Source organism: Phascolarctos cinereus, unplaced genomic scaffold (genome assembly GCF_003287225.1).
Source record: "Phascolarctos cinereus isolate Bilbo 61053 unplaced genomic scaffold, phaCin_HiC Scaffold_4;HRSCAF=312, whole genome shotgun sequence".
In the NCBI taxonomy this organism is placed as follows: domain Eukaryota; kingdom Metazoa; phylum Chordata; class Mammalia; order Diprotodontia; family Phascolarctidae; genus Phascolarctos; species Phascolarctos cinereus.
Window position 1 is genome coordinate 469,378,981 of NW_027555847.1, and position 116,200 is coordinate 469,495,180.

The 116,200-nt window shown below is 38.0% G+C and overlaps 2 protein-coding genes across 4 annotated transcripts; both read left to right on the top strand.

Moving 5' to 3' along the window:
- Positions 1-18,079: 18,079 nt before the first annotated feature.
- TTPA (alpha tocopherol transfer protein) lies at positions 18,080-81,962 on the top strand. 3 transcript variants are annotated; one of them, XM_021002189.2, is made up of 5 exons: positions 18,080-19,070; positions 39,582-39,735; positions 50,145-50,338; positions 51,744-51,854; positions 73,213-78,670. In XM_021002189.2, exons 1-5 carry the CDS (start codon positions 18,864-18,866, stop codon positions 73,258-73,260), a joined length of 714 nt encoding a protein of 237 aa, XP_020857848.1. In that variant the 5' UTR covers positions 18,080-18,863; the 3' UTR covers positions 73,261-78,670. The 3 variants fall into 3 exon arrangements, with proteins under 3 accessions (XP_020857848.1, XP_020857849.1, XP_020857847.1); XM_021002190.2 differs by lacking the exon at positions 73,213-78,670 and adding an exon at positions 81,843-81,962 and having other exon boundaries at positions 18,081-19,070; XM_021002188.2 differs by lacking the exon at positions 73,213-78,670 and adding an exon at positions 54,107-60,081 and having other exon boundaries at positions 18,082-19,070.
- Positions 81,963-91,507: 9,545 nt separating this feature from the next.
- Positions 91,508-113,698, top strand: GGH (gamma-glutamyl hydrolase). The gene is made up of 9 exons (XM_021002187.2): positions 91,508-91,718; positions 94,391-94,505; positions 101,287-101,337; positions 104,790-104,874; positions 106,291-106,429; positions 107,703-107,809; positions 107,904-107,994; positions 111,338-111,475; positions 113,518-113,698. The coding sequence occupies exons 1-9, from the start codon at positions 91,619-91,621 to the stop codon at positions 113,637-113,639; spliced, it is 948 nt and encodes a 315-aa protein (XP_020857846.1). The 5' UTR covers positions 91,508-91,618; the 3' UTR covers positions 113,640-113,698.
- Positions 113,699-116,200: the final 2,502 nt, after the last annotated feature.

Here is a 116,200-nt window from a genome sequence, read left to right on the forward strand (position 1 = left end):
TTGTTACCTAGACCCTTTACCCAACCCCCTTCTCTGGCCACCCAAAGCTATTTTAGTATTTAAGATCCACCTTGGCCCTTATTCAGAGGCTGAGAATCTCTCATGCCCGCTCGTACTTACGGGTGTCACCTGGCCTATATGTTTTACCACTAATAAACTTTTCCTCTGGCTGAAGAAGATTTGAGCTGAATTTCAGGCAGGGCCCGGTACCGCGGTCTTGGGGTCCCAGCACCCCAAAACCCCTAGACCTCTTCATATGGTTCCCTGACCGGGAAACAACTGCCAATCTCAAATGCTTCTTCAGCCACAACTGGTAAGCCTCCCCCTCCCCAATTCCGCCTGATGTTCTCAGGCTTTTCGGTCATGTGTCTCTTCTTGAGCACTTGGACCTGGATTTCCAAGCAGCTAGCCAGGCTTGTCTTGGAAGTTTTTCGGGCCTGACCTCGTGGGTTCCTTTAGGTCAGACAGCTACGAGGCTGTCTCGAACTCTGCCTGATGCTCCCAGGCTTTTCAGTCCAGTGCCTCTGCTTGAGCACTTGGACCTGGGTATATATACCTTCCTTAGCATCAAACTTCTCAGTTCTCTCTGCGCTAGGGAATTGGGAAATTGTTGGATGTATACTTTTTTTCTTTCTTTTGCTTTTTTTTCTTTTCCTTAAGCCCACAGTAAGTCCATCCTTTTCGTTTCCCAAGAATTTGCCTTTGGGCTGTCTTTTACTAAATTGGAAAAATCTTAGCTTCTGTAAAGAACTTAAAAAGAAAAAGCTGGTGCATTTTTGTAACATCGTTTGGCCTCAGTATCACCTGGAAAATTGTGAGGCATGGCCCCTTTTTGGGACATTACGGGTAAAGACCCTCTCAGAGTTAGAAAAATATTGTCACAGAGAAAGAAAATGGGTGGAGATTTCTTACTTAATGGTCTTTGTTGAGCTTTCTAGAGATCCCATTCTCAGAAAGGATTGTAAGGTGTTCTTAGCTAGAGCCACCCCACTAGTGGTGAGTGGGGACCAAATAGACCTTTTCGACTATCCTCTTATGGCTCTTAGGGTTACGGCATCCCCCTCTTCCCAGCCTCACTCGGCACCACCTCCCCAACACCTATCTCCACCCCATTCTCCTCTGGCCTTTTTGGCTGTTCCTCATTCTCCCCAGACCCTCCCTTCTGCTCCTCTGGTCCCTCCATTTCCTCCCCAGGCCCCTGCTCTAGAGGCTACTTCTACTCAAGCCTTGAGCAAGGGCCTTGCCCCAGCCTCTGCTTCCAGAGAGACCCCAGCTCAAGCTCCGGATGAGATTCTCAACTCAGTGCCTCCTCCCCAGACCTCTCCTTCGGATGGGACCCCTCCTCAGGCTCCAGACAAGGGTATGGCCATGGCATCTTCTCCCCTGATCCCTCCCCCTCCTCTGGTGACAGGTAATCTTCCCTCTTGCCAGCCAGATTCCTTGGCCTTGCCACTTCAGCTGGCACTTTCCAGTCCCTCACTCACAAGAAGTGAGACTTCCTACCTCCCTCCCCCACAAGCCCCTGCTCCCGCAGGGCCTTCAGGGCTTTTTCCTTTAAGGGAAGTACCTGCCTCTCCTAATGGGACACTTATGGAGCATGTTCCATTCTCCATTTCAGACCTCACCCAGATTAAGGAAAGGCTGGGTCGATACTCTGAAGATCCAACTAAATTTACTGAGGGCTTCAGAGATGTGTCCCTACAATTCAAACTTTCTTGGGGTGATTTGCATGTCCTCTTCTCCACCTGTTGTACCCCTGAGGAGAGGAAGAGAATCTGGGAACAAGCCCAAAATTTTGGGGATACTTTTACTAGCAATGACCCCACAAGATACCCCCCAGGAACAGCTGCTGTTCCTGCTAGTGATCCCGGGTGGGATTATCAGAAGAGGGAGGATAGGGGAAAGAGAGACTACATGATAATTTGCCTGTTAGAAGGCCTGAAAACAGCATTTCAAAAGCAGGTAAACTTTCAAAAGATTAAGGGAATTACTCAGGAAGAAAAGGAAAACCCTGCCCTTTTCCAAGATAGGCTAGTAGAAGGCATTAAAAAGTATACGAATTTAGATCCTGACTCTACAGAAGGGGCAGCAATCCTTAGCATGTATTTCATTAACCAATCTGCCCCAGATATTAGGAGGAAACTACAGAAATTGGCAATGGGACCCCAAACGCCTCAGGCTCAGTTATTGGAGATTGCCTTTGGAGTCTTTAACAACAGGGACCTAGTTGCAGCAGAGGAGAAAGAACGCAGGCAGAGGGCTAGAGACAAAGAACATGCTCAATTCCTGGCTGCTGCCATGGTCAGGGAAAGACCCAAGGGTGTTCCTGGCAACTTGGGCAGTGGGAAAACCTGCTTTCGATGCCACCATGAGGGTCACTGGTCCAAGGAGTTTACCTCCAGTGCACCCTCTCGGAGGAAGCCCAGCGATTTGGGCAGGGGAGGCCACTGGGAGGCTCACTGGTCCAAGGAGTGCCCCTCCAGGGCGCCCCCTTGGAGGAAGCCCCCAAGACGGACACCTCCAGGACCTTGCCCAAGATGTGACCAGGAGGGACATTGGAGGAAGGATTGTCCCCGAGGTAGGAGAAGTGATAGAGCAGCCCCCCAGTACCCTGTCCTCCAGTCTTCTCAAGACTGGGGAGGACAAGGGAGCCTGGGTGCAGGCAACACTCCCACTTTGTCCATCTCTCTCACCAAGCCCTGGGCAGAAATCGAGGCTAAAGGTAAGGTTACCCACTTTATCATAGCTAAGTTCTTTGCTTTAACCAATTACTCTGGCCCTATTCGCTCCTTGGCCCATCTGATCATGGGCATTCCAGAGGTAACTGAGGGATGTCTCCAGACATACCCCTCCCCCTGCCTATTTGAGAATCTGTTGTTTAAACACTCCTCTCCTGTGTTCTCCTCTTGCCCTGCCCCCTCGTTGGGAAGGAACCTGATGGTGAAGTTGGGGAACCAATTTTCTCTAGTTAAGCCTCCCATCTCCCTTTTCCCTCTGTGTGCCAGACCTCCCCATGTTCCCCTGGAAGTGTGGGAGACAATTTGGGATACTTTTGCCACCCCAGCTGTTGTTCACCTCCAAGACCCTAAAGTATTTTCCCTTCACAGTATTTGTAGCCCCACCCAAGAGGCTTCTTTGTCCACTGCCTCAGGAGTGCTTAATTTCTTGGGAACTCAAGGCTATAGTGTCTCTTTGAACAAAGTCCAGATAGCATGCCAGTCTGTAAAGTTTCTGGGCCACCAACTCCAGGTCCCAGCCACTAAGAAACAATTTCAAACTATTCTAGGCATGGATAGATTTTGTAGAATATGGATCTCTGATAATAGTTTGATTGTTAAGTCCCTTTATGACTTTCCTCTGGACCCTGACTCATTCCCTCAAGAGTGGGGCCCAGACCAGGCTTTTGTGATTTTAAAATCTAAATTGAAATTGACCTCCACACCCCTAACTCAGTCCTTAGGAGCCACTGGAAAGCCTGCAAGCTTCCTGGCGGTGGCTGCTACAGTCATTCTAATTGAGAAAGCCTCTAAATTTGCATTTGGCCACCAAGAGTGGAGAAACATTTCCCTAGTTAAACTGGGAAGCTCGTTAGAACACTCACACCCACAGGGTAACTCTCATCTCCACAAAGCCCCCCTTCCCAATATGACTTTCTCAGAAGTTTATGCCACTCCACTTATGCTTGTCACTTCTCTACTGGCTACTCTTTGTGTATTTATACCTTGCTTCTCCACAGGGGAATATTCCCTTACTTGGGAGACAGGCTCCAAGGCCACTAGACAAGTTAACACCCCTGTGGAGGAAGGGCTTGTTAGAGTTTCTGCTAATATTTTGACCTGCACTACCTGTGCAGACACCACTAGTGACAAGAATTTTGGGGAAGAGGTGAAACTAAGTGCCAACAGATGGCAAGACCCCAGAACTACTGTTTTGGTCATTCAATGTTTGACACCCTACAAAGACTTCGGGGTGTGCACCCTCGGATTTTTAGCACCGCCCTTCTCCATTTTCAATGCCAAACAGCCCACAGTCTCTAACTTAAAGGTAAAACATGGATTTTGGGGAAATGTCCTCTGGTCTCTTAAAAAGGGAGCACACTATCTTATGTCCTGGTATAACTTACAGCATGAACATATTCTCTTTAACTTTTCAGAGACTATTCACCAGTTGGCAAATGTGACAGCTTATGGTCCCCCGGAATTCCAGCAATCTCTGGATTCCTTAGCAAAAGTAATTCTAGACAACAGAATAGCCCTAAACTACTTGCTTGCCTGCAGTGGGGGTGTATGTGCTTTAGCAAACACATTTTGTTGCACATATAACAACTCTGGACAGATAGAATTCTGCACTGCTCATATTTTGGAAAAGGCTAGTTGAATGCAAGACATTCACAATAACTTTAGTGCTCCAAAATCTTCTTAATGGGAGTCCTGGCTTCTTCCTATTCCCATTCCACTCCTGATCATACTTTTCTTGTGTTTGTTTGGTCCATGTTTACTAAATATTCTTGCCAGATTCCTTTCTTCTAGGGTCAGAGCCATCAACTTCCAGATGACTGTATACCAACCCAAGGTCTCTAGTCCACTGAACCTGGCCTCAGCTAGGTTTTGAAGTTTGACCCCTCGAATGGGACCCAGAGAGGCAGGGACAGCTCTAGGCCCCTTGCCAGCAGGAAGCAGTTTCAGAAGCAGAGACCTTTGCCCCTTTCACCAAAAGAATTTGGTTCTGATTTGTTTGAGGGGGGAATGATGGGGGCGGAGCCCAAGTCAAGATCTTTGCCCTTTGCCCCAAAGGGAACCTGACTCACAGGCCCCAGACCCTCATCTCCCTTTGAAAGCCTTAGCCTTACCTTTTAATCTTATTCAGATGTGCCCTAAAAGAATCTGGCTCCCTTTTGTCTATAGGTCCCAGAAAGGCCTTCCTTTATCTCCTTTTGAAAGTCCTAGCCCCACCTTGATTTTGTGCAGATGCCTTTCAAACTTCTGCCTTTCTGTTCCCTCCATTATCTATTCCCATTGTCTGTTCAGTCTCTCTGACCTCCCCAATTAGGATTCTTACCTAGACCCTTTTCCCAACCCCCTTCTCTGGCCACCCAAAGCTACTTTAGTATTTAAGATCCACCTTGGCCCTTATTCAGATGCTGAGAATCTCAGGCCCACAAGGCTGAGAACCTCTCATGCCCACTTGTCTTTACGGGTGTCACCCGGCCTATATGTTTTACCACCAATAAACTTTTCCTCTGGCTGAAGAAGATTTGAGTTGAATTCTTTCAGGCAGGGCCCGGTGCCGCAAAACCCCTAGATCTCTTCAACACTGTCCCACAAACACTCTTGTTCCCTTCAGTGGGCTGAAAACTACAGCTGTCCTCTCTGCCCTGGAGCTGAAACCTGGAACTCTGCTCTCCTACAAGTGCCCACAGCCAGCAGGGTTCCCTCTGCTACTGCACTCACCAGACATGTGCTAGCTTCTTCTCCCCGACAGCCACAGCCCAGAATGTGTCCGGTCAGCAGAGCTGTGTTTGGCATCCTTTTGACAGTGGAAGGTCCTTCAACTTCTACTCAGCCTTTTGGCCCCCACACTGTGTGTGAGGTTAAAGTTCCTAAGGCTTGTCTGCCTCTCAGCCCAGCTGCCCTCAGGGCTTGTTGTTTGTTCATTCTTAAGAGTAGGCCTGGAGGCATTTGAACTCCATTCAGTCCAGATCTCTGCCTTTGGAGGTCAGGTCTTTCCTGGGGTCTTCTCAAGTTGTCTTTTGGAGGACAACTGCTTTACCCAGATTCTTATTTATTTCTGCTGCTCTGCAGTCACTCTGAGGCAATGTTCTGACCTTTTTTATGGAGCAAATTTGGAGAGCCAAAAGTTTTCTTAACTACTCTGTCATCTTCCTCTTGGCAGTCAATAATGCAACTTTTAAAACCTCTTTGAAGGCCATTTTTATTTGTAATCAAATCAAAAATTTTAAATAAAGGCTGAGTTGATAGTTATTTATCTTTTGGAATGTAATAGAATCTTACTTTTCCTTTTCCTTTGGGTCTAATTCATACAATCTTAGATTTTGAAAAGATCTTAAAATTTTTCTGTTATAACCCCCCCATCTCAACAAAAATTCAGTTTTACAAATATTTAATAAGCAACCACTATACAAGACACTAGGTGAGGTGCACAGATAAGATAAAAAAAAAAAGCAATATGATCCCTGCCTTTGGAAAGCTTATTTTCTAGTGAAGGTGATGTGCTATGTACATAAATATGTGTACTGCAAGATAAAATGTCTTAAGGGCAAAGGAGAGATCCAGAAAAAGAGCTGTAGGAAAATGTGAAAGATAACATTTGTTAGCTGTAGTGATTAGGAAGGGCTTTATGGAGGAAGTGCCACTTTTTCTGAGTCTTGAAGGAAAAGAAAGATTTTAATGGGTACATCCCAGGAATGAGGAATAGCTTATAAAATTCAAGAAGATGGGAAACAGCAGAATGATAGTAAGACATGTGTAGTTGCCCAGTTTGACTAGAATGTAGAATATATGAGTTTTGAGTTTGTTTTCTCCACAAAGGAAAACATTGTTTACACCATTAAGTGATAGAACAAGTCATGCCAGACTAACTATTTTTACAAGATTTCTAAATTAGTAGATGAGGGGAATGCTGTGAATATAGTTTTTCTAGGTTTGGCAAAGATCTTGATAAAATATCTCAGTACTTTTGTGGAGAAGAGAGAAATGGATTAAACTATTGTTTAATATAATCTGATGGGTTCAGAACTGGCTTCCATCCCAAAAGAGCACCTTAGAGATCTGTCTTTACTTTACACTGCTGAACATTTTTACAAATTACTGGGAATAAAGGCATAGATGGGATGCTCATCACATTTTGCAGATAACACAAAGCTGGGAACACGCTGTTCATGACCCTGTAAACCATAGCACACCAGGCCCTTCTGTCCTTCATTATCTTTTGAAGTCTGTCCAAGTTCATGTTTGCTGCTTCCAAGACATTATCTAACTCATCCTCTGCCATCCTCTTCTCCTTTTGCCTTCAATCTTTCCCAGCCTCGAAGTCTTTACCAGTGAGTCCAGCCTTCTTATTATGTGGCCAAAGTATTTAAGCTTTATAATGATTAGTCAGAGTTAATTTCTTTAAGTGTTGATTGATTTGAACTCCTTGCTGTCCAAGGAACTCTCAAAAGTCTTCTTCAGCAACACAGTTCCAAAGAGCTGATTCTGCAGTGCTCAACTTTCCTTTTAGTTCAATTCTCACAGAATACATTACTACTAAAAAAAACATAGCTTTGACTATGTGGATCATTGTTGGCAAGGTGATGTCTCTGCTTTTTAGTTTGCTGTCCAGATTTGCCATAATTCTTCTTCCAAGGAGCAAGCATCTTTTAATTTCATGGCTGTAGTCACTGAATGCTGTGATCTTTGAGTCCAAGAATATAACTGTTTCCATTTCTTCTCCCTCTATATACCAGGAAGTAATGAGATCAGATGCCATGATCTTTGTTTGTTTGTTTGTTTGTTAGTTAATGTTAAGCTTCAAGCCTGCTTTTCCACTCTCTTCTTTCATCATCATCCAAAGGCTTCTTAATTCTTCACTTTCTGACATCAGAGTAGTATCATCTGCATATCTGAGATTGTTGATATTTCTCCTGGCAACCTTAATTCTGGCTTTTTTGATTAGTCCAGCCTGGCATTTCACATGATGTTGTGTTGTCTGCATATAAGTTAAATAAATAAGCTGACAATATACAGCCTTGTCATCTTCCTTTCCCAATCTTGAACCAATCAGTTATTCCATGTTTGAGTCTAATAGAAGAATTTTATAGTTTAGGAAATTAAGGCCTGTGACTATTTGTTTTCATGATGCCTGAAGGCTATGCATCTAAAGACCTGCCACCAGTAGAATTTTGATTTTTAATTTAGGCAGTTTCTGTTGCCTAAAATTGACATTTTCCAGTATGAAATTACTGATTACTAGTTACTTTTCTATCAGAAACCCCCTATCTATATTCAGACAACTTAGTGAAATGAGTAGGATTATAAGATCACACCAAGTTACTTGTATGTTGATTTTGAGAAAGCATTTGTTACTTAAGAAAGAGCCAAATACTGCCTTGCAATCTCTCCCCAGATCTGGTCTCATGAGTGCATTAAATTAGACAGGACTTTATGATAGATACACCTTATGACAGTGTTTGTTCAGTGAATGAGTCATTGAGTATTGACATCAAACAAGGAGTTAAATTGAGAGATATATGTTCTTCTAAGATATTCCCCAATGTTATAAAAGATACCCTACATGAAATCTAAACAAAAATAGGAGTTTTTTTTCATGGCACAGGTCTTTAAATACTCTTACTTAACAGATGACATTCTAATTGCAGCAAGGCTGATCACAAAGCCCCCTTAATGAAATCGATAACAATAAAAAAGAGATTGGTCAAAACATCCATATTGGGAAAAACAAAGTAAGTGAAAAGTGCACGTTGCCTAGATTTTGACACGAAGGTCAAACCAATTAATTTGTATATCTTCTCAGGAGCTGGAGATAGTCACCCAGAACAGAGATGAAGAAGAGATTGTTCTTGATCACATTTAGGAAACTGAGCAGTTCTTTCAGTGACCCCGCACTGTTTTCCTCCATAAAAGCCTGATTTTTTTTTTAAATTGATAATCTCCCAGTCATGCCATATGGCTGTAAATAATTGAATATGTCAGTAATTTAATAGTTCAACCTTGGAAGAATTAAAATTACAAATAACCCAAAGAGTAATCCAATGATGGTTTCAGTCATATAGACATGTTACTAGTGACAATTTGTTCATTAAAAGTGATATAAAAGACATTAAGATTTGTATAAATGGAATTTTCACTCAAGTCCTATTCAGATGTTTCATCATGATGTAAAAGTGACCTCAGTTTCTTGAAGGATATGCCAGCAGACTACAAATTCTGGCAGGTCTTAACAAGGTAGAAAGGCTTCAAATACATATTTGATAACAGAATGTTATGTTTGGTTTTTGTGCACCTACTAAAAGAAGCTCAGCACTAGGGGATCAGTTTTGGTTTTCTTTTGTTTTGCCATGGCAATTCTCAAAGACTATCTCCTGAGACATAAATCTACTTCATTAGAGGATGTGCTCTCACAAATGAAGTCACCACTCCTGAAGTATGTAAGTAATGTGATTCTAAAAGGAGATGAGATAAGAAGGACATGCAATAGATTTCACATTTATGGGAAAAGCATGGACAAGAAATGAGCAGGATGGGTTAGGTGCAGAGTAATAACTCTAGTGAAATGACAGTTACATCAAAGTATCCAGACTAATGTAAGATGTTAATTTGGGCAAGAGCAAGTAACCTGTCTGGTTCTTGGCTCAGAAAATCCAAGAATATTAACCAAGGCTTGCTTACAATTCTGCTCACTTGAGGCTCAGCAGTCAAATCACCTGATTCATTGATATTCACATTATTTAAAAACAGATTTCAGGTCTTAAAAGTTTAAGTCATAAGAAGGTCTCCAGGAATAAATTATTTAATTAGATTTGGGTGTATTCAGAAATTTCTATATTGTCTCATTTATAAGGAACTTTATAAGATATTATCCTGCTTATTATATTTTGTAAACTTAGTAACTCATTAGTTTTACACAAATATGACTTGACTAACAATTATTTATAGTATCTTTCTGCCTTTTCAGTTTTCTTTCACATAGGAGATATTTTTTGAAGAAATATAATCCATTTCATTCTTGGTCTATTGAAAGCACTGAAAATGAGGGAGGGTTGGGAGAGGAAAGGGGATTTGAAATAATGATTAAATCTAAACCAGAAAATAAAAAGAACTCAACAGATAGTATATTTAATAAGACTATCTTCTAAAAATGATACCAAGTCACTTTCTTAAAATGTTATTTATTCAATAAATCTTTACCATGTATCCATTTCTGGTGTTGCCTTAGTGAACAGTCTGATGTCCATTAGATAAGTTTAATTGCTAGTAGATCATGAAATGGACTGTTGAGCACTGGCCTTGCATATAAGATACTATAATACAGTATTTTTTAGGTTTAATTTATTCATTTCATTTATTCATATGAATAAATTGACTTTGATGGTAACATATGTACATATTATATGTATAGTATGTGAATACATAGATATATATTTAATTTACCATAATTTTCCTGGCAGAAAAACTAGAGTAGCACTTCAGATAATCAACTTGTTACACAAGGCTTTTATTTATCATAGTCAGACACTGGTCATGAACAAAACCTGATGTTCTCTTGGCTTGCATTAAATTTCAACGATGTCTTATAATTTGTAATGATTAGATAGCCCTAATTCTTTCCAGTAGCCTTCAAAAATGCTCAGTTCTCCCTATACTTACTTGAAACACCTTGACTTCATCCTGTCTATCGTGCTATCACCAGTATCTCATATCTTTCACAACCAAACTTCCAGAAAGCATGTTTTATACTTTTTTCTTCATTGCTTTACCTTTCACTTGCTTCTCAACCCTTTGCAATCTGACTTCTGCCTGGTTCATGACTTGACTTACTCTTTCCTGCATTTCCAATGATCTTTTAACTGCTAAATCCAACGGCCCCTTTGATCTCTCTGCAGTTTTTGATACTGTTGACCAAACACCTTTCCCAGATAGTATTCCTCTCTTGACCTCTGTGGCACTAATTTGTCTTGGTTCTCCTCTTATTCGTCTGATCATTGCTTCCCAATCTTCTTTGTTGAATCATTTCAATCTTCCACCTATTAGGTCTTGTTGACTCTCTATGCACAGAACCACTATCCTGATCCAAATCCTTATCATCTCTTATTTAACCTATTTCAGTAGCATCTTAATTGCTTTCCTGTTTGCAGCCTTTCCCCTCTTCAATCCATTCTATGAAGCTGTCAAATTAATATTCTTAAAATAGAGACCAATTCCCAGTTTTTCTACTTATAACCTGTGATTTTGGGTGAGTCACTAACTTTTTGGCCCTGTTTCCTCATCTTTAAAATAGGACAGTAGACTAGATGACCCCTAAGGTCATCTCTGGCTCTAATTCTGTGATCCATAATGACAAATATTAGTCCTAGAGAATGGATGAAATGTTTCTTATAGTCCTTTTGGTAAACAGATTGGAGGACTTACAGGTATGGAGTGTTTCATACTTTGTCAGACAAGGTTCTATGTTGGCTGGTTTTGCCTAACTATTTTTCTGTTATAAGAAAGGGCTCAGTGGGAGTAGGTGGGGAAGGGAGGGTATATCCAGAAATAACTTTGACAGTAAAAACAGAGGAAATAAATAAAAATTACTTTAAAATGTAACTCTGTGATCCTGTGAATAATTGTCAAACCATGTCCCTTTCAGTAGGTAGCCTTTGACTGGGCCATTTTTTAGGGTGTGGATGATAAGTTGCTAAAGACATAATACAGCATGCTTCATTCTTATTTGCGCTTAGCAGGGAGTGTATTTGCTAAATATAAACATTTATTCTCATTTTGTACAGTATTGGAAAGCATAAAATCATCTGTGCAGTTTCCAATTCTGTTTGCATATGGATTGCTCACTTTTTTGTATTATGTGATACCTTTGTTCCAGCTAGTCATAGTAAAGTATTGATTCTATTAATCCATACTTCTAGGCCATCTTCTCTTAGATGTGCTTAGGAATGCCAACAATTTAATATTAACACAGCAAAAGAAATGTAAGCTATGTACATTAACATAGCAATAACAAGGTGGTTCAAAAATATCTCAGTTCCAAATAGGTTTTTGCATAATCGGTCACTATGCTATATTAACATAGTTGATCAAATGAATTGTATTCCTCATAAGTATAAAAGTATTAGAGAAGGCATCATATTTTTTACTCCTATTTGTATTAGTAAAATAAGGCTTTGTAGTCAATAAAAAGAAGACACTGAAACTATATTGTAGAAAATAGCAATTATTTGCTGTGAAGAATGAAAAGCTATTTAAGAAGAATGTGTCAGAAGATGAGATTTGAATATCAGTATGAGGGTTTCAGACACAGGTATGACAAGGTCTTGGGACACAGTTGCAATACACTGCACTGGGGCCTAGAATAGGCATGACTTATGAAAAGAGCGTTAAAGTGAAAATGGAGGGGAATGGAGAAAACTGCCTATATACATACATACACACATATATACACATACATATATGCATACATACGTGTGGTAAACCATGTACTACATAACAGTAGGTATTTATTTTTTCTGTGTAGGGCAGGTAGGTGGTGCAGTGGATAGAGAGCCAGGCCTAGAGTCAGGAGAACTCATCTTTGTGAGTTCACATGTGGCCTCAGACAGTAGCTATGTGATTCTGGGCAAGTCGCTTAACCCTGTTTGCCAAAGTTTCTTCATTTGTAAAATGATCTGGAGAAGGAAATGGCAAACCACTCCAGTATCTTTGCCATGAAAACCCCAAATGGTGTCACGAAGAGTCAGATACACTTGAACAATAACAGATTTTTTTTCTATGTATAGGCATATGTCGTTTCACTAGAATGAAATTTCCAGGGGGACAAGTACTGTTTTGTTTTGGGCTTTGTGGCCCTAGCACTTAGTACAGTGCCTGGCGTATAATAGGTACTTAGTAAATGGTTATTGTTATTGGTTTTGTGGAACAGTGGCAAGTATGACCCAGGAAGAAGAATAGAAAGGCCAGTCATTCACAGGAGAAAATGTCTAAGAACTATGGTAGTAATAGTGAGCAGAAGCACAGAATCATAGATTAGTAAGGGGACTCAGAAGCAGACCACACATTCCTTCCACACCAGAGATTATTAACCTATGGTCTGTGAACTCTTAGAAAAATGGCTCAATAACTATATTTCAGTATAATTGGTCTCCTTTTTAACCCTATGTGTATTACTTTATACATTTTTTAAAAATTATACGAAAAAGGGGTCCAACTTTACTGGACTGCCGAAGGGTCCATGACAAAAAAGTTTAAGTAGTTGTGGGGCCCCCCCACACACACACAACTCCCTGAACTTTGTCGTCTCCAAATCTCTTAAAAGCCTTTGTTGAGGAAGAGACTGGTGCAGCTGAGTTAGCCCATTCTCTGTGGGATTGAACTCATTGTTAAGTAGTTATGTATTTTTTAAATTTTAATTTAGTGTGGTTTTTTTTAATCAAGCCTAAATCTACCTTTCTGTCATTGCTTCTAGTTCTACCTTTTGGTAGAAGTTTAATCCTTGTCATCTTGGAAGCCTTTCCATTCTGTCAGGGGAGACAGTATGTACACAGTCCCCCTCTCACATGCACAAGTGTGTATATGTGTATGTATGTATGCATGCATGTATATGTGTGACATACCTATACATGCACAAGTGTGTGTGTGTGTGTGTGTGTGTGTGTGTGTGTGTGTAAATTGTAAGATAGGAACTGAACCTGTGATCTCATTGGTATAGGGAACTCCTGGGTAAGGAAACTGCCTATACCAAAGCAAGATTCTCTGCAACTTCTCTTGGAGAACTTCCTAGAACACAGAGAATTTAGGTGAGGACCACACACAGCCAATGTATGTCAGAGGTGGGACTTAAAGTCTCCCTGGCTTAGAGGCCTATTCTCTATCTATAATGATAGAGAATAAATAGGAATAGAGATAAATAGGAAATAAGAGAATAAATAGAATAAGTAGGAACAAATGCAAAATAGATATAAGGTAGTTAAAAATAAGGCAGCAAGGGAAGTCATTAGCATTTGAGGGAGTTAGCCAAGGAGTCAGAGGGTAATACTAAGACTGTGTTAAAGGAAGTTAGAGATTCAGTGAGACAGAGAGATGGGGCATGCATAGGGACTGTGTGGCCAGTGCGAAGTAGGAAGAGAAGAGATGGAGTATCAAATGTGAGGAAGGGTGAAAAGTCCATTTTGGCCAGACTGTAGAATTTAAGAAGAAAAATAAATATAATGAATTTGGAAAGATAGATGAGGGTCAAGTTTTGAAGGGCTTAAAAAGCTAAACAAAGGAGTTTATTTTTTACCTTAGAAAGTGATTGTAATTAGTTGAGTAGACAAATAACATGGTCAGAATTGTGTTTAAGGGAAGTCACTTTGACAGCCATGTGGAATGCTGTTTGGAATGGGGAGAGACTTGAGCCAGGGAGACACCAATTATGAGGCAATCCAGGAGAGATTCTGAGCTAAGATGGTGGCTGGGTGAGTAGAAAGAAGGTTCAGACATGAGATGATGTGAAGGCAGTATCAACAGGACTTGGCCACTATGGACATTGAGGAAGAGTGAAGAAGTGACGATAATGCCAAGATTACAATCCTGGGAGCCTAGAAGAGAGATGGTGCCCTTGACAAAATTAGAGCAGTTTAGTAAAGGGGAGGGTTTGTGGGGGGAAAATTATGAGTTCTGTTTTGGATATATTAAGTCTGAGATGTCTCTGAGACATTCAGTTTTAAATGTCTAAGCATTTGATGAACACGGAGGAGAGGCTTTGGCTGTATATGTAGATCTGTAGGTCATCTGCATATAGGTGACCATTAAACTTATGGTAGCTGATGAGATTAGCAAATGTAAGGTTAGAGAGAGGAGCCCAGGACCTAGACTTAGGATGTCTCACAGTTAGAAGGCATAATATGGATGAGAAGCCAGTGAAAGAGCCTGAGAAAAGGGGACAAGGCAAGTGACTGGAGAACTAAGAGACAGCAGTATCATGACAATCCAGAGAGTAGAGAATACATAGATAGAACAGAGTTCTTAACCTTTTTATGAAGTCTAAAGAAGCCTACAGAACTCTTCTCAGAATAATATTTTTAAATTAACGAAAGAAAATGCATAGGATTACAAAGGAAAACAAGTGTATGGAAATATAGTCAGCAGTATTTAAAAAAAAAAAAAACAAATTCATGGACCCCTGATCCTAGGAGAAGATGGTCAGCAATATAAAGTGTAACAGAGATATTGAGAAGAATGAGGTCTAAGAAAAGACCTTCAGATTTGGCAATTAAGAGATCATTGATAACTTTGGAGAGAACAGTTTCAGTTGAGTTTTGAGGTCAGAAGACAGATTGCAAAAGGTTGAGTGACAAATGAAGTGGAGGCAATGAGTGGTAGACAGCTTTTTCTAGGAGTGTGGCTGAGAGAGAATAAACTATGTTATATGGATGATACTTAAGGAGAAGACAGGGTCTAGTTAAGGTTTTTTAAGGATGAAGACAATGTGTAGTAGGCAGTAGGAAATGAACTAGTAGAACTGATTTGTCTCCCAGCCTTTCTGTCAAAAGTAGAGATGGTCTAGTTGGCAGGAATAAACAGGAGATGGAAGTCTCCAGCATGAAAGTTTTCTTATAGACTGCAGCGATCAGGTAGTAGAAGGAAATTATTTACAACAGAGATAATTGGTAACAGGAGAGACTAGCCTGAAAATCTACCATCATTAATACCCTGACAAGAAATAATAAAATAATAAAAAAAATCAGAATGATTTCCTCAAGAAAAGGTTGTACCAGACTAACCAACCATATGTCTCTTATTGATGGAGTTAATAAACTTATGTTGAAATATCATAGCCTGCTGATAAAGTGCTGGGCTTGGAGTCTGGAAAATGTAGGTTCAAATATGTCCTTGACACTTATTAGCTATATTGTCCAGGGCAAGTCATTTAACTTCTATGTACTTTAGCCAACTTCCTAGGCTTGATCTGTCAAGTTATAAATGGTTTATTATCTTCATTGGTGAAGGAGTTAGCACACTGACAGTTTCCTGTTTTAAAGATAGCACAGATTCTTGTCGTCTTTACGTCTTAAACTGGTAGCTCAAGGTAATTCAATAAATAAAGCCCACCTAAATATTAAGTGGATAGTTGACAGAGCTTGTGAGGAGGAAAAAAAGGAGAAATGTGAGCTAGACAATGGTATAATTGGGTGGATTTGGAATTAGTTGGCTTGATCTAAAGAACAGCAACTGATGGTTTAATTTCACTTTGGAAGGAAGTACCCCAGAGAATGGATAAAAGCATAGATTTCAGATTTATCCTCATCAAATTTGCAGGCAACACAAATCTAGGAGAAATAGTTAACATGTTGAATAACAATCATGATTCAAAAAGCTCTTGACAGAGATGAACATATAATTTAATACAATTAAATTTAATAGAGTTAAATGTGAAGTTTTTTATTAGTTGAACCAAATGAGAATGTTTAGTCTGGCAAAGAAAAAACTTAGGAACGCCATAGCTTTCTTCAAATATTTGGAAGAGAGATTAGGTTTTTTGTTGTTGGGTTTTTTTGTTTGTTTTTGGTTTTGGTGTTTTTTGTGGTCCTGAACAGCAGAACTAGGAACAATAGAGGCAGAATATGCAAAGTGGTAGAATTTCATTTTATAGAAGCATAAGGAAAAAGTTCCTTACTGTTTAGAGGAGTCTAAAATAGTATGAGTGGATTGTTACCTTGATAAGTGTGTTCCCATTACTGGAAGTCTTCGAGTCTAGGCTGGGTGACCCCTTGTGGGGGGATGTTCTAAAGAGCTTTCTTGGCAGCCACAGATAGAATAGGTGATCTTCTAACTCAGATTTTAAGATTCTATGTAATAGTCTGCATCAAATCAACCTACACTTTAAAACAAAATTTATGCTGAAATGGATCTCTCATCAGTGTGGAATTTCTCTTTAATGATGCAGACTATAAGCCATCCATGACTTCTCATCTTGAGCAACTCTTGCCCATGTACTCCCATTAATTCGCCACAAGAAGTGCACACCATATGTTGGAGGGAACTTCAGAGAGTGTTATAATATTCTATGACTTGTGATCTTATAACAACACTGGTAAAATATTGATACTGTAAAGATGGGCTTTTGTTTCTCTAGAAAGTTTGAGAGCATTGAAGGAGCATTTTGTTGTCATACCATTTTTTTAAAGTGATTTCCAATCTACTTTCCTCCTGTTCAATCCTGAGCTCATCTTGTTCATTTTATGCTGGCTATCCAAGATACATATGCTATGGATGAGCTCTAGGTTGTCCCTGTAATTGCATCATAATATGGATAATAGACATCCTTATACATAAATAAAATGTTAATGCTTTTTCTTTTTTTTTTCTTTTGGGTGAGGCAGTTGTAGTTAAGTGACTTGCCCAGAGTCACACAGCTAGTAAGTGTCAAATATCTGTGGCTGGATTTGAACTCAGGTCCTCCTGACTCCAAGGCTGGAGCTCTAACCACTGGACCACCTAGCTGCCCCCTTAATGGTTTTTCTTATGGAGATACTTAGGGGATTGTACTGGTCTATTTGGTAATTAGCTTTTGAATTTGGGTAATGAGCTATAGATGAAGACTCAAATTTACAGCAAAAGAAACTTCTTTTACTAAGCTGCCAAAGAGAGAAATGGCATACGAGTAGTTATCTGGTTAAGCTGAATTTTAAAAACCTTAGATATGGTAGACTGATGATCACTGTTCCATGTTAATCTAATAACCAAAGTTAAATTACTGTTGAAGGTTAAGATACAAAGTAGCTCTAAAAGCAAATCATGGGTCTGTCTTTTGGCTATTTACTTTTTCTTCCTTTCGTGATCTCATTTCCTAATTCCGCCATTTTTATTATGGGTTCTGAGGTCAGTTATCACCCCCTGCTTCCACCCCCATTCCCTACCAAGTTCCATCTCCTTTAAGGTTACTTCCTATCCACTATGTATTTATCTGGTGGCACCATGGATAAAGTTCTGGGCCTGGAGGCAAGAAGACTCATCTTCCTGAGTTCAAATTTGGGCTCAGACACTAACTGTTTGACCCTGGGCAAGTCACTTAGCCCTGTTTGCCTCAGTTTCTTCATCTATAAAATGAACTGGAGAAGGAAATGCTCCAGTATCTTTCTTTGCTAAGAAAACTTCAAATGGGGTCACGAGGGTAAAAACAAAGCTAGCAAATTTGAGAAAAATACATAAACAGGCATTGCATAAGAGACCCTGGAATTTAAACTTTGTCTTGGCACATATTTTTCAGTAAATAAGCTTACAAAACCCAAACTAAATTGATTGACATTTAAAAACAGATCCTTAAAATAATCTCAAGGAAGCAGCCTACATTTTTGTTTTTATTTTCAAAAGGCAAAAAGATGAAGGGAGTCAGAATTCCATTTTAGGGTAATCTGAGGACAGTAGTGTCTAGCCTGGCTTTGCCCCCTTATTGACTATGTATGACCTTGGGCAAGTCTCTTTGTTCTCTGTGTGTCTCAGTTCCCTAATCTGTATAAGGAAAAGGTTGGACAGATTATATCCAGTGTTTCTTCCAATTCTTAATCCTATAATTCCATAGATTTACTATTGATATTTTAAAATTACTTATTTTCCCCTACGGGAGCCAAAACCAGTAAGGCTATTAAAACTTTTTTAACCATTTTCTTTTGGATTAGTGAAGGAACACCTCCATCAATGCACTTATACTTGGAATCCTTGCAATTTCTTTAGCAAAAAACAAGGCATTGAAGAGAAAGGTCCCATTGAAGTCATTCCCCTGTGAATGCAAGTGTGTGGAAACCAACTCACTAAGCTGCCAACGATTTCCAGTGGGAAGCTGGGCAAAGACCCTTGAGCTGGGGCACTCCCTGTGTGGCACCGGGAGTGTAAAGAGAATCCAAGCGCTGTCCAAGAGACCCAGTTATGCAAGGGCACCGCAGGCCCCGTCAGAGCCTCTGAGGGTGGGTTGTCCCGATTGGCAGCGGCTGCTGAAGGAGGAGCAGGTGATGGGTTGGCCGCAGAGGCAGCGGCACCCGACGCCCTTTTCGTCCCTAAATTTGCAGCCACAGCTCCCAGTGGCTGGGCAGTCTCTGCTCTACGTCCCGCAGCTCTGAGCCTGGAGCAGGAGCAGCCGCCGCAGGCGCCAGCAGCATGGCTCTGGAGCGGTCCGAGCAGGGACTCAGTGGGAAGCTCCTTAACGACCTACCGGACACCTCTCCGCTGCTGCAGCCCGGTATCAGCGAGCTGCGTCGGCGAGCAGAAGTGGACCGCGGCCAGAACTGGCCCATGCCCCTCACCAACGCTTTCCTGCTGCGGTTTCTGCGCGCCAGGGATTTTGACCTGGACCTGGCCTGGAAGGTAAGACTCGAGACTGCCGGGCGGGGGCTAGAGGAATGGCCCTGTTCCTGGGAACAGAGGCTCCCTCCCAGATGCTCCCTGCCCTGCAGGCGGGGTCTGCATCCTTTGAATGCCTCAGCCTGGGGACAAAGCAGAATCTGGAGTGGAACAAGAGATAAATCTTGGGAGAAGGGAAAATTCTCGGAGGGCATTTGTGGGAAATGGGTGCTTTTCACGTATACAGGAAAAATCTGATCACTTTATCTCTCTTGCTGTCCCAGGTGGGATTTTTGAATGGCTCTTAACCTTTTTTTGTATGTCAAGGACCCTTTGGTATTCTGGTGAAACCAATGAACCAGTTCTCAGAATAATGTTTTTAATTAATTGAAGGAAATGCTAAATTTCAGTTAGAGATTATTTAACATAAAGACTTATTTTTTCCTTGCTCAAATACCCTCCCCCCCAATTCATCAACGAATCACTCCATGAACCCCAGGTTAAGAACCGCTTCTTAAGAGACATGACTCTTACATTTCCAGGTGGTTCCAGAATAATGCTGACGTGGGAATTTAATTTAATTTAGTTTAATCTTTTTTTTTTTCCCCAACAGCAATGATATTGGCTCTTGAAACCCGGTAATTTACCTACGCTCAGGATTCTTACAAAGAGGCATGTCTGTGAGGAAGTTTGGGGGAAAATTTTCCCACGTGCCAGAAGAGCAACTGAATACTTGAATTTTATCTTGGGTGGTTATAGCAAAACATTGAATTCCAAATCAAAAAGTTGGTAGGAGTCAGTGATATTAAAATTAAGGGAGAGCAGAATTCCAAAAATGCTGATTACTTTGTACCATACTCATTTTTTGTGAATGGCTAACAATATGAAAAGTGGAGTCAAGAGCTGGAAGGTTGCAAGCATTATAAATGGGTAGTGTAAGAAGGAATATTGCATCACTGGAAATAATGGACCTGAGTTTTCTTACTGGGGATTCTTAATGGGAATGAGTGATTTCCTATTTTTTCATTAGTATATTCTCAACAAATATTTTCAGAAGTTTATATTTAGTTATGATGAAGGAAAAAATAGTTGTGCAAATGTGTTTGTAAGAGGGTAGAATAATATTTGCATAGAACATAGACATACTTTTATTTCCATGTAGTATCATATATCCTCTGCTAATACTTGTGTTAAATTTTGATTTTTTTTCTTATGGCTTAACAACTTGATTTTTTTTTCTTTTTTGTTTCTTCTTATTTCATTTTCACTCTGCCAGTTAATTTTTGGGCCAGATCCATTAGTGACCATCACAGAAATATGTAGTGCTGAAGGAAGGTTGACTATGGAAGAGAGGAGTCAACTCACATGTAGCAGCAAAATTCCCCAGAGCTGTAGGAACCAGATTAAAATATAATTGGGAAATGTTGAACAAAATAAATAAAAAATGTAGTACAACATAGGTAATGCTAGTTTGTGGTTTTCTAAGCCAACATGTGGCCCCCTGGGATCCATTTTTATTTTGAGTTTCAAACCACTGGTAGGGCGGCTGGATTACAGAATTTTAAAATATGGTTTGTAATGAGTCACATTCCTTCTGTGTCTTCCAAGGCATGGTAGCAAGGGGATGGTAAAAGGAATATAAAGAAAAGTAGAAGGGAGTATTTTCAGATTAACTGAAAGAAATGTCCTATTAGGAAGTGATTAATTTCAAAGCTTCAAAGGGAGAAAGTCTTTGGGATGGCATAAAAAGCACTAGATTGAGAGTTGAAAGACCTGGATTCTGGTTCTGGCTGCACTCTTAGCTTTGTAACCTCAAGCAAGTCCCTTGATCTCTCTAAGCCTAAGTTTTCTTATCTAGAAAATTGAGGACAGTTAAGATGATGTTGAAGATCTCTTCAAGGTCCCAGATCTTATAACTCTAAATTTGTTATGCATAATTGGGCATCCTATCTCCTAGGGCTGATAGTAGCTAAGGAATTATCTAGGTCAGTTCCTTACTGATCAGCCTCCCATTTCCTACACTCTTTGGTTTGTCTCTCACTGGTACCCTAGAGACAAACATAGCTTAAGTTATGGCTCATGCCTAGGACTTCCTTACAAAAGGGAAAGGAAGAAAAGGTAGTCAGTGTAAAATATAAGGCAGGTATGTGGCAGGTAATTTATTTACACACAATGTTAAACATAAATGAGTCATAGCACGCCTTAACAAAATGATTTCAAACTGGTTTAGTAACTGCATAATTAGTTAGATTTCTTCTGGGAGGCTGATTATTGAACCATCAGAATAAACAGAGCAATCTAAAACCTACTTAATAAGTACTTTACATTTCACCTCAGCTTGATACTCTTTCCAAATCATTCCCAGTACACAGTCTGCTTGTAAAATAATTAGGCTTAGACCAATCTTTGTGTCCATGGTGACCCTCTTCAAGAGCACTGCAATAGTTATTATCCTTGTCCTCCTAGGCCAGGGGTTCTTAACCTTTTTGTGTGTGTCTTGGACTCCTTTGACAATCTGGTGAAACTGACAGACCCTTTCTCAGAATAATGTTTTTTTAAGTAAATAAAAATACATAGGACTACAAAGAAAGCCAATTTATTGAAATACAATTATTAATTTTTTAAAAAGTTCATGGGCTATTGATAGTTGTTAGAACTCTCTCTCTTCTCAACATATTTTGTATTTCCTTTTTTTGTGTAATAATATACCCTACCTAATATCAACCCTCAGGGATGAATATAAACTTTTTGAGACCAGGGACTACTTAATCTTTGCATTTGTAGCATCTCTCTCCTAGTGCCTAGCCTAGCATGTAGTGTAGGCATTTAATAAATGATGTTTTAATTGAATTAAGTGGATGCTGGTGCCACTGAAGGAAATAGAGAAGTCAGAAGAAAGAGATTTTTGGGAAATACTAATAAATTTGAAATTTGAAGATGTTGAATTTGTGATACCTGTCAGACATCCAGGTTGAGTTGTCCTGAAAGTAGTTATAAATTGTGAGTCTGCAGATCTAGAAAGGGTCACACATTTACATGTGTATGTGTGTATATGTATGATGTATGGTATATGTATGTATGTGTGTGTATGTATGTATGTATGTATGTATTATATGTGTGTTTGTATGCATATGTAATGGGTGATCCAGAGAACACCCAATTTGCTGATTGAAGCTAGGCCAAAGGACTTAGATTGTCTTAGAAGAGAATTTGAAGAGAAAAGAGGGCACAGGGCTGGTAAACTTGGCAAACGGGTAGTGTACAGTGTAGTGAAAAGAACAAGGGCTAACATAGGAGACAGAGAAAAGGGTAATTTAAGAAGGAAAGAGAACCAGCATAATATAGTGGCTCTAAAGCCATGGGAGAAAAAGAGTATGCATGAGGAAATAGTTGTCAAGGGAATGGAATAAGCATTTATATAGCACCTACTTTGGCAAGATCCTTAGCACTTTTTTCAAATGTCTCTTATTATCCTCACATCAACCTTGTAAGGTAGGTATTGTTATCATCCCCACTGTGCAGTTTAGGAAATTGAGGCAGACAGAGGTTGTGACTTTCCCAGGGTCATACACAGCTAATAAATGTCTGAGTAGAGATCTGAACTCAGATCTTTTTTGACTCCAGAGCCGGCACTCTTTCTACTACTGCACCACCAGCCCCTGCCAATTTTGTCAACAATATTAAGTGTTGTAGAGAGGCCAGAGAGAATGAGGGAGAGGGGAGTGGTGATAAGTGTGTTGTATTTGGTGAGTAGCTGCTCACTAATGACTTTTGAGAAGGCAAATTTAGTAAAATAGTAGGGGCTAAAGCCAGGTTGAGTAAGGGTAAGTAGAATATAGATCGTGGGGAAATTGAAGGACGTAATATAGGCAACTTTATGAAGAAATTTGTTCGTGAAGAGGAAGAGAGAATAGTAGTTAGATGAGATAGAAGAGACAATAAAAGGCTTAAAAATACTTAGGATTGGGGATAAGAGAGAGAAAGGAGCCAATGGAGAGAAATTGATTAAAGATGTGTGAAAGAGAGAGGATTGCTTTTGGAACCACATCAAAGAAGATGGGATCAAAATATGGACAGATCATCTGATCTTAGACTTTGAACAGGGAGGGGCCTCAAAGGTCTTAAACAAATGCCTTATTTTAGAAATGAGGAAAACTGGAGCATAGAGAAGATAAATAACTTATTCAAGGTCACATAGGTAGTAAGTGGCAATAGTACTGAGATTTAAATTTGTGAGACCCTGCCATGCCCTTTCAGCATACATTTAAAGATGTATTACCATTGTATTGATCAACATTTCCAGGTGTTCATAAAGAAAAATGATAGGAAAGGAAATGGTAAGTGAAGGAGGACTTTCCTTGCATGCCTCTTTAGCAACAAATAAAGATTGTGTAAAGGTTTCATGCACTTTCAGGATGGGGAATAGATTTAAAGGATATCTAATTAAAGCCTTCCCTTTTAGCCGTCTTCATTTTACAAAGGAAGAAAAGCAAGGTTCAGAGTGGTTAAATGAGTTGCCCAAGGTTATATTTGGTAGCAAATATGGACTTGGGAGTTTTAATCCAGGTCTTCTGACTCCAAATAACTAGCATTTATTGCACTGTTTAGAAGCAGCATTGTGGTACAGTGGATAGAGTCCTGGGCCTGGAGTCGGGAAGACTCATCTTTGTGAGTTCAAATCTTGCCTCAGATACTTGCTGGCTGTGTGACCCTGGGCAAATCGCTTAACCCTGTTTGCCTCAGTTTCCTCATCTTTAAAATGAGCTAGAGAGAGAAATGGCAAACCATTCCAATATTCTTGCCAAGAAAACCCCAAATGGAGTCACAAAAGTCTGATGCAACTAAAATGACAACAACAAAGAAACTCTCATTTTTCTGCATGATTTATTTAATTAATTCAAAAATATGGCTAAAAAAAATGTGACATGAGAATATATTTGCTATTGTACTATGTCTTCCAGGAAACAGTTGGTTAATTTTGAGCAAGTACTGTGTTGCAAATCAACTGGAAACGAATCAAGGCCTTTGAATGGTTCTCTTTGCTTTTTCTGTGAAGGAGAGGAAAAGGGAAAGGGTGAAAGTTTGACAACAGTTTTCTTTTTCTTTTCTTTCCTTGTTTCCCTATACCTCTTACTAAGTAATTAGAACATGTTGATTGCTTGAATATTTTTTTTAAGTATTGCAATTGAATTAAAATATCAAGGAATCACAACCCTCTTAATCATGAATACTATTGGATTGATAAAGTGTTACTATAATTAAGTGTTTTCACTACAGTTTGAAACAAATTTTATAGTCCTCAGGATACATGGGAAGCATCTGCTGACCATTATTTACATAGCCCCTCCCAAGCTTGATAATTAAGTAATTTCCCTGCCCTGCTTTTTTCTAGCATTTTCACCTATAGTGTCTTCAATATTTTCCCACAGAACTAAATTTCCAATCCTGTTTTCCATACAACCTTTCCAAATAGTTCATATTTTGCTTACCTAAACTGCCCTCTTTCGTATATTCCTCCTTAACTAGAAATCTTCCCTTTAAATAAATTAGACTTTCTGTTATATTTGAGTGATTTCACAGAGCAGTATGGTAATATCTTCATGTACAAAGGATAAATAACTAGAACAAAATGACATTTTCAGTGATTGTTTACTTATTTTTCATCATAGCAAAGGGGCTTCACAATAAAGGATATTTATGCAATGCCAATATTTTTCTCCCTTTGTGCCTGTTCACTGAATTATTTGAAAGTTGCTCAGTAGTTGTTAATAATTTATTTGCTTGAACTAAAACTTTATATCTAGCAATTATTGGAGAAGAAAACATATTCCAGACTAGGCTTTTCCATTTGTAGAAGCAAAGTATCAGCAATGGCTTGTTCTGTGTACTCAGTAGTTTGAAAAAAAGCAGCATGGGCTGGTGGAGATACCCCATGACTTTGTTTCTAATTCTGTACTATATCTTACACTGTTGGTCACTATTTTAGCTAGTCTCCACTTTTCACTTTGAAAAATAAGGTTACCTTGTAGCAAAGCTGACTGAAATTTCCCATAGAAACAAATGTTATAATTGGAGATCACATCCTTGATAAAGGATTCTATTTCAAGTAAATCATAGAGCCATTTGAGAAGATTAAGGCCATTTGACATGAGCTCCTTTACCTTCCCTCCTCTATTCTTTTTTTTTTTTAAATAATTTAATTATTTTTAGTTTTCAACATTCACTTCCATAAGATTTTGGGTTTTAAACTTTCTCCCCCCCCAACAGTGAACAATCTGATATAGGCTCTGCATATACATTCATATTAAGCCTATTTTCCCATTAGTCATGATGCAAAAAACAATTAGAACTAATGGGAGGAACCATGAGAATGAAGCAATAAAACAAAACAACAAGGAAAAGGAGAGCAAATAGTATGCTTCCATCTGCATTCAGACTCCATATTTCTTTATCTGGGTGTGGATAGTAATTTCCGTCATGAAATTTTTGGAGTTGTCTTAAATTCTTGCATTGCTGTGAAGAGCCAAATTAATCAAAGTCAGTCATCCCATAATGTGGCTGTTACTGTGTATAATGTTCTCCTGGTTCTGTTCATTTCGCTCTGTATCAGTTCATGTAAGTCTTCCCAAGTTTTTTTTGAAACCTGCCTGCTCATCATTTCTTATAGCACAATAGTATTCCATTACATTCATATGCCACAGTTCCCTCCTCTGTTCTTTTCAACTTGATGCCTCCCTTTCTTGAAACCATAAGGAAAACAGATGATGTCGATCCAGCTTGGCTATACCTTGTTGTTGTTTATCCTTCATTTTTGAAGAGGACCAATGATGTCTTGATTTGGGTGGAGTTGTGAGGCAGAGTTGCACAAAGTCATCAGCCTTACTCTCTCTTCCAGAGTCATCAAAGTCCAGTGGCGATACAAAATCAAGACAGCTGGCTATGGCCCAGGATGCAGTGGATGATGTTGGCATCTTCAATGCCTGACTAAGCTCTAAGCACTCCATAGTACCTGCTTCAACTGCCTTCATGGCCCTTGGAACAAATTATTCTCATCTGCCCATTCTGCTGAGAGAAGTCTTCACATGCTTGGGGTAGACATCCCTCTAGCTCACTAATGAGTTTGAGGCCCATCTGTTTGCCCAGAAAGTTTATCAGGGTGTGGCCACTGAGCATGCAACAGTTTCTTAGAGCCGCAGATGAGAGTTGAGTGCCAAGTAGACACCGAAGATGGATAAACAGCCCTGAAAAAGACTTGACAAACCCTGGAACCAGAGATGCCAGTCCTCCCTGAACACCCCATACATCCTTATATCTCCAAACAAGGGTTGATAACCTATTTTATTTCTGTACTGTAAGAAGGACACCTAGGTGGCACAGTAGATAGTGCTTGGGGGCTGGAATCAAGAAGACTCATCTTCTTGTGTGGCCCTGGGCAAATTACTTAACCCCTGTTTTCTCGTCTATAAAATGAGCAAGAGAAGAAAATGGCAAACCACTCCAGTGTCTTTGCCAAGAAAGTCCCAAATAGGGTCACAAAGAGTTGGACACAGCACCATAAGAAACATATGTGTTTATGTATTTAAATATATGTATGTACGTATGTGTGTGTGTGTGTGTGTGTATATATATATCATATTTGTGCTAAGGGAAGATTTCTGTATACACGTATGATATGGTGGTCTAGCAGAAGCTGACAGACATATAATGCCGTGAAAGATTTCTAGATTCCCCTTCATTGCTCAGAGTTTCACAACATCGTTATAGTATGTATTAGCTTATTTAACTTGCATGATTTGGGAATGAGGTTAATTCTCATTAAATGTAATACTATGATTGAAAAACTCTTTCTTAGCCCGAGGGTAGCATCTGTTTTATTTTTGTCTTTTTTTTTTTTATTTTTAGCAATTGGGGTTAAGTGACTTGCCCAGGGTCACACAGCTAGTAAATGTCAAGTGTGTGGTCTGAGGCCAAATTTGAACTCAGTTCCTCCTGACTTCAGGGCAGGTGCTCTATCCGCTGTGCCACCTAGCTGCCCCTATTTTTGTATTCTTTATCTCAAATATTGTGCCTGGCACATAGTAGATAGTTAATAAATTCTTGTTAATTGATTAGTATTCATTTCATTTTCCTCTGATAATAGCTGGAGTTATTTTGATGCATCATGCTATAGGATCATAAATTTAGAACTAGAAGTGATTTTACAGGTCATTGAATTTATCTAATCTGTTATATCCTCCTGCCCCAAAGCAGGCCTTGTAGCCATTTCTCCAGGCCTTCTTACCACCTGTCTTGCTGCTTCCACCCTGAGCTAATACCAGGAACCAAATTTCTAGAAATCTATAGCCTCACTCCCTGGAAGTTAATCTGCTTGTTTCTGGCTCTTCCACTAGGGGCTGAGTCATCTTGATTGAATGAATGCAAATTTATCTAGCTGGCCTCAAGCTAAATCTTATTTCACATCCTGCCCAACTATCCACAAAGACCATCTTCCCTAAAACCATGTACATACTCTTATCCTTTATACTTCAAATCATTCCTATCATTGCTTCTGGAAAAATTGTGCTAGTTGACTTCGCTTTGGCTCTATTTCCCATCCATTTGACTGCCTAGATTTAAACTTTTTTTTTTCCTTAGCCATCATTCTCAGTCAAATATTAAGTAAGCACTTAATCTGTGCTAGGCATTGTGAAAAGCATTAAGGATACAAAAAGGGGGGGGGGACACAGTCTCTTTTTTCAAAAAGCTATGTCTAATGGGAGAGACAGCATGCTGACAACTATGTATGAACAAGCTATATACAGGATAAACTGGAAATAATAAAAAGAAGGAAGACATAGAATTGAGGGGGGATTGGGAAAGGCTCCCTGTAAAAGGTGGGATTGTAGATGGGGCTGGAAGGAAATGAGGGAAATTGAGAGGTGGATATGAGGAGGGAGTTAGGAAGGGGCCAGTTTATGAATGCCTTTGAGTGATAAGTAGAGGATTTTATATTTGATCCTAGAGGTCATAAGGAGCCACTGGAGTCTATTACATAGGAAGGTAACACAGTCAGACCTGTACTTCAGCTGAGTGGAGGTCAGGGATGCATTTGACCCTGGGGAAGTTAATCCACATATCTTTGGCACTTCCACTTTGGGGCTGAGTCTGGGTGCACCAAGCAGCGGGCTGTTGAAGTAGGCCAGATGTAACAGAATGAGAGCCTGAATAAACGTAGTAGCAATGTCAAAGGAGAGAAGGGGGCATATAGAAGAGATGTTAAGAAGATGAAATTGACAGGCTTTGGCAACAGGTTAGATATGGGGGTGAGAGAGTGAGTAGTAAAATTTGACACCTAGGTTGTGAGCCTTGGTGCACGAGAGAGTGGTGGTACTGTCAACAGTTATAGGAAGAGAGTTTTTGCTTTTGTTTGTTTTTTTAAAGGTAGAACTCAAAGATGGGAGAGGGGAATGGGAGCAAATGCTGAGATTTGGGGAAGAGTAATGACAGTGGAGGTCAAGCAGACTTGCTCACAGATGTGCCTTTTGTCTGGGGAGGGCTATAATAGCCTAGCAATGCTACCTCCATTTTGAGAAACCCAACAGACTGTTTCAGTACTAAACATAAAGGAAGGGAAGAGAAGAGACATAGGTTGGTATGTGCCTGCAATCTCAGATGAGAAAGATGATCATTGAAGGTGAGAAGGAGGTAAGGCTGCTGACAAAATCACTTCCAGCTGCCTCACAGGGACACAGGTAGTGTTTGGGAGACACTAAATCGGCCTGTGGTCATGGCATTCGTCAGCCCACTGTAAGTAGTGGCTTCCTTCATGAATGAAGTCCCTTCTGTTCAGCTCCTGGCTAAAAAGGATCCAAGAAGTGTAGTTCTGGATTGTTGCCCTTCCTTCCTGCTTGGATGATTAGAGGAGGACTAGATGAGGGTCGTGGGCTGAGATTTTAGTGGATGCTTTTATTTGACCATAATTAAGTCTCTTTTGCTACTTTGAGTAAATAGTTTATAAAAGTAATGACCTTGGTGAGATGATTCAATCAGAAACAGGAAGAATTGCAAAATAGATTTAGAACTGGAAGAATCCTTAAAGGTAATATAGTTCTATTCCATTATTTGACAGATGGAGAAACTGAAGCTTTGAGAAGTGAAATAACTTATCCAAAGTCTCACAGGCTGTGAGTGGTAGAGCCAGGATTTAGTTCTGTGAGTCTAGGTACAGTACTCATTACACTGATGAAAGAACAGTTAATAGCAAGTGGGGATGGGTGGATGGAATAAGCTTTTATTAAATACCTACAGTGGCTAGAGCTCTGGGTCTGGAAGCTGGAAGACCTGAGTTGAAATCCAGCCTCAGACACTTAACCAGCTGTGTGACCCTGGGCAAGTCGCTTAACACTGCTTGCCTCAGTTTCCTCATCTCTAAAATGGTCTGGAGAAGAAAGTGCAAACCACTCTAGTATCTTTGCCAAGAAAACCCCAAATGGTGTCATGAAGAGTCAGACATGACTGAAAAATGACTTAACAATAACAAGCCAGTTTAGTAATGTTGCCAAATAGTGTAGTCTGATAGTACTTTTTCTTTCTTTCTATTTTTTGATGAGGCATTTGGGGTTAAGTGACTTGCCCAGAGTCACACAGCTAGTGAGTGTTATGTGTGTCAGATCCTCCTGAATTTAGAGCCGGTGCTTAATCCACTGTGCCACCCAACTGCCCCAATGATGATGAAGCTATAATGACTTTGTGATCACTTTGTGATCACTGCTTCTTTTTCTAGATGTCCACGAAACATATGTTTAATCATATTTTCTAGAATTTTGCCAGGAATCAGTCAGGTGCACTGATCTGTATAGTTTTTTAGCTCTGTTCTCTCCTTTTTTGAAAATAAACCCTATTCTATTTTACATGTTTATCAGTGTCATGGATAAATGTATAGATATCATGCTTATCAAATTTATAGATTACACAAAGCTATAACAGATAACTAACACACTGAACATTCAGAAATATATTGACAAGCCAGAACATCAAAACTGAATCTAATTAGATAAAATTTATTGAGGTAAAAATTAAGATGGAGTAGGCATGTTGAGACAGAATTTCATCTGTAAAGTATCTGAGAATTTCAGTAGACTTTAAGATCAATATGAGTCAGCAGTATGGCATGGTACCCAAGAAAGAAATCTTAGATCATGTTAAGAGAAGCATAGCATCTGGAAATAAAGAAATATTATTATCACTATTCTCAGTCCTGGTCTTGAAAACTGTACTTGGGGTATCTAGGTGCCAATTTTTTGTTTTTTATTTCTTCTGGTTTTTTTTCAAAAAGAATTATTATTGATGCTTTTTATGTTTATATATATTTATATATGTGTACATATGTATGTTTAGTCATTTCTGTATATTTCCTATTCTGTTCCTCCCACCCTTAAACCCTCTTTGCCATCAAGCCCTCTCATAACAAAGAAAAATAGTTAAGCCAAGACAACTGATTACAGTGACCATATTTGCCAATGTATGCAACATTTTGTTCCCTTAACCCTTTGCATTTCTACAAAGAAGAGAAACTGACTTCAGTTTTTTACATCTTTGCTAATTATTTCTGGGGATGAGGTGAAACTTTAATGTTATTTTAATTTGCATTTTTCTTATTAATTATTTAGAATTTAATTCCATATAATATTTTTGAGTGGAAAGAAGAACAAAACAAAATAAAAGTGATTTGGAATAATTGGACCAGACCTCCTCACTCTGCCTGTAATTATTTATAGGACCTTGGGCAAATCATTTTAAAAACCTCTTTGCGCTATAGGTGATTGTCTTTAGCTTTTCTCTAGAGCCTCAACTCATTTCAAGCTTTGCATCAGTAGAGTATAATGCTACATATGTATTATCTTGTTTGCTCTCCTTGGCTCCATCTTCTACATGTCTTTCAAATATTTGAGCTGACTGATTGATTTTCCTATCCACTAATCCAAATAGTCTTTTAAAGGCAATTTTCCTTTTCTTCCTCATATAAATTGTTTCTCTTTATGTTTTCAGAATTTCATTGTTGGGAAGAGTTGTTTTTGTTGTTCGTTTGTTTTAGTTGTGTCTGACTCTTTGTGACTCTATTTTGGGTTTTCTTGGCAAAGATACTGAATTGATTTGCCATTTTTTTCTCCAGCTCATTTTACAAATGAAGAAACTGAGACAAACGGGGTTAATTGACTTGCCCGGGTCACACAACTAGTAAGTGTCTGAGACCAGATTTGAACTCAGAAAGATGAGGCTTCCTGACTCCAAGCCTGGCACTATAGATTTGACGTCAGAGAACCTGGCTTCAAATTCTTGCTCTAACATTCAGCTACCTATGTAATCTTGGGCTAGCCACTCAGTCTCATACAGCCTTAGTTTCTTCATCTGTAAAATGAGAGGATTGGATTAGATAACCTCAAGGATCCCTTCCAACTCTCAGTCTGTCATACTATAGGAGTTTCTTATTTCATCCTTGACTTCTGACTTTGTCTCAGATCTCCAACAGCCTTTCAGACATCTCAAACCAAATGTCCAGAAGACATCTTAAATTAAAAGTATCCATGATAGAACTTGTTGTCTTTCCCCCTAAATCCTCCTTCCTTCCAAACTTCCCTGTTGGTTTTGAGGGCGCTACCATCCTGCCAGTCCCCTAGGTTCACAATTTAGATATCATCTTTGACTCTTCACTACCTCTCACCAACACTGCCTCCCCCAATATCTAATCTGTTGCCAAGGGATGTTGATTTTACCTTTGCAACATCTCTCAAATATGCTACCTTCTCTCCTCTGTCACTGTCACCATCCTGGTTCAGGACCTCATCACCTTGCACACAGACCATTAAAAAAGCCCACTGATGGGTCTGCCTGCCTCAAGTTTCTCCCCTTTCCAATCCATCCTCCATTTAGCCACCGAAGTGATTTTCCTAAAGCACAGGTCTGATCATGTTACCACCCTCCTCCGTCCCCTAATAAACTATGTGCATCTCTGTTTCCTCCAGGATCAAATATAGAATCCTCTTTTTTGGCATCCAGAGGCCTTCACAACCTAGCTCCTCCTACCTTTCCAGTCTTCTTATACCTACTTCCCAACACATACTCTTCCATTCAGTGACACTGGCCTCCAGGCTGTTCCACAAACAAGACACCCTGCTCTGGGCATTTTTTCTGGCTCTCCCCCATGGCTGGCATGTTCTCCCTCCTTATCTCTGCCTTTTGGCTTCCTTGACTTCTTCCAAGTTCTGACTAAAATCTCACCTTCTACAGGAAACTTTTCCCAACCTTTCTTAATTCTGGTGTTTTTCTTCTGTTAATTATTTCTTATATCTTATTTATACATATTTGTTTGTTGTCTTCCTCAAGGACAGGAGCTACCTTTTTTTCTTTTCTTTGTATTTCTAATGCTTCGCATAGTGTCTGGTGCATAGTAAGCACTTAATAAATGCTTATTGATTGATTTTTTTTACAGAATTTGTTTTCAAGTAGCTTATGTTTTATTTTTGAAATACAATTTTATTTTTCCTCAATTACATGTAAAAACAACGTTTAACATTCATTTTTTAAAAAAGTTTTTGAGTTCCAAATTCTGTCCCTCCCTCCCTTCCTTCCCCAGTCCTTGAGATGGTAAGCAATCTGATATAGGTTATACGTATGCAATCATATAAAACATTTCCATATTAGTCATTTTGTGCAAGATAATTCAAGAAAGGGAGGAAGGAAGGAAAGAAACAAACAGAGAAGGATGGTATGCATCAGTCACATTCAGGCAATATCAGTTCTTTCCTGGAGACAGCATTTTTCTTCATGAGTCTTTTGGGATTGTCTTAGATCATTGTATTGCTGAGACTAGCTAAGTCATTCAATTGCTGTACAGTGTTCTGATTCTGTTCACTTCACTTTGTATGACTGATGGGCTTTTAAAAAAATTTTATCAATGTTGGTTTCTTTTTCAAAGTTCATTGTTACTGCCTTCCCCCAACTCTGTAACAAATAAATACAGCTGAGCAAAATAAATCAGCTCATTGGCCATGTCTGAAAATGTATTCTTTATTCCATGCCTGTTGTCTACACTAACCCTTTTCTTAACTGACTTTCCCTTTAGAATTTTAGTCAGTAGGATCCTGTCTATACTTCTGAGCACTCTGAAATCTGCTTTTCAAAAACCTAGATTGTATGTCAGACTATTCTCAGCTTTCCTCTATCACAAAGTCTAAAATAGAATGGTCACTTCCCTCCAAGATTCCCATTATTTTTGCTAGTTTCTCCTTGTTGGTAAGAATCAAGTTGAGAATAGAGTTTTCTATTGTGAGTTCCTACTGTTAGAAATAGGCTTGACACCAAAAATATAGTATCAAGAAAATTTATTATAAAGAAAGTCCAGAGGATTTAGACGTTTCTGGCCAGAAGCGGGCTCCACCCCTCTTTAGGAGGGGTGGGCTCTGAGTGCAAGGGAAAGTGTGCTTTTATGCAGTTGAATTCGGTGCGAAACCTCCCAGACCGGGATTGGTCCAACCCTTCCCAGGTTACACCTTTCCTTACATGTTTCCCCTTGATATGCTCAAGTATGTTCTCCCTCCCTTGGTCATATGTCCCATGACTCATTAATGAGGCTCTAATTTTATGCGGGGTCTGTCAGATAATAGTAATGAAGTTCATTAAGCAGGAGCACTAACGTTTTTCAGGTGTCCTCATGTTGACCGTAACTGCTCTGAGCTGGCTCGACCCCTGTCTTGATTTTGGGGTCTTCTTGGAACAATCCACTTACTTCCTATTGGTCAAGCCCAGCCCACCTACAGTGTACCACCTCCTGGGACCTTTGTTCTTTAAATCTCTGTATTATTCTACCTATGGAAACTTAAGCCCTTCTAACTCTAACACTACCCATTTTAAAAGATACATTCAGCTCCTTTTACCCCCTTTGATAATATTTTGCCAATTTTACTTCTTTCTTTAATAAGTCTATTCATTTTTATTTTGCCTTGAGAGTATTCTAGTTTTATTTCAGGTACTTTTGTTGATAGTGTTTGAGAGCTCTGAAAGATATTCAGGTTAAATAAAACATAGTCCCTGCCCTACTAGAACTCCACTGGGGTGTCGTTGGGAGTGTAGTGGGATGGTATGTTCTACACAAATAACTATGATACTAATGGTACTTGTTAAGGACGTAAGTGATATGGAAGGAAAAGAGAGGGAAAGAATCATTAGACTCAGGATCAAAGAAGTTTTTAATAGAAAAGATGACAATTGAACTGATTCTTAATGGATGGGTAAGATATCAGTCAGTCAACAAGCATTTATTAAATACTTACTGTTACGAGATGACATAAGGACATGATAGAAAAGTCCAGAGGATTGCAGCCTGGTAGGAAATGAAGAGATGACAGGCCTGAGCACCCTCCTTCAGTGGGAGGTTCTTGAAAGAGTCTTCTCCTTTCCAATCAGAGAGGGACAACAGGGGCAGAGCATACTAACAAGGTCTGAGTTCCAGGGCTGATATGATGTTCCAGAGTGTGATGAACCATGGGTTTCATCTAATTTTAACATGGGTTCATGTCAAAGAAAAACTACTAATAATGTTCATTCTGTTTTAGGCACACATCTGCCAGAAACAAAGCAGAATCTAGAGGAGTACCGCCTGGTAGAAAATAAATTTTCAAAGGCAAAGATTTGCAGTTTTGCAATTTGCATTCCAATTTTATGGATCGTTGTGAACATAGGAAGTATGTGTATGCAGTAGTGCATTTTAGCTATAGTGTGCAGTTTGTGCAAGGGAATAAAGTGAGATAAAGCTGGAAAGATAATGTAGTGTCAGATTTAGGGAAAACCTTGAATGCTAAATTGAGGAGTATGACTTCTAATTCAAGAAAGAAATATCTCAAGTAATGGAATCAAATCTTCCCACGAGGAATATTTATTTGGCAACTATGGAGTAGTACTGAGGTCAGAAAATAATTTATGGGGCTATTGCAACAGCATAAACCTGTGGTAATGAGGTTACTAGAGTAGAAACAATAGGAATAGAAAAGAGGAGGTAGAGGTAAAAGATGCCATATAGGTGAAATGGAACAAATCCATAACTTATTAACTGTTAGAAGAGGAAAGCAGAGGGGAGAGTCAAAGATAGCCCCAAGGTTATGAACCTGGAACAAAATGAAAGGTACTACAGACAGAAATAGGGAAATCAGAAAGGCGTAGCAGGCTTTGAGGGAAATATAAAAATTATCCTCATAATTTAACTGCTCTTTCTCTGTTGTATCCTCTGCCCCTACTAGCCCCTAAACAAGTGTTTCTTTCTTTATTTAACTTTCTTACTGTTTGTTTCTTAATTCATTAGTTTATTTGTTTATTTCTGTTGTCTCTCATGTTACAAGTTAGCTTGTTCAGTTGTCTTTGTTCTCCAAAGGTAACAGAAATATGTGAGTTGGATGGGAGGGGAGATGCTCAGATAAATAGCTATCCTTATTAGGTTAGCACAAAAGTTAGAAATCATATGAATAGACAGTGACTACAACAATGTAAATGGAAAGAACAACTACCACAAAACAATAAAAATTAAATGCCTTAAAATGACAAAGAATGAGCTAGGCCCCAAAGAAGAAATGAGAAGACATTTTTCCCCACCCCTTTGCAGAAGTGGGAAATCCGTAGATGGGGAACATTGCATATCATCAGATTTATTTTTTTATGTTTTTCTGACTTTTTTTCTTTTCTTTTTTCTTTAAAAAAATCTTTATTATATGGGACACAAAGACAAAAATGAAATCTTTCTTGCCCTTGAGGAGCTACTTTCTGTGAAGGAAAGAAAATGTATACATATAACAATATACAAGCTATGTACATATAAAATTAATACAAAGTCATTTGTGGGGTATTAGCAGCTAGAAAGATCAAGAAAAACCTCATGGTGGAGGTGATATTTGAACTGAGCTTTGAAGAATACTGGGGTTTCTGAGAGTCAGAGGTGAGGAGTTTGTACATTCCAAATATGGACTACAGCCTGTGCAAAGAAGATATCACCCGTGAACCTTGGGTTACATCTAATATTAACACAGGTTCATGTCGAAGAAAAACTATTAATAATGTACTTTGTGCTTTAGGTACAAATCTACCAGAAACCATCTTATTTAATTTAATATTTTTCCATATCTAAGAATTTTCTTAGAGAGGAATAACCAATTGTGTTCCTTCTCCCTTCTCCTCCCCGCCTGCCCCTGCCCCCACCGTGCTGTTTTATATGTCCTTCTAAACCCCAAGACAAAATGGAAGTAATGTCTCTAAGAATCTTGAACAAGGAAAAGGTACAATTTGGGGTTATGATTTCAGAACTGTAGTCACCACTCATTTCCTTCCCAAACTGTTCCTCTCTGGGATTTCAAGGGTTTCCTCCCAGCAATTGATATTGATCATTATCAACACGGTAAACTTTTCTGAATGCAAAAGGGTGAGTCATAGCATCTTGGCTTCTGAGAGGGGGAAAGAGTAGACATCCTTTAGACAGGACAATAGTCTAGTCACTTCAGTAGGTGGAGGCTGTGATCTTAACCAAACTGGAGTTAAGTTTGGTTATCACCCTTAATCTATTAAAATCAAAATTAGGTAATCTTCTTTAGGGTGGAATGGTGAGGGAGGGAGGAAAAAAAAGTACACAGCAGAAAACAAAAGAAAATTTAGAAGCACAGAAAAGCAGGTAGTTTTGAAAATGATTCATAGTACTTATATAGTTGGGTTTTTTTTAAAAAGCAAACAGAAATGGTTTTATATTGAATCCTCTTTATGTTGTGCTGTGTACATGGAAATGTTCTTTTTTATCTTTTTGTATTTAAGTTCACAATTAATTAAAAAAAGAACAAAACACTAAAAAATAAAATTTAAAGTTCATAGATTTGTCTCTTCACATAAGGTACTCTCAAACTGTGGATTGACTGAGTTATTTGTTTTCTGTTTTTGTTTTCATGCTTTCTGCTGCTTCTTTCAAAGCCTGCATTTAGAGAAAAGTTACTTGGATTAATAAGTGCAATAACGTCATTTGTAGCCCTGTTTAAAATTATAGTTGCATTTTTAAAGCCTTAAAGTCTTAGCTTTTGTTCTACCTACTTTCCTAAAGGGCAAAGTCTGGGAAGGGCTTTAGGATGGAAAAAATATTACATCTTAATATTTTCAACTGGACTAAAAAGAAGGTTTTTAATATGCTTCCACAGGGTAAACACCTTGTAGGAAGTGAGCTATGTTAGCCATTACTTTGCTGTATTGAATCAAATCTTTTTTCATAGTAAACAAACAGTAAACATAATTGAGATCTTATATTCTCTACATCTTTCAGTCCATTGAATAATGCTAAAGATACGACTTTACGTGGAATATGGTTTAAATTTACTAATTCCCCTCGTTGTTCATGTAGATTATTCTGATAAACGTTTATATAGATATTGTGACAGAATTGTTCAGGAATCTGTTGACTAGGTACTGCTGCCTATGAGCAATCAATGTTAGTCAGTCAGTAAACATTTATTAAATGTCTGTTATCTGCCAGTCACTGTGCTAAATGCTGGGGATACAAAAAGAGACAATACGATCCTACCCTCAAGGAGCTCACAATCTAATGAAAAATAAGAGAAAACTGCAGGCTATTACACGCAGAGTGCACTGAACGCTTACCTATCAGTCAGTGAGCTCCAAGCATCAGTTTTAAGCTACATTTTGTATTACATAAACAGGATGGGTACAATGGAATTTCACAGCAGGGAACAGATAGTTGAAGGGGAAGATCAATATCATGTAAAACAGGAAAGAAGTTGGTTAACACTGGAGCTGTAGGTGATATCTCAAGCTTGATTTTGCAGGCTTTAGCATGTTACGTGACATGAAGAAAATTAAGCTAGAAATTCTCTTATCAGAGAAAAGGTAGACATCTGGACCAGTCGTCATTCTTGTTGTCTTGGTTGCCTTTTGGGGGAAATAATAAGGTCATTCTTACTTGATTTAGTCTAGCTGTTTTTTCCACCTTTGTTTTCTCTGATTCCATTTCTACTTCTTCAAGAAGCAAACCTGGAACCGTGATGTTAAAGTCCGCTTACTTGGCTCCATTGACCTTAACAGTGGAAGAGTTCATGGTAAAAATTCTTATACTGTAGATCTTTTCCATCTTTCTTCTTCATTGTACAATTTACAGCATCACAAGCCTCAGGATGGCTTTCTTTGCTTGGTTAGGCCTCTTGTTTAGATGTCTGAACTTTTTTTTTCCTGCTGCCAAACATTATAGTGCCATGTGTACTCATGTGTATTATTCCCTATCACATTTTGAGGGAGAAATAAAAGATTTTTTTTTCTCCACATAATTACACTTTTGGTAGGCTTTCATTATCAGCAGCAGTTTTGAATCCCTTGAGGTTTATTAAGACTAGCTATTGCAAGCTCAGGTAAGACTTTTAGCCCTTTACAAAGAAAGTTATGTTGCTGTTTACCCATTTGGATTAGCTAGAGATTATTTACTATCCTGTTGAATTTGTTGGGGGTGGGGGTAATGAGGAAGGAAGGTTAGATACTTGCTGCAGAAATATTTTTCTGAATTCTGATTTGCAAGTCACCATGGAAGGAGACTGTACTTAAGGTTTTTTTGCAGGATTTAATTTGACTAGGTTGGGGAAGAGAAGGAAAAAGGCATATTAGAGTTGGGTTTTCTTGGTTTGGGTCTGGGTGGTTTGGTTTGGTTTTGTATTTCTGAGACCAGAATTAAGAAAGTTGTACATATGTTTGGGGGAGATAGCAAAGACAGAGAATGGGGCTGTCTTTAGTGTTCTTGTTACTACCTGGAAGGATCATTATTTTTTTTTTCTTTAAGAATGAAAATAAAATCTAAAGCTCTTTTTTGGCCCTCAGACAAGTTTGGACCAGTTACTAAGGGATCAAACAAATCAAATATCTAACCCATAGCAATTTAAGGTATAGGACCTTTGTTCCTCAGCAACAAAGTCTTACTCTATACACACTTTAATTTATTCAACAAAGTATGTTATTAGTAAGATAAATTTTTAATAGATGTGTTTATCACAGTATCCTTTTGACAATCCTTATGAACCTTTTGAAGGCCTTTTAAATTTTATTTTGTTTTTTGTTTCTTATAGTCTGCCAAGGAGGAAATAGTCTTGGAACAATATCTTATTACTATTTCAAAAGGTCTGTGATTTAATGGGTGTGTATATGCCCTCTCCCATTGCCTTTCCCAGTCCCTTCATGACTTAGCAGATTGACTCTTTTCACTTTCAGGTGACATTTCTATTCAAGCAGTAGTAATCAGAGCTCTGTTTCAGGGCTTGTACGCAACACTTCCAACTCGGCAGAACCTGTTGAAGCTTGCCCTCTGCTGGCATAATTTTCAAAAAAAAAGGACATAAAAGATAACTTGATTCAAAGTCCTATTTGCTAACTGTTGCAGAACAGAAACAGATACCTTATCATTGCATAATTTTTACCTTTTTCTAAATTTCCTAAGTATTTCCTATTTACTAAAGGTCATCTGAAGATGCACTTTCTTTTCAGTTAATGAAAAACTATCACAAATGGAGAGAGGAATGTCCAGAAATAACTGCAGATCTCCGCCCTAGAACTATCCTTGGCCTTTTGAATTCTGGTTACCACGGGGTCCTGAGATCCAGGGACCCAACTGGAAGCAGGGTTCTTATTTATAGAATTGGTAAGTAATAAAATAGTACTTTTTTTTTTGCCTTGTTGTTCATCTACACTTTTTGCCAAGAGCATAAAAGATCTATTAGCCTTTAGTCTTAAGATGAAAACAGGGGTCCAGAAATTCAGAGTGATTCTGGAAATTAGGAATACAACACCTAGATATATGAAAACTGCTTTCATTATTATGCCAGTAGGTCAAGGACTTGTAATTTCAACTTTCAATATAACCCACCATCAATAGTGTCAACCTTAACAAATATAAGTAATAAGAGAAAAGAAGAAAAAAGTGAAAGAAGAAGGAGGATATTTAAAAGGTCTAAAGGGAGAAGAGGAAGGAATAGGTAGGAGCAGACATCTGGAAGTTTGCAAGTAGTCAGTAATGAGTCAGACAACAATAATAGAATACTTAGAACGTGATTTCCAGAGGCACAGCACAAAGTAGAGGACAGCTTTGGGAAGTGCATAGTTCATTGGTATAGGATGCAACCCATGTGAGTTAAACACACAGCAATTGTGAGTGGCACTTTTGTAGTCCTCACAATATACACCTTGGCTAAATCCCTCAAATTGTTTGAACTTCATTTTCCTCATGTGTGGTGGTGGGGATAGTACTGCATTTGGAGTCAGAGAGCCCAGGCTCAAATCCTTGCAGTACCATTTACCACATCCTTGACCTTAGGCAACATATTTTACTTTTCTGGGCCTCAGTTTCCTCATCTGAAAAATGAAGTGTTAGAATAGATGGCTTCCACAGTTCCTACCAGTTCTAAACCTATGATCTCATACTCTTTTTATATTTACTTCTCCTTTTTCTTTTTCTCTATTTCATTTTTTTCTTACTGCTTGTCTTTGCCATCTCTTTTTTTGTCTCTGTTTCTTTCTCTCCCTCCTCTTCCTTTCCCCCCCCCATCCTCTCCATCCTTCTTTCTCCCCTTCTCCCCCTTTCTCCCTCTGCCCTACTGACAGTTCAAAGATCAAAATAAATTTATGTGAAAAACCCTTTTTGGTCTGGTGTAGGTTGGTACCCTACAGCTGCCTTTCTTAATACTTGTGCATAGCTGAAACCAAACTGGAAAGACATAGAACTTACCTTCACTTTGCTTAAGACTCTCACTGAGGACCTAACTCAGAGAATCTTAAAACTGGAAGAGAGTTTACTAATCACCTTTATAGTCCACATTTTACTCTAGTGCATAAAAGACCTCCTACGACAGCCCTGAAAAGTAATCATCCAGCTTCTACTTCAACACCACCAGTGACAAGGAACTTACTATTTTGTCAAATAACACATTCTATTTTCAATGCTAATTACTAAGAAATTCTTTCTTATATTGAACTAAAATGTTGATTGTTGCAACTTCTACTCATTGCTCCTAGTTTTCCCTATGGAATCACTCAGAAACAACCCATTTCCCTTTTTTTTTCCCTCTGGTAAAAGCACAAAAAATTTGTAAAGTATTTGTAAAAACAAGAAAAATATTTGTAAAAAAAAAACACTGTATAAGAGGCAACTAGGTGGCACAATGGATAGAGCACCAGCCCTGAAGTCAGGAGGACCTGAGTTCCAATCTAATCTCAGAACAAACACTTGATGTTTACTAGCTGTGTGACCCTGGGCAAGTCACTTAACCCCAATTGCCTAAAAAACAAACAAACAAAAAAAAACATTGTAAGGCACAGTGGTTGGCACACTGTAGATGCCATATGAATGCTAGATAAAATAATAAGAATTATTATTATAGATATGATTATATTTTTATCATCATTTTAAGATATGGCTTTCTTGATAGATATAAGCAAGATTCATCCACCATCATTAATCTTCTCTTCCTCCACCTTACTGGAGGGAGCTATCATGTGCCTCTGAGTATTTTCTTCTTCTCTGGGTTAAATGCCCTTAATTTGTTTAACCCGTTCTCAGATGACAAGGCTTCAGCTTCACCATATGACAAGGCTTCAGCTTGCCTCACCATCATGGCTACCATCTTCTAAATCATTGTAGCTTATTGATTCATTTCTTGTTGGTATCTACAACTGAGCACAGTATTCCAGGTGTCTGATACTCATGGAGTACAGTCAGACTGTTAATGCAGCCTAAGATTCCATCAGCTTTTTAGGTTAACTCACATGAGCTGACAATTCAGTACCATCCCCACTTGCAATGATGTCCAACCACTTCACCTCCCCTTCTGTTCCTGTACCACATCCACTTTCTTTCAAGAGGTGACTCAAGGAACTTTCTTGGATCAAGGAGCGCCTTCATGCCTTCCAAATAATCAATAACAGTGAAGAGTTTCTTTGGAAAAAAGTGAAAGTGGGGCTTTGTTGTGAAAAATAAGTAAAGTTATTAAAAGAGGCAGAGAATTCTAACCCACCACAGAATGGAAGAGGAATAAGGGAAGAAGAAATTTGAAGAAGAAAAAAAAACATACAATTTGAGTCTCTTCTTGAAGAGGAAGAAACTGGTAAGATAAACACACATATTATGAGGTGAGATATTCTCCAGTAAGGTGGAAGAAGAGAAGATTAATGATGGTGGATGAATCTTGCTTATATCTATCAAGAAAGCCATTATCTTAAAATGATAATAAAAATATAATCATATCTATAATAATAATTCTTATTATTTTAGCTAGCATTCATATGGCATCTACAGTGTGCCAACCGCTGTGCCTTACAATTTTTTGTTTGTTTGTTTTTTAGGCAGTTGGGGTTAAGTGACTTGCCCAGGGTCACACAGCTAGTAAATATCAAGTGTTTGTTCTGAGATTAGATTGGAACTCAGGTCCTCCTGACTTCAGGGCTGGTGCTGTATCCATTGTGCCACCTAGCTGCCCCTTTTACAGTGTTTTTTTTTTTTTACAAATATTTTTCCTGTTTTTACAAATACTTTACAGATTTTTAAAAAGAGATATTATTGCATTTGATTCTTATAACAACGGGGCGGCTATTTTCATCCCCATTTGACTGTTAAGAAAACAAGTTAAAACTGTTAAGAACCCTGTTGTCTTCCTAGGTTATGTATCCAGGATGTGACAGAGACCTTTCCAGGATTGGTAAAAAACAGTCTACTACTAACCACTTCTGAATATTCATATGGATATAATTGAGCCTATCAGAAGGAATCTAGAATGACTTCCTAAAGATCATGAATTCTTAAGCAAGAAGCTGAAGAGGATAAGGACATAATGTTTTCCTCACTATTACCTATTAAAGACAAATGATGTAGAAAGGAAAAGCAAATTTTTGGAAGTGAACAGCTGGCTAAGAAGATGGTATCTTGGGAATGGATTTGGCTTTCAGGACAAAGGCTTAAAATTTGGAATAACAGACTCCTCTCTAAGGATGGAGTACACTTGACAAAGGCTAGTAAGAATGTATTTGCCTGGTATCTTGTAAATCTAATCAAAACGGCTTTAAGCTAAGAGGGATGAGGGGAGGGATTAAACTGCCTCTGAATCTCTACCAAGCTAGATACCAAGAGTAGATACCAAAGAGTAGATACAAGGAAGGAAGAAAAGATTTTGAAGCACCTAGAAGTTCACAGGAGGGGAAAAAAAAGTCCAAGAAATAGTGACTATTAAAATTTATGGCCTTAAATGTCTGAACACAAATGAACAAAATATAGGTAGCAAACAAGGTGACCTTGAGGTCTGAACAAAAGCAATTTTATTTGACTTCATAAATATCAATGAGACTTGGTGGGATGAGACCTATGACCACAATCTGGCTCTGGATGGATATACATCTTATTTAAATTAAACAATATTAGTTTTAAAAAGGGGGGGGGTTGAGATAGCACTGTATATGAATAAGAAATATTCATGTGAGGAAATTCAGAAATCAGGAATCATAAAGATGGTGAAGAGCCATGGAAATATTTCAGTTTTATCTTAAGAGTATATTATAGAGCATCTGGAAAGACAGACGAAGTAGGCTAGGTATTTATGAAACTGACCACAAATAAACTTCTTGTTGAAGTATGACACAATAGTGATGGGGGATTTAATTTACCCAGCATATATATGTTAGAGCTCTGTTTCTCTCTACCAAAAGCAGAGCAGCTTCTTGACTTGCCTTAATGATCATTTCATCTTTCTCAAGATGTTATTCAGTCATATCTAACTCTGTGTAATCCTGTGGACTTTTGTTGATGGGGTTTTCTTGGCAAAGATGTACTTTGCCATTTCCTTCCCTTGCATGTCCCCATTTTACAGATGAGGAACTGAGGCAAATAGGGATTAAGTGATTTGCTCAGGGTCACACAACTAGTAAGTTTCTGAGGTCAGATTTGAACTCAAATCTTTATGACTCCAAACCTGGTTTTCTATCCACTGTACCACCTAGCTTCCCTTTCACAAGATGTAAGAATCACAAAGGGAAATTCTGTTCTGGATCTATTGTGGAGCAAAAAGGAATAAGTTGCTGGAGTGAAAGTGATAAGGGGCAGAACAAGAATGGGAAGAAAAGGGATTGCTACATCTAAGAATTTATGATAAAGCAGAGGAGAACTGGGCATAATCTAACATGTACCTGATATTTTGGGAGGATAGATTTTGAAGGATTCAAAGAAAGGATAAGTAGAATGTAATGGACAAAAATTCTAAATTCTAGAGGGTTAGCAGTTAGGAGAAATTCTAATGGAATTTCAAAGACAGAAAGAGAAACACTTCTGTTATCTAAAGAGCTTTGGGTGTATATATAGCAATTATATTAACTTACTTAGATTTTCAAAAGATAAGTATAGAAGATGGGAGCAGGGGTAAGATGAATACATAAGTGAAGCGTAGCATTGCAAGAATAATGTCAGGAGTGCTAACATTTACAATGAGCTGAGGCACGGAAGATAAAACTAAGGACAATAAAAGAGATTTTTTTAAAAAATTAAGCAGTGTAAGTGCCTATCTGGCTGCAACTGCATATCAAAAGCCCAGGTATGCAGTTAGTCTGATGGAAGCAATAGATTTTGCCCCTTGGGCTTAGTTTGTGTCCCTTAATCCCAGAAGTGTCTGGTGGTTATTGAGAAAAATAACCATTACCTGTTTAGATTTTTTTTTCTTCTCCAGCTCACATGACCTGTTTTATAGTTTTGTTTGTTTGGTGGTGGTGGTGGTGGTTGTTGTTGTTGTTGTTGTTGTCGTCGTCCAGTCATTTTAGTTATATTCTTTTCTTTGTAACCCCATTTGGAGTTTTCTTGGCACTGGAGTGGTTTGCCATTTTCTTCTCCAGCTCATTTGACAAATGAGGAAACTGAGACAAACAGGGTAAAATGACTTGCCCAGGGCCACACAGCTAGGAAGTGTCTGAGGCCAAATTTGAACTCAGGAAGATGAATCTTCCTGACTTCAAGCCTGGCACTCTATCCATTGCACCAACCAGCTGCCTTTGTTTTATAGTTCAGCTTTTAGAAATTGAAAATTGGAAGGTATGTGTTTTCCATAAACCAGGGTGATAGCTGACGAAGGGCCTCAAAGCCTTCACAAAGAAATGAAATCCAAAGCAAAGCATAACATTAGCCACCTTGGATAACCCTGCTCTCAGTTCTAAAGAACTTGGAGCTTGGGACTGACAATGTTTTACTGGGTAGATGAGAAGTTTCAGTAACCAAAGTTCTGAGGGAACAAGATTAAAGAAGCTTTTGTTAGTTTCCAGGCAAGTATTTCTGCCCTATCTAAAAGACAGAGGGGAAAAAAACCTATATACTTTAAGCTAAGACATCATGTCAGGACATGTTCTTCCCTAAAATGGAGAGAGCCAAGGTTTTCATTGGAGCCAGAAGATGAGAGAAATGGAAAAGTGAGGGTGGAGAGAGATGAAATTATTGGACTAACAGCCAGCACAGCAGCATCCAACTGGGCAAGTCCTTCCCAATGTCTAGAAGCATGATGAAATCACTAGAAAGTATCAGTAGCCTAGCATTTGAGGCACGGGTTGCTCCTCCACGTGTGCACCTTGCCAATGCATGTTGCTGTGGGTACACTCTTCCCACAGAAATTGTTTTTTTTCCTAGGAGAGTGAGCCCCAGGTTTATTAAAGGGATGATTTGTTGCTACTTTTCTTACCAGGATATTTATTAAATATCTTTTCCTTGAACTAAGTGTATCTTATGGCTGTTATAGGTGAACACATCAATGTGGGCTCCTAAATAATTTTTGTGGGATGCAGATGCACGGAGTACCTTGAAACTAAGATGGCCATTGCCTAGTGGACCCACCCCATGAGTCTGGAGGAGGGAGATTCCCCAAAGGTGTTAAAGATATATGGGAGAAAAGAAATTTCAAAGATGAGATGTGACCATTGACAACTGGGAAAAGGCAAAACTGCCCATTTCTTATATTGCTTCTGTTTTCTCTGCCAAGGAGAAGGACCTTTGGACTAGAAAGGACAGAAAAAAGCAGTTTGGGGGCTAATAGGGAGTTGGTGCCCAAAATGAATAAGGAGATCATAAGAGAGCGCCTACTTGACCTTGATGAGTTCAGATCACCTGGCCCAGATGAACTACATCTTCAGGTACTGAAAGAAATGGTGGCTGTGATTGCTGAGCTATCCTCAGTGATATTTTAAAGATAATGGAAAATGGAGAGTCACTTGAAGGACTGGAAAAGTTCAAATATTGTCTCAATGGCTCTTTTCTTTTTAAGGCAAAATAATGGAAACTGAAAATTATAAGCCAGGGTGTTTGACTTTGATTCTTGGAAAAATTCTAGAATGTGTTTATTTAGAAATGGTTAATTAGTATCTAGAAAGTTAAATAGTAACAATAAAGAGGTGGCATGGCCTCATCAAGAACAGATCATACCAAGTTCACCTTATTTCCTTTTTTGATAGAACTGACATTAAGGGAATACCACATATAGATTTTAACAAACTATTTTATGAAGTCTCCTCATGCTCTTCTTATGGAAAGATTTAGGGATGTGAATTAAATGATAATACAGTCAGTAGATTTATTATTCAGCCGTGTTTGGCTCTTCGTGACCCCATGGATTGGCACACTAATACTGTACATGGAGTTAATACTGTACATGGAGTTTTCTTGGCAAAGATACTAGAGTAGTTTGCCATTTTCTTCTCCAGTGGATTAAGACAAACAGGTTTAGTGACTTGCTCAGGGTCACACAGTTAGTAAGTACCTGAGGCCAGATTTGAACTTGTCTTCCTGACTCCATGCCCATCTCATTATCCACTGAGTCATCTAGCTGCCTCACAGTCAGCAAATTACCTGATCTCAAAGAATACTCATCAGTGCTTTTATGTTGACTTGGCAAGAGCTCTCCAATGGAATGTCTGAGAGAACTATGCTTTTAAACATTTTTTTCAGTGTCCTAAATAAAGGCATAGATATTATGTTTATTAATTTATGAAGGTGACAGTGATCCGAAAGGGGTAGCTAACTTGGGATGGCAAAATTAAGGTCTGAAAAGATTTTAGCAAGCTGGAATTTTGGACTGAATCTGAGGCAGCATGAAATAATGGAAAAGGTACTGACTGGAATCAGATCCTCAGTTCAATCATTACTGTGACTGAACCATACATAAACAAATCACTTAACCTCCCTGGATCTCATTTTCTCATAAAATGAGGAAGTTTCACTAGATGGATTCTCAGAACCCTTCCAGACCTCAAATATATGTTATTCTACTCTAAAATGAAAATTAATTGGCATAAATGTAAATTTTTATGCTTGGGTTTGACAAACTAGCTTTAGATTTTTTATATGGAGAAGATGTGTCTAGGCACAATTTACCTGGAGATCTTAGGAAACTGTGTACTCTATAGGAGTTAACAGGGTGATATGCATAATCTTGGGATCCATTGAGAAGTATGTTGTTGTTGTTGTTGTTGTTTAGTTGTTTAGTTGACCCTTTGTGACCTCATTTGGGGTTTTCTTGGCAGAGATACTGGAGCAGTTTACCATTTCCTTCTCCAGCTCATTTTCCAGAGGAGGAAACTGAGGCAAACAGGGTTAAGTGACTTGCCCAGGGTCACACAGCTAGTAAGTGTCTGAGGCAAGATTTGAATTCTGGAAGGTGAGTCTTCCCTACTTCAGACCAGCACTCTATTTCCTGCAGAAGTATAACTTCTAGGAATAAGGATCAAATGGTTCCATTATACTCTGCCCCTGTCAGAAGCACATCTACAGTTTAGGGTTTAATTCTGGATATCAAATTTTAGGAAGGGCATTGACAAGCTAGAGAAAATTCAGAGAAGGGCAACCAGAATATTGAAGGGTTCTAAGTCCGTGTCATCTGAAGATTGGTCAGAGATGCTGGAGGTATTAGCCTGGGGAAGAAAAGTCTTGGGGGTGGGAGAGGGGGGCGCATGATAGCTGTTTATGAGTATTTGAAAGGCTATCATGTAGAAGTATTACATTTGTTTTGTTTGGCACTACAGGGCAGAAATAGGATCAATGAGTGGAAGTTGTAAAGAGACAAACTAAAGTGTGATTATAAAAAAGAAAAATTCCTAAAATTAGAGCTATCCAGAAGTGGCAGGTGCTGCCTCAGGAAAGAATGAGTTCCCCCTCATTGAAGGTCTTCAAGCACAGGTGGGTATGTTATAGTGGGATTTTTTTTTTTAGCATGACTTGGATTATGAGGCATGAGTTTCTCCTCCACACATGCACCCTGACCGTGTATGTTACCATGTGTACACTCTTCCCATAGATGCTGCTTTTATTCATGGGAGAGTAAGCATATTTGGCTTCTGAGGACCCTTCCAAATCTAAAATTCTGCAGATAGAATATTTACTAGAAAGTTATCTTTCATCATAGTGTAGAAGTAAACTTGTGTTCTTGAAGGATCTGTCCATGGAAAACAGTTGGACAGGTCCTACCCATTTGAAAATGTTTCAGGGACAGACGTGGTGATAGACTTTGGTTGCATTATGATGCTTTTTTAGCCATAAAGTGATTAAATGTTTGGCCACTCCAACCCTTGAAGACCATCTACCATATTTTATAGGGTTTTCTCACAAAATTACTGATACTTGAAATGTTGAAGCAGATTTATCAGAAGACTGAGTAAAAAATGTTCTTTGTCTTATGCCATCAGGGACAGAGAAAACAATTGGGGAACAGTATCTTTCACAAAAAAAGTATACTTGATTGTAGGAAGAACCAGAAGAAAAATCAATCAAAACACTAATTAAGTGTTTACTATGAGCCAAGCATTGTGCTAAGTGCTGGGAGTACAAAGAAAGAGGAAAATAGCCAGTGCCTTCAGGGAGCTCTCACATTCTGCTGGGAGAGGAATATGTATGTACATATGTATTTACATATGAGATACATACAGAGTAGATGAGAAATAATCCCCTAGGTGAAGGCATGACTAGGAACTATGTTTCAAAACATTTTAATAGGCCAAATGTGAAGGGATAATTTTTTAAAATGATGTGCCAAATTCTCCTACAGACTATTTATTGAACCTATACCTGGAGTCCATAGGGTTTAAGTCTTTTGGTCTTACCTTATGTTGTACTTATCTTCACTACTAGTGATGTGTGTGTGTGTGTGTGTGTGTGTGTGTGTGTGTGTGTGTGTGTGTGTACCAGGAGCATTGAAATGACTTTGCATTCTTTTCCTGAGGTCACCAGGGAATCTGGTAGGCAGTGAAGTTCAAATCATAGATCCCGTCTAAAACATCACCCAGACACAATATTCTAACTTCCGTTAGCCTAGTCCTCTTCACATTTGTCATTGTTGCAGCAAATATGTATGTGGCCATCTGAAGCATAGTGTTAGTATTAGAAGGTAGATTGGATTTTCAATTAATTATTAAAATTCTTAATTGCCAACAGCTTAGCTTTGTTTTTTTTAAATGCAAGGGCCTGAGCCCCCACAAGCCTGAGCTAACATTTATGAAATGTCCTCAGGATTGACATAAAGTTAGTATTTATTAAATGCCTACTATGTACCAGGCACTGTGCTAAGTCCTGGGGATACAAAGAAAGACAAAAGTCTCTACTCTCCAGGAGCTCACAGTCTAATGGGGAAAGACAGCGTAATATAGCTGTGTACAAACAAGATATGTACAGGATAAATTGGAGAGAGTCATAAGAGAGAAGGCACTAGCAATAAGGAGGATCAGGAAATGCTTATCTTAGAAGATGGGATTTTAGTTAGGACTTGGAGGAAGCCAGGAAGCAGAAAATGAGGGGAGAACACTCTAGGCATGAGGAATAGCTGGGCCAAATGCCTGGAGTTCCGAGATGGGGTATTTTGTTTGAGGAGTGAAAAGGAGTCCAGCATCACTAATATAAGATACAGTGCATAGGCTTATCGTCATTGGACTTATTTTAATTTATCCTTTATACCTGTGTCTTTTCTTGATAGTTGTCTTTGCAAAACTTGTTTAATCCTTTTGACATGTGATTTAAGATCTCCATTGTTCTATAATGTAATGTTTTATTTTCAGCATATTGGGACCCAAAGGTTTTCACAGCTTATGATGTATTTCGTGTTAGTCTTATCACATCAGAGCTCATTGTTAAGGAGGTAGATACACAACGGAACGGAATCAAAGCTATCTTTGATCTGGAAGGATGGCATTTTTCTCATGCCTTTCAAATCACTCCATCTGTTTCCAAGAAGATTGCTGCTGTGCTAACAGTAAGTTTAATCCAAAAATTTTAATTCTGAGTATCAGATTTAATATTTGCAAGTGGTGCTTATATTTGGTGACGTTTGTGACTGATACTAGGCTGAATTTAGTAGAAGGCAAGTATAAAAACGGCCTCTTTCTAAGAAAAACAAATGGATACTATAGTTACTATTATTTCCATTTTACAGATATGAAAACTGAGACTTAAAGAAGTTTAGGTCACTCTAGTCACAATGCTGTGTTGGATCAAACTTAAATAAGGAATGGCCTTTTTTTCCAACCTGCTTACTCCTTCCACTGATCACTTCATATATCATGAATTGGGAAGCTTTGACCATTGGTGCAGTGCGATGAATCAAATCACTTGGTCTTGACCTTAACTGAAGCTGACGTGCTTACATGTAGCACAGAAGCCCAGACTATGAGCTTTTGCCCTACTGGATCTTTAAAATATTTTTCCATTCACGTTATTAAGCCTTATAAATTTTGTACCATATAAATGAGTTCCAAGAAAATAATAGGCTTCTCTGTCTGTAAAATCAAAAGAAACCAACATATGCAAAGATACACATAACTCAAATGTTGTAACTTTTAGAAAAACTGTTTAGTATTGGCTATGGATAGAACCATTTCATTTTTGGAACCTAGAACATTGGTTTTTACACTAAGTTTCCTACATTAAGTAGGAACTTAATGTTTGTTAAATTAGTAGGTCAGAAGCTGATTTGACAGAAATATATAGTGAAGTATGTGCGTGTGTACATCAGATTTGAAAATCTGGTGTTAATAGCTTATTTTGTTATTGTTGTTAAGTCACTCAGTCGTGTTCAACTCTACGTGACCCCATGGACTTTTGTCCATGGGGTTTTCTTGGCAAAGATACTGGAGTGATTTACCATTTCCTTCTCCAGTGGATTAAAACGAACAAAGGTTAAGTGATTTGCTCAAGGTCACACAGCTAGTAAATGTCTGAGGCCAGATTTGAACTCAGGGCTTCCTGACTCCAGGCCTCAGGCTCTATCCATTGTACCACCTAACTGCCCTTTTTATAGCCTATGCCAGTGTCCAAAATGAATAATGAAAAACTTTGTTCAAACTAATTTTAAGATGTGTATATAATTGGGGGAGGTGGGGAGAGGGTTTTCGATTATTTATCCATGTGGATTTTGTAATTTTTTCCCCTCAGGTAGATCTGTATGATCTAAATTCCTTGTCTATTGACTTGTTTACTTTTATCTGTAAATCAGACAAACTTTTATAATGCATGAATGTTTTTTAAAAAGTTGTAATTCTGATTTGGCTTTGGGTATAATGAATATACTAAAGAAATACTTCACTTGTACCTTGTTTATAATGAAATTATGTTAATATTTATTTATGGTTTTTTGCTGACACATTAATTTTTTTTTAAAGGACTCTTTTCCCTTAAAAGTTCGTGGTATCCATTTGATAAATGAGCCTATAATCTTCCATACTGTCTTTTCTCTGATTAAGCCTTTTCTGACTGAAAAAATTAAGCAACGGGTGAGTAGTATTTTTAAATCATTGTTCTGTGGTGATATGCAAGTTATGGCTTTTCATAACCTCTATTTGGATCTTAGGTACCTAGGTTATACAGTGTTGGAAGTCAGGAAGACCTGAGTTTGAATCCTGTCTTAGACTACCTGTGTGACTAAAGTCATTTAACTTCTCTCAGGTTCCATGTCCTCATCCTTAAAATGAGGATAATAATAGCACCTGCCTCACAGGTTTGTTGTAAGAATAAAATGAGATAATATATAGAAAGTACTTTGTAAACATTGAAGTTCTATATAAAGGCTAGCTATTATTTTTATCATTAATATACTGAAATCAGCTAATGTTGATTTTTCATAAAAATTAGAAGGCAATAGTGAATTATATCTATCTCAGTTACAGAAAAGGAAAAAAATCTTAGCAGTTCAACAAATAGAAGTCACAGATGATAGAATAAAATAGATTGCTTATAGAAAATTAAAAGAAAAAATTGAGAAAAATCTTTGTCATAAGCTTTAAAAAAAAAAGTGATCTGGTTTAAAAATGCCTAGGAAGTGATACAGAGGCCTGATTCCAGGAAAGATAAGGTGAAAGTTCACCTTAGCAGAGCCCGTGGTCCAAGAGGCAGAGTTAAAGGTGTTAAGGAGGACAAGGAAGAAAGCTAAAGTATAGTCAAAATGATCAGTGATGGGAAAACCTAGATTCCTGCATGATTTGGTAGTTCAACATCCAAAAAATTCTTAATGGCGACTGCTTTTTAAAGACCTCTAAAGAAGGAGTTTTTACAATCTTCCTTTGCAATCATAGGATCATTGATTTTTAGAGCTAAAAGCTAGAGCTCATCTTGTACCACCCCCTCTTTTTACTGATGAGGAAAATAAGGCCCAGGATAATTAAGTAATTTGCTACTAGTCAGTGGCCAAGTAAAAGCAAAACTGGATTCTAACCCAAGTCCTCTGACTTAGGATCTATTCTTTCCATTGCGCCAGAGGGATGTACAGTAAAATAACTTAATAATATAATGTCCTGTGTTCAGATGTTAAGTTGGAATCAAGCTATCACAATACTGCAAGATAATGTCTGTAGGGTGCTCAGTGTTTAAGAATATTCAATGTAAATTATCCTAAAGTTCTTCTTTCTGAAGATGACCTTTTTTTTATGTTTTATGGAACTGGGAAATAGCTATTTACCATGATATTTAATTTTCTGTATACCTGAAGATCATTATGTAGTCTGATCGATCTAAGAAGTGAGCAGAATGAAAGGCCAGAGACCAGGAAATAAAAAAGTTGGTTAATCAAGGAAAACATCCCAGTAGATATAAATGCTATGAGAGACTTGGGAAGGAAAAAAAAAATTCAACCAGTTTTCTCCCTCTAAGCCATTCAACAGTACCCCCTTTAGTTTTCTTATTTAGGCTTTCCTGAGCCAACATCAACCAATCGATTTTATTTTTAATATTTGAGAACACATCAAGAATACGGAGCACCAGTCAATATGTTTGAGATTTGAGGAGAAGATTATTCTTACAACAGAATGAACATGGCACTGGATTTCCAATTCTTTTATAGTAGTATTTTTGACACTCAACATGATGAATTTTGAAGATTTATAAAACTGAGGGATTTCAGATTTTTAACTAGTGATAATTTTCTTTTCTTTTCTAATTGACCCTAAGGAATAAAGGTACAAAAACATTATTCTTAACACAATATACTTAAGATGTGTGTATAATATTTGCAAGAACTTTCGTGATTATAAGTATTTATTGAGGATCCTTCAATAGAGTAGTTAACTTTGCTGAGAATCAGTTGTGTATCAGAAAGTGAAATTCAGAAAATGTTGAATTTTAGTATCTTTTTTCTCTTCCAGAAGGGAAAAGATTCCTTTTCAACCTACCTATCCTCCTTTCCCCATAACTATAATCATGAAAATGGTTGTAAGGATTCCAAGGAGTCAGTATAAATAATGACTGCTCATGTGTTTCAAACTTAACTTCAGTAGGGATTGATGTCAGAGTCAAATTAGGTTCAAAATGGAGAGTGTGGTAGCCCTCTGTACTGTACTGACATAAAAAACTGGGAAAAATATGTTCTTTAATATCATATGACATCCAAACTCAATCTCATGTCCTTCGAGTTGTTAGAACATCCTTGTTCTATGTTGTAGACTTTCAGTTGGAAACAGGTTTTCATGTATTTTTTGTATGTTGAAAGAAAAAAGGGGCAAAAGACACCTTCTAAAACTACTGTTTCTTTCAGATTCATATGCATGGAAGCAATTATAAACAAAGCTTATGCCGGCATTTTCCAGGCATTCTACCCTTAGAGTATGGTGGTGAGACATGTTCCATGGAGGACCTTTGCCAAGAGTGGAGAGATTTTATAATGAACTCTGAAGATTATCTTCATAGCATTTCTCAAGATATCCAGTAACATTTTATCATAAGATAAACCATCAGATAGGCTTTATTAATTCAAATCCTGGGGAAATATTTCTCCATGGTAACTACATGGAATAATAACTTCTACCAAATACAGTCTTCAAAAATGTGAACTTTGGAATATGAAAGTTACTTTAGTGAGGACAAATATGAATATTGTCCATTTTTAAATTTTTTAAATTGAATTTTCCACTAATTTTTAGAAAATTACATAGGTGTTAGACCTCAAAAAGTATTAAGGGAGATTTGCATCTTAATCTTGAATAAGTTATGTCAGAGTTAGATATGGCAAGGCTTACCTCCATTGCAGGTAAATTGCATGTCTTTGGAATATATTCCAAAGAATATTCCTGTAGTTACTGAAACATGAAGTTAGTTCAATTCGGTGGCATGTATAGAGTAGGTCATCAAAAGAAAAAGTAACACAAACTCATCTATGACAGATGCAGTCCAAATAGTTTGGTTATGGAAACAACTGAGTTTGGAATCTGACTTGTCATGTATGAAGTTACTTCCTCAAGCCACAAAGACAGGGAAAGAAAAAAAAGAGCCATTCATCTCAGGGAAATAGTATTTCAGCTGCTTTGCACAATGAAACACTTTAGCTGAAGCATGACAAAATATCATGTACTCTTGTGCATCATATATCAGCCTATGTGAAACTACTCACATCACTATTGACAAAGGAAAAAAATTGTGGAAAATACTTCATATATAGCAAATAGTTTTCCAATCCTGATGGGGGTGTGTGTGTGTGTGTGTGTGTGTGTGTGTGTGTGTGCATGCGTGTGTGTGTGTGTGTGTGTGTGTGTGTGTGTGTGTCCCTAGCTACATAATAATCAGGCTTTTAATTTTGACTTCTGGATGAGCTAATTTTTTTTAGTTAACACAATAGGCACAAGAATTTGGAAACAGTATCCATTTGTCTTATATAACCTAGTTTTAAAAGAAGCACAATATTAATTGAATAATAAGAAACCTAAAATTAAAGAATAGAGGAAATGTTCACGTTATTTTAACATAATTGGGGAGCTGTTTGGCATTGTGGGGGGGAAAGAAACCATTGCATTTGAAATCAAAAGGATCTAAGGTCAAATCTGAACTCTTACTAGCTATGTGACTCTGGGCAGTTTCCTTATTTGTAAAATTAGCAGTTTAGACCACATTTCTAAAACCTTTTTTTAGCTTTACTGTAAATTCCTATGATCTTAGAAATGTCATAGAATTTTCAGTGATGGTTTTTTTTTAATGGCAGCAGTTGTGCAGCTAGATTAGGAAGCCTTAGAAATGTTAATTAGGCTTCTGAAAAATAATGCCAGGTAATTAATTAAAATGTGTTATTTCCACTATTCCTAGTGTGCAATAGCACATCAAAAGAAGAGAACAACTCAGCCCTCTTATTTAACATAGATTTCAATTTTAATATAAGGTTCTACATTTGCTATTTTGCCACTTTATATTGCACCTTTAATTTGTAAGAAGAAAAGGGTTTTGAAGCTAGCCTTTTCATATGATAATAGTACTTGTGATGTAATGTCATCTTTGTTGAATAGTACCCCAATATAAGAAAAATCATCTAATTAAGCAATACTGATATAATTGATATCATGTAATTAATTATTTCTATGATGTATATACGTTGTTCTTACCTTTTTCAAGTGTGCAGATCTCTTTTTAACATTAAAAAAAGTATCATGGTGTTCATTGATTGAGAAAGCTGCCATGAATTCAGTCTATGGGATATCATCAAACAATATGGGAAACTCCCCATATGAGAACTCTCTCTACCAGTATGTTTCACAATTTGTGTTCAATAATCACAACAGTATCTACATACATTTTTCAGAATTATGTGCAAAGATTGATTTAATCTATGTGAGACATGTTGAATTTTAGATTCACATATGAATTCTCAGACCCTATGCAAAATCAGTGGTTCACTGCCTCATAGATTGGGAACAACTGTTTTGCTGTTGTTCATTCATTCAGTCATGTCCAACTCTTTGTAACTCCATGGACCATAGCACAACAGGCCCTTCTAACCTCCACTATCTCCTGAAGTTGGTCCAAGCTCATATTTATGCTTCCATCACTCTATCCATCTCATTCTCTGCTGTAGCCTTCTCCTTTTGCCTTCAATCTTTCCCAACATCAGAATCTATTCCAGTGAGTCTGGCCATCTCACCATGTAGCCAAAGTATTTAAGTTTCAGCTTCAGTATTTTTAATGAGTAGTCTGAATTAATTTCTTTAAGTATTGACCAATTTGATCTCCTTGCTGTCCAAGGGACTCTCAAAAGTTTTCTCCAGCGTCACAATTGAAAAGCTTCAATTCTGCAACCCTCAGCTTTCATTATGGTCCAACTCTCACAGTTCTACATTGCTATTGGAAAAACTGTAGTGTTGACTATACAGACCTTTGTAAGCAAGGTGATGTCTCTACTTTTTTAGTATACTGACTAGTTTTGCCATAGCTGTTCTTTCAAGGAGCAAGCATGTTTTAATTTCATAGCTGTAATCACTATTTGCAATGGTCTTTGAATCCAAGAATATAAAATTTGACACTATTTCCATTTCTTCTCTATTTGCCAAAAAGTGATGGGACAAGTTGCCAGGACCTTAGTTGTTTTTTCTTTTTTTTTTATGTTAAGCTTCACACCAGCTTTGACACTCACCTCTTTCACTCTCGTCAAGAGGCGTCTTAGTTCTTCTTTACTTTCTGTCATAAGAGTAGTATCATCTGCATTTCTGAGATTGTTGGTATTTCTCCTAGCAACCTTAATTCTGGCTTTTGTTCATCCAGTGTAACATTTTGCATGATGTACTCTGCTTATAAGTTAAATAAATAAGGTGACAATATACAGCCTTGCTGTTCCCAATCTTAAGCCAGTTAATTATTCCATGCTCAGTTCTGACTGTTGCTTCTTGACCCACATACAGGTTCCTCTGGACACAAGTAAGATGATCTGGTACTCTAATCCCTTTGAGGACTTGCCACATTTTGTTGTGATCCACACAGTCTTTAGTGTAGTCAATGAAGCAGAAGTAGATATTTTTCTGGAATTCCCTTGCTTTCTCCATCATTCAGTGAATGTTGGCAATTTGGTCTCTAATTCTTCTGCCTCTCTGAAAACCAGCCTGTTCTTCTGGTAATTCTTGGTTAACAATTTGCTGAAGCCTAGCTTGCAGAATCTTAAGCATAATATTGCTGGCATGTGAAATGAGAGCAGTTGTTCAGTAATCTGGATATTCTTCGGCATTGCCCTTCTTTAGGATTTGAGACACAAACTGATCTTTTCCAGACTTTGAGTTTTCCAAATTTTCTGGCATATTGAGTGCAGCACTTTAACAGCATCATCTTTTAGGATTTTAAATAGTTCAGCTGGAAATCTATCACCTCCACTAGCCTTATTGTTAGCAATGCTTCCTAAGGCCCACTTGACTTCATTGTCCAGGAATGGCTGTAGATCAGTAACCACGTCATCATGTTTATCAGTGATGTTAAGATCTTTCTTATATAGTTCTTTTGTTTATTATTGCTACCTTTTCATAGTTTCTTCTCCTTCTGTTAAGTCCCTACCATTTTTGTCTTTTATCACGCCCATTTTTGTATGAAATGTTCCTTGCTATCTCTAAGTTTGTGGAAAAGATCTCTTGTTTTTCCCATTCTGTTGTTTCCTTCAATTCTCTGCATTGCTCCTTTAAGAAAACCTTCCTATCTCTCCTTGCTATTCTCTGAAATTCTGCATTCCGTTGGGCATATCTTTCCCATTTTTCTTTCCCTTTTGTTTTCCTTCTTTGCTTAGCTGTTTATAAAACTTCATCAGACAGTTATTTTACTTTTCTTTTTCTTTGGGATGTTTTTTGTTGCCACCTCTTTCAGTATGTGAACCTCTGTCCGTAATTCTTCAGGTACTTTATCTACCAGATCTAATCCCTTTAGTCTATTCATCACCTCTACTTCATATTTATTTTTTTATCTACTTTATATTTGTAAGTGATGTTATTTAGATCATACCTATACAGTCTGATGATTTTCCCTATTTTCTTCTATTTAAGTCTAAATTTTACAATAAGAAGTTTGTGTTCTGAGCCACAGTCAGCACCAAGTCTTGTTTTAACTGACTGCATGTACCCTTCTCCACCTTTTGTTGTAAAGTATAGTCAGTCTGATTCATTATGGACCATCTGATGGTGTCCATATGCAGAGTTACCTTTTTGATTGTTGAAAAAGAGTATTTGCTATCACCAGCGAGTTGTCTTGACAAAAGTCTATTAGTCTCTGCCCTGCTTCATTTTCTGCTCCAAGACTAAACTTACCTGTTCTTTCAATTATTTTTGACTTGCTACTTTAGAATTCCATTCTCCTAGGATGAATATGACATTTATATTATTATTATTATTATTATTATTATTATTATTATTATTATTATTATTATTATTTCTAGAAGATGTTATAGGTCTTCAGAGAACTGAGCGGCTTTGGTCTATTTGGCATCAGTTGGAACATAGGCTTGTATTGTTGTGATGTTGAACGGTTTGCCTTGGATTTGAACATTAGAACATGATTCTATCATTTGTGAGGTTATACCCCATGACTGCTTTTCTTACTCTTTTATTGACAATGAGGGCTACTCCATTTCTTCTAAGGGATTCTTGCCCACATTGGTATATGAAATCATCCCCTGAATTAAATCCACCCATTCCCATCCATTTAGGTTCACTGACACCCAAGATGTTAATGTTTAATCTTTCCACCTCCTGTTTGACCATATCCAACATACCTTGGTTCATAGACCTTACATTTCAAGTTCCTACGCAATGTTAACCTTTGTAGCATTGGACTTTCCTTTTGTCACCAGACACAACCACAGCTGAGCTTCCTTTTGGCTTTGTCCCAGCTGCTTTCTTCTTTCCAGACTACTTGTAGTTGTCTTTGCTCTTCCTCAGGAACTTGTTGAACATTTTTGACCTGAGGGGCCCATCTTCTGATGTCATATCTTTTATCCTTTTAATACTGTTCATGAGGTTTTCTTGGCAAAAGTACCAGAGTAGTTTGCTATTTCCTTCTCTAGTCAATCACCTTTTGTCTAAACTCTCCACTATAACATGTCTGTCTTAGGTAACCTTAGAATAGCCTGTAGTTTCATTGAGCTAAATAAGCCCCTCCACCAGGCGGTGATCCAGGAAGGCCTGTTGTTTGGTAGGAATATAATTAATCCCTTTTTCAAAAATGCATTTAACCTTGGTTTTGCATTAGGAAGTTGCCCTCTGATTGTTCCATTTCTTCTGCTTACGTTCCTAGGAAGGAAATTACATCACAAAATTTTCTTTCTTGCATACAAGGAACATATAAGGTGTTTTCTTACAGTCATTTGATGGGATGTTTAGAATTAATGAACAATATTTGTTTTTGTATGACTGAAACTTTTAAATTCAGTTCTTTGGCAGTATGCTTAAATAAAGATTCTTCTGTGGGTATTTTTTTTTCAGATTAAAGTACATCTGTGTGAAGGGCTTTCTTTATGATGGGAAATTGGTTCTAAAATTATTTTTCTAAAATATGAGAGTACATGAAGAACACCATAAAGACCACTTTGAAATGAACAGAGACTTTTTAAGATTGGTAGACAGGCTGCAATAACACTGTCTGTTATTTTTCTGTGATTGTGCCAGGAGTGCCTTTAAAAGATAACCATGTTAAGTATTGAATCTGTTACTGAACTTTACAAAAGTTAATTTTTTATTTGTTTTAATGATATTGTTCATGAGGAAATAAATATATTTCATATAAGCTATGGTATACTGAATTTTTTAAAATATGTGTACAAGACATCATTTTCAAAAAATATTTTTTTCTGCCAACAAAATTAAGAAGCAAGACTAAGCAAAATTATTCACAGAAAAATTTTTAGTCCAAGATAATCAGTTTCCTCCTGCTGCTTAGCAAAGTTCCAACCACTTTCCCCCATTGTCAGTTTGTGTGTATTTAGGGATTACAAGGTATTTTTCATATAAGGCCAAACGGAATTTTTTTTTGGAGAGGGTGTCCAGACCTATGATTCTGTTAATAAAGGGAACTAACAATGAAGAAATTCTCTTTACCACCATATTCTTCAAATAATGCATTCCAGAGTCTGTTCTCTACTCTCAAATCTCTCTTCATCTTTTTCTGTCACCATTAATGCCTTGCCAAACCCAAACCTGGATTTCTTTCACCATCTTCCTACTCACATGCTATTAAATTGTGTTGACTGGGTCTACTGCAGATTTATGTTATTTGATCTCAACTGGGCCCTCTTGGCAGTGAGATAATCCTTTTACTTTTCCTAATTGATTTTCTGTTGCCCTCCCCACAATCAGTGACAATTTTAAACTTTTCTTTCCTTAAGATTCTTAGGTCACCCTTTCCTTCACCTTCTCAGCAGGATACCTCACCTCGTTGTTGATGGACAAAATAGAGGTCATTGTGAATTCCCTCCTCACCTTGACTCTCAAATGAGCTTATATATGTAAGCTGTTATGTGTATATGCATACACATATAACATATTGACACATATGCATATGTAAAGTTATTTATAAAAATTAAAGTGCTATATAAAAGCAGGAGATTATTATTATTTGTAAATCCCTTGATGATATCTCCCATTTTCTCTTCTTTTACTCCAGTCCCTGTTGAAGAGGTAGCCAATGAATTTTCATGATATTGCTCTCTGTCATGGTTCTCCTACCTGTATAACTACTCCTTCTTAGTCTCCTTGGCTATATCATTCATTATCCATATCTCACCCCTCAATTGTTGGCACGCCCCAAGCCCACCACTATTTCTACATGCTCCCCAACACACACACACACACACACACACACACACAAACAATCCAGATGGCCTCATTAATTCCTATGTGAGCTAATTTAATCAATCTGTATATAGGTTTCTCCCAGATCTACATATCCAGCCCTTGTCTAGCTCCTAAGTTTGACATTTTGAACTAGTTGTCTCATAAGAATTTCAAAGTTGACACATACAAAACAGAACTTATTCTCTTTCCTCCTGAAACAAACCCCTCTTCCCAATCTTCTAAGTAAATCCTCGTGCTGAATTGTTTTCAATTATTTGAACAACTCTGTTATCAATAAATAAAGTTTCCCACTGCTTTTTATTCCCTTTATAAAAGCAAATGATAATTGTACAGGTGTGCTACCAGGAAGTGACTTTAACAAATCCCTGAAGTTGTTTCAATGTGCCAGAAAATTGGTTGGTCGTTGTCCTATGTTCTCAAAGAGAACCAAAATGACATCACTATGTTAGAGTCAAGTCACAGCATATCTAACAGACCAATATGAGCTCAGAAGATTCTACCACAGGCCAGGCACAAATAGTCAATGTGAATATTTGGGATGAATTCTCTAAATTTGCACATCTCGCATTTCTTTTGAGCTACTTTAATTCTGCTTTACTCATAGAGAACAGCACCTTCTCTGATGAGGGCACATAATGCTGGGGGGTGTTAATGTCTCCCATGTCATGCAGTCATTTCCATAGTTCTTAAGAGAAACCTTGAAAGTGTCATTTTATTGCTTTTTTGGCTACAATGTGAGTGCTTGCCCTGTGTGAGTTCTCCATGAAATATTCTTTTAGGCAAGTTTGTGTTTGGTATTCGAATAATGTGATGAGACCATCTGAGTTGCCCTCTCTGCCGCAGAGTTTGAATGCTTGGCAGTTTAGTTCAAGAAAGAACCTGTGTCTGGTATCTTATCCTGCCAGGTGATCTTCAGAATCTTCCTAAGACAATTCAAATGGAAGCGATTCCATTTCCTGACATGTCACTAGTATGTTGTCCAGGTTTCATAGGCATACCACAATGAGGTCAGCACAATGATGGAGACCTGCAGTTTGGTAGTCAGTAGAATACTTCTTCTTTCCCACATTTCCCTTCAGAACACCCCAAACACTGAGCTAACCTTGTCAATACATGCATCAACCTCATTATTAATGTGTACATTCCTGGAAAGTATCCTGCTATGGTAAGTGAACTTATCCACAGCATTCAAACTTCTCCATTTCCTGTAATTGATGCTTCCACATATGGATGCTGGCTAACAGAGCACCTGTGTTTTCTTGGTGTTGTTAGGCCAAAATTGGCAGTGTGCCAGAAAACTAAAGAAACATCAAAACACTTGTATTTTCTGTCCTTTTAGCCTTGACCAGGCCTTGTTTGGCGTTTTATACATGGTCTTTTACTATACTAAAATCTTAGTTTTTGAGGGTTTTTTTTTGTTTTTAATATTATATTCCTTTTAATAGAGAACAGAAAGGTTAAATACAAAGGCCAACATGCTAGACAAGCTATACTTCAATCAAAAGTGCTCCTCAGTTTCCTTAAATAGACTGCCATCCTAGTTCATTTGACTTAAAGGACTACCCTCTGAGGGATTTTGACAATCTCATGTTCAAGACAATTTCTGGGAATAGTGTGGGACTTTAGCTAAGTAGGTGGTGTAGTAGAAAGAATGCTAGACCTGGAGTCAAGAAGGCTTGAGTTCAAATATTGTCTCAGATATTTAATAGCTATATGACCCTGAGCAAGTCACTTAAACTCTCTTAGTCTCAGTTTGTTCATCTGTAAGAGAGTTAATATACCTCCCACATAGGTTGGTTGTGAGGATTAGATGAGATATATAAAGCACTTTGCAAAAGTTAGTGATAATTATTTAAGTCAAAATTTCTCCCTAAGAGATATAGCCAGATATCAAAGATGAGTGAGTTGCTAGCACAATGTACCTTCCACATATCCCAAATTATCCAATCCCTGAATGAAAACATGAAAATTTAAAACCATGATATTCTCCCTGACTCTCTGTCTCTGTATCTCTCCCATATATGCATGTGTTTGCATGTATATAGCTACATGCTCACACATGTATGTGTATATATATATATAAAATGTATATATCTAATGCATATATATATAATGTGTGTATATATATACTGTGTGTATATATGTAATGTGTGCATTATATATATACATATATATTATGTATACATACACACATATTTTTTTTTCTTGATATCATCCAAGGCTTCAACCTAGTCTCAGGAATAAGGCCGAAGTAGTGCACACAATATAACTTCTCTACAAATCTAAGTTGAGTTAAAACAGACACTCTGTCTGAAGCTGTTTGGGCTGATGCAGACAGAGGGACTCTACATAAGTTTCTAGATTTTTAAAGGCACCATGGTGTAATGGAAACTGACTAGAATATGCAGACCTAAGATAAGAGTAGGTCCTTTGCTTAGTTGAGTGACTCCAGGCAGGTCGCTTCTGTTAGCTTCTGTAATCTGTAAAAAGGTTAGAGGTGGGGAAATTATGAGGAAATCAGATTTAAACCAAAATAAATGTCTTTGGCCAGCTTCTGAAATAGACTCTGAAAGGAGGGCTGGATTCATATTCCAGCACTCTCCTCACCTCCACCTCAAAGAATCATATATTTCTTTCAAAATTCAGATCGTTTCCTTCTGCACAAGGTCTTCCTGATTCCCTTAGCTTAGTACCTTTCCCATACCTCCCTCCCACATAATTGGCATTTACTTAATATATAGCATATGTACTTATATGTCTCTATAATGTCTCCCTTGAGAGAATGCAAGCTCCATGAGGACTTAACCCTGGGTTATGAACATAGCTGTCCTTTCAAAGCCTATTTTAGAAGCAGGACAAAGATAATGATATTTATTTTGGTTTAAGTCTGATTTCCTCACAATTATCTCACCCCCAACCAGTTATTAATATTCATTTTATAAATGAGGAAACAATGAACCTTTTTTTGTTTGTATCCTCAACACTCAGCACGTATTTGGCACATAGGTTGGAAGAGATGTAGTGATAAAACCAATTAAAATAGTAGCTTCAGGAAAAGTAGCATTATAAATCAACAAAAATCAGAATTTAAAGTTTGGGAAAATTATGTAAAAAGGAATTCAATTCAAAGTGTCTACGAAATGGATAAAATAGCTGGGATTTAACAATACAAATATGAATATATAAGTACAACATACTTTTTACAGAAATAAAGACATAATTAGAGAGAGATTCATTTTTCATTGTTGTACTGTGTCAATACAATAAAAGTGGTGAAACTAACATAGTTTACAAATTTAATGTTACATTAATAAAACTTCCAAGAGATTATATTAACAGAGAAAATAATAGCAGAATTAATGTGAAGTGGAAAAGGGTCTAGATTTTCAAGAAAAATAATTAGGAAGGAAGTGGAAGCAGGAATGAAATGAGGATAAATATAATACATAATATTACAATTAGAGTATTATAATCTTCAAATATAGGTGTAAGAAAATAGGAAAATATAGCATTAGAGCGATTAGATAAATAAGACCCAGAAAAAATGGAGCCCAGTAGTCCTGTGTTTGACAAAGCCAACACCACAAATAACTTCAGGAAGTATTCCCTTTTCAACAACAATTTCTGGAAAAACTGGAATGTACTTTGGTAAAATTTAGATTTAGTCATCAATGTCACATAACAGTAAATTCCAAATGGATATACAGAACAGAATAAAGTGTCTTTCAGAAGAGATGAATATAAAAATGAAATAATTTAAATTACAAAATTTAAAATAAGAAAAAACACTTTAGCATGAACAAAATGTAGCTAGAAAAATCTTACTATATAGTACATACATACATGCATGTATATATACATATGTATAGTCTGATTTACAAGATATATAGATAATACAAATATTTAAAAGCAAGAACTATTCCCCAGTAGATAAAGTGATCAAAGAATATGAATAAACAGTTTTTAGAATAATTATAACTACTGGCAACCATTTGTTTTATTTTTTTGATGAGGCAGTTGGGGTTAAGTAACTTGCCCAGGGTCACACAGCCAACAAGTGTCAAATGTCTGAGGTCAGATTTGAACTTAGGTCCTCCTGACCCCCAGGCCAGAGCTCTATCTACTGTGCCACCTAGCTGCTTCTATTGACAACCATTGTTTCATTCTACATTCTGAGTTCACCTCTATCAGGAGATGGATGGCGTGTTTTTATCTTTGGTCCTCTGAAATCCTGATTGGTGATCATTACTCTGACAACAATGTGACATAAGAGAGAGATAAACTAAATAGCTGAGGATCTATCTCAGTCTCTCCCTTCAAAACAGCATAGGTGATAAAAAATGTAAATAGCCAATATCGGAGAGTCTATAAGAAGACAGGCATTAACATACTTCTGGTGGAGCTACTAATGTTTTCAACCATTCTTTTTTTTCCCCAACCATTATTGAAAACAATTGGAATTATGTAAGAAATGTCACTAAACTGTTCGCATCCTTTGATATAGTCATCCCGCCATTGGACATTAGGCTAATAAGGCCAAAGATAGAAAGAAAAGCACATGTATGTCAAAATATTTATAGCATCACTATTTGTGGTAGAAAAAAATTGGAACCAAGTGGGTGTCTATTGATTGAGGAATGGCTGGACAATGTGGAATGAGAATGTAATATGAGGGATTCAAAAGAACTTTTATGAATTGGTACAGAGTGAAGTTACTAGAATCAGGAGAACAATATACACAATTACAATAATGTAAGGACACTCAAGGAAAACAATAATAAAGGGTAGAAAAATTCTGATTTACTTCCCAGTCTCAGAGAATAAATGGTAAAATAGAACTCCCTCTTCTCAGACAGATGGGGAAGAATGGTTAAGGAATGTTATACGTGACATATTACAATCAGTAAATGACTGATGTAAAAAAAGGTAATCAATATAATTGAAAAATAATTGAATAACAGTAACTTGAGAAGGAGGATAACAAAAACAATTGGGGGATCCCAAAAAGCCTTGTGTAAGATGCAGCTGAGCTGAGCCTTGATAGATGCTGGGAATTCTAAGAGGCAGAAGCCAGAAAAGGGCATTTGTGGAATAGCAGGATAGTGTGTACAAAGGTTAGGAGATGTAATGCAAAGCACAAAGAAGAGCAAGTAGTTCTGTTTGATTGGAATATAGAGCCTATTAAATAATAAGAAGAAAATGAACATGTAGAATAAATCTTCAAAGGTAAGCTGGAAACCAGGGTATGAAGGGTTTTAAATGCCACAAGGAGGATTGAATATTTTCTCTGGAAGAAACAAGGAATTGCTGAACCTTCAAGAACAGGATCAAATTGTGCTTTAGAAAGATGAATTTGGCAGTTGTGTGGAGGATGGATTTGCTCAGGGACAGACAGGAAGGAAGTCAGTCCAGTTAGGAAGTTGTTGCAATAGCGTGTTACTGTGCATTCTGCATTCCCTTTCTTTATTAAAGTTGGGTGTTAAAAGTTATTTAGTTGAATAGGCCTTCAGCTTCATTTAGATTTCTACCTGTTGGTTTTCCATTCTTCTACAATGGCTAGTCCAGTATCACCTAGCTAGGTCCAAGGGTTAGTAATCCTCACCAGTCCTTTATCTGCCCTCACTGTTTGTCCTGGGTTCATTGTTCTCGAATTGCCAGTCTCTTCAATAGGGAAACTAGGTAGCCACTGTTTCAATTCCAAGATGAAGAATAAACAATAACAACACAGCACAGTTAAATGGCTGGAGGGCGTGATCAGGTGGACCTTGTGCCTGTGCCATCAGCCTATCTTCTGTCTGTTCCCATCAGCCACACACCCCCACCCTTCATACAGACAAAGATACACCTCCTCTGAAATTTAATATAACTTCCTTAAGTCCTGCAGCCACCTCAGGTGGCACACCCCATAAGTGGAACTGATGTCAGCTAACTCAGGGGTGTTGATAGGGTTGTGACATGGATTTATACACTCCCATGTATAAGCACTGCAGATGCTTTTTTATTTTTATTTTTTAGAAATTTATTTATTTTCAGTTTTCAATACTTACTTCCACAAGATTTTGAGTTCCAAATTTTCACCCCATCTCACCGCTCCCTCCACCCCAAGATGGCATGCATTCTGAATATCCCTTCCCCTAGTCTGCCCTCTCTTCTATCTGTTCCCCCCTTCTCTTATCCCCTTCCCTTTCTGTTTTCCTGTAGGGCAGGACAGACTTCTGTACCCCATTCCTGTATTTCTTATTTCCCAGTAGCAATGTGAAAACATTTTTTTAAACATATGTTTTTAAAACTTTAGGTTTCAAATCTTCTCCCTTCCTCCCTCCCCACCCACCCTCATTGAAAAAGCAAGCAACTCAATATAGGTTATACATGTGCAGTTATGCAAAACACTTCCATAGTAGATATGTTGTGAAAAACTAACTCTATTTCCCTTAATCCTATCCTGCCCTCCCATTCTATTCTTTCTTTTGACCCTGTCTCTCTTCAGAAGTATTTGCTTCTGATTGCCTGCTTTCCCAATCTGCCTCCTCTCTATCATCCCCCTGTTCTCTTGTCCCCTTCTCCCCCTATTTTCCCATAGGGTAAGACAGATTTCCTTATCCAATTGAATGTATATGTTATTCCCTCCTTAAGCCAAATCCTATGAGAATAAGATTCCTCATTCCCTCTCACCTTCCCCCATTTCCCCTCACTGTAAGAGCATTTTCTTTCTGTTTTTTTTTGTGAGATAATTTACCCCATTCTACCCTCCCTTTCTTCTTCCAATATAATCCTCTCTCATCCCTTAATTTTATTCTCTGGATATGACCCCTTAATCTTCAACTCACCCTGTGCCCTCTATCTATCTATCTATCTATCTACCTATACATAACATATAATTTTTTTCCTCCAACTACCCTAATACTGACAAAGGTCTCATGAGTTATAAATATCATCTTTCCATGCAGGAATGTAAACATTCAACCTTAATAAGTCTCTTATGATTTCTCTTTCCTGTTTACCTCTTCATGTTCCACTTGAGTCTTGTATTTGAAAGTCAAATTTTCTATTCAGCTCTGGTCTTTTCATCAAGAATGCTTGAAAGTCCTCTATTTCACTGAATGACCATTTTTTCCCCTGAAGGATTATACTCAGTTTTGCTGGGTAGGTGATTCTTGGTTGTAATCCTATCTCCCTTGCCCTCTGGAATATTATATTCCATGCCCAGCAGTCCTTTAATGGAGAAGCTGCTAAATCCTGATTGTGTTTCCACAGTATTAAATTGTTTCTTTCTGGCAGCTTGTAATATTTTCTCCTTGACCTGGAACTCTGGAATTTGGCTACAATATTCCTAGGAGTTTTCCTTTGGGGATCTCTTTCAGGAGGAGATCTGTGGATTCTTTCAATTTCTATTTTGCCCTCTGGTTCTAAATATCAGGGCAGTTTTCCTTGATAATTTCTTGAAAGATGATGTCTAGGCTCTTTTTTGATCATGGCTTTCAGATAGTCCAATAATTTTTAAATTCTCTCTCCTGGATCTATTTTCCAGGTCAGTTGTTTTTCCAATGAGATATTTCACATTGTTTTCTAATTTTTCATTCTTTTGGATTTGTTTTGCAGTGTCTTGATTTCTCATAAAGTCACTATCTTCCAATTGCTCTATTCTAATTTTTAAGGAAGTATTTTCTTTAGTAAGCTTTTGGACTTGTTTTTCCATTTGGCCACTTTTTCTTTTTAGGGCATTCTTCTCCTCATTGGCTTTTTGGACCTCTTTTGCCATTTGGGTTAGGCTATTTTTTAAGGTGTTATTTTCTTCAGTATTTTTGGGTCTCCTTTAGCAAGCTGTTGACTTGTTTTTCATGATTTTCTTGCATCACTCTCATTTCTCTTCCCAGTTTTTCCTCTACTTCCCTTACTTGCTTCTCAAAATCCTTTTTGAGCTCTTCCAAGGCCTGGGACTGATTCATATTTTTCTTGGAGGCTTTGGATGTAGGAGCTTTGACTTTGTTGTCTTCTTCTGGTTGCATATTTTGATCTTCTTTGTCACCAAAGTAAGATAATATAGGCTGACTCTTTTTGCACTGCTTGCTCATGATCCTGGCCAATTACTTGAGTTTTAAACTCTTTGTTAAGGTAAGAGTCTGCTTCCGATGTGGAGAATGTACTGTCCCAAACTTTGGGGGTTTATATAGCTGTTTTCAGAGATACTTGTAGGGACCTGTAAATTTTCAGTTCTTGCAAGGTGGTATGAATTAAGGGTGAGATGTTTACTCCTTTCCTGGCCTGTGCTCTGGTCTATTAGTGACCACAAGCACTCCTTTCTGTCCTGGAACTATGAGGAAGGTTTTCTGTCCACAGCCACTACAAGCTCCACCACACCAGCGCTCCTCCTCACCCCAGGACCTCCGTCTTCAACTGTGACCCAGATACAAGCACCAGCAAAGCAAGAAATTCCTGCCTCAGCACCAGCAGAGAGATCCCTGCAATCGCCCTCTTATCAGCCACTGGATTCCCCCTCAGTCTGTGGGCCAGAAACTTGGGAAGCAGCTGCCCACCCCAGGGCCTCATTCTTGGGGAATGGAGCTGAGACCCTGCCTTCTTCTTTCAGCACCACAGAAACAGATTTTTCCCACTGACCTTCTAAGTTGTCTTTGGCATTCGTGGATTGAGGTGTCTGGAAACCACCACAGCTGCCTGTGATCCAGTCCTCTGAGGCCTGCTCCAGGTTTGCTGCAACCTGGCGCCCATGCCGTGCTGCGCTCCACTCCCAGCCTGGCAAGATATACCTTTCTGATCAATCATCCAGGTTGTCTTGGGCTGGAAATTTGTTTCACTCTGTCTTTTTGTGGGTTAAGCTGCCTTTGAATTTGTTTAGAGCCATTTTTATAGGTATTTGGAGGGGTTTGGGGGAGAGCTCAAGCAAGTTGCTGCTTTTTCTCTGCCATCTTGGCTCCACCTCTGCAGATGCTTTTATAAAACTCAGAGTAGGAATTTCTTTCCTTCCTATTGCACCATTCTTTGTCCATTCATCGCCTTGAAAAATTTTTTCATTTTAATCATCCAGAATCTGCGTCCCCACCCTTCCACCCCAAGACCCTCCCCCTAAAAAAGCAAAATCCATTATAAACATGCAGTCAATCAAAAACAAATTTCTACTTTGGCTGTGTCAAAAAAAAATTGTTTCATTCTACATTCTGAGTTCACCTCTATCAGAAGATGGATGGCCTGTTTTTATCTTTGGTCCTCTGAAATCCTGATTGGTGATCATTACTCTGACAACAATGTAACACAATAGTATTCCATCACATTTAAATACCGTAAGTTGTTCATCTATTCCCCAATTTATGGGCACCCTCTCAGATTCTCATTCTTTGCTACCTGCAAAAGAACTATAAATATTTATGCATATCTTTAGAATTTATTTTGCTTAAGACTAATCTCCCTTTTAATCTGCCCTTCCTCTAATCCTCCCTGCCCCAGTTCCTTCCTATTTCCCTGTTGAGTAAAGTGTATTTCTGTACCCAATTTTGTGTGTTTGTGTGTGTATTCCCTCTTTTGTTCTGTTTAGATAAGAGTGCAACTCAAGTGTCATCCTCTCCCCTCAACCCTTCCTCCTTTCATCATTTGATATAATGTTCCCTAACCTACATTTCCCTTCCCTCATCCCCACTCCAGTGTATTCCTCTTTCCTTTTCTTTCCATTCTTTCCCCAAGATCATCAAGACACAATAGAATCACTACCAGGCCTTATCTAACTGGGCACCCTGTGTGAACCCTGTGATGATATATTTGAATGTAAACAATTTATCCTTTTTTAGGCTTTTATCATTGTTTACTCAATAATGCTCTTCACTCCTGACTTTGAACTTCAGAGTTTCAGTGTAGCTCTGATCTTTTCATCAAGAATATTTGGGGGGCAGCTAGGTGGTGCAGTGGATAGAGCACTGGCCCTGGAGTCAGGAGGACCTGAGTCCAAATCTGGCCTCAGACCAAACACTTGATACTTACTAGCTGTGTAACCGTGGACAAGTCACTTAACCCCGACTGCCAAAAAAATAATAATAATAAAAAAGAATATTTGAAAGTCCTCTTCCTCAGAAAAAGGTCCCTTTTTATCCCTATAGCATTTATCCTCAGTTTTGCTGGATAAGTTAAACATTAATACATATTCTTTGTCTTCTAGAAGGAACAGAAGACATCAATGGAAACTTTTTTTTAAAGATATTGAATATTTACAATTCATTAATTGTTTATTGTATGCTAGACACTGTGCTAGGAACTGGGGATGCAGTGGAAAAATGAAACAGTCCCTGACCTTAAGTATCTTATTTTTGTGTCTGTCATGATTCCCTTTGGCAGTTTGACAAAGCTTGACATTCATCCTTCCTTCCTTCCTTCCTTCCCTTTTTTTCTTTCCTCCCTCCCTCCCTCCCTCCCTCCCTTCCTTCCTTCCTTCCTTCCTTCCTTCCTTCCTTCCTTCCTTCCTTCCTTCCTTCCTTCCTTCCTTCCTTCCTTCCTTCTTTCCTTCCTTCCTTCTCTTCCTTTCTTAACCAGGCTGGAAGTGCAGCAGCCAGTAGCCAGCCAGTTTTCCTACTGATCAGCACAGAAGCTCAGACCTGCTCTGTTTCCAACCCAGGCCAATTTTTAGGAAGTTCTTAAGAAGGCCAAGCTCCTTAGGAAATCTGGTGCCTCCTCACACCATCCCTCTAGTTGATTCTACTTCTATTACAACATTTCTTGTATATGCATTCCTTCCTCCACTCTCATGGCCACCCCTGTATTTCAGGTTTTCATCACCTCTTGGCTAAATGATTATAATAGGGATTTTTTTTTATTGCCAATAAAATAGTCAATAAACATTTATTTTGTGTCTACTATATGCTGTGCTAAGAACTGGGGAGGATGGATTGAAGTGGAGAGAGGCTCAAGACAGGCAGACCCACTAGCAAGCTATTTCAGGAATCAAGATGTGAGGTCATGAAAGCCTACACCAGGTGGCAGTGTCAGAATTGAGATGTCTCTCCTCTTGAAGCAATCCTGGTTAAAGAAAGCATTTCCTGAAAGGACTGAATTAACATGTAGAATACTATCAAAATCCTTTACAAAAGATCATGAGGATCAAGTACTAGAAAATTATAAAAGGATTGTAGCAATACATTGTTTATCAACATTTTATTATTTTTTTTCTGCACCCTCCAGCATCTCTGCTGATGCCCTAAGTAAGAAAGAGAATCTATGGAGCTGGATACTGTATCTATCTATCTATCTATCTATCTATCTATCTATCTATCTATCTATCTATCTATCTATCTATAATATATGTATATGGATGTAGATATAGATATATAGATACATATCTATTGATCAATTGATCAGAGATAGATATCTCAAATTAAGAGGATGGATGAGATAGAAGGAAATATTGTAAATCATACCTTAATCTGGGCTGGGAAAAATAAATAAATGAGAAGGAAATAAGACAGAAAAACTATATAGGCTGTTGAATCATATTAAAAATCTCATTTTTAGTTCCATTGAAAATATTAAGATTAATATATTCTCCAGGCTAAAACCCATTCTAGGCTTTCCCTTTATTTAGGTGAGTAGTACAAAAGCTCCCAGCTTGTTTAGATCGTCTGAAGTGACTGACTACCCTGAGATTTACCCAAAGGGAGTGCCCTCTTCTGTTATTCAGAAAGGATTATGACATTGATCTTAGGGAGGAGGCCCTTTTAGTGTTAGAGAAGAATGATCAGGGAAGGAGATATGGAATATGAAAATGACTCATATTTATAGACTCTTTGTTTTACAAAGAGCCTTTCCAGTGAAATACAGTCACAATAATAGAGTTAAAAGGGACTTCTGATGCTATCTAGCCCAAGCCGTTCATAACTTCCACCAACTGGAAGTCAGCCAGTTTCCAAAGACCTTCAGTGATGATGAGGAAGTCACTTCCTCTCAAGCCCATTCAGCCCTTGGACAGCTTCGAGGCTTTTAAAACCCTTCATACTCTGACTCCAATTTACTTTTCCAGGCTTATTCCATATTAATCCCTTTTACCCACTTTTTGTTGTTCATCCTTCAGTTTGGAAAGGACCAATGTGATCTTCAGTTGCCAGTGAATTGGATTTAAGTGAGGCAGAGTTGCACAAAGTCATCAGCCTCACTCTGTCCTCCAGAGCCATCAAAGTCCAGCAGCAAGACAAAAGACAAGATGACTGGTGGTGGCCCAGGAGGCAGTGGATGATCTCAGCCTCTTTGATATCTGACCAAGTGCTATGCACTCTACAACACATGCTTCAGCTGCCTTCATGACTGTCGGAACAAATGGTTCTCATCTTCCCATTCCACTGAGAGAAGACTTCACATGCTTGGGGTAGACACTCCCCTAACTCGCCGATGAGTTTGAGGCTTGTTGGTTACCTTCAACCTTGTTTAGCCCATCTGCTGAGATGGTTTTACCAGGGTGTGGCCACTGCTCATGCCACGGCTTCGTGGAGCCACACGTGAGAGTTGAGTGCCAGCCCCAAAGGTGGATGACAGCCCTGGAAAGGGCTCAGCCCTTATATCAGAGATGCTAGTCCTCCCTGAACTCCCAGTACCATGTCACACCCTTGCTCAGGAAGCTTGAGGACACTTTGTTACATTCAGGATAAAACACAAATTCCTTATTGGTATTTAGAACTCTTCACAATATGACTCTGACCTAGCTTTGTAGATGGATTTCATGTCACTCCATTTCACACACTCTGCATTCCAGTCAGACTGGTCTCCTTGTTGTTCATCACACACATCTCTCCTGCTTCTTTGCCTTGACACAAGCTGCCTCCTGCCTAATGTCCTGAATTCCCTTTCATCTCATCTCTACCTCTTGAAATCCATAATTCAGTATGGAAATGTATTTTACACGATTACATATATGTAACCTGTATCAAATTGCTTACTGTCTTAGGGAAGAAGGAGATGAGGGAGGGAAGGAGAAAAATTGGAACTCGATTTTTTTTTAATGAATGTTAAAATTTGTCTTTACATGTAGTTGGAAAAAATAAAATACTAGTTAAAAAAAAATCCAGAACTCTCTTTAAAGATCAGATAAACCACCCCCTCTCCATATGAGGGCTTTACCCGTGGCTATTTGTACTACTTCCTCCTAACAAAGTCTCAGATTCTTTGTAGGTAGGTGACCCCAGGCAAGTCTCTCAACCACTACTTGCACCAGTCTTTTCAACAGCGAAATGGGAATAATAATAGCACCTGCCTTCCAGTGTTGTGAAAATAACCTGGGATGATACATGTAAAATGCTTCTATAGTGCAGTCAAACCGGCCTGTTCTCTGCTGTTCACACTTGGAATTTCATCTCCCACTTATTTGTGCCTTTGTTCAGGCTGTCCTCCATGCTGGAAAGCACTCTGTCTAAATTTTTATAATTGTCTTGGAGTAACTATATGGCATAGTGGATAGTGTGACAGACCAGGAAGAACTGAGTTCAAATCTGGCCTCAAACAGTTACTAGCTGTGTGACCTGGGCAATCACTTCACCTCATTTGCTTTAGTTTTCTCATCTGTAAAATGAGCTAGTGAAGGAAATAGCAAAACATCTCCAGTGTCTTTGCCAACAAAATTTCAAATGGGGTCACAAAGAGTCCGGCCTGACTGAAAAATGACTGAACAATAGTCTCACTTCTTTCTAGGTTCAGTTCTTGCGTCACCTCCTCCGATAATCTGGTTCATCCATTTGTTAGTGCTGCCTCCCTCTTCCTCCAATTATCTTGTAATATATTTTGCGGTTTATATGTTGTATCCTGGCCACATTTCTCTTCCTGGCCCAATCCCTGAACAAATAGAATGTAAATTTCTTGATATCAGGGATTGTTTTTTATTTGGTTTTTGTATCTTTATTAGTACAGTACCTTACAAAAAGTAGGCTCTTAAAAAAATGCTAATGAGATTACACCACCACCCACATACGCTTTGATCCAGTGCTGTTCCTTTGTCAAAACACCCCATCTCTACACTGGGCATTTTTACTGCCTGTCCTTATTCCTGGAATGCTGTGTCTCCTTATCTCTGACTCCTGGCTTCCCTGGCTTCCTTCAAGTCCTAGCTAATATCCTACCTTCTATAGGCAGCATTTCACAATATCCCTCTTAATTCTGGTGCCTTCCCTTTCTTAATTATTTCTTGTCTGTTCTGTAAATAACTTGTTTGTACCTGGTTGTTCACATGTTGTCTCACCCATTAGATTGTGAGCTCCTTGAGGGCAGGGACTGTCTTTTCTTTCTTTGTATTCCCAGCACTTAGCCTGGTGCCTGGCACACTGGTAGGCACTTAACTAAATTCATGTTCCCTTCCTTTCCCTTTCCTCTGAACCTTCATACCATTGTCTTTGGCATTGTCCTATCCTCCTCTTTCCCTGCCCACCAGTCTATGGGCACCTTAATGGCCCCTTGTCCCAGGTGCAAAAATGTCTAGCTGTGACTCTGTAGGTAGAAAAGGAGGAGGGAAAATCTTTAGTTCTGTTGAGTTTGACATTTAACTTCTGCATCTCAGAAAACATAAATGGAATTTATTTTTGAATTTGTAATTATTGCTAATTCTACTAGCCAGTAATCACTGAACCTAGCAAAATAAAAATTAAAGTATTCTGCTTGGCATTTCAAGCTCTTTATGACCTGGCCCCTTCCTGCCTTTCCAGTCTTAAACTGATCAGAGCCCTCCCATGCAATCTACAATCCAACTACACTGGTCTCCTTGTGGTTCCTCAAACATGGCACGACATGTCTTCCACCTCCAATGCCGTTGCACTAACTGTTCCCTATTACTGGAATGCTCTCCATCTTCACTTCTTCTCTATAATTTTGCTGGCCCCTTTCAAAACTCATCTCAAATCCCACCCGTCTGCAAGAGGCCCTTCCTGGTTCCCCTCAGCCCCAGCTTTCAGCCTTCTCTGAGATTACTTTCCATACTCTGTGTGTACTGAGTTATTTCTGTGTTTTCTCCTTCATTGGCACGTAAGCTCCTTTAGGCTAAGGATGGGTTTTGTCTTTCTTTGAACCCTTAGAGCCTAATAATTAGCAGAGTACCTGAAACATAGTAAGTTCTTATTAAATAAATACTTATTGACTGACTGTCCAAAAAAAGTAGTAATACAACAACTGATTTTTTTTGTAGCTGCTTTTTGTTTTTGAGTCTGATCACAGAAATGAATTAAAAAGCAACATAAAATATTTAATTAAAAACTCTTAAAGCTAGGAAGATTTCAGAGTTCATCTAGTCTGGTCCTACTGAACCCCAAACTACATTTTAACATCATTATTTTTTTCCCTTGTTCAAGATTCATATCATTGTTACTTCAAATTGACTTGGGATAGAGAGATGTCAGGTGGCACAGGGGGCAGTGACATGCTAGATCGAACATTTCTCTGAGCTGGAAAATGCTTAGATAGAATTATAATAGGAATAATAATAATAATAATAATAGCAACTAGGATTTATGGAGCACTTTAAGGTTTGCAAACTTTACATGCTATCTCATTTGATCCTTACAACCGCTGTGAGGCAGATGCTATTATTATCTATATTTTATAGATGAAGAAACTGAGGCAAACAGGTTAAAAAGTGACTTGCACAGTGTCATACAGCTAGTAAGCATCTGAAGTTGGATTCAAACTCAGGTCTTTTTGATTCCAAGTCCAGCACTGTGCCACCTAGCTGTGGAATATATAGAATAATATAAAATTATATATAATTGTTTCTGGTAAACTTCTGCTTAAAATTTAAAGTATAGTATTAATATATATTTTTTTCTTCAACAAAGTAAGAACAAGAAAGCTAGGATAGGTCACAGAAGCAAAGGCATTAGAATGAGGGCTGGTAAAAGAATCCATTGGAGAGGGGCAACTAGGTGGCACAGTAGGTAAGAGTACCGGGCACTGGAGTCAGGAGGACTTGAGTTCAAATCCAGCCTCAGACACTTGACACTAGCTGTGTGACCCTGGGCAAATCACTTGACCTACTTGCCTAGCCAAAGAAAAAGAATCTATAGGAGAAAATTTGTGGAAATTAAACTGAGTGTGGTGACTGACAAATTAAGAGGAGAAACTATCACAAGTCCTTTGATTCCAGAATTAAGACATGCTAATTTCAATAAATCTAAAACAGAGCTCACTCTCTTTTCCTCCAGACTCACTCCTCTTGGTAACTTTCCTATTACTCAAGTCACTCAAGTGTGAAACACGAGTCATCCTTGACTGCTTACTTTTCCTCACCCTACGTATATAAAGTTTCCAAGTCTTATCAATTCTGCCTTCACAATACTTTTTGTATCTGTCCCTTTCTTCCCACTCACAATATCACTTGCCACCTTAGTTCTTGCATTCATTATCTCCCACTTAGACTATTCTAGTAGTTGACGCCCTCCCCCAGTGGTCTCCTTACCCTTAATCTCTCTCTTCCCCAAGCTGTCCTTCACACAGGTGACAAAGTAATATTCCTAAAGCACAGAACTGACCATCCTGTTCAATAGCACACACACACACACACACACACTCACACTCACACACAACACACACACACTCAAACACACTCATCAGAGACTGGCAGGGACAAATGTTTTTCCGTGGGGAATCTTACCTGTAACTACAAGACAGTGATAATAGGTTGTCTTCTTTGAAAACATGAATTAAATTAATGAAGAAGCATGTATTATAAACCAAGTACTGAGGCAGAAAAAGCTACAATCCAGCTCTCAAGGAGCTCACACTCAAAAAATAAGTTCAGCTGTAGAGCTGACAAAAAAGTCTAGAGTCCTAAAGATATCATGAGCAAGCTAGCAAGGCCCTGATGTCCTTGAGTTACACCGTAGTTCAGATGACAGGTCCATGGTGTACAGGGTACAGAGTCAGGTTAGGTTACAAGGCCTGGAGGATCTTAGGAGGAAGTGATAGTTCTCTATCTCTGTCCACTCTGCTATCAAACTGATCTTCCTAAAGGGAGAGTCTGACCGTGTTAACACCCCTATTCAATAAACACCAGTGGTTCCTCATGCCTCCAGGATCAAAATATAAATTGTCTTTTATGAAGGGCTTTTAAAGCCCTTCCTAGTTTGGGTTCTTTCTACCTTTCTAGTCTTCTTACACCTTATTCCTTTCCATGTACTATGGAATCCAATGATACTGTCCTCTTCTCCATTCCTTACTTATGACATTCTATCTCCCAACTCAGAACATTACTCACTGTTCTCCTTTACCCCCAACTCTTTCATTCCTCATCTCTGTCTTTTGGCTTCTCTGGCTTCCTCCAAGCCTTAGCTAAAGTCCCACTCTCTGTAAGAAATCTTTCCCAGTGACAACTTAATCAGTGCCTTAATTAGTGCCTTTCTTCTGAGAATACTCCCAATTTATTATATGTCTTGTTTGCATGTTCTTTTCCTATTAGACTGTGAGCTCCTTGGCAGTGGGCACCATCTTTTGTCTTTTTTGCTGTCGCTGGCAAGGTGCCTGGTACATAGCAGGCACTTAATAAATGTTTGTTGACTGATAAACTGACCTCCAGAGTTGCTTTGTTTTGAACTTAAATGTGTCAGAAAATCTACCCCTAGTTTCACTCTGATACTATTTATTGTCACATTTACTGAGGGACAACGGGAAAATCGCTTAACTTCTTTTGACTTTTATTGTTAACATTCCTAATCTATATAATGGGCATAATGATGTCTGTATAATCTGTCTCATAGACAGATCAAATGAGATAACATACATAATAATAAGTAATAAAACAAATCACTGGATGTCAGTGATTATTTTCACTATAAATTTATAGAATCTGCTGATGTCAGTTAGACTCAACATAATTTAGTGGGTAGTGCTCTGGATTTAAGGGCCCTAGGGTAGTTTCATTGCAGAACCAAGGTTGGCATTTACTCTAAGAACCTAAGGTTGTGGTTTGCAGTGACCCTGGACTGAACTGAATGCCTCAGATGCCCAGTCTTCCCAGATCTGAACCTCAGTTGGCTTGGTTTCCAAGGAATGGGGAGCATGTAGCCAGATAGCAATTCAGTTGACACCCTCCCCCAGTACATTCTTATTTCAGTACATTCTTTCCTTATGATCCCCCAGGGGTCTAGTGAGTCCTTAAACTCTGGAAAGAGCAAGGAAACTCAAGACAAATTGGGACCACTCAATATCTTCTGACTGTAAAAGGTCTTTGCTTTTTTTTAAAGGAGAAAATTCTTTGTTTATCAATCAATCAACAGTTTAAAGTGCCTGCTATATGTGAGGCATTGTGCCAAGTACTGAGGATACAAAAACAAGCAAAAGTCAGTCCTTACCTTCAGAGAACTTACAATCTAATGGGGGAGACAACATGCAAACAAATGTATTACAAAGCAAGCTACCTATGGGATAAAAAGGAAATAGTTAACAGAGGGAAGGCACCAGAATTAAGAGGGGAATGGGGTTCCAAACACTTTGTTCTACTGTTGTCCTTTCCACATTATGACTTTCCCATTGCAGTTTCAATATATCACAAGTTGGCATAAGTAATTAAATGGGAATTTTGGGGGAGTTTTGTGGAAGGCTTAAGTGACACACAAAGGCCAGAAGACAACATAGGAAAAGTTTAGAAACTCTAAAATGCACAAAATATGTGTAGAAGGGAGGGCCAAAATTTTTTACATGGATTTTCCAGATTGTAGGAGAGCCACACCCCTAAATTGCCTCCCTGCCACCATCCTCATGTGGAAGGGATAACTACTTTCTCAGCCATCTGTTCTGTTCTGAGTTTGAAATGAATCTTGAAGCTACGGAACGTTGCATTATGAAAATAGGATAGTACCAGGAGTCAGTCAGGGGGCCTAGGTCCAGTCCTAGATTCTAATAGTTATGAGCCCTGTGACCTTGCAGAGGTCATCTCTCTGAGATTTATCTGCAAAATAGAATGGAGGAAGCTCACTGTGGATGATTTTTAATAATTCAATTAATCAACATATGTTTATTGATTACTATGTACCAGGCAGAGTACTAAGTACCAGAATTCTGTGATTCCTTCCAGCTCTGACATTCTATGAATCTATGAAATCCCTTGAACTCCTAGATAAACAAAATTTATTTTCTAAACCCCATAGATAACTCAATTGTATGTATTTCAAACAGATTATGAAGGATAAGCCAAGATTCTGCTAGAATTAATAGAAAACTCAGAACTGAAATGCCCACTGCCCCTGACAAAACACTACCATTTGCTCAAAGGGTGGTGCCAGTAAGGACAGCTTCTATACTGGTGTGTGTAAAAGACTATGATTCCTAATTGACTAAAAGAACTCTAAGTCACCATGCTGAGTATTTTTGTGAAGAGAGAAGGGATTTCTTCAGATGGCTGGACTTTGAGAGAGGTGGCTATGAGAGGCAAGCTTGGACTTTGTAATGGTTCCGGCTAAGTGCCCTGCCTCGTACATGGCGGGAGCTGGGCCCCAACATGTGCCTAGAAATTGCTAAGAGTAGACTTGGTGAGAGATATACTACCCAGATATACCCAGACAAGTCTATGATGATGCTGATGGTCAACCCATAGTATATACTAGCTCAGGTACAGGATCAGAGATATCAGACAGTGATAAGGGAATGAGATATATCTGACAGACTGGTCCTTAGACTAACTTACTATATACTGTAGGTGAACCTGAAGAAATAATGACACACATGTGCCCAGGCAATAATTCTAGAGATTGCTCATTTGAACCGTGCCCTGCATAAATTGCATATGTTTATTGCTACACTTGTTAATTTCTTCACATTTGAGTCTGTTTATTATATCCGCTGTTATGCTTATACTACAGTAATATCTGTTAATTGCTTTGCTCATTGTTTTTTGCATACATGATTAATGCTTATAGTTAAGTTATACTTTTTATGTATAGGGCTTTTGATTGTTATTGTTATAACTAACTTTATTTTGTTATTTTAGCCTTTTTAAAAAAAGATTGATTACTGTGTGCTATGGATAAGCATGTAGGAAGTAGTAGCTGGTTGGCTCAGGGGATAGAGTGCTGGGCCTAGAGTCAGGAAAACTTAAGGTTCAAATCTGGCTCAAGATACTTACTAGCTATGTAACCCTGGGCAAGTCACTTAACCTCTGTTTGTCTTAATCAACTGGAGAAGGAAATGGCAAACCACTCCAGTATCTTTGCCAAGAAAACCCCACCACAGACAGTATGGTCCACAGGCTCATGAAGAGTCAGATAAGACTGAACAACAACATGGGCAATCATATAAATATGAGCTGGGTGAGAAATGTGTATACTGGAGTACAAAACTTAAGCAATTTGTCACTGAAGTTCCCTATCAGGTGATGCTTTGAATATTTCTTACATGTATTGTTAATGCTCATTTGTTTTCTTTTGTTTTCAAAAGACAGCTAGGTGGTGTGATGGATTGGGCACTGGGCCTAGATGCAGTAAAAACTATATTTAAATTTGGCCTTAATAGTTGGGTAGTCCTAGGAAAGTTTCTTAATCTCAGTTTCCTTGACTGTAAAATGAGGATGATAATTACACCTACCTCCTAGTTTTGTAAAGTACTTAGCACAGGGCTTTGCATAATAAAGGTTTGTTTCCTCCTATTTTTCCTACCTCAATGATATCTAGGTTGGTTACCTCAGTGCCAAGAAAATTACCTTTGTTGTTTTAAAATGCTGATGTTTGTGTTCATGTTATATAGTTACAGGTTTCAAGCTTACCCTAGATGATTTGAATAGGAGTGCAAAAAGTTCCTGTCCAGGAAAAGAATGTAACAACACCCTGGCCAAACTGATTGATGGATGGTGCTCTGAAGGACAGCTCTGTGACTGTGCTAAACTGAGTCTGTAAAGGGGCATGACATGAAGGGCTGGGAGAATATTGAATCATGATGCTTCATAAATGCAAGGGGAGAGAAGAGATTTCTTTAGATGGCCAGAGGACTTTGAGAGAGGAGGCAAGAGGCAAACTCAGACTTTGGAATGACTGCTCAGAGCTCTTGGAGCCACAGATGCATGGGGAACCCGGGCCCCAGCACGCCCTTTAACTCCTTGGGCCTGCAATCCTAGAGACTGGTAAGAGTGAACTATAATTAGTGAAATCTTTTCTCTCCTTAGAAGTCTAATCTCTGCCCCAAAAAGCTCATTTATTCCTGTGTAATCTTTTGCCTACTCTAGTCTGTATAACTTTCACAATTTCTGTTTGTTTCTTTTTCCCTACTTTCTTTGAAAAAGAATTTTACTACCTGCTTTTGATAGTCTTTTGTTTAACCAGCATTTGATGGGAAGAAACTAAGCTGGCAACAGTAAGCTAAGTATTACCTTCCTCTTGAGAGGGAAAGTGGCGTTGAACCTTAGTCACCAACCCCCAGGGATCATACCCTTAGACTACCTATATTTGAGGAGCAGTGGATAGATAGATAGCCCCAAATCATTCTTGGAGGTAGTCAAGGGAAGGAATGGACATTTAACTGTAGCTCTCCTCATGCAGAAATTACAGTTTCCTTTGAAAAGGAATAAGCTAACTTCCAGGTCCAATATTTATTCATACAATATGTAAATTGAGCCTGTCTTTTATATTTACACAGACAAATAACACAAGGTTTTTTTTTTCTTCTGAGCATCCTTTTATCTCTAAATCCTATGAAAAAGATTAAGCAGTGTGTTGTAGTGCAAAATACTCTGTATTTCGAATCAGGAATCTTGAATTTAAATTCTTCTTATGCTGCTTACTATATTGTGTTTATATATATATATATATATATATATATATATACACACACACACACACACACACACACACACACACACACACACATAAACACACACATATATACCTATACATAAAATATGTATATATACATATAGACACATATATAAAATATGTCCATTGTGTATGTGTGTACACACATATGTGCACACACACATATATAAAGTTTAGGTACAGCTAGGTGGGGCAGTGGATAGTGTACCAGGCTTGCAGCTAGGAAAATCTCAAATCTGGCCTCAGACACTAGCTGTGTGACCCTGGGCAAGTCAATTGACTCCTTTTTGCTCAGTTTCTTATCTGTAGAATGGGGACACATTGGAAAAGGAAATGGCAAACTACTCCAGTATCTTTGCCTAGAAAACCCCATGGACAAAGGGCCATGAGGTCACATAGAGTTGGATACTACTGAACAACTGAACAACAGTGTTAGCTTTACCACGAATTCCACTAAGCCGTTGTTTGAACCAGTAAGAAACTTTATTAACAGCCTGGGAAGACCCGGACGTCCCACACGTGGGAGCACATGTGTCAACAGATGCACACCTTTTTATTCCCTATTCCCGATTCAAATTTCCCTCCCCTGTTTCTCTATTGGCTAGGTATTATGGAGGTTACAGCCTGGCCGAAGCACCTAATTTCCCCATGTGAGTCTCCGTCCCTAATTCCCACTCCCCACCATTTGGGGACCCAGGCCCTCATCTGCTTTCGCTTTTATTTGGGAACACCCCTTTTGATGTTAATCTATACCTAGCCTCACTTACCAATAGTGTTTTCTTATTCTAATTTATGGCTTCCTTTGTTCGACTTCCACCTAACCCTTAGATTGACTTTTGTGGAAATGAAAACTAGCTATTTCTCATATTCCCTCCCAGTTCAAACTGACTCCAATGCTCTATAGGTGTCCACATCCTGATGAATGATGTGCAGAAATAACCTCCCCAGCCACATTTTCCACAACAGCAAATACATCAAGTTATATTACTTAGACCAATTCTAATGTGACTTGTAGCTCTAAATCTTATGAAATAGGTGAACACAGGCCCATGAAGGGTCAAATAATATGTGATCATCTCAAAACTCAAACTATTGATAGCCCATTGTTGGAAAGAGGAAGTCAGTGGTCTGCATGAATAATTCCTTTGGGAAAATCCTGAGCCATATTGGGGTATGACCTCTTCTTGGCTAGATGATAAGGAAAGAAAAAAAAAGGCCCAAACAAAATAAACTACAAGGAATTGAAATCCCTCCCCAAGAGACTGGATAATGTAGTTTCAGGGAATATCTCTGGGAGGAGATAATCAGTGTGATCAAGGAAGGCTTCATCAGTTCCAGAAGGAAATCTTCAGAGACTTTCTTCCTGCCATACATGAAGGACCAAAGGAGACCAAGCCTGAAGGTCAGTGAAGAATAACTAGTATTTTCAAGTTAGTTTAAGGCAAGGTAAACATGAGTTAACAGTGTGACTAATGGCTAGAAAAGCTAAAACAAGCTGCTTTGAGAAAGGCATAGTGTCTGTGAGGGAAGTGAACATTCTATTTCTGGTCTGCTTTTGTGAAGTATCTTTTAGGAAGGTCATTGGTAACCTAAAAAAGCATCCATAGAAGAGGGACCAGGTTGGTAAAGGGCTCTGAGACCATACTGTATAAAGAAAGGTTGAAAGAACTGACAATGTTTAGCCTTGAAAAGAGAACCCTTAAGGATTGGGCAATCATCACACGCCTAATAAACTAGTTTGAGCAAGAATAAATGATTATACTGGAATACCAAAATATGTTTCTAACCGAACCTGAATAAAATTAGCATTTCAGTTAGTCAAATTCCAGCAATTCTCCATATCAATGAAATTGTAAATCTGGACAAAAACAAAACAAAACAAAACAAAAAAACCCTCAGTAACTGAAGCAAATGCAAAACTCATCCTTAAAGTACTACATAAAGGAGAGCCATGATCTAGTCCAGCTTAGCAATATTCTTTTTTTTAATCAATGTTTTTTAAAAAAAATCAGTCATTTCTAAATCTCTCCTCCCATTTCTCTAGCTATTGAGCTCTCTGTTATAACAAAGAAAAATCATTTAAGCAAATCAATTGACACAGTGATAACATATATGCAATTCTGTACCTAAAGTCCAGCATCTTAACACTGAGAGTAGGTATATATGTTTCATTCTTTGTTTTCTATGACCAAGTTTGTTCATTACAATTTATCTAAGTTTGGCTGCTTTTGAGCACTATTTTCATTGATTTTATTGAAGTCATTGTGCATGTAGTTCTCTGGTTCTGCTTTCTTTGCTTAGAATCAATTCATATAAGCATCCATCGAAATCCCTCATATTTATTGTTTCTTACAGCATGGTAATATTCTATTACATTCCCATACCACTAATTGCTTATTCATTCAGCAATCAATGGGCACCCACTTTGCTTCCCAATGTCTGATACCACAAAGTATTGCTATTCATATTTTGGTATTCTTTTACTCATTGACCATCTTGAGGTATCTGCCTAGTAGTGGGATTCAAAGATTATGGGTGGAAGAGTATGAATGATTTCACAGTACTTCTCACATAATTCCTAATTGTTTTTACTGTCCACCAAGTCTTTGTTATATCTATCTTCACAAAGCCCCTCCAACATGGATTATTGTGACTTTATTATCTTTGCAAATTTGCTGAGTCACCTCAATGCTGTTTTAATTTGTGTATCTTTTATTAGTAATGATTAGACGACTGTCGAATTAGAGAAAAAGATTCAGGGAAGTTAAAATGAGCTGCCTAGGGTCGGTCACAAAGTGAGTTAGTGAGTTGGTGGCAGAGTCCCATTCTTGCTAGATGGGATTTAAAATGGCTAGGGCATTGCTTGTTGCTTTGAAATTAGTGCCAAGGCTCCTCCCTGAATCGTGATGTAGTCACAAAGACAAAGACAAAAGGCATTTAATTTGGAGTAAGAAAATTTGGATTTGAGTCTCTGCTCTGAAACAAGGACGACCTGTTTCCTTTCTGGGCCTCAGTTTCCTCATCTGTCAAATTAGGGGGTGAGACTAGATAATTTTTGAGATTCTCCTTTTAATTTGAAATCCTAAAATGCCATTTGTTATGATTCATCATGGTTCATTGAAAAAAGAAATGGATTTGGAGTAAAAAGATCTGAGTGCAAATCCCAGGTCTGCCACTTTTGTGATTTTGTATTAGTTACACCTCTCTGGAATTTGTTTCCATCATTTGTAAAATAATGGAGGGCTGAACTAGGTCAAGAATGGCTGGAGGGCCCAACCTGGTGTCCGGAAAACATGTATTCATACATATTCTGCCTTAGACATTAGGCATGTAACCTTGGGAGAGTCTTTTAACCTCTGTCTGCCTCAATTTCCTCATCTGCAAAATGGGGATAATAATAGCAGTTGAGAGAATTAAACAAGATAATATTTGTAGAGTGCTTTTCAAATCTGAAAAAATCCGGAGTATAAATGCTAGCTATTATATATGTTTCTATAGTTTCTGAGGTATTAAGAATGTGAATATGCTTCTATCTACCCATCTGAGTTCTATTCCGATTCTGGTCATTTCAGACTTGGAAAATGGGGGGCAGCTAGGTGGTACAGTGGCTCGAGTACCGGCCCTGGATTCAGGAGGATCTGAGTTCAAATCCGACCTCAGACACATAACACTTACTAGCTGTGTGACCCTGGGCAAGTCACTTAACCCCATTGCCTAGCCAAAAAAAAAAACAAAACCAGACTTGGAAAATGGACCTTCTCCCATCCTATTTTGTTTAAGTTTGAGATCTAAGCCTCCTCTTTAAGGCTTGTTAAGCCTTTGCAGTTTTTGGAACTTGGCTATCTTTTTTTTAGATATGGGTTGGACTAGCTAGTTTCTGATGTCTCTTTCAACCCTGAGATTCTGTGGTTCTTAATGATACTGATTATTGATAGTGCAGTTCTTATTGATATTGTGTGGGATGCCACTCAAATTAAAAATAAAACAAAACACAGAGGTGTACAAGGAGAAACAGAAAGTTAATTTATTGTAGCTATAATTATTATTATTTCAAATCTCGAGATTTGGGTGTCCCTCCATCAGTCCATCAGTAAGCTCTGATGATGGCAGACGGCCCACAGAGGTAGAAATCAGCTTATATAACCCTGAAGACTCAGTTCCCCCTCCCTCACAGCTGTCCATTAACTCAGCGCACAATCTCACAGGCCAGACTCTAACATAGGACAAAGGACGTAGTATACATCTCTATATTTCTTAGTTTGTTGAGATAATGTCAAGGAAGCAATTAAAAGAAATGTGCAGTTAGGAAGATAATTTACAATTGTTTTGGAAGGTTTTAGGGATTGAACAGACAATGTTGGGAACAGGAAGACATCTAAATAAAATCCTGTCAAAGGGGATAAGGGGGCTTGAAGAATTTAGGTTTTCCTGAGACTGGTAGGTGAATGGGAGTCAAAAAAGAAAACACATTTGGGTAAGGTCAAAGGCCAGGCCAGGGCCTTAACAATTAGACAAATTCCCACGACTAATGTCTGGTGCCAGGAGAAGAAAAATAATGATCTTACAGAAATCTATACTGAACCCTATGTCACCTCCTGGACCCAATACCAGATCCAGAATAGTCTTGTCCCAAATCTTAATTACACTGAGAAGTCTTCACAATGGTATTCCATTCAATATCAATAAGATATTATCTTATTGGAAATGCTTGCTCCACACTCACAGAACTTTTAAGTCATGACAGATATGTTGTATAAGATGGATTACAGTTTATTTCCAGGTTCTTCATTTTCCTCTCTGAAAGTTTTGAGACTGAGTCCAGGCTCCTCCCTGTCATTATCTTCCTGTGTTGGCACTCAGCATTCACTTTTGACTGGCAGTTTACTTGCAAACTAGAGTTCTTTTAATTATTTTCTATTTATCATTGCTTTGTATATATTTGTTTGCATGTTGTTTTCCCCATTAGATTGTAAGGTCCTTGAAGGTAAGGACTGTCTTTTGCTACTTTTTGCATCCCTATGTCCTTTCACATAGTAGGTACTGTGGAATTATAATGTTCATATTAATCTATATTACATGTGTAATGAATATACTTTGGAATAATTTCGAATTCTTAAAAATTGCCTTTTCCAGCTTGTGAGTCAGAGCTCACAATGAAGCTTAAAATGATCAATCAAACTTTGACAAAGCTCCCAATTACTGCCTGTGTGCCGGAAGTGAAGTGAATCAAAGATTGTAGAACCTGTTCCCAGCATAGAACTTTGGCTCTGTGCCCTAGGAGAGGTGGCCAAGGCCCCCAAAGACTTGACTCCAGAAGTGCAGTATTGTAAGATTTGTGGGTTTCTTCTCTAGGGGAAACCACTAAAGATTGTTTGTAATCCACCTTCCCATTTGTGATTTAAGTATATAATCTCTGTCTTCACTTCTGCTAGGTGGAATTCTGATCAGGAGAATTCCTGATTTGCAAATCTGTTCCTCATAATGAACCTAATTGATTAAAGGACTACCTGATTACTGGCACTTTGTCTCTGGCCTGTTCTTTTGTCATTTTCAGTTTAAAGACTGGCTCGGTAAAATCCTGTTAACATTAATTGGTGTCAGAAGCTTTTAAGGAGTGGACATTGGGTGAAGCCTTGAGCTCTCTGGTACTGGGGAGAAGGGACAGGCACCACTGGATTTTTTCCACAGCCCCAACTCATCTGATCTGGCAGGTTCAGTGCTCACTCTCTCTCCATTATGGGCTCAACCTTTCATCGAGCCCACCTTTCATTGTGAGGAACGTTCCTGAGAATCCACCCAGTCCTGGTCCGCTTCATAGAGCAGCAGTTTATGTGAAGGGTGCCCTCTGCCGTTACTTCTTTCCCCATTCTCAGGACACTACCACAGTCATAAGCACAACAGCTTATAATAATCCTATTTACTGCCAGGAGTCCAGTTTCCCAGTTGGTAGTTATCCTTAATTTAGCCCATCTCCCCATGGTCTGTTACCCTGGCCACTTCCCACCCTTAATCCTATCTGGATTACAGAGTTTTCTCTGAGGGCCAGTTGGTCCAGGTCCCAGGCGTTCTGTTCGCCTCTGTTTACTGGCCACTGCCATCAAGATACTCCTCCCAGCCCCTTCTCACATCACCCCAAACTACTTGGCCATTCCTAGATACCTCTCATTGTCTTTTTGTATATAAAATCCAACCTGGTGACCATTTGGGGGCTGAGACTTCCTCATTCCCACTCATCCTTATGAGTGTCACAAGTGGTCAGATTCCTTAAGAAACTAGCCAATGCTCGGATTCTTATAATCCAGCCGATAGCTCACTAATGTTCAGATTCCATAAGAGTCTGGCCGATATGGCAGATCTTTAATAAACCTTGTCTTTGGCTGAAAGAAGGCTTGGGTTGAATTCATTCAGGCAGGGCTTGCATGTGGTGATTTTGGGGTCCCAGCACCCCTAAACATCTAAACCCCAACAAATGGACTTAATAGGAGGTTTTAGTTCCCTAGCATATCAGATCCTTACCCACAGGGTCCCTTACACTCAGAGGTCTCTAGAGAAGCAGGTTCCACTCTCCATCCAGCACCTAAGGGGCAACATGGGCCCTCACCTTGGATGGTTAAATCCCACGCAATGTAATTTTACCTTTATTCTGAACTCCACATGGGTTGTTTTCCTAAATGCCTCACTTGATTCCTCTGGTCACCTTTTGCAGCCACAGATTTCCCTGAATGGGACTGGGGCATCTCATAACATTGCAAAAGCCGTCTGTAGCCAGTGGAGTTTTCGGACCTGCTCTACCAAATCAGGCATCTGACCTCTGACCTTTACCCACAACAAAGGCAACTGTAAGGGCATCTATTGAATTTTTGGGTTGGTATGGGAAACCCAGAAAGGCCTCTTGTTCTATAACCATGCTAGAGCTAAACACTCATGCTTGGAGGTATGAACTCAGTGCGCCTCACTCTGCCTGGGATTCACCCTCTGATACCTATACCTTTGCCATTCAATTGTCTCCTTCCACAGGACTGTTCTTATGTGGCTTGACACTATATCACAGTCTCCCTCCCTTCTGGGAAGGCCTCTGTGCTTTTTCGTCTACACTATGCCCAATTTGTCTCTATTCCCAGGGAACCACCTCGCTGAAGTTCTTCTCCAGTTAAAGTTTTCCCTCCATTGGCAAGGAAGGCTTGCTTTCCTGCCCATTGCGGCCCTGTTGGCATCCATTGGATCCCTGTGGTACCACACCCATCTTTGGCATGCTGTATCCGTTTCTTGGAAACCTCTCAGCAGAACTAGTCATGGACCTGGAGTGGACAAGAAAGCTTGTTACCAGCTTCCAAACACAGGTTTATTCACTTGCCCTGGTGGTAATGCAAAACCATTTGGTGCTGGACACCCTAACTGCTGGGGGGAGGGGGAGGAAGGGGCCTTGCACTGTCATTGGGAAGGAATGTTGTTTCTATCTCAACCAATCCTCTCAAATAGAGGAATACCTCAGTGCTTTAAACAGGCAAGCAGAAGATTTATGGAATAGGTGTCAGAACATTCTGCAGCATATTTCCTTCCCACCCTCCTTTGATCTATGACTTGTCACTTACTTGTTCTTACATAAAATCAAAATCATGTTTCAAATGAATGTTCCTCATCAGCCTTCAAGGGTTATTCTAACCTTCTTGGCCGAAAGGAGGGAATGTGGAATTATAATTTTCATATTAATCTATATGATATGTGTAATGAATATACTTTAGAATAATTTCGAATTCTCAAGAATTGCCTTTTCCAGCTTGTGAATCAGCTCACAATGCAGTTTAAAATGAACAATCAAACTTTGACAACGCTCACAACTATTGCTTGTGTACCCGAAGTGAAGTGAATCAAAGATTGTAGAACCTGTTCCCAGCACAGAGCTCTGGTTCTGTGCCCTAGAGAGGTGGCCAAGGCCCCCAAAGACTTGACTCCAGAATTGTTGTATTGTGAGATTTGTGGGTTTCTCTCAGGAAACTACTAAAGATTGTTTGTAATCCACCTTCCCATTTGTGATTTAAGTATGTAGTCTCTGTCTTCACTTCAGCTAGGTGGAATTTTGATCAGGAGAATTCTTGATTTGCAAATCTGTTCCTCACAATGAAACTAATTGATTAAAGGACAACCTGATTACTGTCACTTTGTCTCTGGCCCCCTGTTTCATCATTCTCAGGTTAGAGACTGATTCAGTAAAATCCTCTTAATAGCACTTAATAAATGTTTCTGGAAGAACAGGGTGTCCTGGATTCTCTTCCTGTGGTTCAGCCAAAACTTCTAAGGCGAAAGGAAAAAGACTGACTTTGACCCACAGAGAGCCAATCAGGGACTTAAGATTTTTCTCTTTTATGCAGTGGCATAATTTGTCCTTCCTAGGCAGACACACACAGACACACACACACACCCTCACACAGGCTAGAGATTAGAGGGTTACACTAGGTAATTTCTTTTGATGATGACTAGGGTACCTGTCTACCTCTACCTCGGGGTGTCCCCATACAGTATCCTCGAAACTACATTTCCCATGGGGCAATTCTCCCTCCCACTAGTTTCTCGGCAGTTGAAAAAGCTTCCGATGCAAGCCACCGCCCAGTGTTGGAGAGAACCCAGGCACCTGCGGACGCTCTTTTGCACCGAGCCTGTTCTGTCGCCGATCCACCTGGGGAGAAGCCACTTGGGAGGCAGTCTGAGAGACGCGCGATGCGGAGCCCCTGGCATCTGTGCGCACTGGGAGCTGTCCTCCTCTGCAGCGCCGGGGGCGAGCTGCTCGAGGAGGGTAGCAACGACAGGCCCATCATTGGTAAGAGGAGGGGGCTCTGGGCTTTGGGGTGTGTGTGTGGAGGGCGGAGGGCGGTAGGGCTCAGCCCTAAGGGTCCAGGGCAGGAGAAAAAAGGATCCTAGGAACTTCGTAGGACGGAGCGCCCGAGCCCAAGAACGTGCTAGAGATCTCCCAGCCTCCCCATCCCTGGGTGTGTGGGGTGTGAGATTGCAATTTGGAAGGAACAGAGTTACTGCTCCATCATCAGCCCCTCCCATCCTTTAATTCACCACCCAAGGAGCGCTGCTTGACAGTGTAGACGCGGCTGAGTCCCAGCGTCTAGCTGCAGATTGTGGAATAGCTTATAACCTGTTCTCTCACTCTGGGATCGATCTTGGCCAAGACTTGGAAAAGCAGACTCAACGTTTCCTGGCTGAGATGTAGAAACTGGGTATCATCACCTCTAGAGAGTCACGTTGGTCCTACAATAGCCTAATGAATGGCAGCCTTAGTTGATGTTGCAGACACTAGCCTTGTGTGAGGCTTTGTGCCTGATCAGACTCGGTGGGATCATTGATCTGGAGCTGGAAGGGACATGAGGGGCCACCTAACCCAACTCCTGTTTTACTGATGAAATAATGGAGACTCAGAAAGTTTGGAAATTACCCAGGTCATAAAAATAGCCACCTTTAGAGGAGGACTTCGAACTCTTGACTTTAATGACCAGTAGTTAATTTTCCTTTGTGTCATACTGTTGGCTTTAGAAAACGTTAGAAAACTTCATTTTCCTTGTTTTAATTAACATATATGTCTTGTGAAGAGGACTTAGCTGCAGCATGAAAAGTATCCAGCTACATCATTAAGAGTTCAAATACCAGCCCTGCTACTTGCTAGCTGTGTGACCTTTCGGAAGTCATTGAACCTCATAATTGAAATTATGAGTGTAGTTAAAGTTATATGATTTCAACTAAATTAAATTAATAATAAATTGACTTTGATTTATTCATCTATAAAATGAGGGGACTGCGACAGATCACCCTACAGCTCTCTTTTGTCTCAAAATTTATGCTCCTATGATCGGTCTTGTGACTTAGAAACTGGACTCTTGTGATCTGAAATATGCAGAGTCATGTTGGTTGCATTTTACAGATAAGGCAATTTAGACTCCAAAAGTTTGGGACTTATCTAGATCATGAAAATAGTAATCTTAAGAGGTGGGCTTTGAACTCCTGACTCTAGGGGCCAGTGTATTTTCCATTGTGTCATACTGTTGGCTTTAGGAAATGTCAGAAAACGGTCAGCACCAGCATCATTTCCTTGCCTGCCAGGCCTCTACAATCAAACAACTAGGAAGTACCCTTGGTTCCCATGTTTGGAGATGAAGAATGCTTCTCTAGAACACAGAATGGGCCAATGGGAGCTAGATACTTGGAGGCCACAAGAAGCTCCAGTGAAAAAAGGGCTAGAGCTCTTCTTGGAAGGTGCCAGGGGAAACAAAGTTTCCCCAGGCTGAACAGCTTCTTGAGGAAAGCCTCCACTTGGTCTTTACCTTTGATACTCATAAATTTGCCCACAACGTCCCCATTCTTAATGGCCAGCACGATTGGCAGAGCAGATACTCAATGGCAAGGTCTCTGTTGTCATCAGTGTTCATCTTGGTCATCAGAACCTTCACCTTCTGCTTTGTCATCCTGGACACTAATACTAGAATGTCCTAGCCAGACTGGGTGTAGGAGCTGGCCTACTGGGGCTGCCCTGGGCCACCCATGGCAGCCTGTAGAACCTCAAGAGAAAGATGTGCTCAGTGATATTGAGAGAACTTCCTCAAGATGTCCGAAGCCAATAATCTGAAGACCAGACCTTGAGCCATCTCCCTACTGAGCAAGCAAGGCCACAAGCCTGCTAGACTAAATGAACAGAGGAACCCAGGCCATCCTGCTTTTTCCCACTTCCTCCAGCCCAAGTTGGCTTAGAATTTTGATCTATTTGCTAAGGTTACTAGAGAGGCCTGAGAACTGGTAGAGTATTAGGGCTAGGTGACACTAATGCATTCCCTTGGTAGAGAGCATTGATTGCCTTTTCAAGTAGTGGAAGTAGAACAGGAGCTTTCCTGTTAGGGTGGATGAGGCAGTGGACTAGGAGTTAGGAAAACTTGAGTCAAAAACACATTAGACACTTACTATGTGATCTGGGGCAACTTGCTTTACTTCTCTGGGACTCAACTTCCTTATCTGTCAAATGGTGGGGTTGGATTCAGTCTCTAAAGCTTCTTCCAGCTCTAAATCTACATGCCTGTGGTTAAGACAACAGTGTAGCCTTGGCCTTGTTACTACCCCTCTCAGGGCCTCAGGTTTTTATCCTTGCATTGAGATTGGACTATGTGATCTTTCTGACTCCTTCTATCCTTATGATTCTGTGAAGAAGGAAGCTGATGGCACTAATCAGCTCTTGGCCAAATTTGGACCTTACCTTGAGAATTAGTTTTTTTAAACCTGTTGATTTCTGAAACACTGCCTTGACCCCTTACATAGCTTCTGATAGTCCTCCCCTTTATTCTACCTATTTTGCATACTTGAGACTTTATGTACTTAGTTCTGTGAATAAAAATAACAATGAGATTTGTCTTTTTTTTTTTCTTAAATAAAACTGAGCTGCTGTAGCAAAACAGGCTGTTGTTTGAAATAACTCTTTTTTTTCTTTTGGAATACTTGTAGGAGTACTGGCACAAGCTAACCATATGAGTAATTTCAAAGAATATGGAAAGTATTACATTGCTGCTTCATATGTAAAATATCTGGAGTCTGCAGGTGCAAGGGTCATGCCAATCAGGTAGAGTGTTTGCTAACTTTATACTGTCTATAGAAAGTACTACGCTTTGCTTCTGAAATTAAGATCGTCATGTAATGGTGGTTCTACTCTTGTGACTAAGACTAATCATTTTGAGGATTTTTTCTGTTCCAGTGTTATATCTGATTTTGTCTATGAACATCACAGAGTAGATCCTTTAACATAAAGTTTTCTTAGCTTCTAAAAAAGGTGTGCAAGTAACATAAAGGGTTAGGATAGGGCACACACATAAAGGACATAGAAAAGGAATGAAATGTTTCCATAAAAAGGATAAACATTAAAAAGTAATTGGAGTTTTATATAAAAAATTCATTTAAAATGGAACAAAAGAAGCTGCTTAAAAAAAAAAAAACTCCTGTAACATATCAGAGCAAAGGGATCATTCATTGAAAGGAAGACACAGAAAATTTACATATGATTTATAAAATGGATACTTTGTAGTTTTTGCTTCCTTCCTAGTCATGGCCTTGCTGATGCATAATGACCTGAGTTCAAGCTGTGTGACACTGGGCAAGTCACTTAACCTCTCAGTGCCTCAGTTTTTTCATCTGTAAAATGAGGGAGTTGGACTTGATGACCTCTGAAATCCTCTTTAGCTCTAAATCAGTGGCCTATGACAGACTCTTAGAAGGTGAAAACTAACTTTGTGGTTCTACTTAACTTGGGAGGGCTAAAGTATATTTTATCAAGAAATTAAAGAGGGGCAGCATTTCTCCACAAAAAAAAAGGCTTTCTCATATTTGATTTGCCTCAATGGTCTAAAATGTTCTAGAATGTCCCAGAATATTCCACTAACTTAACATACCTGATGTTGCATTGTTTTTATATCATTTTCTGAGGCTATGCTTTCCTGAGCAGAGTTTAAGTGATTTATCTCATCTTTTCCACTGAAAATGAAAGACAGATTTCATTTCAGTTTATCAAAGCTTTGCAAATAGTTTCTAGAAATTTCTCAGTCATTTCCCCTTCCTTACCCTGCCACTTGTCTTGGGAAATAAAAGTGTTCCTCATTTTACAGGATAGAAGTGTTCTAAAATAGGTTTTAAAGTATAAATACATTGCCCTATTATTTTATATCAAAAATTGGAACTATGATTTCATTGGCAAAGAATTTAAAAAAATTTGGTTCAGCTATGTTTCTACCCCAAGGTAGGCACTCACTGTTAGTACTCTTTACTTCTGATCATTCCTTCCAAAGATTTTTGATATGTTTTGTTTAATATTCAGGTTATTAATAAATAATAATATAGTTCAGAATAAAGTTCAGGTTATTAGTGGTTTTATTGATGTCTTTGCTTTAATTTTATTATGTAAGATGCCATTATGAGGAGAGGAGATACTATGTTCTATATATATGCATATATGTATGTACTATGACACATATATATACACACATATATACGTATACATATGAATGTGCAAGTGTGAAAACTGGAACCTATAAAGGAAGTCTTGAAGGGCAAATCCTGATCCATGAGTCAACAATCTGAAGGTCACTGAAAAGGGTAGAGTAAGGCTAAGAACAGATGTCCATTGTTTGACTGGCCTGGGCTCTGGGTGTGTCTGTTATCTCTGATGACATATGCCCAGGTTTTGTGGAACAACCTTAATTACAAATATCATCTCCACAAACTTTCAAAATATCCTCAAATTCCATTGTTTAAATATTAGACAAATAGTGACTTGAGGGTCAGCAAACATGGTAAAAATTAAAAAGGCACAGAAGTTGAAGAATCACAGGGTGAAACAGCATTGAGTTAATGACTGGCCCATATTATCCCTGTCTCTAGGTAAGTGGTACATTTGTATGTGGTGAATGTGGTTGTTTTTAGTATAATGTGGTATGACAAAGCTAATATAAGCACCCACAGAGTTGTGGCTAAGCACAGTCCATTGGCCACGTGTCAGATACTATTGCCTCATTGCTGTCATCTACACCTTATCAATGAACTGGGAAAGGAAGGAGGAAAGCAACACCCTGAAAGTCTGAGATACCCACAGCTTTGCTAAACAGAAGACAGAATTCTCAATGGGAAGGCCAGGCTCAGGCTTAGAGATTGAAGATCCATTGTCCTGGTGCCTCATAATCTCCACAGGCTAAGCAACCTTTCTCCCAGTGTACAGCCGCAGTGTAGAGATGCTGACTAAGCTAAATAACTCCAGTGCAGACCTTCATAAGCAGCTAGAGAACTTGCTTCAGACTGATCACTTCAGAGAGCAGAGATCAAAGCTGAGAGAAAGTTTTTAAGGTCAGAAGTTAGAATTCTTAAGGGAATGAGTAAAAGGAATGACTAATTTTCTTGAGGATTGAAGTCTAGAGAGGCAAACTTCAAGAAGTCAAAGAGGAAAGGTACTATTGTTTGGAGGGAGCTAGGACTTAAAATAGAGGCCCTTCCCACATTCATGGCCAGAGAGTAAAGAAGAGCTTACTTGGGGAGATAGTTGAGAGGGAGCTAGCTCTTAATCAAGGCAGGAAATCTTTTATTTGGAGTTTTGGGTTGGGAAGTAGTTTTCTAAAAGGGCTGAAACAACTACAGCCGGCCAAATAGAATTGACTGGAAACTGAGAACTCTAATGTGTAGGTGAGGTAGGTTTGAACCAGCTAGCTCTGCTGATAAAACCTAATAGAAGTAGGAAGTCTGACCAAGAGAAGAACTAGGACAGAACAAGGTTTTTATTAGTTTTTGTTGGTATTAGTTAGTATTAGCAGTAAAAAAACATAGTTGTTGTCAGTGTCCATGGAAGCATGAATGACTGCTAAGACTTCCAAATACCTGTTATCCCCCCTGAATGTTTCCTTGTAATACTTAGTAACCAAACTTTCTTTTTAGGAAGCTTGTCTGGTGTAGGGGAAGAAAGGGTCTTCTTGACAGCAGGTTTCATTTTGGACATGCAGTTCAGAGATGGGAGTGGTGGCTGCATCTAGTAAACCACTAGCAGGCTTCACTTCTCTAAATGCAGAGATGTAATTGAGAAATGGTAAAAAGCCAAATAAAAGAGCAGCAGGGTCATGGGTGGTAGTTGGGGGAGGAGAGGGCTGTGTCCCCTAGCATCACAAATATACTGAGTACTAATATATTATATTGTGTGATGTGCTGTTAAAAGTGTCCACAAATTTTTGTTTCTGTGGAGTGGGCATTCTTTATTCAAAGTAAACATGTATCTATTCTGTAATGTATCAACAAAAATTCTTCCGTGAATAAATGCAGTCCACTAACAGAATCCTATCTACTTAAAGCTAACCTAGCTTTTATCATTATACTTAAATAAATATTTACAAGATGTGGCAATTTCTTCATGTGCTCAATGAATATGAGCACCTACTTTTTAAGTGCTAAGCAACATGGTATAGGAAAAAGAAAGTAGGACTGAGGGTCAGGAGAATCCTCGGTAGCAGTGTATAAAGATGAATTGAAGTGGAAAGAAGTTGAAATGGGGGGGGGGATCAATTTGAAGATTTTCCTAATTCAGGTTGAGGTGATAGATCAGTTTGAGAGACATTATGGGGGAAAATCAGTAGGACTTAGTAACTGGATGTAGGAGGAGTAGGAATAATAGGTTAAGGTTGGCTTTAGACTCAGGCTTACTGACTGAATGAAAAAAGATAGTAATCATTTAGATTCTAGGAACTATACAAAACTGGGGATACAAATAAAAAAGCAAGGCAGATCCTGCCCTTAAGAAGCTCACATTCTACTATATTAAATGTGGTAATGTATATCTTTTTTTCTTTTTTAAAAAAATTATTTATTTGTTTTTAGTTTTCAACATTCACTTCTATTAAGATTTTGAGTTCTAAATTTTTCTCCCTCCTTCCCTCTCTCCCTTACTTTCCCTCTCTCCCCCCTTTCCCACCTCCCCAAGGAGGCATGCATTCTGATATAGGCTGTACATATACAATCATATTAAACATATTTCCAAATTAGCCATGTTGTAAAGAAGAATTAGAACCAAAGGGAAAAATCATGAGAAAGAAGAAACAAAAAAAGAGAGAGAAAATAGTATGCTTTGATCTGCATTCAGACTCATAGTTCTTTTTCTGAATGTGGATAGCATTTTCCATTTTAGAATTGTCTTACATCCTTGTATTGCTGAGAAGAGTTAAGTCTCTCAAAGTTGGCCATGATGATGTGTATCTTAACAAGCTCTGGGTTCAGTCATCAAAGATCTGAAAGCGTTGGGTATCCTTAACTCATTTCACTTTTTTTTTTTATCAGTTAGCAGAGAAATCACTGCTGGTGAACAGAGCTCAGGTTTCTTGTTCAGGTGGCTTATGAAGAGCTGGGGCCATAGGCAGGCAAGTGAGCATCCCTAAGGTGTGGTGTTAGCCCCATCTGGACTTCTCTTTCCTTTTCTGTGCTACTTCACCTTCTGGACTATTTCACCTCTGCTGATGGGCCAAACTTATAGGAGGATCTATATTTCTCTATCGCTCTCACCAGTCCTTGACTAACCAACCCAGCCTGGCCACTCCTTTTCCTTTAGCTCATCCTAAGAGAAAGGCTGGCCTTTGTTTTCCTTTTTTTTTTTTTTGAACTAGCAACCAAGGGCAAGGTAGTTGAATAAAGTAACGCAGAGTATGTAATGGTTGAATTTATAGGACATGCAAATCTTACCCTAAGGTAACTTACTTGGCTGTACATGTTGGCATAATTGCCCTGGGCAAATGGGTCCATGCTCCCAACTAGTTGGTGTTTGGTATGACTATCATGTAGCCTTTCTGTGTTCGGTCAAAATGAATTTCCCACTGTGTCCTTTCCCTAGATCTCATGGTCAGTAAACTGCTACCAGCTTCCTTTTTTTCACCCAGTGCTTCTGTTCCTCTCAAACACTTTGCTTTCCTCTACATACTTTATGATCCAGCAACACCTGCCTTCTTGATGCACTTCACACAGGCCACTCCACCTCTGACTCAGTGCCTTTTCACTGGCTGTCCCCAGCTCTTGTAATGCTTTCCCTCCTCAGCTCCACATACTAGTTTCTCTTGTTTCCTTTAAGTCAGCTCAAACCACACTTTTTGCAGGAAACATCTCCTTGTCCTTCCCATTTGTATTGCCTTCCCTCTAATATTAGGTTTTATCTACTTAGCATATGTCTTATCTGTACATAGTTGTTTGCATTTTGTCTCTCTAATTAAAATGTGAGCTTCTTGAAGGCAGAGACCACTTTTTTGTCTTTCTTTGTATCCCCAGCAGCTAGCACAGTGCCTGATGCATAGTAAGTACTTAATAATAATTATATTATCATATATAATTATACATTAATTAATGTAATATAGTAATATAAATAATATATAATCATTGTATTATCGCTAACATTTATATAGTGCTTACTATGCTTGAGACACTGTGCTAAGTGCTTTACAATTATTCTCTTATTTGATACCTCCCAGGTATTACAAGCATACCTCCTATGCTATTGTTATCCCCATTTTACAGTTGAGGAAACTAAGGCAAACAGAAGTTAAGTGACTTGCCCATGGTCATCCAGCACTGTGCTACCTAGCTGCACTCATAAATTACTGTTGATTGCCTGAGACATAGCTCTCTTCATTTCCATACTAGGGAAACTTTTTTTTAAAAATGTAACTATATTACATATACAAAATTAGACACAGGAAATTTCCAGTAATAATAAAACATTCATATAGTACCTTAAGCTGTATAAAACACTCTGAATAATAACCTTATGTGAGAAAGATTGAAAGCATTATTAGCCTCATCTTACATATGAGGAAACTGCTTCTCAGAGAAGTTAAATATCTTGGATCACTTAGTTGGTAAATATCAATCAGGATTTGAACCCAGACTTCCTGAGTCCAAGTCCATTGCTTTTCCACCAAACTATGCTACTCTTCATGTTTCTTCACAAAGCTTAACAAATATTAACATCATTATTCATAAAGATGATTTTCATGTGTGAATACACAGATAGGAATGCAGCAGATATGATTTTTCTTAGTTTGGAAAAGAATGCCTTCAGAACTTTGAAAGTGGAGTGGGGATAATAAACACCTCAAATCCTTTAAATTTATTTTTTTGCCTGGATTTTTAATGATTGTACTCATCTTTCTTTCTCAGGCACAAAGAGATGGAAAGAACACTAGGCTTGGATGTAAAAGCCTTGATTTGAATCTTGGCACCGCCTCTTAGGCTATGTAGCTATGTGACCTTAGGTAGCTATGTGATCACTCTCAGTCTTAGTTTCCTCATCTGTAAAATGGGGATAAGAGTAATATTGGTGTTATTTACTTGCCTTATATGATTTTTGTGAGGTTATGTGAATACACAAGAGATTTGTGATTTCATTGAAATAAGAAACTGCTAGTGTGGGGAGTCTTTTCTCCAGTGTAGTTAACAGCTTGCCTGTGATTTATTAGATGAGTTCTAGGGAGTTATCTGCAATACAGTTAAATTACTTTCTCCTGATCACATAACTAGTAAGTACCATAAGCTGGCTTTGAATTCATATCTTCCTGACTCCAATCCCAGTACTCTATTCCCTGAGTAGTGAATAAAATGTTACATATATGATATGTATAAATTTCATTTTATTCATGTAAATTATAATTTCATCATAATTATAAGTTCAATAAATTATAAATACATGTATGTACATGTATATCTATGCATGTGTATATATACACACATATATGTGTATGCTACTTTGATTTTAAGAAAGCTATTATTTTAGGCATGTAATTATAACATTACAGTTTCAAGCAGATTTAAATTCCTGTCATTATTTTTGTTGTTGGTTTCAGATTAACGCTTTCAGATGAAGAATATGAGAATCTCTTCCAGTCTATCAATGGGTAAGTTACAGGCTTGTATGTAACACATCTACATAGAGACACATGTACTGTGTCTGAAATAATTATTACATAAGTACTGGCATATGTGTATAATTTATATATATACTGTACTTTGGCTATAATCACTTTCCTTTAGGGGTTTTTTGGAAGCAACATGGCATAGCAGATAGGGATCTGGCCTCAGAGCCGGGAAGATGTCATTTCAAATCCCACTTCTGCCACGTAATGTCAGTACTCTGGGAAGCTTTCCAAGATTAAATGTTGCAGAGAAGCTTCTCATTTGTGTTGATAGAAGGAAGGAGTTTCTGATAACAGCAAAATCACAAGCCTGGTCCCTGTCCCTATGGTATGGTTGTCATTATTTCCTAGATATGTCTAGTGGGCAGTTTAAACATGTCTTTTTTCTTGCTTTAGAGAGTTCTCAGAAGAACATAATGATACTATTTTTTAACTGCATTGTAAAACCAGCACATGATAGACTTGAATATGCAAGATAAACTCCATAAAGGCTAATTTTTTTAATCTTAGATACTAAACCTCTAATTACAGTACCTGATACTATTATTCAGATGTAATTGAGAAAAAACATGTAAACAATTTAGCCAGTTATTCTCATCTATACAAATATAGCTCTTTGTTAATTATTTATACTGTTGCTATAACAAATATAATCTTTTTTTAAAAATAAATTAAATCAAGATGCAAGGCTGGATTTAAAAGAATACAAAGAATACAACATAGTTCCATCTTTCACCAAACTCAATTACTAACAATCAGTATTTAAATTCTGATTTTTCTTTCCATGAGAAAACTTTTTCTTTCTTTTTATTTATATAGAGGGTTTCCAGGCTTTGAAATTAACCTAACCCACTGCTTATCCAGGTCTCTCAGTGAGATATTTGTGGCTTAAGTATTTAAAGCCTTCACAGATTTTCTCCTGGTATCTGCATCACTTAAAAATTGTTGGTAACATGGCTTCCTTATACTGGTGCTCATCTCCTGTTATTTATCTGGTATCTCTGGTACCTGCCATTCTCAGGGAAGGTCTCAAATGATTATTTCTTACTCCTGCTTATTACTGAGTCAACTTGCTTTCCCCCTTCTTGTATCAAAACTTATTTATAATTGAATCATTTTTGTATTAAGCTCGTTAGCTTTCTAACACGGTGAAGGCAGTCCCTTCCTTAAAGGGATCTGATTTTTCTATAGATTCCTTAGATTTGAACTTCTCAAAGACTTTGCACATTAACTAATTGCTGTAAATTGTCAGTTTCCCACCCGGGAGGGATCTGAACTGTTTGAGCAGGCTTAGGATTATACCTTCATAGATCCCATCTTGTTTCCTCACACATCAGTCAGGAGTGGTAAGTAAGGAATGGAGGTCACTCATACTGACTGACCTTCCTGTTTCTTGGACATACCACCCTTTCCCCCTTATCTGCTTAAATATGGGTAATGAGGGCAGGAACTTATAGCTAGGGATTTATTTGTGATTTTTCTACTGCCAAGTACTGTCTGTGGCATATGAGCATGAATGGAGTACATAGACAGTAGGAATATAGGATCATAGATTTAGATATAGAAGAGAACTTAGAGAACCTCATCATTTTACAGATCAAGTAACTGAGGCCCAGACAACTGACTTGCCCAAAAGGTCACTCAATGACAGAGCCAGAGTTTAAACTAAGATCATCTCACTCCAAATCCAGTGCTATAGAAGATAAAATGATAAATAACTCCTAAATACTTTATCCAATCTTCCAGATTATACCTAGTATCAGATATACTTTTTTGCACTCATTGGAACCTGTAATAATTTCCCCATGACTTTCAGGACAATACTTAGTGTGCTATGCTATGTATGCTATAGCTATTGCTCTGATTTATCTCTAAAATATATTTCCTTTAATTATCTTCTAGACTCTGGAGATGAATTGAAAACAATTTGAAAGTAGGCAGAATTGATTCTGCAAATAACTTATTTAAGGAAAAAATACAGTTCTAATCTCATAAAACCAAATATCATGGGACCTCATATCCTTTACAATTATAGTGTTGTGACTATAAAATTTAGCTTTGCTGTAGAAAATCTGTTCCCTTCTCATATTTCATCGTGAATACCATCGTGAATACACATGTAGATCATTTTCACAAATACCTTCTGGAGATGACAAAGTTGATAGTGTTTGCGCCACTTAGAGAGGTCCTCTTGATCACTTCTCTTTGGTAAAAATGCCATCTGTGATAGAATAAGACATACATTTTTTTGTTATGGCCCATGTGGGAATTTATTTTACTTGACTATGCATATTTGTTAAAAGGATTTTGTTTTTCTTTTTTCCCAGTGAGGGAGATGAGAGGAAGAGAGAATAATTTATTAATTGAAGGCAAATTAAGTAATAAAAAAAGAAAGATTTGGACCAAATCCTGCCTCATGTACTTGCTAGCCATGTGACTGTAGGGAAATTCTTCAATCTCTTTAAATTACTTATCTGTAAAATAAGGAGGTTGGATTCAGTGACTTCCAAGGCCTCTTCTAGCTCTAAATCTATGATCTTATGATTCCTTCCATGCTTTTAAAATTGTACTGTCTCCATGACAGAATTTTCCAGTGTATACTTGGCCTGAATTTCTTATTTTTGTCTTCTGAAGTGCCTTGTAGTTGTTAATTGAATTCTTACCTTTATTTTTTTCTTGTTTTCAATTTGTTTCCAAATTGTACATCTTGTTAATAATTTGTAACTTAATTAAGGTGGCCACCATTCACACACATGTCTGTATATGCATACGTGTGTGTGTGTGTGTGTATGATTATACCTATGTCTATATCTATATTTATGTATGAGTGCCAGCAGTTTTCAGATTTTTCCACTAGAATACTAAGGGTCAGATATGCCACAAAAGATAGCATAAAGGGAAGAATTAGTTTTTATATCAATGTACTTACATTTATAATAAATGCTGTATGTACTTTTGACAGATGTCCTAAGTTAGTATTGCCTCAAAAGTGATTTGTTGCAGTGTGATATAATAGATGGAGCCCTGGACTTGGAGCAAGGAGCACTTGGATTTGAGTTCCACCTTAGACACTTCATATATCTGTAACTCTTGACAAATCAGTTAATCTCTCTGGGTCTCAGTTTCCTGATTTGTAAAGTGAGGGAGTTGGATTTGATGGTTGCTTCCAGCTTGACATCTCTGATAATTTAAAAAGAAAAGAAATAAAATACTGTTGTTTCTGAATAAGAATTTATTTGTAATTACAGACTTCTTAACACTGATGTCTTCATTTTCATATAAACTTTGCTACACTGGGAATTTTAACCGTACTTGACTTGTGACTTAATGTTTCCTTTATTCCATATGTTTATCCTTACTACAAATTTTACTTATTAAGTAAATTGTATATTTTCTGTGAAAAAAACAAACAAACATTTGATATTGGGTTTCAGGATACTTTTTCCTGGTGGAGGGGTCGATCTTCAGACTTCAAAATATAGCCAAGTAGCCCAACTGTTTTATGACAAGGCCTTGAAGGTAATCTTCAATTGTTCTTTCATTCCCAGATTATAATAGTCCTGACCCTTCCCCTCCCCCCACCTCCATTGGTCTTCCTGCCTCTGGTCTCTCTTACATCTCCTCTTCCCATCCCTACATGGATTTTGTATACCACCTCCAGATTAATCTGTTAGAAATACTGCTTTGATCATGCTACTTCCCTCCTCTAAAATATTCAGTGCCTTACTTTTGCCATCTGGATTCATTTTAAATTCCTTAGCCTTAACATTCAGGTCACTTCATAGTCTGGCCCTAACTTGCCTTTCCAACGTTAGCTTCCATTGCTTCTATACATCTCATGCTCCAGCCAAATGGGTGTACTTGTCGTTGCTTGAGCTTCATATAACTTCTCCCTCCCAGTGTGTTTTCTCACGCTGTTGTTTTCTGTATCAGAAATGCATTCTCTCCAACCTTCATCTTTTTCTGGCCAAATCCTACCCATCCTTAAAGCTCAGACCAATTTTTACCTCTTCCATAAAGTCTTTTATCATTCTTGCAATTTCTTCCTTCTCTAATTTCCTGTAGAATTATATTTGGATTGCTCATGAAATGCTTACCTTTTCCTGACTTAAATTGTACAAATGTCTCATTTCCTTTACTAGCTACTTAAAGTCCTGAATTCTTTTTATACATATCTCTTATCTCCTTTAGCACTTTACATATTTTAGATGCTCAGAAATTTATTGAGTGAATATCCATGAGTGAACTTGAATTTTTACAAATGCAATAATTTAAAATGTAATAGGAAAAAATTGCTACTTAAAGGAACTCTATCGATAACCATTTTGTAAAGTAAGTAATTAGCTTTGGTTTTTCTCTTGTGTAAATTCAGATTTATCTAAAATTAAACTTTCATGAACTGGCTTTCAAGTATTTTTTTTTAAATGAGATGCCCAACAACTTGCGATCCTACATTTAATATATACTTATATAAAGACTTTTGACTAGTGATTCCCAACCTTTTCAAGTATGAAGATTCTTTTTTGATATAAATATATTTGTGGGTCCCGTATGGTGTTAGTAGTGTTTCTATCCACTGATTGCTAGATTACTTCCTGACCAAAAGCTACTCTGAATTCAATATTGTTCTTAGATAGTTACTGTGAATAATAACAACTAGGTAGCATTTGAAAAAGAATAATATATGTATGCTGTGACATTATAAATAAATATATTTATTATCTATAGGAAATGTAGTTGTTCATTTATTATGCTGAATCATACGGTGAGCTAGCTTCTTTGTAGCTCCCCAGAAGTCCATGGATCACAGATTGCAATATAAGCTTTAGACAAAAGACAAGCTTTAGAAATCACCTTGGAAGACATCTTATGTGTTTTATTGCCTTTGAGGTTAGTACATAAACTTAGTTTATTTTTTTCTTTCTCTACATGAAGGCTAATAATGAAGGAGATTATTTTCCCATTTGGGGAACATGCCTTGGATTTGAAGAGCTTACTGTCTTGACCAGTGGGAAGTTATTACTAACTTCAACCAAGACTAGTGGAATTGCTTTGCCATTAAACTTTACCGAAGGTAGGTTTTCTGTTGTTAGAGATTCCTCCATATGCAATTATTTGTCAAGATTACTAAGCAAAAATTATCGAAGGTATCTTTTTTGTTCTCTCAGGTCACAACATGTTACTTGAGTGAGGTGGCAAGTTGTTGTTTTTTTTTTTTTTGTAGATGAATAAGTATTTTTGTACTCCTTTGGAAAAATTATCTTAAGGTCTTTGGGAGTTTTAGAAAACCTTATTTACAGAAGGAGAGTAGTATGTCTACTACAGTTTAATCTACTATAATAGATCTCAATTTTTTCAAATGTGAGGACCTCTTTTTAACATCCCAAAATTTTTAAAATTCTCATGTTGATATTAATTGTAGTATTGGCATCTGTTGAGTGAAGAAATCCATGACAAGAAGCTACTATGAATTCATTAATGTTTTTAAATGATTTTTGTATTTCATTTATCACACCATTATATATTTGAAAAATAATAATACAGCTAAGCTTGAAGGAAGGGTATGATAGTTGATGTTGGAGTGGCAGGAAGTGATTTGTATTGCTCATTGACAATTTGTCTAGCCTCTTCTCACATTATAATTATGTAGGTAATTGCATCTGTTACATAGTGAGTAACTTCATTGATCTGATGTGTTTATTGAGAAATAAACTGAAAGATTTGAATTAGATGACTTTTGAGATCTCTCTGGCTCTAAATCTTTGATCTTATGATCCGTCTGAAATAATTTCTTGATTTAGGTAGACTTTTCTCTTGGGTATAAACTAATATGATGAGCTTGCTCATAAAACTTCTACTTAGCAATGTTGGTGAAGAAAGTTAGGTAATAAATATGGCTGGAGTTTAGTTAGATTTTCCTGGTAATTTTATTTCATTTTGAAGGTGATTTACTTTTTCTTATGTTTTTTAAAAAAACATATAACTGTTTCTTTTGAACCTTACAATGACTTTATGAGGTAGGAGTTCCTGGTATTATTGTTTCCATTTTGTAGATGAGTAAACTGAGTCTGAAGAAAGGTAAGTGACTTGCCCAAGGTCACACAACTAGCACAATTCGAATCTGGGCCTGTCAGACTCCAAGAATCATTTATTCTCTATCCATAAATCCCCCCTTCAATTAGATTTTTTGGTGGGACACATTTTATCTTTGATTTGAAACATCTGAATATTAGCATTTAGTCAATAATTTATTCATATTGACCATATTCCAATAATGTTATCTCTGGATTGAACACAAATGACACTGGTGAGTTTTATTCGTTTATCTTTTTTTTTTTTCATTTCAGCTGTAAGTGAAAGTAGGATGTTCCAGAATTTCCCTAAGGACTTATTAGAGGCATTTGCAACAGAACCCCTAACTTCAAATTTTCATAAGTGGAGCCTTTCCTTGAAGGTAGAACAATTAAAAAAGAAAGAATAAAGATAATGAGTTTAGTCTCAACTGTAGAAGAACCAAATTGTAATTAAAAAAAATCTTTATGCCACAGAATTTTACTATGAATAAGAAGCTAAGTGAGTTTTATAACATTTTATCTACAAATACATATGAAAACATTGAATTTATCTCCACGATGGAAGGTATGTGCATGCATTTTATTCACTTTATTTTACAGTTAACACATATACTTTTTTCCCTTAATATTCTTTATAGTTATACAGCATTATTCTGTATTGTTGAGTCTTAAGAATAGACTTGTCACTTTTTGGGCCGTAGAGGAAGTGTGAGCTGATCTGCCTTGGGGTCAGAGAAGTGCTTGTGTTTGATATCATTCTATTGTCAATCTTTTCATAGTCATTTACTTGATTCAGTCTTTAGAAGGAGTGGTGAATGTACTTAATTAGAGAGAGAGAGAGAGAGAGAGAGAGAGAGAGACAGACAGACAGGGAGGGGGAATGGTAGAGAGAAAAAGGGAAGGAAGGAGAGAGAGGACAAAGGGAAGGAGGAGAGAGAAAGGGGGAGAGAAGGGAGGAGTGAAGATTGAGGGTGAATAGAGAAATAAAATAGCAGCTGATTAAGGGAAGGAGGAAAGAAGGGTTGAAATGGAATGAGCATTTGGTGTATGTGCCTTTGGATTGCCAAGTGGAGAAGAAGCATGTTAACCTCCTTTTTAATAATTATTTTTTCTGTATCTTAGAACGTAGTATAGAGGAGGATGGCATAGGAAATAGGGATATCTCAATTAATTTAAAAGTGTAATATATATACTTTAATAGCATTTATTTATAAATTCTTAACATGAAAGCTTACTCTGATACCTCATTTTAGTGTAGAGGTGACCCTGGATTCTCAAAGACTACCAGTGGAAGGTAAGTTCTGGAAGGGCTACCATCTGCAAAACTTCACGTACAGGCCCAGTGATGGACTAAATGTCTGTTTTATGAGTATTAGCCTAAGTTTGGAAAGGTTCATTGTCAAAAGGTTCATTACCACTAGGTGGGGAAGAACCATCATTGGGGTGAGTCAATGGAGGACAGTAATTATGTTAAGAAGGTATGTAAAGTACTGATGTATCTTCAAAACTAGGGTGCAGGACTTTGAATTTTCTGAACAGGAGTGCACAAGCATTTATTAAGCGTTTGTTGTGTTCCAGGCACTGTGCTAAGCACTGGGGATGCACTGAAAGGCAAAAACAGATAATATGCAAACAACTATGTACAAACAAGATAGCTATAGATCAGAAGGGGCTATCATTGCTAGCATTAAGGGGAACTGGGGAAGGTTTCTTGCAGAAGGTTGTATTTTAGCTGGTACTTGAATAAAGGAAGCCAGGAGATAGAATCAAGGATAGAGAGCATGGAGAAAGGTGGGATGGACAGATGGTGAAAATGCACAGAGTTGGAAGACGGTGTGTCTGATGCAAGAAACGTCAAGGAAGCCTGTGCCCAGGTGGTGTGAAACTCAAATGAGATTATGGATGTGTACAGCATTTTGCGAACCTTAAACCACTATGGAAATGCCACTTATTATTATTAACCTCCAGTCACCAGGCTTCCACTCTGATGGTAACTTCATTCCCTGAGCCTCCTACTAGACTCCAGCTGAACACAGGCAGTGTTTATAAAGCAGTACAGGGTGTCCTGGTAAATGTTTAATAACCAGGCTGGGGAGGGAGAGAGAGGGGGAGGAACTATATGCACATACACTTTTAAGTTCAGTCTGCATTATCAACACTTTCTTAAGTCTAGACAATCGACAAAGGAATAAAGCAGCCTTCATTTATAGTGAGTGCTGATTTTTGAGGTGTAAATGCTCATGCAAAACATTTAACAGTGGGTTTTCACTTAGAGTTGGTTCTAGCATACCTCTGGGCCAGTGTCACTGGATTGCAGAATATATAAGGGTGAGGAAGATGTAAGAAGACTAGAAAGGTGGGGAAGATAGTTTATGAATGGTTTTAAAAGCCAAACAGAGGATTTTATATTTGAACCAGGAGGTAATAGGTAGCTACTGGACCTCAATGAATGAAGTAGTGTATGTGTGACATGGTCAGACCTGTTCTTTAGTAAGATCACTTTGGTAGCTAAGTGGATGATGGAGGCAGGTAAACCAACCAGAGAGTCTATTGCAGTAATCCAGATGTGAGGTGATAAAGACCTATATCAGGGAAGTGACAGGATCAGAGGAGAGAAGGAGGCATATTAATTAGAGAATATTAAGTTAGGATTAACTATGAATTATATATGGGGGAGGTGAGAGAGAGTGAGGAGTCAAGGATGACCCCTAGGTTGTGATCCTGAGTGATTGAGAAGATGGTCCTTTTGACAATAATAGGAAACTTGGGAAGAGGGGAAAATAATGAGTTCAGTTTTGGATGTACTGAGTTGAAGATGTCTTTAGGACATCTAGAGTTCATAGAGGTAACATTCTCTCCCCATCTGATGTGTGTGTATTATGTATGTATGTATGTATACACTACCTAATATCATTAAGCTATGATAAGCCAATCAGAAAGAAGTTACCAAGACTGTCTAGCACAGTGCCTTGCAAATAATAGTGCTTAGTAAAATATATTGCTTTGATTCAACTTAAGAAAATTATAGATTTAGAACTGGAAAGTGATTTAGGAGGTCATCAAATTCAACCTCCTTATTCTCCAGAAGAGGAAAATGAGGCTCAGGGACATTGAGTGACTTGTCTTACACAACTAGTAAGTGTCAGAGGTAAATTTGAACCTAGAGCTTCATGATTCTAAGTTACATTCTCTATTTTTATATAAGTAGATGAAAAGGTACAAAGTAGACAGTGAGGAGCAATAGAATATATTTGTGTGGACTTAATGAAATACATGATTAGTTCTCATACTGAGATATAATCTAACGATTACAGTTTATTTGTACTCTGCTTATTAGTAAAGTAGCACCATACTAAATATATTGTGAAAAGTTGTGTTTTAATAAAATATTTCATTGCCAATTTCAGGTGCCCTTTTATTTAGCTGAAACTCTCAAAATGTGGTATATCAGATGATTGCAGACATTCTATTTTATGTATTAAAGTATGCTTCTTTGACACTTTGAAAGATCCATGAAGTCATTGGTATGGGTATTGTCTCCCATGCTTTAGTAGACTGTTCTTTGAATTGCCATAGCCACAAAAATTCATCACTTGCTAGCCAAGGAATTTCAGTAATGAGCCACTCTAGATTTTACTAGGATGACCGTGAGAGGGCAGACAGACAATCTGTCTCTAAACCTGAGCTTGAAAGATTTTCAAATTTGGGAAACCCCCACACTTACATTCCACTGACAAGGCCTTCTAGCACCCACAGTCACCTTCATGCTACCATGAAGCATTGATTGGAATAAGACTTTATCGTAGGTGTATGTAAAATAATCACTTATAGAGATTAAATTTGGCTAATGTACCTAGCATCTTAAGGCATTCTAATTACCAATTGTGTTTTTTTCTTTTTAAATCTAGCATATGACTACCCTATTTATGGTGTCCAGTGGCATCCAGAGAAGAGTGTTTTTGAATGGAAGAATTTAACGGGCATAGTCCATACACCAATGGCTATTAAAACTTCATTCTACATGGCATACTTCTTTGTAAATGAAGGTAAGAAAAATTAGTTTTGTAATTCTATATTTATGGAAATTTCAGGTAGAATCAGGAGTGTGCTAGAACTAGCTCAGACCTGCTTGAGAGAGCTGATTGTTAAATTTTCAGAGTGAGCCTTTACACTTTGGAAACTGGCCAAAACTACAAATCAGGGTTTGATTTATTGTTTTGTTGATTGTCTAGACTTAAGGAAGTGACGGAGAAATATTTGCAATGCAGATTAAACTTAGAAGTGTGCCTTGTGTGCATTTTTTTTCAGAGAGCTAGCCATTAAACATTTACCAGCACCACTAGGTCAAATTATTCCTTATAAAAAAATGTAGAAGTTTCCAAAATGACCTAGGTAGAAAAAAATCTGGAGGAACAGCTGAATAATACAAAAGTCCTATATTTGAGGAGTAGACATGCTAATAAAAGTAGGGAAATTCATTTTGCTAAATAGCATTATATCATTTTGCAAGTTTTGCTAATTCCTTGAACAGTAGCTTTGATATTGAGTCTTGTTTTGTTCATTCCTTAAATATAAGTAAGTATAAGATTTAGAGGTATGAGGGATGTGAGAGGTATACATATACTTTCTAGCTATTCTTTTTTGACAAGATAAAGAACTTGATGGCCTCTGTGAAAAAATTGAGTATTATTCTTTTAAGGCATTCCAAAAACTTAATTCACATGCAGATACTTGTGACTTTAAAAATCTTTCCCAGAAGGCCTTAGAGTTTCTTAACCTGTATTGAGTCACAGACCCCTTCGATAGTCTGCTGAAATCTATGGACTTCTTCTCAAAATAATGTTTTTAAATGCATAAAATAAAATACATAGGATTACAAAGAAAACCAATTAAGCTGAAATAAAGATGTATTTTTTTTCCTACCCAGCTCAAGTGGCCTATGAAATCCAGGTTAAGAACCTTTGTCTTAGAGAAAGCTAACATGAAGTGATTTGCACCCCTGCCCCTCACATTGGAGTTGTGTTTATAATTGCAAGTGACAATGGTATTTGGGTACAAATGGGTGATTATGTTTTTAGTTTAATGATTTGAGTTACACACACACATTTAAGAAATTCAACAAGGGCTGCATTATAGACAGAAATGAATGGAATTATGTGGGTCAAATGAAAAATTTTGTAGATTTGTAATGTTAACATTCTCTTTTAGAGTGTCTGCAGTTTTTGTTTGCCATCAGTAATTTTGCTTATTCTCTGAGCTTAAGAATTAATCATAATTAGGTCTATTATATATAGAATTGTGCTAAGAGGAATTGAAAGTTGTTTAATACAAAAACCCAACTCTTTTTTTAAAAAGTGTCTTACTCCAAAGTAAGTGGCATAAAGAGTGTGGCCAGGAATGAAAGACTTCATTGTTATTAAATATAAAGGAGCAAAGTAAAGGCTGTTTAACGGATGTTTACATGATAGATGAGTTTACTTGGTCTTCCTATTACATTCCTTCTTCAGAAGAGGATTAAATACTTATTATACTTTTGTGTTTTTCTTCCTGGTAGCTTACTTAACTAATGAAAACCGAACTTCAGTATAGAGCCAGGCAATAATAGCTACTTATGTAACTGTAATCAACAGAAATCAATAGATGAGAGGAAAAACAAGGAGCTCTTTTATTTGGAAGGTTAACGAAATATTTTTTTTTCCAGTTGAGAAGTGATATGCTTGACAGCGTGATGGTAAATGTTTGACAAATGGCTCTGGAAAAAAAATACACTTATGATATATTTTAAGCTTAATCAACTTTAACATTTAACTTTAACTTCCTTAGGTCTAAACAATCAATTAAATAATAATTCAAGCACTGATTCTTAGCATTTGCTGATTTCCAAAGCGTAAAGGCTTGTAGCTAAAAATTTAACAATTGGGTCTCTTGTACTGGTTTGAACTGCTGCCCGCATACTCCTGAATATTCTAAATATTATTTTCTTGTAAGAACAAATGTTGTAAAAAGATTGTGGGATAAGATGACTTTCTAAAAATGATACTAATAATTAACATGTTTTCTGTATATTTCTTTTTTATATAATTTTTAGCTCGAAAAAGCCACCACCATTTTGCAAGTGAAGATGAAGAAAGTAAGGAACTGATTTATAACTACAATCCTGTTTTCACTGGGAATGGGTCTTTATTTCAGCAGTGCTATTTTTTTGATTGAATTTTGCTAGAACCACAGTGATTTGTTAATGGAATCATTAAAGTATTGTTATTCATGTCTATGGCAGTAAAGGAGTCAAGTCATTTTTTTCCTTTTGTGTCATTGTGTTCTGATTTTGCCTTTGTAGACTTTCTCTGACTAGGTTTCCATTCAATGTGATGGGGCTTCTAGATCATACTTTAGTGTATTGAATCAGCAGATGCAAAATTCCATTGTATTTGAAGAGATGGCAATATTCTTCTTGCTTTCTTCAAATTAGAAAAAATAATAATATGGCTTATTGAAAATATAAGAAAGGATTTTTACTCTCATGAATGAAGGAGAAATTCTGTAAAATATCACAGGTGACTTAATATCATCTGGGTAGAATAATTTAAATTGTAAACATTATTAGTATTTCTGTGAAGAATAGTAATTAGTTGGCAAGATTTTTTGGGTTTTTTTGTTTTTTGTGTTTTTTTTTAATCTTGAGACTTGAGCAAAATGGAAAGAAATTTAAATTAGTCAAGTGACCACTTGATTATCATGGTCATCGGTGATGGTACCAAACCTGGAGTGATTTTAGATGACTTTGCTATGCATTTTATATAAGACCTTAGACTGGGTGACAATCTCCTAACGGGAAAGAGGAAGACGAAGAACTTACAAATTAATAGTTTATAGACGACTTAGACCTTTTGTTTGGAGGCAATCAGGGTTAAGTGACTTGCTCAGGGTTACATAGCTAGTAAGTGTCTGAAGCTGGATTTGAACTCAGGTCCTCCTGACTTCAGGGCTGGTGCTCAATCTACTGTACCACTTAGCTGCCCTGATGACTTGGGCCTTTTTTCCCCTTTTTAAAAAAATTTAATTTTGTATTTTATTTTTTCCCCCAATTGCATGTAAAAAGAATTTTAACATTCTTTTTTCAAATTTTGAGTTCTAAGTTCTCTTTCCCCTCTTCCCTCCCCCCAACACTGAAAAGTAATTTGACATAGATTATACATGTGTAGTCATACAAAACACATTTCCATGTAAGGATGACTTAAACTTTTAAACAGAACAGATGAATCAGTGTACTACCTAAGGAAATCATGAGCCTGATTTTTCTTTCTTCATCAATTTTCCATTAACACATGACTGTCCAGCTAATAAAAATCAAGAAGTAGCCATTGTGACAGCAAACTAAAAAAATAAGTCATTGCAGATTTCCTCAAATGTACCATCTTATCCTCTTGTAAATTCAGACTAATGATGTAACTAGTTAGTATTCTCATGGGAAGAACAACGAACAAATTCATGAATTCAAGTTGTAGGATTATAGATAGAGTGGCTGAGTGGACATGTTAGTGTCCTTTTTCCATTTCTGTTATCAAGGATAATCATTAATTATAGCAATGATAGTTTGCTTCCACTGGACCAATGATATTCCTCCAATGAGATTAGGCTTTTAGATTATACTTTAATTTATTGCATTAGCAGATGTAAAGTGCCATTATAGAGAGGGCAATATTCTTCTTGCTTTCTGCAAATTAGCACAAAAACCAACCAACCAAACAAATATGGCTTAACCAAAATGTAGAAAAGGATTTTTACTCACATAAACAAGGGAGAAATTCTGTAAAATGCCGCAGGTGATTTTATCATCTGGGTAGGATAATCCATGGTTTAAACATAATTAGTTTATGTCTAGTCCAATGAACTAGTCATTAGTGCTTATCAATGTATTTGTAATAACAGGTTTTAATGTACAAACTGAATTTCTGGCATGTAGCATTTCCCTTGAAGAACCTAGGCTCAAACTTTTTTATTGAGACAACTATAAACAATGCACCAGATCTTCCCTAAAGGAACAAATTATTATCCTTGATAAAAAGAAGTATATGTCTTTAGTCAAACATTTTAACTCATGCTGATGCTAATCTTCATTTTTTTGGCATATATATATATGTATATATATATATATGTATATATATATACATATATATACATATATATATATATACACACACACACACACACACACATATAAATGATGGTGATCAGATGAATGTCTTAGATTTTTTAAAATGGAGATGTAGAATATCATTGAAATTCTTATAATAAAAAGCCCAAGAAGACACTCATTATTTAATTTCTCATCTGGTCAAGAACTAGAGTCTGATCTGAAATGCAGCTATTTGTTTTTTAATACTCATTTCCATTCTCTGTTTAAATTAAAGCTCTCCAATCTTCCATCAGGTTCTAAGTCTTGCAGTATAGATCCTCTTCTTTGATAAAGTACTAAGTTTCAAGACACATTAATATTTGTCACTACTGTTAGGGGTCAGTGAGATATTTCTGGGAGGCATATCTATCTGCTTGTCCTTTTTTGACCATCTGTTTATATTAAAAATCTAAGTGAATGGTGAACTATGAACTTTTTTTTTCTTTTAAGAAGAAAGGCAGTTGAGTAGGAATTGAGAAAACTAAGAAATAGAACCAGCTCTGACACTGAATTTAGTAATCATAAAGTTCTTAACTCCCTTTGTGTTTCACTCTCCCAATCTATAATATGGTAAGAGGTTATGAAAATCATCCTC

Coding starts and splice junctions, on each gene's coding strand:
- TTPA (XM_021002188.2), top strand. CDS start 18,864: ATGGCTCTGGAGCGGTCCGAGCAGGGACTCAGTGGGAAGCTCCTTAAC. Junction 19,071..39,581: donor ACCTGGACCTGGCCTGGAAG/GTAAGACTCGAG, acceptor CTTTCTTTTCAG/TTAATGAAAAACTATCACAA. Junction 39,736..50,144: donor GGTTCTTATTTATAGAATTG/GTAAGTAATAAA, acceptor TTTTATTTTCAG/CATATTGGGACCCAAAGGTT.
- GGH (XM_021002187.2), top strand. CDS start 91,619: ATGCGGAGCCCCTGGCATCTGTGCGCACTGGGAGCTGTCCTCCTCTGC. Junction 104,875..106,290: donor TTTATGACAAGGCCTTGAAG/GTAATCTTCAAT, acceptor CTCTACATGAAG/GCTAATAATGAAGGAGATTA. Junction 107,810..107,903: donor AGTGGAGCCTTTCCTTGAAG/GTAGAACAATTA, acceptor TTTATGCCACAG/AATTTTACTATGAATAAGAA.